Consider the following 144179-nt stretch of genomic DNA (forward strand, 5'->3'; position numbering starts at 1 on the left):
ATCACTGCACATAGTCCTGACCCTTACACTCTGACCACTGCAAAGTATGCACCATGTTGTACATTACATACAGTAATCCTGAGAGCAGCAAAGCCAGGAAGGTCAAATGCATGCATGTGTACAATGTACATATTACCCTGTGGTTTAACACATAGGGTTATGGCCATCCGCACACCTGCATATGTTCATGCGTGTACTCAGGTGCATAAGCAAGAATGAGCGTTCCTTTTCGGCACTGGCTTTGGAGCCAAGTGCCTTACTTAATGCACATCACAACCAAGGAGTCTTGCCTCTACTCGGCTGTATCCAGATCTCCCACAGCTAACCTTGGCTTGTGTCCTGACTTTGCCTCCTCTCTGCTATTTAATACCTTGATAGCTGATCTGATATTGACCTTGGCCTGGATCCTGACCTTGATTCTGCTTTACAAACTGGATTCTCTGCTTCCTGGTTGTTACTGACTACTGCTCCTGCTGAACTCCCTGTTCAGCTCACAGCTCCTGTTTCCAACCTGTCTGCCAGCTTTCTGCTCAAGACTTGGACAGAGTATCTCAGCAGTATCTTGACTGTCTTTATCCATTGTGTCTGGACCCAAATCAGGCACCTGTGCACTACTTCTCCTGCTACATCCTTTAACTAATTCCAGCTGGGTTATTGGATAGGAGGTGTAAGGGAAGCCCTTTCATCAACTCAGCCTTTATCAGGTACGTGACAGCTGCAATGTATACTCCACACCGCTCCTGACCTCTGGACTCTATATGTTATGTTGTGGGCTACATAGTCCTGGTCACTGCATTTTTCATTTGTGACTTCTGTATTTTATATGCTATTGTGTACATTACATAGTCTTTAGTCCTGAACTATTTTGTATGTTTTATTGCCCTGATCCCTTGCTCCATATGCTTTGTTGTGTGTTACATATTATTGACTACCATACTCTATACCCTAGATCATGGGTGCTCAACCTGTGGCTCTCCAGCTGTTGCAGAACTTCAAGTCCCATCATGCCTCTGCCTTTGGGAGTCATGCTTGTAACAGTCAGTAGCTTGCAATGCCTCATGGGAATTGTAGTTCTGAAACAGCTGGAGAGCCACAGGTTGAGCACCCATGCCCTAGATCATGGGTGCTCAACCTGTGACCCTCCAGCTGTTTCAGAAATACAACTCCCATCATGCCCCTGCCTTTGAGAATAATGATTGTAACTGTCAGCAGCTTGCGATGCCTCATGGGATCTGTAGTTCCTCAACAGCTGGAGGGCCACAGGTTGAGCACCCATGTCCTAGATCAGGGGTGCCCAACCTTTTGAAGCGCAAGGGCCACTTAAGCGACTTGGTAACTGGTCGCGGGCTACAATCAGCGGAGCGGGCGGATGGCAGGTCCGTATCCGCTCTGCGTATGCAGAGCAGACACGGAAACAGCCTGATCAGTTTGGAGGTAAGACACAAGTTGGTTTACATCTGCCACTCCTTAGGAGTGAATGGAGTGTCCAATTGGGTGGGAATGACCATGTGAAAAGGGCCCATGGTTGCTTTTACACTAATCCGATGCAGTTTACCCGCACCGAGGGTGCAATGCAGTGTACCTTTGGCTTTTCTTCACTTTGCAATAGACTTCTATTATATTCTGCAGGTTTGGTTCACTTTAAGAAAGCTCACCAAACTCCCAGATAATAACAGAAGTCTATGGCTCAGTGCAGGTAACCCGCAGGTGCACTGCTCTGCATTTGCGGATTCGTTTGAAAGCAGCCCAGTAACCACTGCAGAACAGATATGCCCATATATACACTGTGATTTTAGTAATAAACTGACCTTTAATAACAGTATTCTATTCCATCCCAGAGCAGGAGGTCGCGGGCCACATCAGAGGGCTCCGCGGGCCACATGTGGCCCCGGGCCACTGGTTGGGCACTCTTTACATTATTTATGCTATACAATCCTGAGAGCTACATATGCTGTGTTGTACATTACATAGGTTTGAATGCTGCTACAATGTATACACTATGTTGTATAGTATATACCACCAACCTTGGGTGCATAGCTAGGGCAGGACCACCTAGAAAGTGGGCGTGATCTAGTATGAACCATTAAAAAAATCTGCATTATCTGGTTGGGACCATCTGGAAAGGGAGTGTATCAAGGGGGCGTCAGTGTGCCAGTGACTGGGAAGATGTTTGCCCATTATTCACTATGCATGCCACATTGTTCCTTTTGGACAGTGTGGGGAATAATTAAAACTCCTGTCAGGTTCTAATGCAGCCAGTGGCTAAGTTAGAGAGATTCCTTTACTTCCTGTCTGGTAAAAAGGTTGTCCCCAGTTTTTAAATTGGGTAGTGGAATGGTTGAATCTCTGTCAACTTTTTACAGATAGTAAATAAACCCCATTGTGTACTTAAAAGTGGGGTATGCCTGTATTGTCTTTCTCTATTGCAAAATGTCCCTCAGTTCCTGTCTGGTAACATGTTGTCCTCAGAACAGAAAGTAAAAGGGAGATCTCTCTAGTGAAGCCCCCCAATAGCACTAAAATCAGCCAGGGGTTCTAATATTTCCCTATTCATTACAAAACTAAAAAAAAAAAAGTTTTGAATATAGATGCACTTTAGGTAAACACTTCAAAGTAAGACCCCAGGCATGTCTAAAGTCTGGCCCGCATGCCAGTTGCGGCCCGCGGCCTGGTTTTATATGGCCCCCACTTGCAATTTGCTTTTATCACTTTCATCGGTTTTAATATATATATATATATATATATATATATATATATATATATATATATATTCTCTAATCTAATAAAAAAAAAGCTCATCCTTGCCCTGAGTGGAGCTTGGGGGCCACAGAAGAGATAAAGGTCAGATTTTTCAGGGGATAAAGAAGAGAATATATTTTTTTTCCTACAACCTGAGCTCATCCTTACCCTGAGCGGATCTCTAGGATTTGTTGGGGGCCAAAGAGGAGATATATATATATATATTCACCACACACAGCCACAAAGGTAGGAGAATTATTTTTGGGTGGTGTATTAGTGCTTTGATGAACACACTGATAGAAATGTTATGGTTCAAAGAATGTCGGGCAAAATGGTCGGCCCTCACGCATGTTCACTTCATCAAATCTGGCCCTCTTTCAAAAAAGTTTGAACACCCGTGCCCTATGTCATACATGATTTGGATATAGGCCAATCTGGCTGGTCTAGTTTGCTGATCAGTAATTCCAGTCTAAATCCCATATTTTACTACATTGTATTATTTAGCTCAAAACACTTTTGAGAATATTTTCGCATAACATACTGCTGATTGCCATCTAGAATGTACAGTATGTGTGGTAATTTTTATTTGGGCTATTTTAGTATCATGAAGTCTATGATCAAGTTACAAAATGGCACTAGACATTCAATTACCTGTAGCATTCTTATTGTGGTCTTCTTGATATTAAAGGTTGATATTTAACAGCAAACATTAGAAGTATTTTTGAATTGTGGGCTAAACAATTATTTTTCTGTACTATTTTTTTTTTCAGAAAGTGATTAAATGTTCTATTGGCCAATGCTATAACTTTCTGTATACAGTTCTATGCTTCAGCAGAGTGCATTTGAATATACGCTGCTAGTTGTATGATGTAGTGATATGCTGTAGTAGGAGTTCTGAAAATTGAAATTTTAGCTACTGAATGATTATCAGCATTTTACAGCAGCAACAAAAAAATGGTTGGTAAAGCTACAGTCTCACTTTGGATAAACAGAAGCTGAAAGTGATTGCTGCAGGTTTGTTTACTTGTGTTTGTAAAGATTATATAATGTTTTATACTTGTGCAACCATTGCCTGGCCTACCAGTGATAATCTCATGACTTTGAGCACCTGCAGGAATTTATTATTGTTAATAGACCATAAAAAACTCTGAGGCCTCGTACACACGACCGAGCAACTCGTCGGAAAAGACACATCGTTTTCCTCGACAAGTTCCTTGTTAGGCTTGTCGAGAAACTTGACAGGCTTTCTTTGCGTACACACGGTCAAGACCAAATCTCCTCATTCTCAAACGCGGTGACATACAACACATACAACGGCAGGGGAAGTTCGATTCCACTGGCACAACCCTTGGGGCTGCTTTTGCTAATCTTATGTTACTGCGTGTTAAGTAAAAGTTTGGTAAGAGACGATTTTCACTTTTCAGTCTGTTACATCGTGAAAAATGAGTTATCTCCATTACAAACGCTACTTTTACCGAAGGTGCGCTCCCGTCTCATACTTTATTCTGAGCATGCGCGGGTTTGTTAGCATACACACGATCATGTTTCTCGTCGAAAACCAGCCCGACAAGGAAATTGAGACTCCCGTCGAGGAAAAAGAGAACTTTTTTTTCCTCGTCGAGTTCCTCGACAGTTTCCTCGATGAAAAACGTACACACGACCGTTTTCCTTGGCAAAAAAGCTCTCCCACCAAGTTTCTTGATGGATTCTATCGAGGAAAACGGGCGTGTGTACGAGGCCTTATGCTATGCACTGCAAGCACATTTGAAAAAAAAAAGATCTTTTCTATATACAAAACACCTGTAGCTGGAATGCAGACCTGTATTACCACTACTTAGCACCTTCTGAAAGCTTAGCCCTTTACTTACAAAATAGTATTCCACATACAATATAGCTGTGTGCCTGCTGGTTGCATAGCACCCAGAATCTGCTGATAAGGCATTGCTGTAACTGCATGCTACTCTTCTGGCAATATGGCACCCTTTGTCCACTGTTACAAAAAACTTTATGTCTTGGCACCATGGTAATGTGGTACTCATCTGAAAACATAACACCTATGTCACTTCTAAAATCTTTCAGGCTACTTATAATAGCATGCTTCTCCTATACTATGGCATGTTTTTGGTATTTGCCAAGACTGGTAATCCACTGGCAATGTAACAACCCTCTAGCCTGTGGTAGCATGGCATTTCTATAACTAAATATGATACATCTAAGAACATGAAACCTTTTGGTCATTACACCTCTTGGCAATATTGTAACACTCTGGTGACATGGTAAGGCCTGGCAACAAAGCACACCTCTTGTTGCCTAATATCCTCTGGTTCAGGTAGAAATATACCACACTGTCTGGCTATGAGGACATAGTATAGTTATAGGTTATACCATCCTGCTGGTGTAGGTGTTGATCAGTGTGTGTCCCTTTGTTCCCCTTACATTCTTTAAACAAAGATGCATGTGTGAGTTTGGTAAAACAAAAAAAAAGGAATAGGAATGAGTGGTCTTAGCCTAGGCCTCTAGGTCACATTTTACATTGTCTTAATATACTTTAATATTCAATTTAGTAACCATTCCACTACACTTAAGCATGTAACCTAAAGCCAGTCCTGGTGAGAATTTATTTAACCATTATTAAGAAACTTTTATGTTTATAATGAATTTGTGCTACATTTTCCTTTTTCACTTAGGTCTGCATGACCACACTATCCAATTATTATAGTGTTATTACAGTAAAAATTAAATATAACATACTTATAATGAAGTAAAAAGGAACATAATTTTTGATGTGTTTAAATGAGCAGATATTCATAATTAATCTAGAAATTCCATATCTAATGAATGTAATTCAAAATGTTATGTTAATTGAATTTATTCATGAAAAACATGTTTATTTTACAGCAAACATCAAGGAAAGGTTCTCACATGAACAGACAAGGATATTAAAGCATCATGCATATTTATTTTCCTGTTTAAAGACCTGCCCCATGTAGTATACAATCATGTTTAATGGCCTTTTAAACCAATTTTTAATCAAAATGGCTAGATTAAAAGAAGCCCAAAGGTTCCACTTAAACATATAGTAAAAACTAAGGTAAAACATGTTTATTAAAAAACTAACAAGTAACCAATCCCAATTTTCATGAGTGTGTGTGTGTGTGCATACATGTAGCTAGGTACACACACATTAATACACAAACCTATTCTGACAGTTTTTAAACCTGATCTGGTTTCCACAGAATGTATCCTGATTTATTGCAATGGGTTACTGCTTGAAAAAATAAGAAATATTTAATGAATAAGGCCAATATGATGTGGAATAATGGTACTACATGGGACTGACCCTTTTAAACCACTGTGAAACAGAAATAGACTGATATATTGTGGATGAATTACATGTTTTGTAAGAATATGTCTTGCAGGCATGGTATAAAGTTTACTTTAAGAAAACATTTATGTTAAAGATAGTATTGTGCTTTACCTCAGGCAAATCATAAAATGCATTCAAAACTGTATACAATTCATTAATGCCAGGTTGCTCCATTGTGCATATATACATTTTATGGTTTTATAGATAAACCTAAAAATATTGAAAATGCAACTGATAGAATAATACGTATTATGCCTTTCCTATATATAGTAGGGCACAACAATATAAATCTTATCAGCCAATTATACATATGGTAGAAAAACAATTCTCAACATTCAAAAAAATTACATAAATGTTCTATATATATTGATTTAATTTTTGGCTAATTTTGTCTTTGTCTTCACTGCAGTAGGCTTTCCGATCAAACTTTCCCCTTCTTTAAATACTTTAGGGAATTTTCAAACGCCGGGTTGTATGGCTGTTAAACCCCGAACATTGTTCTCCCTGAAAAAAATCATAGCAAAAATGTATTAAACTACAGAGCAACCTGGCACTAATGGGGTAAGCATTTATTATCTGATTATTGGTCTTCATAAACTCACCTTTCTGCTGTTTGAGGTGGAACTAAACCCAAGAAAAAAAAGAAGCAACTTGTTTAAAAACTCCACCCATTCATTTAAAGTGGTAATATGTATTCGACTGTAAAGTCTTTGCCATCTTTGCTTTTGCCAACTGAAAGCTACCAAAAGTGAAAGGTACTGTAAAATATGTAGTAAACAGAAATGCTGTTTATTAGAAAGCTATCCATCTGTCTTATTCTCAGTATTGGAATGTGCAGTCATTTAGAGATGTAAATGTCCCCTCTTTTACACATGGAAGGTATTCATGTTTTTGGATTGGATTTTCACAAAATGTATGGCAGCATCCAGTAGGCAAATTTTTTATTTATATTTATTTTCAAAATCATTCTGATGATTAAAATTTATGAAAATAACATTCAGGTTAAACCGTTTATATTTTTTTCAGGGTTAGTTCACCAAAAAACACCAGCAGAAAGTCGGGAGTGCATATTCTGCACATGGGGTGAAATGTATCAATATGATGCCATTTTCTGTATGCAGTTATGGAATATATTATTAACTCTGAAAATGAAGCAGGCTTATCCTATCATACTATACCTTTTTCTTAACTATGTCTGTTTCTTCACAAAAAAATTTCCCTATGTGGTAAATAATACCTCAAGTTCCCCAGCATAGTAATTCAACATTTTTTATTCTGTCACACAAATGTAATTTCTTACAAAAAATATGGCACTATTTCTGGCATCAAATGAAGGCATGGTTTAATTACGTGATACACATCGCCCCTAAGTTTTTTTTATTTCAAGCACTGAACATAGACATCCCAAACTGTCCTTATTTAATAAAAACTAAGGTGTCTTCTTTATAACATAAAAATAAACAGTAAAAAAAAATAAAAGCTGTTAGCAATTTAAATTACCTTTAGGCTGTTTTAGGATACGTTCTGAAAGCAAAGACCAAAGTGCAAAACAAAATATAAATAAAAGTCCACTAAATGCAAAATAGTTTATTCACATAAATTTAATTGGTTTTCACAAAGGTTTGGTCCATAAATACTCAAAGGGAACTGTTCTATACAATGCATTTCTCAATAAACAAAAAATAAACTTGGACATCTTTTCTCTACCACATACTGTACTGAAACACGAAGATGTAGATATACGTTGAGTAATTCTTTTTATCAGACTCACTAGTTGTTTTTGATGTCAACCTTCATTTCAAACAAATCAAAACCTTCACTGTAATATTTTTATTCAGAAATTATATTAACCGTACAAAACTATTGAATTGTCAAAAAGGAACTGAAACAGTTAATTTAACAAACAACACAAATTCATCCTGATTTTCACAAAGTACTTGAAAGTACAATAAGGCACTTGAAAAACTGAGATTTAACCCCATTAAAGGGGATTAATTTGTCTTTATAAAGGCAGGAAAACAGACTGGGGTGAATACATAGCCTAAAAAAGAAAGACATTTTTATGTACATAATTTAACCAATGGAAGCAGCCATCTTTGATTTGTAATGTTCTTTACTGTGTAGAGGACATATCTCAATGAGATAAAATAGTTACTTTAGGCCTACTTACTATTGGGTATAGTTTACGTTTCTTTCTCTGCCAAACTGTTTGCGCACTTTTCGACTCCTAACTAAATGGATTTACATATGAAAACAAAAAACTATTTTTATTACTTAACTTCTTTTTTTTGTTTGTTTTAACTAATTGCAATTTGCTCCTCAATTAAAGATAGTTCACATCTTCATCACTGTATTTCCCCATCTTTATTTTAAAAACAAAAAAGTTATTAGAAATTGTTGTCAGCTTTCAGTGATGCTACTGTTGTAAAAGCCCTGAGCAATGAAATTTGCATTTTTGCATTTTAAGCCATTTCATATGAATATCTGGATCTTATTTCATCCATGCACAAATCCAATCTAATGCTAGAAAGTAATTTTGAAATTTAGATAAATATACAATTCTTTGGAAATGTTGTCTGTAAATAATATAACCAATTTCTTTTCTTTCCTGAGTAGCTATAATTCAGAGATCATGCTTTTAACACGGAAATGTTTTTTTTAATAGAATAATAAAGAGATTTCTGTTAAGTCTCAGCATTTTAGGAATTCACATTCTTGAGTACAGACACATTCTCCCTAATCCTGTACAGATTTTAAAATTAACAATAGACTTAAAAAATAACAGTCCGTGATAATGTATGTCTGGCTAGCACATTACAAATTTAAAATGGCCACCTCACAGTAATAACTGTTGTTGCAACAGTGTTCATCCTCTTGTCCAACATTAAGTACGACGTTCCAGCAAAGATTGAAATTTGTTTGCGTTTCACAACGGGCATTGCTTAATAGTGCAGCATGTTACTTCATAGGCTTTTTTCTATCAAACCCTTAACATAATCTAATGTGCAAAAGTTTCTTTATGTCAACAAAAACATGGACAGAGAGAATGGTACACAATCATTTAATGAATAAAAAATGACATTCACCAATGCTAAAGCCATTTGCCTTCAATTCAAAATGCTTGATAGTGGCAATGCAATCATTAGGCCTATGGATATCATCTTACTTTAATATACCTTGAAGCTTAAATCTCTGTGTAATTATTATTGTATCCTGGATGATTAATTCTGTTTTTTGTTTCAATAGCACCATCTCCAAAAGGAAAATGAGAATACTATGCTCAAGATTGTCAGTTTTTCAACCTGTACATATATATTTAATGGAAATACTTAGAGGAAGATAGTGGAAATGTATTACTATTTCAGTTTTTATTTTTACTTAAATAAAATATAATGTTTTAAATGTAAAAAAGTTTTTTATGTTTCAAACCTAAAATGTTATCAATTGAAAATTCAGTTGATAATAATCTATTTGAATACATTAATGCAAAATGACTGTTAATGTGGTGCATTTAAAGCAGCTTGCAAAGCCTTCACAAGATACAATAAAAACAACAAGAGAGATACATTTTTTGACAACTTTAAACCCAACATATAAACATTAATTTGTGTCCATTTGCACAACATATTTTATACAAAAGTAACAAAAATAGTATATATTAGAAATACTTAAATGGTACAATCTGATCATCAAATTCAAAGTAAAGTAATGGAAAACAAAGTTTATGTTTCACAAAACATTTTTCCTACGAATCATATTTTGCTTATTTCCATTTAACCTGAAAAAAATAGTGAACATGATCTGATTTTTTTACATATACAATCATGATTGTTTCTTACAATTAAATATGCATTGTAATAAAATATTACTGTCATAGTTATTTTCAGATATTCAGAAAAGTCCCTAACATCTCAAAAATAGGATAACTTAAATACACAAAGGTAAAGAATATATACACATGCCACTATTTTGGAGAAACTAACAAATAACATTTGACAAGCAGCAATTAAAGAAAAAAGAAAGAAAATAAAAATGTTCTTACATAGTTTTGTTACTATTCCAATATTGGTAAATTGATTTGTATTTGGAATAGTAGATGTGGTAGTCTTAATAAAAGCTGGCCACAGAAAAGGGGGGTAAGCAAGAGGTCTACAATGAATCCATGACAATAAAGCCTCAGATAGGACATCTCAGTTTTTACATACACTGCAATGAAAAGACCACTAAACGTATTTCAACAGTTAATAGAATACACATATATCTTGTTATTGCCCAAATTAGTGATTTCCATAATTTCACTGTGAACCACTGAAATTTGGTAAAAATTGATTGATTCAGGTTTTAACTATCCTTTTTCTTTTGTCATTTTATTTGGTCTTACAAAAAATCGAGTTCACAGTACTGGTTAAGACTACGTACACAGGTGACGTGAACCTGAATATAGACATGAGTCTAGAAGTTGCATCTTTGGTCATGGTGACACTCTCACTTGCACTATGGAGACAAATGAAGGGGTTCTACGGTAAATATATGAGCACTTGTTCTATGTTTTGTTCACTTTAAAATTATGAGTCAATAATTTTATAGATAACAAGTTTATCTTATTGTGTATTTCCATAGACAATGGTAGGATGACAGATGTACAGAAAGCATGTCAACTGTTTGTAGAAATGATTGTTTTTTTAAATCAGTGGCTTTATTTAAAATATATTTCACTACCTTTTCTGTAAATATTTTTCAGTGTTGCTTTAGCACTTGTTTTTCTTTTTCTTTGACTTCTATTTAGCATTTAGTGGTCTTTCCATTACATTCTGGAGCTATCCAGATTTTTACATGTGGCTGTTTGGTTATATGTAATACACAGTTTCTATGTATTTACAGTAAGTGCTTAGGGTCCATGTGTTACTCACAGCTGACGTTCCTTAACCCCTTTGCACCGGCGTCTCCCGGCCCTTTAAGAAGTTTAAGATGCTGAGAGGCAGGGCGGGGGTTTGTGATCATATGATATGACTGGCTGTCACCATGATCACATGATCAAAAAGCTTCCGATCACAAGAATGATCAGGAGCTTTCTGTTGGCTGTCATTGACTGTGTCAGCTGTGTTTGCAAATTAGTACGTAAATATGTGGCCGCTCTGCGTCAAGGCCCACCCGCCAAGAGGCCGCATATTTGCGTACCACCAGCACCTATACATTCATTTTAATCAGTAAAAAGAGATTTTATCCGAGGCTATGTGGATTGTTGTTTGCAAATTGTTTCATTAATTAACAAATTACACTGATCTGTTCGCCCATCTATTTTTTTTATAAATAATAATATTCAAATGTTGAAATTGGCTTCCAAGCAGGGAATTAACAATTATGTGAGGCTTAATTCTTGTAGGTTTCTACAATCTAGCATAGACTTAAAAGAGACTGGGAGAATAACTTAATTTAACTTAAAGTCTAATAAGAACTATTTCTATTTTTGTAGGTGTTCATAGGTTGAATCACCCACTAGGCCATTATATGTATCTCTTACCTTAAGTTTCTAGGTCTGCTCACCATTTAGAGCCATCAGACACTGGGTTTATTTACTATAGGATTAGAGCATGTTTACTTTGAAAAGTGCATGTTCACTTTGAAAGGAAATTTACATTTAGCTTAGTGATTGTGGTAAAAATTCACTTTGCAAAAAAAAAAATCCAGTCAAATGCAGGGAATTTTTTTTCAAAAAATAATTTTTGCTTGCATATGATTGGATGCAAATTCAGCACAGCTTCACCTCATTCATTAAGCTAAGTGAAAATTCACTTTGCTAATCGAACATCCTATACTCCAAATTAGAGCTGGACTATACTCACCTCCCCTTTAGTGATACCATGTCTGCAAGCTCCTTCTCTGGCACCAACTTCTTTCCTTTATTGCAGAAGTGACATAGTATGTCTCTGAAGCCTCGTACACACGGCCGAGGAACTCGACGTGCCAAACACATCGAGTTCCTCGGCCAGTTCAGCACTGAAGCCGCCGAGGAGCTCGGCGGGACGAGAGCTCCCATAGAACAACGAGGAAATAGAGAACATGTTCTCTATTTCCTCGCCGAGCTCCTCGTCGGCTTCCTCGGCCGAAAGTGTACACACGACCAGTTTCCTCGGCAGAATTCAGCCAGAAACTCGGTCGGAAGCTGAATTCTGCCGAGGAAACTGGTCGTGTGTACGAGGCCTGAGTCTTCAACAATAAAAAGTCTATCTTTTTCTACATTTAGAATTTTTATTTAAAGATCCATATTAAATCAACTCACTGTTTATTGACAGGCAACAGCTCCTATTCTCTGTTGCAAATTTTGTTTTATGGTACAGATAATTTAATTTGATTTAGGCTGTGTCCAAATTGTGGTGGAGCAGTTGAGATATAGGTTGTTGCAATGCTCTTACTAGAATCGTCAAAACACAAAAGCAGCCAGTGGGTTATTCATCCCATAATCATTCACCCATAACTGAGATGAAACGTTGATGCTTTCAGAATATTTTTTTCAAATCTCATCCAAAATGCGTAGCTTTGTTAAAGGAAAACTAAAGAAACAACAATTTCTTTTGTTTTTTCAAGTATATTTTTCAAGGTTATGGAAATAAGTAACATATAAATTCTTAGAGGCACTTACAAGGATGTATACATTTGAATCTTACCTCAGTTTTATTGGTTTTCACTGAAAAATAAAATGAACACCTGTAACAAATTGTATTTCCTAACTTATCAGTCTGTCCATGCCAATAGGGCACACGAGCATATGAAGAATATGGCTACTCTGCACATGTGTGGATACTGGAATCATAATTAGGCAGGTCTAAGAGTTACAGAGAGGAGAAAGAGGGAAAAGGCATATATCTTTACTGGAGGCAGTATACTCTAATGCCTTAGTCAAGGTTAATACTATATCTTCAGTCGCTGAAAACAAGATATATATATTTTTTTCTTAATTAGACTGCTTCAAGCTATTAAATAAAATCAGTGTGGTGGTGGTGGCAATATATGGGCAATCAGAGTAATATAATTATTGGGGGATATGCCTTTAAAGATCACAGTGAGAATCAAAAAATGATCATTCAGTAGATAAGGGTTGGAGCTTATGTTTTTTTTGCAGAGTAGGAAAACATCCCCGCACCCCTTTCCAGCACTGAGTAAAGAATGGAATTAATTATAACAATGAACAACTAAGCATACCAATAAATATGGGTTTGCATTTTGTCTGCACATCTCTTTCCTCCTCCCTATACAATATCCATCCATGTGAACAGATGTGGATTAAGAAATTTATAGGCAACAAAGGATAGCACAGAGCATAGGCTTTAAATGTATAACTAATTTTCTTGGTGGCTGTCGTGTTCATCCATCTTCTTCTAAAATATGCTGTAAGTATATCTTAAAAACGGGATAAAAATGCACAGTATTGCAAGGGGGAAAAGACAGCAAGAAAGAGTCATAATTGTTAAAAAAGATTGGTGAGGGTTGTTTGAGAAGGGCTTCCAGACTCATGACTGTCCATGTTTGGAGTTTCAGAGGCCCCCACATTGAGGGAAGGGCTGGTGAGGTCTGATAATGTGGATGCAGCACCGGTTGGCGTTAGTGCAGCACTGTCCGTTGATGCTGGAGCGCTGAGAGAGGGACCTTCAACCTTATCGCCTCCCCCATTCTCATGTCGTAAAAGATTCCTTCTGAATTTCGCCCGTGCGTTTTGAAACCAAACCTGCAAACCAATGCCAGGGCATTCCTTTTACCGATTATTTCTTTCTTTCCCAGATTTTTTACTGGGTGTTTTTTTTACCTACTTATTCAAAGACTTTTACTTTACAAAAAGATAACTACTGCATCCAACAATCACACTCATACAGTTAACATATTCTGTTGTTATTCTTAAAACTATAAATTCTAGACACTTCTGTACCCTTTAGGGTATAACTACATTTCTTTATATTTTGTGATGGGCTACCTTTCTAAGATGTATATGAAACTAACTAAAAATCAGTGATAGTGCTTCCAGCTAGACTATCAGCTAGCCTTTAAAGAGTGGAGGTATCTCATAAAAAAAGCTTAGTTAATAAATAATATAGGCTCACGGGGAATTTGCCTTTAAATCATGTGAGACAGCGATAAAGTTAAAGGGCCATATAATGCATGAAAACACTGCAGTGTGACATAGCTTGATTTAAATGCTATTTATCACCTGTACTCAGTGATTGAAGCTGTTGTGTCGATAGGACTGGTATTTTAGAAAAAATAAAATAATGTTTCATACTAGTAAAAGGCTTTTACATTTGTAAGACATTTTCCCAAGTGTACGTCTACTGCTAGACTGAACTGTAATTGAAAGTAAATGCCGTGTTTAATAAAATAACATAATATTTCACTGTAGTGTTTAAAGTGGTATTAAACCCAAGACCAAAAATGTATTATATTGCAGCTTACCAATCATTAGATGTGGTGGCTGCATCAGTTTTCTTTTCTTTTACCTTTTCTCCTCTGTTTTCACCTGCTCATCTGGCCAGTAACACACTTCCTGTATTAGTGAGACACAACTCTGGAGGAATGAATACAGGAAGCACAGCAGACATCAGTATTGTCGGCCTGGGGGGGGGGTGTTAGTGTTAAATATATTAGCAGAGTTGGATTTAGATTTTGTCTCCCATCCAGATGATTAAGCTCAGAGAGGCGGAGCAAAAAACGTTGGGGGTGTGGCCTGGTTGGAGCCGGGGCTGAGGCTGCCATTCATGCCATTCATTCCTTCACATGGGTCTGCTTTCATGTGCTGCTTATGGATTCCTTCTGCCCTATTGAAGCAGATTTAGAACCACTAACAAATTGAAGCCAAACTTCAGCTTTTATAATCAGTTACAACAAACAGTTTGATTTCTTTTAGGCAAAATGTTTTGCATGAATAAAAAAAAGCTTATCATTGTATTCACTCCTGCCGGTGTTAAATAGTTTGTCTCATCCATGTAACTGATACATTCTGCTGGAGAGTTTGTGCTATGAAAAATAACAGATGGTTTGGCTGGATTACCAGTTGAAAATAGAAAAAAGAAAGCCTAAAAAGGGAAATAAATGCTGCCATCACATATAAGAAATGGTAAACTGCAATATAATAAATTGTTGCTTTTGGGTTCAATACTACTTTAAATACTGCACTTACATTGGTAAGTGCAAAGTTTTCCAGGTTTATAGCCATTGGTAATCTATTGAACTTGGCAAAGTTTGGTCATTTGGGCTGTGAATCTATGTAGTTTTTTAAACAGTTATGTATGATGCTTCTTTTGAAAGCATAAAATCAACTAAGCAAAATGACCCTCCTACATCTGCTTGACATTATAGTTACTGTGACTGTTCCTATTGTCTACAGCTGTAAATGTTATATCTAGTGACTTTTCCTTGCTGAAGTAGTCAACAGACGAACATTAGTCCAGACCCATTCAGTTGGGAAATGTCAAGATTAAAAAACAGATATAAATCCTATAATGTGTTCTGAATAAAACATAGGGTTTATATCTCTGGAATTTTCAAAAGCACAAAACAGTTCCTCACCTGTAGGACCCTTTTGGTTAATCCTGTTTTCTGAGCCAGTTGCTTCAGATCCTTTGCATCTGGATTGTGGTTTATGGCAAAGTATGACTTCATGGTGCGGAGCTGGTGATGTTTAAAAGAGGTACGCATACGTTTTGTCTTTTGAGATGGAGGGTATGACTGGTCTCTGTCCAAATCTGTATCATTTTCATTGCATCCTGTAAAAGGTAATATTTGCAAATTGTGTTTTTAATAATAATTAAAAAAAAAGAGCTTTTATGTTATCTTTTATTAGTTTGGGGGGGAAAAAATCATTATTTATGTGTTCATTTATTAAGGTGTCCAAAATAATGACTTTGGGTGTGTTATAGGGTAACAAAGACCCTTTAATAATTGGGGACCAGTACAGCACAGTATTGCTTTTTTTATTTACCTGACTATTTGGCGCCAGACATTTGATGTCCACACTGGGATTGATTTACTAAAAGGAGTAGGACCTGTGTTCACACTGAATAACCAATAACATGCAAGGGAAGTTAAAAAAAAAACAGAATTTTTATTAGCATGATTGGTTGAGGGAAGTAAACACAGCTTTTTCTTTTTTTAAACAAAATACAGCTCTTTCTAATTTATTAAGCTCAGTGATCATTTACTTTGGTAAGTCTCTTTTCCTTAAATGAATTAATTAAAATTAATTCCACTGTTTCCACCTAAATGGTGATTGCAACAGCATTTAGCCTGCCTTAATCTAACATTCAGAGGCTTAGTATATATGTTTAGAAGACCAGTTGCTCTACCTCTTTTCTCCACCACTACTGCACCTTTGCTCCTTTAAGCAAATACTTTTATGATATTATTACACTACAATACCCATTGACAACATGGCTCATGTATAGTTGTGAGAAAAAGTCTAAGAAATCTAAGGAATTATCTGGGTGAACCTGGTCATTATCTAAATAACAATATAATGTTATAATTATAATAAATCAATAATTACATTATTAAGGACAGTATTATTTAATGAGTACAAACAAGGATTTACATATCTTTAAAGAACACATATGCCACTGGCATTAAAAAGTCTGCAGTAAAAAATCAATAAAAGTTTTGCAGATAAAAAATATGTGAACATGTCTGTAAATAATAATGACAACTTGAAAAGAGTCATGTGTCCCAATCAGGTGTTCTGTTAAAAACAACACAGGCCCTTATGCCTCGTACACACAATCGTGATTTCCGACAAGAAAACCACGTTTTTTTTTTCAGCAGGAAAATGGCTGAAATTTGTCTTGCATACACATGGTCACACTAATCTTGGCTGAAATTCCGAACGTCAAGCACGCGGTGACGTACAACACGTACGATGAGCCGAGATCAATGAAGTTCAATAGGCAGTTAAGCTCTTCTGCTTGATTCTGAGCATGCACGTTTTTTTTTTGCGTGTCGTAATTGCATACAGACGATCGCGATAGGACTTTTTCCTGTCATGATACTGCTCTCAATCTTTTCTTGGCAGGAAAACTGACAGAAAAAGTGTGAGTCGTTTTTTCTGACAAAAACCTCACATCGCACTTTTCCTGTCACGAAAACCGATCGCATTATACTAGTATCATTCAGGAAAGGCCCTTATGCTTTTCATTTTCTTTCAGGCCCCGTACACACGGCCGAGGAAGTCGACGTGCCAAACACATCGAGTTCTTCGGCCAGTTCAGCCCTGAAGCCGCCGAGGAGCTCGGCGGGCCGAGAGCTCCCATAGAACAACGAGGAAATAGAGAACATGTTCTCTATTTCCTCGTCGAGCTCCTCGTCGGCTTCCTCGGCGAAATTGTACACACGGCCGGGTTTCTCGGCAGAATTCAGCCAGAAACTCGGTCGGAAGCTGAATTCTGCCGAGGAAACTGGTCGTGTGTACGGGGCTTCAGTCATGAAAAAGAAAATCAGGAAAATTACTGATGTGTACCGGTTTACCCTAGTTTGATTATCTGTTTTTAAAGCAAGATTCTATAGAAATGAAAAGTGGGCCAATTATTTAGAAAACCACAGAAGACCCATTAACAATCATAAGACTGCAAAATAATTTCCAAAGATATGTACTTCCTTCTGTCCATAGTGTAGCAGATAGTTTACAAAAGAAGAAACCAGTACCATTGCCCCTACTTCTAGGCGTGGGCCTACTACAAAAATCAGTGCAAAGGGCACATTATACAATCTTATATGAGGTACAAAAAAAAGTATTTCTTGCAGTTGACAATTTCTGTTTTTATGTCCTTAGGATAAGGAAATCTCTGCATAAGAGTGAGGTCAATAGAATGCTCATTCTGAAAAAGCCACTTTTCTCCTAAAGAGCTCAGGAATACTCAATTGTTCCACAGTACTACTTTGATGTTTTGTGGAAAGGTGAGAAACAGTTTAAAAATTCTGGTAAATTAGTCCAGTATTATGCTTATAGAAAACAAATCATAACAATAAAATCTGATTCCAACAGTGAAGCTTGGTGTGGAAATTGAAATAGTGTGGTGCTGCCAAGCTGGATAACAGGACATGTTCTATATCTAAACTCCGATGGTCTGTCATATAAACCTCATAACAAGTTCTGTCATGCACCATGACAATAACCCAAGAGAACAAGAGTTAATCAATAACATGGCTCTGACAGAATTAATTCTGTGTTTTTTCCAAATGTCAAGGTCAGGAGACTTCAAGTTTCCTGAAATGCTGCGGTATGTCCTGAAATAGTTTATTCAAACAAGGTCTTCCAAAAAATATACACAAACTGAGGATTTATTTTTATATAAGAATGGGCCAAAATAGTCTGAACTGCATGTACAGAAAATGTTTGGTTGAGGTAACTGTGACAGACTCACCTGGGACAGAGGCTTTTGGAGGGGACTGAATGCTAGCCTCTTGCCTTGCGATCATGGGCCCTGGCATTTGGGGGAATGGTGAGCTGTATGCCTGGGACCCTGTTTATGCCATTAGAGTGACTGATTCATACTGTTGGGACATACAGTGTAAGGAGATGCTAATGCCCTCACCTCCAGCCATCTGTCTGTTCTCTGTGCTAATTGACCCTGCTATTGTGTGAAGATGTCCTGTGTTTACACTTATGATAATGTGTATTGTATAGCAGGTGAGCGAGGAGATGGGATGTCTACCCTGAAATGTCATATCTATGAGTCGCCTAGTCTGGGTAAATGATTAGTTAACTAGATCATGTTAATTTATGTTCTGGTTACCTCCTCTTTAAACTGTATATAAGGTTGTATTATTGGTTCTAATAAACACTCCATGTTCAGCAGACAAACAAGTCTTGTCTCGTTGTGTGCTTGAGAGCAGCTGGAATATCTGATATCTATATCCAGACTGATAGGAAGTGGTATATGACGGAAGAACTCAAGCGGAGTGTGGGACGTTCCGTTACAGTAACTATCAATAAAGAGAGGTTATTTAAAATGGAACTAAACCTTTGTATCTTTTTCAGCAAAGGAAGCTGCCATCTTGGCCTCTGTTTGATCTTCAACTGCCATTATGCTGAACATGTGATCAGCTATGACACCAGCCATTTAATGGTTTGACAGTTTGGTTGAGAGCAATGTTGCAGCATGTGCCGTGAATGTAACAGTTTTTTGCTAAATTGATGGGTTTAGTTCTGCTTTAAAGCCCCTTTCACACTGGGGCGGCAGGTGCGGTGGCGCTTTACCGCTAATTGAGCTGCGCTATTCGGCCGATAGCGGGGCGGTTTTACCCCCTGCTAGCAGCTGAGGCCTCGTACACACGACCGAGAAACTCGATGGGCGAAACACATCGAGTTCCTCGTCGAGTTCCTTGTTAGGCTTGTTGAGGAACTCGAGAAGCTTGCTTTGCGTACACACAGTCAAGCCAAAATCTCCTCGTTCTCAAACGCGGTGACATACAACACATACAACGGCAGGGGAAGTTCGATTCCACTGGCTAAACTCTTGGGGCTGCTTTTGCTAATTTCATGTGTTTGCGTGTTAAATAAAAGTTTGGTAAGAGACATTTGCACTTTTCAGTCTGTTATAGCTTTAAAAATGTGTTACCTCCATTACAAATGCTACTTTTACTCCCGTCTCATACTTTAATCTGAGCAAGCGTGGGTTTCTTAGCATACAGACGTCTGAGTTTCTCGTTGAAAACCAGCCCGACCAGAAACTCGACGAGCCAAATCAGACTCCCGTCGAGAAAATAGAGAACTTGCTCTCTTTTTGGCTCGTCGAGGTTCTCGACAGTTTCCTAGATGAATATGTACACACGACCGGTTTCCTCAGCAAAAAAATATCTCCCAGCAGGTTCTTGCTGTTTTTTTGCGAGAAACTCGGTCGTGTGAGGCCTGAGAAAGGGTAAAACCGCCCGCAATCAGCCTCTGCAGAGGCGCATTGCCAGCGAAAAAGCTGTGGTGTCCCATTGATTTCAATGGGCAGGAGCGGTATACACACCACTCCTTCACCGCTCCAAAGATGCAGCTAGCAGGAATTTTTTTACCTTCCTGCTAGCGCATGAGGGCTTTCACACTGGAGAGACAGCAGCGGCTGTTTAGGGTCGGTTTGCAGGTGCTATTTTTAGCGCAATAGTGCCTGCAAACCGCTCCAGTGTGAAAGCGGTCTAAACCATTTGTTTAATAAACTTGCGGAAAATTTATATGATGTTTGTGATGATGTTAGTTATCATGTTTGATAACTAATATTGTTGTTATTCATGATTATGACCAAGGTGTAAATTGAATCATGTTTTAACACCTGAATGCAGTTTTGCAACTTTGGCATGTGTCAGTAAAATCTGCATTTATTGTATCATTGCAACTACATAATATAACCAAATGAATTATACCGTGTTTTGTTCAGGACATATTGGATTTTCATTTGGTGGCAAATGTTAATAAATATCTCCTTATTTTTTATTACCAAAGAAAAACATTGGTAATGGCATCAGTGTGCGGCCCATTCAATTCTATTTGGCAAGCAGAACACCTAGGGATGGGCTCCTGGGCATGCACCCAATGAATGCTCGAGGTACAGGGAAAGAGGCAAGTTTAGAGCAGCAAAGCTACTAGTGATTCCACAAACTATAGTGACTTTTTTTTAATCTTACCTAAAACACACTGACCCTGACCACAAAACTAGATTAAGCTCTAAACTAGCCAGCTTTATTCATTTATTTATTTATTTTATACACAGACATTCTTCTCCTCTGGCTAGATGAAAAAATATAAAATGTATCTCTTTCTCCATTCAGAGGAGAAAGAAAGTAGAGTCGCAGGTTATACAGAGTGATAGCCAATCATAGGCTATCACAGGAATCATATGATTGGGAGCCGGTCCTTTCCACTCTCAGTTGTCGGTGACAGCTCAGTTTCTGTGCTTAGAGCAGTATTGAATGCACATCCAGTACAAACAGGGGAGCACATACATTATATTGTCAAAAAGTATTGGGATGCTCACCTTTACATGCACAAGAATTTTAATGGCATCCCTGTCTTAGTTCGTAGGGTTCAATATTGAGCTGCCCATTCTTTGCCACTATAAGGCCCCTTTCACACGGATGGCTGTTTTGTTGCAGTTAAAAGCATGTAAAATGTTTTGTGAAATTCAAGGCTCCAGGCACTGCGATTTAGCTGCATTTGTACATTGCGATTACATGCAATTACTTGCGATTACATACGGCCGCGTTTAGCTGCGGTAGTCATTCCCATAGCAACCCTTTTTATTTTTTTGATTATGATGTGCTTCCTGTTGGTGTTTTTTTTCTTCTCACGCTGCTATCTGCAGTTGACAAAAAAGACTGCAATTACCTGCGGTTATGTGCATATAGCTGCGCTACATCGCACCTGGACGCATTCAATTCTATTTTTTCTATTCGCACCAACCACATGTAAAGCTAAACGATGTGTGTGAATGGGGCCATAGGAAAGCATTGTGTGCTTTTAGCTGTGTTAGAAAACTAGAAAATCTGCAGCTTAAAGCACCATTCTATCCGTCCATGTGAAAGGGGCCTAACAGCTTCAACTCTTCTGGGAAGGCTGTCCACAAGGTTCAGGAGTGTGTCTATGGGAATGTTTGATCATTCTTCCATAAGCACATTTGTGAGGTCAGGCACTGATGTTAGATGAAAAGGTCTGGCTCTAATTCATCCCAAAGGTGTTCTATCAGGTTGAGGTCAGGACTCGCTCATCTATGTCTTTATGGACCTTGCTTTGTTCACTGGTCCAAATCATTCGGTGAAGGGGTTGGGCTTGGCCCCTTATTTTCAGTGAAGAAAACTCTTAGGCCGCGTACACACGGTCAGGCCAAAACGATGAAAATGGACTGAAGGACCTTTTCAACGGTCCAAACCGATCGTGTGTGGGCCCCATCGGTCAGTTATCCTTCGGTCAAAAATTGTAGAACTTGTTTTAAAATTGAACCGATGGACGCCTAACCGATAGGTCAAAACTGATGGTTAGTATGCAAAAGCATCAGTTAAAAACCTGCGCATGCTCAGAATCAAGTGGAAGCATTGAACTTCATTTTTCTCTGCACGTCGTTGTGTCTTACGTCACCACGTTGGACTCGATCGTTTTTTTAACTGATGGTGTGTAGGCACATCAGACCATCAGTCAGCTTCATCGGTTAACCGATGACAACGGTCCTTCAGACCGTTCTCATCGGATGGACTGATCATCTGTACGCGGCCTTAAGATGTCAGCATATCAAGACATTTTGGACAATTTTGTGCTCCCAAATTTGGGGGTGGCCCCTTTCTGTTCCAACATGACTGCCCACCGATGCTCAAAGCATGGTCCATAAAGACATGTATAAGCGAATTTGGGGTAGAGGAACTTGACTGGCCTGCACAGAGTCCTGACTTCAAACCGATAGAACATCTTTGGGATGAATTAGAAGCTGTTATAACTGCAAAGGGTGGGAAAACTCAACATTGACCCATACAGACTAAGACTGAGATACCATTATAGTTCATGTGCATTTAAAGGCAATATAGTGTACTTGCAACACCTCAGAAAAAAGCCCACGTATGTGACACTGTATGTGTAACGCTGGTTTCATCAACAGGATGAGAGTCATTCCCAGAAATTATTAACAATCTTTTACTCACAACTGTGATTTGGGCAGCAGAATGAATTTGGCTAAATTGGTTTGAGCTGCTGATTAGAGTTCAATTAGCTGCTTTACTGAAATCTGCTTAAAGAGGAGTTCCACCCTCAAAATTGACCTCCGCTTAACCCACTCCTCGCCCCCTTACATGCCACATTTGGCATGTAATTTTTTTGGGGGGGGAGTGGGGGCTTCAGGAGAAGGGGACTTCCTGTCCCACTTCCTCCTTCCGCCGAGGGGCTGCAAAGGCGATACGTCATATCGCCTCTTGGCAGCCCCTCCCTGTAGGCGATCGCCTAGGACACATGACAGGTCCTAGGCGATCGCCTGTCCAATCAAACAGCGCCGGGCCGCGCCGCGCGTGCATGCGCAGTGCCGCTTGCGCATGCGCAGTGGGTGCCCGGCCGTGAAGCCGAAAGCTGTCACGGCCGGGTGCCCACAGTGACAATGAAGACGCCGGCCGGGGAAGGGGGGTGAGGAGCGGTGCCCCGGCCGGTGCGTCGCTGAAACGTGGAGCAGGTAAGTGTCAGTTTATTAAAAGCCAGCAGCTACACTTTTTGTAGCTGCTGACTTTTAATAAACTTAAAAAATGGGTGGAAACCCCCTTTAATGTGGTTTTAAAGGTTCAGGTTTTTTTTTCTACCTTAATGAATTCTTCTAATATTATTTTATTTTTATTTTTTTTGCATTTGATTATATTTATGTACTGTTACTTTAATGTTTTTTTTTTACAGTGCAGGATAGTTGAAAGAAGATTCCCTTACCATCAGTCACCAATTTAACCCCTAAAAACCTCTAGAAAACTTCACCTTCCCCACTGATTCCATTGCATTTAGTCAAAATAGTGAAGCTTCAAGCCAGGAAAGTAATGATCACTCCTAGTCTGAACATTTTTCTTTGCTTTAAAGGCTAATGATACACATTATAAAAATCGTCAGCAAGCACAGAAGCAATACTTGTTAGCAATGAGGTTGCAGGTTGGGACCTATCCAACAAAAGTATGTGGGAATTGTAACTTCTTCATTCTGAGGTGCCAAAACAGGTTGGGAGGGTTAGCAATATGTCTATAGACATGGACCCCTTTTCGGGTTCTTTTTTTTAATTTATTTTGCACTCAAAAAGGTTACAAAGCACAGTATTTAGGGGCATATCCTAAATCCATAAAATACAGAAAAAGTCACAATACCAACTTTTCGAAATTAGTCCATCACAGTCATCTTTCTACAGATGTACAAAGGGGAAAGGTGTGGGACCCAATATCAGAAAGAACTACTAACAAACTAATATGCAGCTTTGCCAAACTACCCAACTACAGTTCTGAATGTACCTTTAGTACCATTCACACAAGGAAGACAACTCTGGATCCGACTTCAAGTCGCCTCAAGTCGCGCTGCATGAGAAAATCAATGTAAGTGAATGGAGCTGTCTTAATGCACACTACTGCAGTCGCTCCGACTTCAAAAAAGGTTCCTGTACCACTTCAATCCAACTTCTAGGCGACTTGTAGGCAACTTGTACCAATTGATTTCAATGGAAGTTGCCTCAGAAGTCAGATCACTGTCTTAACTGAAGCAACAATACTGTACAGAAAGAGAACATACATTTCTCAGGCAAACCCCTCACTCCCCCCTCCCTCCCACAGAGCTGATTGTTGTTTGATTGGCCACTGGAAAGCCTTCTGTCCTGGAGGCGACTTGAAGTTGCCTTGTACATCCCTGGAGGCAACTTGAAGTTGCCTTGTAAGTTGCCTGATGATTCATACTCAAGTCGTGTCCAAGTTGCCTTCCAAAGTCGTGCTGGAAGTCGTGTTGCTCCTGTGTGAATGGGCTCTTATTCAATTCAACCATCTTAGACAACCCACCTGGTTGATCTTTTATAATAAAGGCTGATTGAAATATACAAGTTAATTTTACACCTAAGTGGTATGAGGCAAGTTGAAAAGATCGATCCTATTCAAGAGATTATGTCAATTTCCATTGTAATTGGGTAATTTCTTACAAATAGGGTTAAATGGTGGTGTTGGAGGTAAGCCAAGCATTTAATAATCTATTGATTTTTTTGTAGCCAGCCTCTGCATGTATAGGTGGTCTTGTGCAAGGGCAGAGCTATAATAAACATGATTGTACAGGGGGGAGTTCCTCCAGCAAAGCAAACTTTAGCTTTCTGGGCATAGAAGAAAAAAAAGGCCCAAGAGAGTTATCGTGCAGTTAGTATTAGCTAGAAGCTAAACTAAGTCCAATATACATGTTTCAAAATTGAGGGAAATGTGTGACATGGTCAGTGAAAGGGTGAAATCTTGAATTGCAGTCCAGAACATTGGAACTGGGGGACAATCCCAAAATAAGTGCATAAAGTCTGTGGGTTCTTAAGAGCATGGGATATAAAAATGCGTAGTTCTACATATCTTCTCAGTCATCAGTCCAAGTCAAGTCCATGTAAATTGTGGGATGCAAACATTTCTAGATGGCTTGGTTAGTAATTCACTTCTCAGGGGACGAGTGCAAGATCCAATTGTGTAGAGCCAAATTGTGCCTGGTAGGCTTGTCAGAGTTGTAAATATTTAACACAGGTAAGAATTTGGAAGTCCATAATTTCAAAGGAAGTGAAAGGGTACCCTCTGGTTCATTTGGGTACTCATACGGCAGGATCTGAAATTTACTGGAAGTATGATAGGGAAAGGTTTAGCCAGGTGTTAAGGGACCAGTGTGGTTTATAACTGTGCAATATCAAGCTTTCAAGCACTAAGTGTGGCTTTCATTGTCAGAGTAAGTTGGTATAGGAATTTCACTACCCGAGTAGTAGGTGTCTTAAGGCCATATATGACTCCAAGTAGGCAGCATCTGCTTACAGCTGCATTGTTTTTTTTTTGGAGATATCAGCCAGTTGTGAGCATGGGTTAACAGTCCTGCAATAAAATATTTATGCAGGTCAGGACACACTAGTCATCCCTGAAGCTATGGACGTTGTAGTGTTTTAAGTTGGAATCTAGGGCAAGCTGGTCTTCATAAGAATAAATAAAACTTAAACTGTTTGAAATATTTAAGAGGGATCCATATGGGTGAGTGTCCTAATACATATAGTACCTTGAAAAAGTATTCATACCCCTTGAAATTTTCCACATTTTGTCATGTTACAACGAAAAACGTAAATGTATTTCATTGGGATTTTATGTGGTAGACCAACACAAAGTGGCACATAATTGTGAAGTGGAAGGAAAATGATAATTGGTTTTCAACATTTTTTACATATATATAATGTGAAAAGCATGGCGTGCATTTGTATTCAGCCCCCCGAGTCAAAACTTTGTAGAGCCACTTTTGCTGCAATTACAGCTGCAAGTCTTTTTTGGGATGTTTCTACCAGCTTTGCACATCTTGAGAGTGAAATTTTTGCCCATTCTTCTTTGCAAAATAGTTTAAACTCTGTCAGATTGGATGGAGAGCATCTGTGAACAGTAATTTTTCAAGTCTTACCACAAAATCTCAGTGGTATTTAGGTCTATACTTTGACTGGGCCATTCTAACACATGAATATGCTTTGATCTAAACCAGGGGTCTCCAAACCCCGGCCCGCAGGCCACATCCGGCCCGCTGTTTGAAGTTGCGATCCACGAGTAACGTCAGAGGCACGGCACCTCCCCTCTTCCCTCCCTCTGTTTGAAGTTGCGATCCCACAAGTGACATCACAGGCGCGGCACCTCCCCTCTTCCTGCCCGCTGCTACACTCGTGGAAGGATCGTTAATTCAAATAGCGGGCAGGAAGAGGGGAGGTGCCGCGCCTGTGACATCACTCATGGAAGGCTCGTAACTTCAAACAGCGGGCGGGAAGATGGGAGGTTCCGCACCTGTGACGTCACTCGTGGGATCGCAACTTCAAACAGCGGTCGGGAAGAGGGGAGGTGTCGCGCCTCGGAGACGGTAGCTGCAGAAGACCAGAAGTCATCTAGTACGGAGGTCAGAGGCTGATCATGTTATTGTGTTGCACAACGCTGATAAGCACACTACAGGGGAGATTGTTACATTGCTGTGCTGATGGGAACATTACTGGGGACACTGCTGATGGGGACACTGCTGATGGGGACACTGATGATGGAGACACTGCTGATGGGGACACTGCTGATGGGGACACCGGCGTCTGGACAAAGTTATAGTGTTTGATAGGGGCATATGGATTTTTTTTAAAAGGTCTAGAATTCCTAGAAAATAGCTTCTGAACCTGTAGTAGTAGTGAAAGTCTACAACAGTGGTTCAGTTTTACTGAAAGTCTCCAACAGTGGGAAATTATCTGGCAAACCTACAGGGAGATGGGCAGCATTGTGGATTGAAGCCAAAGCACCCCTATTACAGAATGCTATTATATTGTGGGAGTTGATCTGTGGGTAGTGGATAAGTATTAAGCTTGCTTGTCAGGATGTTTCCACCTCCAATGTTCCCTCAGCTTCACTGCCTCAACCCAGGTCAGAAGGGATTAGATATATTCAAGGATGCATCTAAAATGTTTTTGAAGTTCCCAACTGTAAATATCTTAGATGGTTGATATTAAACCAGTTTTTTAGACAGTGTCTATAGGTGGATATGATGAAAAACCAAGGGTACATAGTTGTTTACAAAAGCATATGTCTGTGCTCTGATTTATAATACAAAAGCAATGTATTTCCTTTCAGGGTCACTTACTATTTGTGTGACACTGCGCAGTAATGATTTGTTTAGTAAAATGGATACCCCTCTTACATAGCCAGAATATGTGTCATGAAAATCTTTTTGAATCCAGGGCTTCTGAAGAGAAAGTATTTTTTTTTTCTACCAAGTGTTTTTTTTTTTTTTTATGAACAGAAGGTGGGAACTACAGGATCTAAGGAATTCAAACATAACAGGCTTTTTAAATGTGCAATTGAGACCTCTAATGTTCTGTGATATCAGCTTTATTTCCATAGCCATGGGTAACAATAGGTCAGTGCTAAAAAGGCAAGTTGCCTTTCTTAGGATAATGCAAGAAGGGTAGCCATGGCAAAAGATATAAAGAAAGACCGTGTATATACAGCATGCATGTATGAGTCTTGTGAAGATCAACAAACCCAAATCAAGAAAGAACCAACAAACTCCCTACTGGTCAGCGGGAACCCCAACATCAGAACTGCTAAACCAGCTTTTAACTAAGCACTTTCTATGATTGGTTATACCTGAGGAAACTAACTTGTCCTCTGTATTCCAGTTCAATAAGTGAGGGCCAATATATGATGTTTTTTTTGTTCCAGCGGATGCATCAGGTTGATGAAGTTGCCCCTGTAGACAGTAATGCATAGCTGGAACATCCTGAGATTGGATTTAAACCGGGTAAAGCGGCGGCAAGTGTCATAACATAAGCTGGACATAAACAAGTAGTATGGGAAAATAAGGTTTCAGGACAAGAATCAAACGGGAACAACAGAGATTCTCTGACAAGTGAAGGATGCTCACGTCAATAAAATTGGATGGATCTTATCGCATTGTTGATAAACATTTTTTTGCAATTTATGGTGAATCAAAAACATGAAATAGGCATGTTTAATCCACAATTTACTTTAATATAGCATGTTTCTCTTTAGGCTATTTTCCTTGAGGTTTCTGGATGCAAGCAGGAGTTGTAGTTTCCTGACCATGATGGCATTAATGCATGCATGACATCTAGAAATGTTTTCCCAGCTGAATCATAGCCTAATGCTGTTTAGATGGCATGCATGCTGTTGCAAAGGAAAGAAGTTGCTTTTAGATCTGGGCTTGAGGGTACAGTAAGTTTATTGAGTATGTTAACAGATTTTGTACAGGGAGACAGGAGCTCCTGTCAAATGCATCTGATCCTCTTCTCGTGCTGGCCATGCCATGACCTGGAACCCTTTAGAACTTGATTACATTTGCAGCAGCTTTAAATTAAATCTCTAGTGAAAACTAGAATTAAAACATTAAGATACAGTACATACAGGGAACACAGTCTACCTGCTCAGCCAGCAATAGCCCACTCCCCCTCCTTTTGTCAGTAATCTGATTATCTGGGAGTTGCTTTGGTTTACATGTATGCTGTGCATTCCCAAACCCCCACTAAAGGCTCCTCGTTGGCTCCTTCTTACAGAAAGTCTGTTATAAGAGAGTGTGAAAACTAAGGCTTTTGTCTCAGCAACCAATCAAAATTCAAACCTGCTTTGGTCAGGTGATACATCAAGCAAAAAGAATCCTGATTTAGAAAGTTATGATTCAGAAAGTATGCCTATCCATAACGTGTGAAGAGATGTCTACAAACTGCCTGCAGGTATTACACAGAAACAGTGGCGGCTGGTGCTCAAAATTTTTGGCGGGACGCAAACAAACGAAAATAAGAGTATGACTGTGCCACTGCACAGAAATAGGATTAAGATCAAATTTTCTGAGTTTTCTAAAATTAGACTAGTGTCAGTACGTGCTGAATACCACTAGGTTGCCTTAAATTGGTTTTAAATGTCAAATATGAAATATAAACAAAGCATATCCCTCTATAGTGTATACTTGTCTCACTTCAGAGCACTAAGTGTAATTTCTGACTGCTGTCTCATTCCTCTGCTTTAAGCATGAAGCCTCGTACACATGACCGAGGAACTCGACGGGCGAAACACATTGTTATCCTCGTCGAGTTCCTTGTTAGGCTGTCGAGGAACTTGACAAGGCAAGTTTTTCCATTCCCGTCGAGGAAATAGAGAACTTGCTCTCTTTTTGGCTCATCAAGTTTCTCGACAGTTTCCTAGACGAAAATGTACACACGACCGGTTTCCTCGGCAAAAAAATCTCCCAGCAAGTTTCTTGCTGGTTTTTGCCGAGAAACTCGTGTGTACGAGGCCTGAGTCACTTCCGATGTATTTTCCTGACACCAAGAGAAAAACGGTGATAAGGGAGGGAGCTCTAAAAGATTGACATCCTCAGCTCTGTTCCTGTGTGCTGTGTGAAGGGTGGGGTGTCCCTTCCCTCCAATCAGCTCTCAGAGCTCCCCTCACTGAGGTAACTTCATCTCTCCACCCCCTTATGTTCAGAGCTGAGAGATCCTGTGTAAATTCTGCACTTTAAATGGATGTAAGGCGAAGACGGTTATAGATAAACAGGTACAACTTTTGTAGGAGGATGTGTTGAGGTCAGTCACTTCACTGGGTATATTCAAGGGTTTGCAACCACTTTAAAACGTAGAATTGTTTTCTTATAATCTTTGAAACATGACTGCTATACAACTAAGTAGGGCAAAAGCAGAAAAGCATCACTTTATCAATGTTTTGAGAGGGACGCCTTATTTAGTTAGGCCCACTCTTTTAGAAAACGCACCCCATGTTGAAGGGTATTCAGTTTAGTTTGAGCATGGTGGGCAAAGGGTAGGGGGGTCACAACACTGTAACCTTTCAGCCATGGGGATAGCAGTCCTGTGCCATGGTGAGGTATCAAAGCATGGAAGAGGAGTCACTTTTTTATTTTTTATTTACATTAATTTACAAAATGAATGGTGTTAATAAACTATGGATTTTTAGATTGTATTTCTCTCTTTCTACAACCACTCCACTACCTATATATCTGATTTTAATGAAAATGGTTCATAATCTTGATTTATATACTATATTATACTGTATTTATGCAGAACGGAGAAGTCTGTCTCTTTTAGTTCTTCTCTCTCATGTTTTAGAGATTTTGCTGTGTTACTTCTTTATAATACTTGCGCATAACAAAGCCTTTGAGAAAAATGACAGTTCAAAATGAGGATACCCTTATTATGTTCTCTTGGTTGTAATGTTACCTCAGGCCCCGTACACACGACCAAGTTTCTCGGCCGAATTCAGCCAGAAACTCGGTCAGAGCTGAATTCTGCCGAGAAACCCGGCGTGTGTACACTTTCGGCCGAGGAAGCCGACGAGTTCCCCGTCGAGCCAAATAGAGAACATGTTCTCTATTTCCTCGTTGTTCAATGAGAAAAGTTGGCTCGCTGAGATCCTCGGTGGCTTCACACAGAACTCGACGAGCAAAACGACGAGTTTTGCCCGTCGAGTTCCTCGGACGTGTGTACGGGGCCTAAGGCTTTGTGCTTGTGCAGTTTACTTTGAAAACTGGTACAAAACTGCAGGCAAAACTACATGTACTAAAATCACATACAATATTGCAGCCACATTGAAAAACCATCTATCTGCATATACAGCAATCTAGCTATTTCCCCACTGGGACACTAAATAAGTCTAGTGAATAAAGGGAAGCTGTGTTCTTATGGAATACCCTATTAGGCCGCGTACACACGGTCGATCAAAACTGATGAAAACGGACTGAAGGACCTTTTCATCGGACCAAACCGACTGTGTGTGGGCCCCATCGGTCAGTTATCCTTCGGTCAAAAAATGTAGAACTTGCTTTAAAATTGAACCGATGGACGCCTAACCGATAGGTCAAAACCGACGGTTAGTATGCAAAAGCATTGGTTAAAAATCCACGCATGCTCAGAATCAAGTCAACGCATGCTTGGAAGCATTGAACATTTTTTTCAGCACGTCGTTGTGTTTTACGTCACCGCGTTCTGACCCGATCGGTTATTTAACCTGTGGTGTGTAGGCACATCAGATCATCAGTCAGCTTCATTGGTTAACCAATGAGAACGGTCAGAAGGACCGTTCTCATCAGATGGACTGATCGTGTGTACAGGGCTTTATTGTGTAGGGAAATTTAAAGAGACACTGGAACCTTGCCCATGCAATGCAAAATACAGTAAAACCTTGGTTTGCGAGCATAATTCATTCCAGAAACATGCTTATAATCCAAAGCACTTGTATATCAAAGCATAAAAGAGAAGAGAGGCACCTCTAAGTGTAGCAATAAGTTGCTAAATGTTGTACCTTCATTAAATGTAACCATATTGCTACACTTATGCCTAGTACACACGAGAGGATTTATCGGCGGATACGGTCCTCCAGACCGTTTCCGCGGATAAATCCTCGGAGGATTTTGATCCGATGGAGTGTACACACCATCGGATCGAAATCCGCGCCGAATTCCCATCGCGATGACATGTCATATAAGGAATTCCACGCATGCGTCGAATCATTACGACGCATGCGAGGGATGGGTTCGGACGGATCGATCCGGTGAGTCTGTACAGACCACTGCTAAGAAATTTTTATCCGCTGGAAATCGGTCGGCCCGAAATATATCCGCGGATAAATATCCGCTGGATCGTACACACCAGCGGATCTATCCGCTGAAACCGATCCGCGGATCAATTTCAGCGGATCGATCCTCTCGTGTGTACGGGGCCTTAGAGGCTCCTCTCTTCTTTTTTATACTCAGTTGTGACATGACGCTACTCTTATATCAAGACATCGCTTGTACATCAAGGCACAATTTATTAAAACATTTTGCTTGTCTTGCAAAATGCTCTCAAACCAAGTTACTCTCAAACCAAGGTTTTACGGTAATAATGTTTCTGCAAAGAGCATTACTAAGCCACCTTGTCTATGCTACATTGTAGCTCCTGGCTCTTCCAAAGCTGATGAGAATACCCGACTACCCGACATTTCCAGGTATGGGGGGCACATGATCTGTGACAGTGCCCACGCCTAGCAGCCAATTGGCAGCATGACCAGGAAAATGACCTCACAGCCACTCCAGGTCACCAAAACCACTGATTTCAGTGCTGGCTGCAGAGGAGCAAGGAGCTGCAAGAGAGTCCAAGTGAGGGTTGTATAAGGCAGGCCAAACATGATTCCTTTTTTTGTTTTGTTTAACTAGCGGGTTGAAGGAAAAAAACAAGGTAATTTCCCCATCCACACATTCAATGTGGATGGGTAAATCCTTCCAGCTGAGTTATCATATTCTGACAGCGGGGAACCTTCCCTAGCCAGCAGAATACAATGATCACTGTTGCCAATGGCACTGATTGCTTGGGAAAAACTCAACAGACTGGTTGTACACAAGTGGATCTATAGATCATCTTGTGTACATCCAGCTAGCTCATATGTGGATTGAAATTCGGCTGGTCCCTTCTAAAACTGCCAAATTTTGATCCACGTTTCACCTGTGGTGTTTATATTGGTCCAGCAGTGCACCAACACCTTTGCAGCCATTGTGCTACATGCTGGGTGTTTGGTGTGCTCCTGTACCTTTAAGGAGGGGTGGCTCCCCTTCAGTCCACCTGCCCCTATCTATCCATTAGAATGCATGTGCCTCCACTGTGGGGACGCTCATTGTTTAGTGTTAGGACCACAGATTACAGGGTGCCTTGGCGCGGCTCTGTGGCTCACGCATGCGTTTGCAAATGCGTGCGGACAAAACCCCTGTTTTTAACGCATACTGTTAGACAGGTTAATTTGGTTGTTCTGCAGGCTGGTCGTTAAGGAGGCTTGGTTTTTTCCTGGGCATTCCCCAAGTTTTGTTGTTATCTGTTGTTGTTCTTATGGAATACCCTATTATTGTGTAGGGAAATTTAAAGAGACACTGGAAACTTGCCCATGCAATACAAAATACATATATATATATATATATATATATATATATATACAGGTCATTCTCAAAAAATTAGCATATTGTGATAAAGTTCATTATTTTCTGTAATGTACTGATAAACATTAGACTTTCATATATTTTAGATTCATTACACACAACTGACGTAGTTCAAGCCTTTTTATTGTTTTAATATTGATGATTTTGGCATACAGCTCATGAAAACCCAAAATTCCTATCTCAAAAAATTAGCATATCATGAAAAGGTTCTCTAAACGAGCTCTTAACCTAATCATCTGAATCAACTAATTAACTCTAAACACCTGCAAAAGATTCCTGAGGCTTTTAAAAACTCCCAGCCTGGTTCATTACTCCAAGCCGCAATCATGGGTAAGACTGCCGACCTGACTGCTGTCCAGAAGGCCATCATTGACACCCTCAAGCAAGAGGGTAAGACACAGAAAGAAATTTCTGAATGAATAGGCTGTTCCCAGAGTGCTGTATCAAGGCACCTCAGTGGGAAGTCTGTGGGAAGGAAAAAGTGTGGCAGAAAACGCTGCACAACGAGAAGAGGTGACCGGACCCTGAGGAAGATTGTGGAGAAGGACCTATTCCAGACCTTGGAGGACCTGCGGAAGCAGTGGACTGAGTCTGGAGTAGAAACATCCAGAGCCACCATGTACAGGCGTGTGCAGGAAATGGGCTACAGGTGCCGCATTCCCCAGGTCAAGCCACTTTTGAACCAGAAACAGCGGCAGAAGCGCCTGATCTGGGCTACAGAGAAGCAACACAGGACTGTTGCTTAGTGGTCCAAAGTACTTTTTTCGGATGAAAGCAAATTTTGCATGTCATTCGGTAATCAAGGTGCCAGAGTCTGGAGGAAGACTGGGGAGAGGGAAATGCCAAAATGCCTGAAGTCCAGTGTCAAGTACCCACAGTCAGTGATGGTCTGGGGTGCCATGTGAGCTGCAGGTGTTGGTCCACTGTGTTTTATCAAGGGCAGGGTGAATCCAGCTATCTATCAGGAGATTTTGGAGCACTTCATGCTTCCATCTGCTAAAAAGCTTTATGGAGATGAAGATTTCATTTGTCAGCATGACCTGGCACCTGCTCACAGTGCCAAAACCACTGGTAAATGGTTTACTGACCATGGTATTACTGTGCTCAATTGGCCTGCCAACTCTCCTGACCTGAACCCCATAGAGAATCTGTGGGATATTGGGAAGAGAAAGTTGAGAGACGCAAGACCCAACACTCTGGATGAGCTTAAGGCCGCTACCGAAGCATCCTGGGCCTCCATAACACCTCAGCAGTGCCACAGGCTGATTGCCTCCATGCCACGCCGCATTGAAGCAGTCATTTCTGCAAAAGGATTCCCGACCAAGTATTGAGTGCATAACTGAACATAATTATTTGAAGGTTGAATTTTTTTTTATTAAAAACACTTTTCTTTTATTGGTCGGATGAAATATGCTAATTTTTTGAGATAGGAATTTGGGGTTTTCATGGGCTGTATGCCCAAATCTTCAATATTAAAACAATAAAAGGCTTGAACTACTTCAGTTGTGTGTAATGAATCTAAAATATATGAAAGTCTAATGTTTATCAGTACATTACAGAAAATAATGAACTTTATCACAATATGCTAATTTTTTGAGAATGACCTGTATATATATATTATATTCTGACAGCGGGGAACCTTCCCCAGCCAGCAGATAACAATGATCACTGTTGCCAATGGCACTGATTGCTTGTGAAAAACTTAACAGACTGGTTGTACACAAGTGGATCTATAGATCATCTTGTGTATAACCAGCTAGCTCATACGTGGATTAAAATTCGGCTGGTCCCTTCTGCCAAATTTTGATCCACGTATGGCCGGCTTAAAGACAGCTTTCAGGCAATCCTTCAGTGTATATGCTTTATTACAAAAATGCCTCTGTATACCTTATTTGAAAAGACAGCTTGGCGCTCATGTAACCGGCTGCCTCTCCCCTGATTTGACAGCTAAAGTGGGAGGGGCTGAGAATCCCCCGCTGATGTCAGCCGGGAGGAGAGGAGGAGAGAGGCGGCTGGTCACGTGAGTGCCGAGCGATGCTCGGAAATAAGGTATACAGAGGCATTTCTTTAATAAAGCACAGACACACTGGAGACATTGCATTATCTAAACACAGGGGATTGCCTTAAGATATTTATTTAAAAAAAATATAAGTTATTTCAGCAGCAGGAGGGGAGGGGCAGGTGCTGTCATGAGCTCACAGGCAGTGAGGGAGGGGGGGAGAGAGGAGAGCTGCAGATGACGGAGGAACTTAAACTGACCACAGTCTCAGCAACCATGATGAATCGTAGACCAAGTGAGAAATATTAGCTGCACACCAACATCCGTCCAACAGGTTTATTGAAATACTGCCACAGGACCAAAACAACAGACCAAGGGGTGACAATGTTTCACACATACATTGGGCTTCTTAAAAACTCTGATGAACTGTGGTCAGTTTACATAGGGGAGAGCAGAAACTGGTAAGCTCAGCCAGGTATTACATGTGATACAGGGGGCCAAATTACATAGAACAAGCACTGTGCTGTTATTCATGCTTTAAAGGGACAGGATCATTGGGCCAAATCCTCAAAAGGGATACGCAGGCGGAACTGCTGTTCAGCCTGCGTATCCCTGTGCCTATCTTTGGAACTGATCCTCAGAAGCAGTTTTCCAAAGATAGGCAGAAGATCCGACATCTGTAAGAGACTTACACTGTCGGATCTTAGGATGCAGTACCGCATCTGCCGCTGGGGGCATTTCGAGTCGAAATGCCGCTTTGCGTATGCAAATGAGGACTTACGGAGATCCACAAAGCTTTTCAGCTTTGTGTTTTCTGCGTAAGTTTACGTTTGCATACGTAAAATTAGTTCTGCTTTTACAAAGTGTAAACTGTTTACACCTTGTAAAAACAGACCTTTTTTTCGATCGCCGCGATTTTTTTAAAATTTTGAAAAAAAAATTCGGCGCGTAACTTTTTTTTTACCCGACACAACTTTATTGTCCCGTCGCAATCCACAAAGCCCGACGTAACGTAATTTTGCGCGCTGCCCGTCGGGAAAATGACGTCACGAGCATGCACAGTACGGCCGGCGCGGGAGCGCGCCTGATTTAAATTGTCATCTCCCCCTGCAGAAGAGGACCGCCTTGCGCCGGAGACATTTAAGTTACACGGCCTGAAATTTCTAGGTAAGTGCTTTGTGGATCGGGCACTTAGGTAGAAATTTTAAGGCAGTGTAACTTAAATGGGAAAAGATAAGTTAGGCAGGATTTTTGAGGATTTGGCCCATTGTTTCTTTTTGTTTTAGGGTAACAGTTTTTAAGGGGTCGGAGGATGTCCTTTAAGAAGAAACTGTCACTTTTCCCTGCATGAGCAATGTATAACTAACAGTGTTTCCTAAAGAAAACAGAATTTTGCCTTTTGAATGGATGATTATAGAAAACATAATACTTACTATGCTAAATGTATACTCCTTTAGTAAATCGTCTAAACTTTGCCACCCTAGGCTGAAGCCAATGCTGCTCTTACCCAAATCCTGACCCTCATTGATTAATTACTTAGTAAATAGATATACAGATATTTTTTTCTTCTATGCTGTAGTTATCCACTGCACAGTGCTATAGTCTGCAAACAAATAAGCTTACAATTGTTCAGAAAAAAATATGTACAACTTTTGTCTGCGTTTTTAGCATTTCCTCTATTACTGTTTTTACATGCTATATTTTTTCTATTTGACCTTTTTCAGGCTTTAGATGTGGACTGCAGACAAAATAATCTGTCAGAACCTCATTTAGCATCAAGACAACTGTTTGAAAAAAAAAAAAAAGAATTTGAGATGAATGCACCATTAGGGGGTGCTGTTACACTGCAATATGCATCCTTTCTTTTTTCATTTCATGATTACAATGAAAACGAATTGTCTCTTTACTATGAACCTGTATATTACATTATTACTACTGTATATATATATATATATATATATATATATATATATATATATATATATATATATATATATATATATATATATATATAAATATAAAATTATATATAGTACATTTACAAATATAAATTTACACTTCATCTCAATCCTCAATATGCGGAGCCCAAGCGGGAGCAAATACTGGATTACAGTGACATCGGAAGGTTTTATTCATTAGTGTTAAGTAGAGTAGTAGATTCACTTTGCAAAGTCATCCAATTATGTACAGCCATACTGTTTTATTAATATCATTTTTTTTTTACTATATTTTTAGTAAAGGGGTATTTTCAGAATTTTCTCATTGCAATTGAATAGTGTGTATCACATTTCTTATATGGTACAGCCAAACAAATCAGGTCCCTTTCACGCTTTTTTATTTTTTTTTTGCTTGTTTTTGTGTACCAAATTTTGGCACTGAGCCAGCAACATTTGGCATTGTGTGTTTTGCTGCAATTTTCATGCTTTTGTCACAAGAATATCCTGGGAAAATCGCACAGTGTTTGTGGTGCCATTAAGAAATAATGGCACCACAAGCATGCTGCACGGTTTGATGCGATTCTGAAATCGCAGACAGAATTGCATGATTCTGCTCTTGTTTTCAATACGCTCAGGTGTGAATGGGGCCTTATTTAGCCATTTAAAATAGCTAATTACTAACTCCCTGCATAATCTTTAGTAAGTTGCTATCAGAGCAAAATCTAAAACAAATTATATGGGTTGCATATATGAAGCAAACTCACTCCAGGTCAAATTATAAGGTGCACCTTAAAGGGGTCTGGTTCATTAAAATATTTTGCTCCAGTATAAGAAAACTAGCCTCTTGCTAGAAAAAATAGGCGTCTCCTTGTTTAAACTAGATCTAAGCACTTACTAGATGACATTTAATTTGCTACAGCATTGTTTATCATACAATAGCCATTTAATTAATTATATACTGCTTTTACCCTTTTTTGCATCTCATTCCTGCTGATCTACTCCATTCTCTTTTAGCCACTTCTTGTCTGCATTAACCGTTAGCTGCACATCATTGCTCTGGATCAGCTTACTGAAAGTGACAATGTTGGACCATGTCTGTGCAATGTTTGTTGGACATTTCCACCTGTAGTCTCTATCAGGGGTGCATAAGACAAAATAACAAGGATGGAACAATAATGAGAGACAGTTGTCATCCCATAAAAAAAAAAAACAGGCCATAGATGGTTTGAATCTCAGCCGGTTCAGCAGGGACCAGCCTAGATTTGATCACAGACTGATTGTACCCAAGTCAATCCATCGATCGACTTGGGTACAACCAGCATGTGAGATTTTTAGCATGCAATTATTGCCAGCAGCTATAGCCGCAAGCAGTAATCACTGTGTTCTCCTTAGCAGGGATGGCAACCTGTTGTTGCAGGAAAGAGAAATTGGTTAATCTATGGCCTGCTTAAGGGGGTTGTAACGTATAATTATTTTTTTTTAAATTACAAACATGTTATACTTACCTCCACTGTGCAGCTCGTTTTGCACAGCGTGGCCCCAAACCTGGTCTTCTGGGGTCCCTCGGCGGCTGTCTCGGCTTCTCCCCGCAAGAACTAACCCCCTTCATGGGAGCTCTCTCCCATGGGGGTTAGTTCTTGTGGTCCCGCTCCCATCATACAGCCAGCGGCTATAGCCGCTCACTGTATCACTCGGCCCCACCCCCCGGCACGCCGCATCATTGAATGTAATAGACAGCAGCGCGAGCCAATGGCTGTGCTGCTATCAATCCATCCACTCTAGCCAATCAACGGCCAGACTAAGTGGAGAAGAGGACGTTGGGGGCGAGTGCAGCAGGTGAACGGGCTTAGGTAAGTAAAACGGAGGGGCTGGGGGGCCGTAACTGTCATAACCTTTACAACCCGTTTAAGTGCCTGAACAAAGACCTTCAGGTCAGGAGAGTCAAATATTATTTAAAAAAAATATGTCATTTAGAAAACAAAAGTATTAAATTACACGATTATGTTATAGCTAACAATGAGGTTTCATCAGAACCATATTAGTCTCTCCAACCCCAAGAACTTATTAACTGATCCAAGGGAACCACACATTAATTAGTTATTATAATCCACATAAGTATTTGTTTGATTTGCTCAAAGTTAAATGTCATGGTTCTCCACATTTAAGTGATTGCCATTTTAGCATCCAATAAAATAGAAATTAATTTTTTGGTGCATTAGGGTATGCTTTTGTCTTAAAAGCCCACATTCACCAGGCTGTTGTGTGAAATATAGATTGAAATTTAGAACCACCAGACAAAATCATGTTCCCAGGCTGAGAGTAAATTGTGAGGTGAGTATAATGAAGAAATATGACCTATGGGGCGCTGTGAAGCTTTAAAAATGTGCTCAAAATGGGCTGTTTCCTCGCTGTCTTTCCAAAAAGAAAATGTGTTAAATACTTCTATATGAAGAATGTTGTGAAGATTTTAGGAGGTCCCATGTAATGACACCATGTTTGGTAATAAGGTCAGCTATCCTTAGACACCATAATTGAACATTGATCACCTGAGTCTAAAGCCTCGTACACACGACCAGTTTTCCCGACAGGAAAGCTGCCAGGAGAGCTTTTGGCCGGGAAAACCGGGAGTGTGTATGCTTCCTCACAGTTTTCCCATCAGGAAAACAGCTGGGAATCCCGGCGGGAAAATAGAGAACCTGCTCTCTATTTTCCCATCGGGATTTCCAGTGTTTTTTCCCCGCCAGATCTACTACTTACCTATGGGAAACACTGCGAGGCAGTGCCGATGGAGCATACACACGGCCGTGATTCCCGGCCAAAGCTCCATGGTAGTTTTCCTGATGGGTTCTCGGCTTTCCCCTCGGTTTTCTCTGCAGACTTTTTACTGCAGAGAAAACTGAGTGTGTGTATACAGGGCTTTGGAAAGAAATGCAGGATTCTGAAGAAAGGCTACCAGAGTGATATGGGGTTATCTAAAAGAGTATTAAGACAGTAAGTAAGCCCTCCATTCCTGGGACTGGTAAAGACATAACTTTTTTTTCTAAACTCATATAGCAGACTAAGAATGATGGTATATTGCTTGGTTACACCCTCTTATAGTGGCCCTATCATTTAAATTCACACAGTAATCAAAGTAATCAGTTTAAATCTATATATATAAAACTCAACGTGTGTGTGTGTGTATGTATGTATGTATGTATGTATGTATGTTCCAGCATCACGTCCAAACGGCTAAAGATATTAACATGAAACTTGGCACACATGTTACTTATATGTCAGCAACAAACATAGGATAGGTGGTTTAACCCTTACCCACCCCCATTTGTCATGGTCGGGGTTTTTCTTTAAAGTCCCATTCAACTCTATGGGAAATACATGTTACTTCATAACTTCCAAACGGCTGTACATATTTCGATAACACTTGGTCACATGTTACTTATATGTCCACTTAACCAGTTCCCGACCCCCGCATGTACATATACGTCCACAATATGGCACGTACAGGCACATGGGCGTACACGTACGTCCTCGCCTATTAGCGGGTGGGGGGTCCGATCGGGACCCCCCCCGCTACATGCGGAGGTCGGGTCCGCTCGGGGAGCGATCCGGGACCACGGCGCGGCTATTTGTTTATAGCCGCTCCGTCGCGATCGCTCCCCGGAGCTGAAGAACGAGGAGAGCCGTGTGTAAACACGGCTTCCCCGTCCTTCACTATGGCGGCGCATCGATCGCGTCATTCCCTTTATAGGGAAGACACGATCGATGACGTCATTCCTACAGCCACACCCCCAAACAGTTGTAAACACATACTAGGTGCACCCTAACTCCTACAGCGCCACCTGTGGTTAACTCCCAAACTGCAACTGTCATTTTCACAATAAAGAATGCAATTTAAATGCATTTTTTGCTGTGAAAATGACAATGGTCCCAAAAATGTGTCAAAATTGTCCGAAGTGTCCGCCATAATGTCGCAGTCACGAAAAAAATTGCTGATCGCCGCCATTAGTAGTAAAAAAAAAAAAAAAAAAAAAAATGCAATAAAACTATCCCCTATTTTGTAAACACTATACATTTTGCGCAAACCAATCGATAAACGCTTATTGCGATTTTTTTTACTAAAAATAGGTAGAAGAATACGTATCGGCCTAAACTGAGGAAAAAAAATGTTTTTATATATGTTTTTGGGGGATATTTATTACAGCAAAAAGTAAAAAATATTGCTTTTTTTTCAAAATTGTCGCTCTATTTTTGTTTATAGCGCAAAAACTAAAAACCGCAGATGTGATCAAATACCACCAAAAGAAAGCTCTATTTGTGGGGAAAAAAGGACGCCAATTTTGTTTGGGAGCCACGTCGCACGACCGCGCAATTGTCTGTTAAAGCGACGCAGTCCCGAACTGTAAAAACACCTTGGGTCTTTAGGCTGCATATTGGTCTGGGGCTTAAGTGGTTAAACTATAGGATAGTTAATTTATCCCTTAACTACCCCCATTTGTGAGGGTCGGGGTTTTTGTTTAAAGTCCATGCAAATCAATGGGAAATGTATGTTCCTACATAACTTCTGTACGCCTGGAGATATTTCAATAATACCTGGTACACATATTACTTATATGCCAAATAAAAATATATGACAGTTAAATTAACCCTTACCTACACCCTTATATAAAAGATGGGTATATTTATATTACTATGATTTTCCTCCCCAAAAGGTTAAGATAGGAAGACCGGGCAACGCCGAGTATTCAGCTAGTCAATAATAAAAATAAAAACATTTACAAGGAGAGATGTGCAAAGTCTCATTTTTAAAAAACAGTTCCTCTACGCTTCTTACAATATACAGGTCATTCTCAAAAAATTAGCATATTGTGATACAGTTCATTATTTTCTGTAATGTACTGATAAACATTAGACTTTCATATATTTTAGATTCATTACACACAACTGAAGTAGTTCAAGCCTTTTTATTGTTTTAATATTGATGATTTTGGCATACAGCTCATGAAAACCCAAAATTCCTATCTCAAAAAATTAGCATATTTCATCCGACCAATAAAAGAAAAGTGTTTTTAATAAAAAAAAAGTCAACCTTCAAATAATTATGTTCAGTTATGCACTCAATACTTGGTCGGGAATCCTTTTGCAGAAATGACTGCTTCAATGCAGTGTGGCATGGAGGCAATCAGCCTGTGGCACTGCTGAGGTGTTATGGAGGCCCAGGATGCTTCGGTAGCGGCCTTAAGCTCATCCAGAGTGTTGGGTCTTGCGTCTCTCAACTTTCTCTTCCCAATATCCTACAGATTCTCTATGGGGTTCAGGTCAGGAGAGTTGGCAGGCCAATTGAGCACAGTAATACCATGGTCAGTAAACCATTTACCAGTGGTTTTGGCACTGTGAGCAGGTGCCAGGTCGTGCTGAAAAATGAAATCTTCATCTCCATAAAGCTTTTCAGCAGATGGAAGCATGAAGTGCTCCAAAATCTCCTGATAGCTAGCTGCATTCACCCTGCCCTTGATAAAACACAGTGGACCAACACCAGCAGCTGACATGGCACCCCAGACCATCACTGACTGTGGGTACTTGACACTGGACATCAGGCATTTTGGCATTTCCCTCTCCCCAGTCTTCCTCCAGACTCTGGCACCTTGATTACCGAATGACATGCAAAATTTGCTTTCATTCGAAAAAAGTACTTTGGACCACTGAGCAACAGTCCAGTGTTGCTTCTCTGTAGCCCAGGTCAGGCGCTTCTGCCGCTGTTTCTGGTTCAAAAGTGGATTGACCTGGGAAAAGCGGCACCTGTAGCCCATTTCCTGCACATGCCTGTACACGGTGGCTCTGGATGTTTCTACTCCAGACTCAGTCCACTGCTTCCGCAGGTCCCCCAAGGTCTGGAATCGGCCCTTCTCCACAATCTTCCTCAGGGTCCAGTCACCTCTTCTCGTTGTGCAGCGTTTTCTGCCACACTTTTTCCTTCCCACAGACTTCCCACTGAGGTGCCTTGATACAGCACTCTGGGAACAGCCTATTCGTTCAAAAAATTCTTTCTGTGTCTTACCCTCTTGCTTGAGGGTGTCAATGATGGCCTTCTGGACAGCAGTCAGGTCGGCAGTCTTACCCATGATTGCGGTTTGGAGTAATGAACCAGGCTGGGAGTTTTTAAAAGCCTCAGGAATCTTTTGCAGGTGTTTAGAGTTAATTAGTTGATTCAGATGATTAGGTTAAGAGCTCGTTTAGAGAACCTTTTCATGATATGCTAATTTTTTGAGATAGGAATTTTGGGTTTTCATGAGCTGTATGCCAAAATCATCAATATTAAAACAATAAAAAGGCTTGAACTACTTCAGTTGTGTGTAATGAATCTAAAATATATGAAAGTCTAATGTTTATCAGTACATTACAGAAAATAATGAACTTTATCACAATATGCTAATTTTTTGAGAATGACCTGTACACTTGCAATGCACTGCATGCCAAGAATAGACCCAGATACAAGGGATTAACGCATACTGTTAGACAGGTTAATTGGTTGTTCTGCAAGCTGGTCGGTAAGTAGGCTTGGTTTTTACCTGGGCATTCCCCAGGTTTTGTTGTTATATATTAACTGCTTGCTGACCAGCTGTCGTATACGGCGGCAGGTCGGCTCTGCTGGGCGAGATCACGTAGATCTACGTCATCTCGCCGTTCAGCCAATAGGGGCGCGCGCATCCCGCGCTCGCCCCTGACGTGCGTGCCAGGTGGGCGCGATCACCGCCAGGCACCCACGATCGCTCGTTACAGAGCAAGAACCGGGATCTGTGTGTGTAAACACACAGCTCCCGGTCCTGTCAAGGGGAGAAATGCCTGATTGTCTGTTCATACAATGTATGAACAGCGATCAGTCATTTCCCCAAGTCAGTTAGAACACACCCAGGGAACATACTTAACCGCTTCCTCGCCCCCTAGTGTTAACTCCTTCCCTGCCAGTGGCATTTTTATAGTACTGATCGCTATAAAAATGCCAATGGTCCCAAAAATGTGTCAAAAGTGTCCGAAGTGTCCGCCATAATGTCGCAGTACTGATAAAAATCACTGATCGCCGCCATTACTAGTAAAAAAAATATATATTAATAAAAATGCCATAAAACTATCCCCTATTTTGTAAACACTATAACTTTTGCGCAAAGCAATCAATAAACGCTTATTGCGATTTTTTTTTTACGAAAAATATGTAGAAGAATAGGTATCGGCCTAAACTGAGGAGGGATATTTATTATAGCAAAAAGTAAAAAATATAATTTTTTTTCAAATTTGTCGCTTTATTTTTGTTTATAGCGCAAAAACTAAAAACCGCAGAGGGGATCAAATACCACCAAAAGAAAGCTCTATTTGTGGGGAAAAAATTACGCCAATTTTGTTTGGGAGCCATGTCGCATGACCGCGCAATTGTCAGTTAAAGCGACGCAGTGCCGAATCGCAAAAAGTGGCCTGGTCTTTGACCAGCAATATGGCCTGGGACTTAAGTGGTTAAACAATGTTCAATCAAAGGTTACCCGCTGTGAATATTGCATACCAAAATGCTCAGTGGATTGAGAGATGTAAGCAGCTAAATATAAAAATCGTGATTTTCCTTTAGGTCAGCTGCAAACCTGTGCTGTGCAATAAGGCATGCACACTAACCTGCTATACAGTGCACTTTAACAGGGATTGCATTAAGGCAGCTTGTTTATTTGGAATAAGTTGCCAACTCACCCCAGTGCACAGGAAACCACCCCTAACTATTTTATGGGAACATCCTACATGGCAATTCACAGTAATAGCTTACTGTATATTGAAGAACAATGTAACACACAGCTACAGTACATTGCTATAGTGCCTTGGAGTGCCATTTAAATTTAATGGCACTTAAAAATTTTGTGCAAGGTGTGGTACATTACTGCAACACAAAGGCAAGAAGCCAACATTAGAGGTTGACCTAGACCCAACCAGAGCTTGCCAATAGGTCACTGAGTGGGATGTTGGGCTTTGCTGACAAATTCAGCGTAACAGATAGTGGAATGGGTGCAACCAAGCTTACCCATTACAGGAAATGTAAAGGTTTAGATAAAACTTTAGCTGTCTACATTTCTGGATCTACTAAAAGTTTTGATGCATGGTTTTTGCTAAATTCTTTCATCATTTGGAAAGTTTGAGCTGCCAAAATTTATCACAGATTTAAGTTTATTTGAACACTTTCACATGTATGTCCTAAAAACTTTAGGAAGAGTGTTGATTTTGAGAATATTTTTAGTACTGACATTTTAGTACATCAAGTTTTCCATAAGCAAGAGACAGCAAGGCTACAAAAAAAGAAAAAGGATTTCCAGAGTCACCAGATCAGTAAAGATATGGCACGGGGTGGACTTCTGCACTACATCTATACTTAGATGGAAACACAATGCAGGCTGCATTTCCTTTATGCATACAAAACCTAATTTTTAATTTTCATTAGAGTATGCCAATAATACTTTTACTAAGTATAACTTCTTAATTATTTCCTGCTGATAGTGCGCCAACAATGTGAAGTTCTTCCGTCAGTGTTTTTTGTAAATTGTATTGTAATCTAACAATAGTGTAATAACACAATCTACAAAATGGTACCGCATCCCACTGTATACTTTACAGTATTCGCAACAAAAAGAACTGTAACTCACATACACTCGACAAGATCAATGGTAATACAAACATTACAAAAAGACTTTCAAGCATAAAGAATATGAATAGACAAACCCAAAGCATATAATGATCACAAGATCCACAACAAGGCATTACCACAAAAATGGTGAAAATTACCAAAAATATATTTTCGGTGTATTTAATTATAGCAAGAGCTCCATTAGGTTGTCAAGTCAGGTACAAACAGGTGCACATCAGCTAGGATCCACACATTTAATCTTATCACTTCAACTTAAAAGGAGTGTAGCTAAATAGGGTGGATTTACTAAAGGCAAATGTAGATTGTTCACTTTGCAAGGGAAATTACCCCAGAGCTTAGTGAGCGAGGTGAAGCTCTACTTCCATCATTCCATCATGTGCAAGCAAAAATGCATATTTTTTTCTAGTGTGTAATTGGGTATTCTTTTCAAAGTAAAATGTCATTACATTTACCATGCAAAAGACCACCGTGAGTCCGTCGGAAATCTGACAGAAAGATAGAGAACAGGTCCTCTATCTAAGGTCCATCGGACTTCCGACACAAAAAAGTCCAATGAGGCTACACACGGCCGTACTTTCTTTAGAAAAAAAGCCCGTCTGACTTTTTTTCTCGGAAAGTCGGGCCGTATGTATGAGTCATAAGCCCCAGTGTAAAATGTGAACCAAGAGCCCAACAGGATTACTAATAAAATAAGAAAAAACTCTAAGGGTGAAAACTAAAAAACAAATAGTTGTTCTTCAGATGCATCAGAGACGCCCCCTATGTAGAGGTTGGTGTCACTGGTGTTCCTTTTGCTTTTCCACTACAACATAACACTTATGCAATCTAACGGTATACAGTATTACACCATTTTTTTTTATCATATTACTTTTGTGACAATGTCCCATGGGTTTTACAATCATGATATATTACTATTCTTGAATCTGGCTTGGTATTGTGCAATACTTTTACATGCATGGATGTCACCCACTCCGACCAATATTTAATTATACTATAATTGTATTGCATGTACCAAAAGGAGCTAACAGTCTGTGGATAAATTAGTAGTATTAAAATCTTCTGGCAAGCTTGGGTTGGAAAAGGTATTTGGTTCCTCCTAATTATGAATAACAAAGTTCCTCTGATGCAGGCATGTTAAGCTGATGCTTTGGATCTCGTGTGGCCTTCTGCCTTTCTTTGTGGTCTTTGGCCAGTTTTAAAACAGAATGAGGCCCTAGGCTGTGTTCCAGTGGATAAAGGTTATACTTAACATAACTTTGCAGCTGGAAACTTCATAAAGTGATTTATAGACTCTTTCTTATGGTTAAAATGTGGTAAGCTGGAGTTGTTACTATAATGTAAGTAACCAAGGTGCTGTCATGTTCCTGTAACATAATGCAGGTGTAGTCCTTTTTGAATTTATTCCATTAACATCAGCCAACACCCCTGCTATATTGAAAAATGTAAAGCAAGGACCCATAACACTTCCTTATACGTAATATCTACTACACACAAACACCTCTCGTTATGCAAAAATTGAATGTATAATCATTTCTTATAATTATGTATTTCTCAACCTGTAAAACATGCAAGCTAGTGGTACTTTTGGGTGGTTCAAAGGATACAGTATATCAGCTTTTAAATTATATTTCAAAAATAGTGTTTTAAATATTTAACATACCGTATATTTATACTAAAGTTCTTTACTATGCAAAAGTCAACTTTAGGGACTATAAGGGTGGACCCACCCTTCCCACACTTCACTATTGTCTCTTTAAAGTGAGGGGTTATGGGTGATGAATAACTGTGATCGATACAGGAAGGACAAAGGATAGGCAGACATTTTTAAAATCCTTTTTGTTCTCTGGGTTTTTGGTGTTTTGTTGTCCAAAATGTTCAGAAGATATTCTCCTGGTGTCTGCAGTTAACTCCTAGGGTCAATTTACAGGTTTTAAATTTAGTGCAGTTATAAAAAAAGTTTATACGATGGGTGTTCAAGTCAAACCAGGACTTTTAATTTTACAGGTATAAAAAGTAATGCTAGCGTAGTAGTACTATATGCAGGAGTATGTGGCAAGTGTGTCCTATTACAGATAGGTGGTGCCAGGGGCGGACTGACCATTCAGGCACTCAGGCACTGCCTGAGGACCCCATGCCACTAGGGGGCCCCATCAGGGTTGCCAGCCTCAGTAAAACCAGGGACAGTATATAAAAATCTGTGTTTTTTTATATCTGCCCCTGAAATAATATGTATGTGTATTCTGTGTGTGTGTGTGTGTGTACTGTGTGTATGTGTATACTTTGTGTGTCTGTATGTGTATTCTGTGTGTATGTATACTGTGTGTGTATATTGTGTGTCTGTGTGTGTATACTTTGTATGTATACTGTATGTGCATATGTGTATACTGTGTATGTATACTGTATGTGTGTGTGTATGTGTATACTGCATGGCCCCATAATCTATTGCCTGGGGGTCCCATAATCTCCTATTGCTCGGGGGCCCAATGAGTTGTCAGTCTGCCCCTGGTTGGTCCACATGTCAAGGGACAGTCCAGAGATAATTAATCAAGATGGCAGACAACAGTGTCAGTGTGTGTATGGAACAGTGTTTGGAGATAAAGTTTCTTGTGAACAAAGGTGTAAAACCGGTTGATATCTACGCACTACAGGAACATTGCAGCAACTCGGCTGGGAGATATTGCCACATCCCCCTTACAGCCTGGACCTCGCTCCAAGTGATTTCCACCGTTTGGACCCATAAAAGTGTCCCGGGAAGGTCAGCATTTTAGCACTGATGATGAAGTGAAGCAGGCTGTCCAAGGATGGGTTAGGAGTAGGGTTGAGCGAACCCGAACTGTAAAGTTCGGGTTCGGTACGGACTTTGGGTTTTTCCCGAACCCGGACCCGAACCCGAATAATTGAAAAAAGTTCGGGTCTGGGATCAGAGTTCGGGGGAAAAAAATGCGCGGAGGTCCCCGCAAATTCAATAACCAGACCCTTTAGGTCTGGTATGGATATTAAGGGGAACCCCGCCGTCAATTTAAAAAAAAAATGACGTGCGGTTCCCCCTAAATATTCCCGAACCCGAACTTTTTTTTTAAAGTTCGGGTTCGGACCCGAACCCGAACATCCAGGTGTCCGCTCAACTCTAGTTAGGAGTACTGACAAATCTTTCTATGCCGCAACTTTCCAGGCATTTGTTAAATGCTGGGAAAAGTGTATAAATGTAGCAGGGGAGTATGTTGAAAAATAAACACAGTTTCCACTAGGGAAGGGAATTACACACACTGTTGAACATTCAGTTATCTTACACTGAATTAGAAACCTGACTGCTTTTAGTTTAGTAATAAAATCAGATTTTAATCTGGTTCTCTTTGATGTTATAAGGATTGAGTATTAGGTATTCTTTATAAAATTACAATTGCAATATTTTTTTCCCCGCACAAACATAAACTATTTGGAATTATGGTGACAAATTTTCACCATGCATGTAACAATAAAAGGTAATTAGTGAATAATAGCAGGTGTTTTTCAATCCCCAGTGGCCATGAAAGGGTTAGGAGATATCGTCAAGCTCATGGTTTACCGGATGATTAAATGCTGGTTGTTGGCCAAGGGATTCCAGCGTCATTCCTAATTAATAGGAAATAATTAGCACAGGAGGTGTCCTGTCCATCCGCATCACGCATCACAGGACTTAAAACTCAACTGTGAGAATTTTCCAGAAATACAGGGTCAGCTATGGACAATGTACCCAAGAGAGGTGTTATAATCACATAAAAAATAAAATGAAGTAGCAGCTACCACGCTTGTTTTTTTAGAAATTCACAAAACAAAGTACTGTGATTTACAATGGTTTTGCATGGTTTAACTAGTATTACATTTTTTATTAAAAGTTATTAATTATTATGTTCTTACAGCACAGGCCTAACATAGATACCACATATATTGAGCAATCAAGCTACCCTATTATCTCTTTTTTTTTTATATAGAAACTAGTGGATCACAGTGTGCCATGGTGAAGAACAATTAAAGCTACCCATACACTGGCCACCCAGCCTGCCCTCATCTTGTGAAAGATTAAATCTTTTGATAATTTGGTGATTACCAAATGGCATTTTTTATATGTGTGCTGTGCTGTCCAAATCATGTGGTTGAAACAGTAAAAAGGTTCACATGACAATCAACCTTCCTGCAAAGACATCATCTAACTCACAGGTGTCAAACACAAGGCCTGCAGCCCAAATCTGGCCATCCAGGCCATTTCATGTGGCCCTTGCACCGCTCCAGCCCTCCTCTGGTCCTCCTCCAGACCCTTACTTTCTGCTTTCAAGCAATGGATCCAGCTTCTTCTTAGCAGCAGCATAAGGAAAGGGGGATGCACTGTGATGTAAGGGAGAGTGGAGGACTCAACTTATGATGGTGGGGTGGCTCTTGACATTTAATTTAAGGGCAGGGGATGCGCTTGACATCTAATTTTACAGATACAACTGGCCATTTTGAGGGCAATCAATATGATGAAATTAAGTTTGACACCCCTGATCTAACCCATTCATTCAGTACTTGAATTAATAGCTGTCAGCCTTGAAACCATCAATTGGCTGATTATGAGCAGACAAAATCTAAAACTATTTTTCTCTACACAGACCTCAATATAGATACCTACAATCTTACGGTGACAGTACATTTGAAAAAAAGTGCTAAACACAAAAGAGATATAAAACAAATGTTGATGTTAACATGTTACCCTTTTATTCGCCAGAATGCCAACGTGTTTCAACAGTTTTAATATGACTTCTTCAGGGCTAAGAAATTTATCAGCCTGTCCAGAACTGCTGTAATAGCAATTGCTAATACATATCTGCAGGAACAGCTGTATAATAAAGCTGGCTGATAATGCAGTCCTGTGGTTGGCATGCTAAATAACCTATTCCAGCAGCTATGACATGGAGACTGGGGTAGTAAAAGCACTTACATACATACAGTCTATGGTTGATCATTCAATAAGGGTGCTTCTCATCATTTTGAACAACTATCCGGCTATATATTTGCATGTAAAGATCAAAATAGAGAAGGGTAATCAGTGAATTCTGGGAATGTCTATACATTTATCATCAGAATAGGAATGTGAGCAAAGATGTAAAAGGTGAAAACTATATAATGTCCAAAAAAATCTTTGTTGAGGTATTTCTCTTTATGGACAAACGTCAATAAAAAGGTCACTGTAGCATTCTAATATTTGAGAATTATTTGAATGTTTATATCTACATGCCTTCTCGGATCATTTGACCACTAGGCAGATTAGTTGGTATCAAACATAATTTAAGATGTTACATCTTAATTGTGATTACCCTTGATTGTGATTCCCGGAGTACATGTGTAGTCAGCTAATTCCTGCTGAGCACTGGTTTGTTGAAAGGTTTGTTTTTTCTAATGAACATATCCAGACACATATCGCAAGCTACACAGTTTTCGTAGTGTTGACTATTAACCTAATATAACCCATCGTGAATATTGCTTAGGGTGGGGTGTAAGATCTGGAAGCACAATATCGAAATATGTGAACTTCAATCATTTGTTCTTGATTTACCAAAGTATGGCAACACCAAACAAATGGGTGTGGATTTTCATACCATAAGTATAATTAGCCAAATCTTCTGAATATCAGGACCCACCCCCTGGAGGCATTGCAGTCAACCCAAAGATTAGAACCCAAGTTAGGTTTTTATCACACTCTGCGTCCCCACTGCAGAGATTCTTTCTATTTGTCTTGGTGATCATTGTCACCTTAGAAAATCCAAATGTTACATTTGTCACCAGAACAGGAGGCAAAGGGAATTTTTCTGATTGAGACACCTGTTGCAGTGCCTCCTGTATAAGGGGGGGGAGTTTACTTTGGAGAGTCTTCCTCTCAATTCCCGTTGTGTCTCTGGAAACATTCAGGTGTATCAAGTAATGTAATGCAAGGTACATCGACTGAAAACTCATACACCAGTCAAATTTGCAAGATGGTTAAACAACAGAGCAAAGTATATCTGACATTTTTTAGAAACCAGAGGTACCAAACTATTAACATTTTTAGCAAAATAATTTTTACATCTTATAGAACCACAAGAGACACAAGGTGAAAGTCCTGATTATGGCTATCACTTAGAAATATGGTTCCACCCTGTTGCCACATATCATACCAGTAAATGTCTTCAATTATATTTTAAAGTACCAAACTATGGATTTTTTATAAATAAATATATATATATATATATATATATATATATATATATATATATATATATATATATATGGGTTGATTTATTAAAACCAGAGAGTGCAAAATCTCTGTATCAAAACCAATCAGTTTTTTTTTTTGGGTCTAAGCTTAACCACTTGCTTACTGGGCACTTAAACACCCCTCCTGCCCAGAGCAATTTTCAGCTTTCAGCGCTGTCACACTTTGAATGACAATTACTCAGTCATGCAACACTGTACCCAAATTATTTTTTTTTCCTTTTTTTCCCACAAATAGAGCTTTCTTTTGGTGGTATTTGATCACCTCTGGGTTTTTTATTTTTTGCGCTATTAATGAAAAAAGACCGAAAATTTGGAAAAAAAATGAAATGATTTTTTCTTAGTTTCTGTGATAACATTTTGCAAATTATTAATATTTCTTCATAAATTTTGGCCACAATTTATACTGCTACATGTCTTTGATAAAAATAACCCAAAATTTTTGGAAATTATTTGGTCTGTGTAAAAGTTTTAGAGTCTACAAGCTATAGTGCAAATCATAAAAAATTGTCACATCTGATCACACCTGATGTACTGAAGGCCTATCTCATTTCTTGGGACCCTAACAAGCCAGGAAAGTACAAATGCCCCCAAAATAACCCCTTTTTGGAAAGTAGACATTCCAAGGTATTTATTAAGAGGCATGGTGAGTTATTTGAAGTTGTGTTTTTTTCCCACAATTCTTTGCAAAATTAAGATTTTTATTTTTCATTTAAAAAATTTCTCAAAATTGTCATTGTAATAGCTTATTTCTCTCACATGGCATGTGCATACCACAAATGACACCCCAAAATACATTCTGCTACTCCTCCTGAGTAAAACGATACCCCATGTGTGAGACTTTTTCACTGCCTGGCCACATACGGAGGCCCAACATGCAGGAAGCGCCATCAGGGGTTTTAGGAGCATAAATTGCACATCTAACTAGTTGACTACCTATTACACTTTTGAAGGCCCTGGAACACCAGGACAATGGAATTACCCACAAAGTGACCCCATTTTGGAAAGCTAATACCCCAACGTATAATCTATGAGGCATAATGAGTCTTTTGAACGGTTTATTTCTTTCCAGCAGTTTTTGGAAAATGTGGAAAAAAAATGAAAACGCATTTTTTTTACACAAAGTTGTCCATTGATAAGATATTTCCAACACATAGCATGTACATACCACAAATGACACCCCAAAATACATTCTGCTACTCCTCCTGAGTAAAACGATACCCCATGTGTGAGACTTTTTCACTGCCTGGCCACATACGGAGGCCCAACATGCAGGAAGCGCCATCAGGGGTTTTAGGAGCATAAATTGCACATCTAACTAGTTGACTACCTATTACACTTTTGAAGGCCCTGGAACACCAGGACAATGGAATTACCCACAAAGTGACCCCATTTTGGAAAGCTAATACCCCAACGTATAATCTATGAGGCATAATGAGTCTTTTGAACGGTTTATTTTTTTCCAGCAGTTTTTGGAAAATGTGGAAAAAAAATGAAAACGCATTTTTTTTACACAAAGTTGTCCATTGATAAGATATTTCCAACACATAGCATGTACATACCACAAATGACACCCCAAAATACATTCTGCTACTCCTCCTGAGTAAAACGATACCCCATGTGTGAGACTTTTTCACTGCCTGGCCACATACGGAGGCCCAACATGCAGGAAGCGCCATCAGGGGTTTTAGGAGCATAAATTGCACATCTAACTAGTTGACTACCTATTACACTTTTGAAGGCCCTGGAACACCAGGACAATGGAATTACCCACAAAGTGACCCCATTTTGGAAAGCTAATACCCCAACGTATAATCTATGAGGCATAATGAGTCTTTTGAACGGTTTATTTTTTTCCAGCAGTTTTTGGAAAATGTGGAAAAAAAATGAAAACGCATTTTTTTTACACAAAGTTGTCCATTGATAAGATATTTCCAACACATAGCATGTACATACCACAAATGACACCCCAAAATACATTCTGCTACTCCTCCTGAGTAAAACGATACCCCATGTGTGAGACTTTTTCACTGCCTGGCCACATACGGAGGCCCAACATGCAGGAAGCGCCATCAGGGGTTTTAGGAGCATAAATTGCACATCTAACTAGTTGACTACCTATTACACTTTTGAAGGCCCTGGAACACCAGGACAATGGAATTACCCACAAAGTGACCTCATTTTGGAAAGCTAATACCCCAACGTATAATCTATGAGGCATAATGAGTCTTTTGAACGGTTTATTTTTTTCCAGCAGTTTTTGGAAAATGTGGAAAAAAAATGAAAACGCATTTTTTTTACACAAAGTTGTCCATTGATAAGATATTTCCAACACATAGCATGTACATACCACAAATGACACCCCAAAATACATTCTGCTACTCCTCCTGAGTAAAATGATACCCCATGTGTGAGACTTTTTCACTGCCTGGCCACATACGGAGGCCCAACATGCAGGAAGCGCCATCAGGGGTTTTAGGAGCATAAATTGCACATCTAACTAGTTGACTACCTCTTACACTTTTGAAGGCCCTGGAACACCAGGACAATGGAATTACCCACAAAATGACCCCATTTTGGAAAGCGAACACCCCAACGTATAATCTATGAGGCATAATGAGTCTTTTGAATGGTTCATTTTTTTCCAGAAGTTTTTGGAACATGTGGAAGAAAAATGAAAACGCATTTTTTTTACACAAAGTTGTATGTTTCTAAGATATTTCCAACACATAGCATTTAGATAGCAAAAATTACACCCCAAAATACATTCTGCTACTCCTCCTGAGTACAACAATACCACATGTGTGAGACTTCTACATAGCCTGACCACATACAGAGATCCAACATGCAAGGAACACCGTCAGGTGTTCCAGAGACACATAGTATGCACATACCAAGAATTACACCTCAAAATACATTATGCTGAGCAAAGCGTAAACAAAAGATTACCTGTGGTAATAGTAGCGCAGTTCTACAGCAGGATAGCACTGGTTCAGGCAGCAGGCAGGGACTTGGTCAGCAACGTCCAGGCAGGGATACTGTCCCGTCAGGGTTAGTGCAGGTGGTCAGTTCATGCAACAGGCAGAGGCATGATGGCATAGGTCCTACAGGCAGCAGGCAGAAGTAGGGCCTCGTTCAGGACAGAATGGGGACAGGGGTAGAGGCTTCTCCCACCCAAATCTCTTTGAAGCCTCCGGGCAACCAGACCCTAATCTAGGATGAGAAAACAAAAAAGTTTTCTTCATCCAGAAAAACTTTTCTGGCGCCCCTCACATATGTGAGACCCCTGTGTTCCCACTAGTTCAGTAGCAGGGTACAAGATCAGTCCATGAGGCAGGCAAAAACATGGTCAAACAGTCCGAGGTCAGTTCCAGATCAGGCAGAGGCAGTACAGAATCGTTAGGCAGAAGAATGGTCGAAAAAACAGTCCAGGGTCAATTCCAAATCGGGCAGAGGCATTACAAAATCGTTAGGCAGAATCGTGGTCAAAAAACAAGCCGGGGTCAGTTCCATATCGGGCAGAGGTATTACAAAATCATTAGGCAGAATCGTGGTCAAAAAACAAGCCGGGGTCAGTTACAGAGCAGGCGGTGGCATAAGGGGTGTGAAGGTGTGTGAAGGCAGGAACGGAGGATTAATACTTTAGTTTGGTGTGGTAACGGAGAAAACAGTTAATTATACAGAGGCCTGGTTGGGAAGGACAATCCACACAATGGAAAGATGTGTCTCGTCTGACTCCATCACTGGCGCATACCTTGCATTTTTTTTGACGTCGTCGGCCTGTTTCTGTGGGAGGGATTTTATCGGGAAAATGACGTTCGGCGAGACGACTTAAAACATCAGATCGGATGGTTTGGGGTGGGCCGTTCGGGAAAATAAGGGCAGTGATAAGGTCCTCTTGGTAGCCAAGGAACTGTTTGGGGTTTTGGGTGGAGTTGCTGTAAATTACATAAGAATTGTATATGGCCAATTGAAAAAAATAAATGGCAACTTTTTTGTACCAATGGTACGTTCTTCTTGTAGCAAGATAGGGTTCAAGCATCTGGTCGTTGAAGTCGACCCCCCCCATAAACAAATTATAGTCCTGGATGCAAGTGGGCTTTCGGATGGTGGTGCCACGCCTTCTGCGGGTTTCAACGACGGTATCATTATGGATGGAAGATAGCATGTACACGTCTCTTCTGTCCTTCCACTTCACCGCCAGAACCGCATTGTTACGCAGACTTGCTGATTCTCCTCTTTTCAGCGTTGTGTTCACCAGGCTTTGAGGAAAGCCTTTCCTATTGTTTCTGACGGTGCCACAAGCCGGGGTCTGCTTCCGGTGCAGGTTGTGGAACAGGGGAAGAGAGGTGTAGAAATTATCTACGTATAGATGATAGCCTTTTTCCAATAGGGGGTTAATGAGTTCCCAAACAATTTTGCCACTTGATCCCAAGTAGTCTGGGCAATTAGGGGGATTGAGCTGGGTGTCCTTGCCTTCGTATACTCTGTAGGCATACAGGTATCCTGTGACTCGGTCACACAATTTGTAGACCTTCACGCCATAGCGGGCTCTTTTGCTGGGCATGAATTGTTTTATTTGGAGTCTGCCACTAAATTTAACAAGCGATTCATCCACACAGATGTGTTGGTCCGGGGTATATAATTGGGGGAATTTTTCTGAAAAATAATTCAGTAAGGGCCGAATTTTGAAAAGTCTGTCATGTTCTGGATGATTTCGGGGATGGCTCTGGGTATTGTCGTTGAAATGTAAGAATCTCATTATGGCAAAGTATCGGGATCTGGGCATTACGCTGGAGAAGATGGGCATGTGGTAGATCGGGTTTTTGGACCAAAAGGCACGGTAAGTGTTTTTTGGGTTGAGTCCCATACAAAATGTTAGGCCTAAAAAAATTTTAAACTCCTCCACCGTAAGGTCTCTCCACTGGAAGGGACGGGCATGGTATGACGTGGGATTATTTGCAATAAATTGCTGTGCAAATCGGTTGCACTGGGCCACAATTTCGGATAGCATGTCTTCTGTGAACATTAGATTGAAATAATCAATTGGGGTGAAATTCTCCGTGTTCACTTGGATTCCTGGCTGGGCCGTGAAAGGGGGAATGCTGGCTTCTCCTGAAGTAGCAGGAAGCCACAAGGGGTTCTGAAGGGCATAGGGAAGGCTGGCATGGGTCCTGGAAGTTTGTTGCCGAGGCACTGCGGTGCTGGCGGATGGCCCTGCAGTGCTGGCGGATGGCCCTGCAGTGCTGGCGGATGGCCCTGCAGTGCTGGCGGATGGCACTGCGGTGCTGGTGGATGGCACTGCCTCCTCACTAGAACGCCTTCGTTTAGCCGGCCGGCTATCTTCCTCCTCTGAGTCACTCAGTGTTCCGCTACTGAGGGCGGGCTCATAATTGACGTCCAACTCAGAATTTGAATTTGAAAGGGACTCTGAAAGAGAGAGCTCCCCGTTGCTCTCGTCGGGGGCAGAAATGATTTGGAATGCCTCCTGAAGGGAATAGGACCTTTTGGACCTTTTGGACATGGTTGCTGATGCAACTGCACAGGTGTGTGCTAAGCCTTCACTGATGGGCACTGATGAGGTGGAGAAGATCGGCACTGATAAGGTGGAGCAGATGGGCACTGATTGGCGGAGCAGATGGGCACTGATGAGACGGCACAGATGTGCACTGATAATGCTGCACAGATGTGCACTTATAATGCTACACAGATGGGCACTGATTGGCACAGGTGGGCACTGAGGTGGCACTGATGTGGCGGCACAGGTGGGCACTGATGTGGCGGCACAGGTGGGCACTGATGTGGCGGAACAGGTGGGCACTTATTGGCAGCACAGGTAGGCACTGATAATGCTGCACAGATGTGCACTAATAATGCTGAACAGATGTGCACTGATAATGCTGCACAAATGGGCACTGATTGGCACAGGTGGGCACTGATGTGGCGGCACAGGTGGGCACTGATGTGGCGGCACAGGTGGGCACTGATGTGGCGGCACAGGTGGGCACTGATGTGGCGGCACAGATGTGCACTAATTGGCGGCACAGATGTGCACTGATTGGCGGCACAGGTAGGAACTGATTTGGCGGCACAGGTGGGCACTGATGTGGCGGCACAGGTGGGCACTGATGTGGCGGCACAGGTGGGCACTGATGTGGCGGCACAGGTGGGCACTGATGTGGCGGCACAGATGTGCACTGATTGGCGGCACAGGTAGGAACTGATTGGCGGCACAGGTAGAAACTGATTGGCGGCACAGGTGGGCACTGATGTGGCGGCACAGGTGGGCACTGTTGTGGCGGCACAGGTGGGCACTGATGTGGCGGCACAGGTGGGCACTGATGTGGCGGCACAGGTGGGCACTGATGTGGCGGCACAGGTAGGAACTGATTGGCGGCACAGGTGGGCACTGATGTGGCGGCACAGGTGGGCACTGATGTGGCGGCACAGGTGGGCACTGATGTGGCGGCACAGGTGGGCACTGATGTGGCGGCACAGATGGGAACTGATTGGCGGCACAGGTGGGAACTGATTGGCGGCACAGGTAGCAACTGATTGGCGGCACAGGTAGCAACTGATTGGCGGCACAGGTGGGCACTGATTGGCACTGATGAGGTGGCAAAGGGATGGCACTGTATGTTCAACACGGATGGCCCTGGGATGGCACTGGGATGGCACAGGGATGGCACTGGGATGGCACTGGGATGGGCACTGGGATGGGCACTGGGATGGGCACTGTAAACGGGCACTTTTTTTCACAGTAATTGACAGTAATCAGACCTTCTCTCTCCTCACACGCGCTGTCTGTGTGAGGAGGGAGAGGCGGCAATGAGAGATGATCTCATATGTTTACATTTGAGATCATCTCTCATTGGCCACACAGATCGCATCGCAAACGGCCACTCTGATTGGCCGTTTGCGGCGATCTGTAATTGGCTGTGTCCAGGGGACACGGCCAACACAGAATTTCCCCGCAGCGCGCTCGGGAGCGCACGCGGGGAACGAACAAACAGGAGGATGTCAAATGACGTCCTCTTGGATTTTGAGGCCCGCGCTGAAGCCGTCATTCGGCTATAGCGCGGGCCGGAAGAGGTTAAAGGAGAAGTCTAGCCTGAGCATTTTAGGCTGGGCTTTTCCTATGGGTCACAGGAGTACAATTCATTTTGCACTCCTGTGACTCGTTTTCAGCGGAGAGCGGTCTGAAGTCTGCTCTCCGCTGATGTCACTGCCATCAGTCAAGGCAGCGCGTCATCCCGACTTCCAAGTCTGGATCTGCCAGCTGCCCTGATTGATGGCAGACTCAGCGAGTCGCTGAGAGGGCCGCTCCCCGTCCCTCCACTGCTCAGTGCTCCAATGAGCACTGGGAATTAGAGCAGAAGCTATGCTGACTGACAGTCAGCATCGCTCTGCTCGGGGAGGAGTGAGAACCGAGCCATCGGCGGTGTTCGGTGGCTCGGTTCTCAGTGCAGAGATGCCGGGGACAGATGCAGCACCGGTCTGATGCTCCATCCACCGAGGTAAGTATGAATAGGAAAAATAACAAACATTTACTTCTCTTTTAATTGAACAAGCTGAAGTTAGAAGCTGATTGGCTACCCGAGCTGTAACAGATTTTGCACAATCCAGTTTTAGTAAGTCAACCCCATAGTGAAGAAAAAAGGAAGGCATCCAGGATTTTTTCAATCACAATATCGCCTATAAAATGATAAAAGTATAGCTTTCTGTTTGGGTAAAGCACACATATACATATATATACTGTATATTGTGTGTATATATATATATATATATATATATATATATATATATATAGATAGATAGATAGATAGATAGATAGATAGATAGATAGATAGATAGATAGATAGATAGATAGATAGATATAGATAGATATACATATACATATACAGTATATAGTCAGTAAGCATTAGGTAGCTGAACTCTGTAATATGAGTCCTGCAGTCTACAACCTGCTACTTAGGTTTGCAGATACAGGCGGTCCCTGGGTTACAAACAAGATAGAGACTGTAGGTTTGTTCTTAAGTTGAATCTGTTTGGAGGTTGGAACAGGTACATTTTTTAAGTGTAGCTCCAGGCAAAAAAAAACTATCTTTAAGCTTTTTGGATAACATAAGGAAGGGTTACCACCCCTGTAAACCTCACTTTCTGTCCCAATGAAAATTGGATTTTAAAAATGTTGGGTTATTAGGGAAACAAGGATTGGTGATAAAGCATCAGTGGAGAGGAGACACCTTTTTCCCATATTAACTCTGAGGCCTCGTACATGAAACATAAATGAAACATTGTTTTCCTCGACGAGTTCCTTGTTAGGCTTGTGGAGAAACTTGCCAAGCTTTCTTTGCGTACACACTGTCAAGACCAAATCTCCTCGTTCTCAAACGCGGTGACGTACAACACACACAACGGCAGGGGAAGTTTGATTCCACTGGCACAACCCTTGGGGCTGCTTTTGCTAATCTCATGTTACTGTGTGTTAAGTAAAAGTTTGGTAAGAGACGATTTGCACTTTTCAGTCTGTTACAGCTTGACAAATGTGCTATCTCCATTACAAACGCTACTTTTACCGAAGGTGTGCTCCCGTCTCATACTTTATTCTGAGCATGCGCGGGTTTCTAAGCATACACACAAACGTGTTTCTCGTCGAAAACCAGCCCGACGAGGAACACGACGAGGAAATTGAGACTTCCGTCGAGGAAAAAGAGAACTTGTTTTTTTCTCGTCGAGTTCCTCGACAGTTTTCTCGATGAAAAACATACACACGTTTTCCTCGGAAAAAAAGCTCTGCCACCAAGTTTCTTGATGGATTCTGTCGAGGAAAACGGTCGTGTGTACGAGGCCTTACAGAAGACAATTTCCCTTCCTAGGGGTAGATTTCCTCTCACTTCCTGTTGTTTCCCTCCGTTTGTAAGTAGGAGTCTTTCGTAAATCAGGTGTTTGTAAGTAGGGGACCGCCTGTACCAGAAGAATTCCATCAATAATTCTGAGCTGGTCTGTACCACATGGATTATTAGAGAATCATTGTCAACATGGTGCATACCCAAACATTTGTCTGTACAGACACAACACCAAGCCACACAAGTGATCCTGATTTGAGTTACTTTTTTTGTTCTGGATAAAGAGTAACGTACAGTAGCTAGAACCTTAGCCAGGTCTTTATTTTCTTTAGCATTCCTATTGCGGGGGATTTTTCCTCACTTTTACATCCCTCTCCCAGGCTTTTACTGGGACAGAAAAATCTCTGTAAAAAAGTCAGTGAATACAACTGGATAGATTTAATTACTATAACCCTTCCATCCAAAAGAAGAAAAAAGTAAAGGGGTCTGCATTTTAAAAATACCCAAATGCCACCCTCATTTTTCCTGCCACCTGCGGGTATAACTAGGTATTATATATACATATATATATATATATATATATATATATATATATATATATATATATATATATATATATATATATATATATAAAACTAACTATATATATATAGTTAAATCTTTCCTTTTCAGATCTTGTTCTATACCAGGAGCACTTTGTTGAAGTGACAAGTTTTAAAGGACAACCACCACTTTGTTTAAAAAAAAACATTACTGTAATGAGCAACATAAATGCTCCTTTCAACATGAACTAAAGCTGGCCACACACTAGTAGGTTTTTGAATGTTTGTAATAAAATTTGCATGAAAATTATCAGTACATTCAATGACTCGACAAATGTCGGTTGAAAGTACTTCAAAATTGAATTTGCTTTTGATTTTGGAACCAATGAATTTTCCCGAAAGAAAACCATATACAGTTGGAAATGAATTAATTCGATAACATTTTTCTATCCTGCTCCATTATAATTTTCTGCGGTCCAAAAAAACATACCAAGGATTCAGAAATCACCAAAACCTTCCTTTTTGAATAAAATTCTAATAATGTATGGAAAGCTTAAAATGTTGCCATGGTCTACTTTCCTGTGCTCTACAAGTCTCAGCATTCAATGCATCAGTAAACTCACTCCCAGCCCCTCCCCCATTCATCCCACCCACCCATTAGCCGATTGGCGGACAATCTGAGCGGCATTATTACGATCACCTTTCTACCTCTAAATAGAAGACGATATGTCAGTCTCTGGCATTACACACACAGGAAAAGGTGACATGGCCCAGCAAGAAAGCAAACAAGCAATTTTGCTATTGGTTGAGTTTCACCCAATTAACTAACAGGTGGGCAGGACAAACAGAGGGGAGTGGGCAGTAGAAGGTTTCCTTAGCTGCATTGACTGCTGCAATTTGTAGAGTACAGAATAGAACTTCCTGTCTACTTATACCTCCTCAGGAGTCTGGATGGTCAGTGATGGTGCCACCATTTTGGTTGATTTTTGAGTTAAATAAGGTGGACCATGGCAAAATCTTCGCTTTATTATAAAAAAAAGGTATAGAATGTCTATTGCTAATTTACTAGGGGGCAGATCCACAAAGAGAGTACGCCAGCGTATCTAGTGATACGTCGGCGTACTTTCAAATTTCCAGCGTCGTATCTTTGTTTTGAATCCTCAAAACAAGATACGACGGCATCTGGGTTAGATCCGACAGGCGTACGTCTTCGTACACCTTCGGATCTTAGATGCAATTCTTCGGCGTCCGCTGGGTGGCGTTCCCGTCGTAATCTGCGTTGAGTATACAAATGAGCTATTTCCGACGATCCACGAACGTACGAGCGGCCGTCGCATTCTTTTACGCCGTTTCCGTTCGGCTTTTTTCGGCGTATAGTTAAAGCTGCTATTTGGTGGCGTACCCAATGTTAAGTATGACCATCGTTCCCACGTCGAATTTGAAAATATTTTTTTTTGTTTGCGTATGTCGTCCGTGAATGGGGCTGGACGTAATTTACGTCCACGTCAAAACAGCGACGTCCTTGCGACGTCATTTAGCGCAATGCACGGCGGGAAATTTAGGGACGGCGCATGCGCAGTTCATTCGGCGCGGGGACGCGCTTCATTTAAATGAAACACGCCCCTACTCGCCGATTTGAATTAGGCACCGTTGCGTCGCGAGAGATACACTACGCCGCCGTAAATTACGTCGCAAATTCTTTCTGGATTCAAAGCTTCCAAAAGTAAGTTACAGCGGCGTAGCATATCTCACATACGCTGCGCCCATGCAATTGTATGTGAATCTGCCCCTAGGTGTCCCGGGCTCATTACAGTATTGATTTTTTAAAGGGGAAGTTGTCCTTTAAGGGCTTAGCCAAATTTTGTAACCTGAAACATGGTCACATTCCCCAACCTCCCAAGCCCAAAACAACTCCCACCCCACCCCCAGGTTCTCCTCAAACCTTCTGTCTGTGTTTAAATTTGGCATAGCTGTGTGTGGCTCTACCCACACAGCCCTATCATCCATTCACTGGGATCTGTGAATGGAAAGACTTGTCACCTCAGCAGAAGGATCCGTAGATCTCAATGGAGAACCTATGTGGTGATGTCACTGCACTAGTAGTTTATTGTGTGCTTCCTCCAACCCTATAACGGTAGATTTATATTTCCGACCTACAGGAGCCTGTGCATTGCACCTGTTATCCACTGATTGCAGTTTAACCACTTGAGCACCGGAAGATTTTACCCCCTTCATGACCAGGGTATTTATTTTCTATGCAGCACTGTGCTACTTTAACCACTTAAGGACCGCCTAACGCCGATATACGTCGGCAGAATTCGCACGGCTGTGCACAGGCACGTACCTCTACGTCGCCTTTAAGAGCCCAGATGTGGGTCACTCGCACGCGCGACCCGGTCCGAAGCTCCGTGACCGCGCCCGCTGGACCTGCGGACCCGATTGCCGCTGGTGTCCCGCGATTGGGTCACAGGAGCTGAAGAACGGGGAGAGGTGAGTGTAAACACACCTTCCCCGTTCTTCTGTGTGGCAGTGTCACTGATCGTCTGTTCCCTGTTATAGGAAACGACGATCAGTGACGTCAAACCTACAGCCACTCCCCCCTACAGTAAGAATCACTCCCTTAGGGCACACTTAACCCCTTAGCGCCCCCTAGTTGTTAACCTCTTCACTGACATTGTCATTTTCACAGTAATCAGTGCATTTTTATAGCACTTTTAGCTGTGAAAATGACAATGGTCCCAAAAATGTGTCAAAAGTGTTCTATGTGTCCGCCATAATGTCGCAGTCACGGAATCGCTGATCGCCACCATCACTAGTAAAAAAAAAAAAAATATTAATAAAAATGCCATAAAACTATCCCCTATTTTGTAAACGCTATAACTTTTGCGCAAACCAATCAATTTTTGTTTATAGTACAAAAAAAAACATGCAGAGGTGATCAAATAGCACCAAAAGAAAGCTCTATTTGTGGGGAAAAAAGGACGCCAATTTTGTTTGGGAGCCACGTCACACGACCGCGCAATTGTCAGTTAAAGCGACGCAGTGCCAAATCGCAAAAAGGGGCAAGGTCCTTAACCTGCGTAATGGTCCGGGTCATAAGTGGTTAACTGCCAATTGCGCGGAAATTCCGACTCCAAAAGTCCGATGGAGCATACACATGGTAGTAATTTCTGTTCAAAAGCTCACATCGGACTTTTGCTGGCGGAATTTCCAATCGTGTGTATGCGGCATTAGGCTTGTTTTTCCTTTTCTTTTTACCTAATGATCCTGCCAGTAACACAGGTATTAGTGAGACACAACTCTGGAGGAATGAGTTCACAGCATTGTCAGTCTGGGGGGGGGGGGGGGTGAAGTGTTAAACGTATTCAAAGATTTAGAGACACTTACAAACTTATGCCAAACTTTATCTCACTATTTATAATCATTTAGAGCAAACAGTGTTTTTTCCTTTTGCGATAAAGGTTTTGCATGAATAAATAGAAGCTAATCATTTTAATCACCCCTGACAATGTTAAGTGGTTTGTCTCTTCCATGTAAACTAACATTTTCTGCTGGAGAGCTGAAGAAACACAATAGACTTGCTGGCTGGATCATCAGGTGAACATAGAAGGATGGATCCCAAAATTTTAACAGCATACTGAATTAGACAGGGCAGTCCTGCTGCTGAATGTGACCCATCCGAATGAATGGGTCGCACCACAACTGCCCTGCAACCACACGCAAATGCATATTGTTGAGGTAGGGTGGGCTGTCATTTTTAGGGTTAAAACAGGCAGCAAAGAGGAGACAAGTCACCTCCTCACTACCTGTCAAACACCTCTGAAAAGTGATTCACCTTGAATTGCTTTTCAGAGTCGTGGTGGGCTGCTACACATACGAACAAGCCCTTAGAGCTTCTATTGCTCAACAGCGTACTTAGTACTCATACTCTGACTGCGATCATTGCGATAATTAGGCTGCACTGAAATTATGACCAGCGGGTATCACAACTGAAATGTGGTAGAATAGGAAAATGATAAAATCAATGGCTACATATTAAGTTAGTTCAAAGTGCCTATAATAAACTGCATTTTACTGCAACAAAACAAAGAAAATGTGATATGATGTGAGGAGTTTGCAGTGGCAGCACCCTGAAATGCGTTGCTTGACACACAAGAATATTGTGATACACCTGACAATTTAGGCCTTGTACAGATAACTACCAACAAACAGTCAAGGGGTCCATTTATCAAAGCTTTTACTCAAGTTTTAACCAAGATTTGTAAGATTCAGTTGGAAAAAATGTGTGAAAGTTGTTTGAATCTTGGGTGAAAACTTTGATAAACAGACCCCAGAGCGTGTGGTACTGCAATATAACATTCGTTGGCAGCAGCTGTAAGAAAACAATGGAATCCTGGTTGATTTACTTAAATTGGTTGTAAATCTCTAACATGAACGAAGCATATTCCTCTATAGTGTGTACTCAATCCAGAGCACTAAGCATCATTTTTGCTATCTGCATAAATCACTTCTGGTAGGTTTTCCTGACACCACAAGGAAAAAAGGTGACAGGGGAGGGAGCTCCAGCACACAGCCTTTGACTGACAGCTTCAATTCTGTTCTTTTGTGCTTTGACCCTTCCCTCCAATCAGCTCTCAGCTCTCCTCATAGTGTAATTTCAGCTCCCTCCCCCTGCTTTCAGAAAGCACAAACAAGCGCTATACATTTTAGAGAAGAGAAGAGATGGCTGCAGTGTAAACAGTTACAACTTATGTAGGAGGATTTGTTTCATCTCTGTGTATCACCTGAGACCAGCCACTTCACTGGGTATATGGAAGGGTTTACAACAACTTTAAGGCACCATTCAAATCTAGGCGTATGGGGGCGACAATCGCTGTAAAATTACGCAAATAGAATCGCTGGACGCCTGCCGACCAAAAGAAGCTCATGTACGGTGTTTTTACCTTGATTTTCGGAGGAAAATCGTGACACATTTGGGGTGCTATTGAAATTGATGGGCAATGCACCAGGAATGCACGGGCATCCCGTGATTTGCCGCTATTGCGAATCGCGGGCAGAATCGTTGCGATTCCACCCACAATTCAGGATGCAGAGATGTGAACGGAGCCTTGGGCAAATAGGCTGTTCACTGTTTAAGGTGATCTGCATTTTGTTGGGGAATTCTCCTTTTTCTTTAGGTTTTAGGTTAAGCATTGCTGACTTCCATCATCCAATCATATGCTAGCAAAAATTATTATTTTTACAATTTTCCTTGCATTTTATTGGATATTGTTTGCAAAGTGTAATTACACAAGGTGTAATGGGGACAAGGTGCTTTGGGGGCAGGGTCCTCCTACCCCAAAGAACCCCCCGTGTTGAGGGCATGTGGCCTGGTATGGTTCAGAAGGGGGGGGGGTTAATCATCCCCTCCCTTTCCTGCAGGGCTGCTTGCTTCAATAAAGGTCTGGTATGGATTTTGGGGTAGACCCCACACCATTTTATTTTTCGATTTTCCCGTGGGTTCCCCTCAAAGTCTATACCGTTTTTTTACTTTCAGCTGTCCGCGAAGAAGCCCAGTGACTGCTTATGACTCATCAGTTGTTAAGGACAACATAGATGGGGATCTGGGGTAAAACTGGAGAGTGCAAAAAACAGTTCAGCTGTGTAGACATGTGCACAACAAAAGATTTGGTATTTTTTTGTTCCGTTTCGTCTGCACAACAAAAATTTTCGTATTTTTTTGTTCTGTTTCGTCTCGTTCCGTAGATTCGTAAAGATTCGTAATTTTGTAAGACTCAAGTTTTCCTATTCTGACCCGTTCGTATTTCGTAAGACGCAAGTTTTCCTATTCGGACCCGTTCGTATTTTGGTTTATACTGAATGATTCGTAATTCTGTCTAATTTATTTTTGTTGATTCGAAAATTCGTAATTTTGTTAGATAATAATTTTCGTTTAATGAATTTGTAATTTTGTACTTTCGTAAATACATAGCAACACGCGGCTAATCCATATTAAGATATACTTTATCTTAAGCCCCGTAGACATGGTCGGACTTTTTGCCAACAAACGTCAAAATGGGCGTTTTCCAAAAAATCCGACCGTGTGTACGCTCCATCGGACAAACTTTTTTGGTTTCAAAAGTCCGGCCAACTCACTTCAGACAAAAATCCAGGGAAAAGTTTGTTTGTCCGATCATGTGTACGAGGCTTTACACTGTACAATGTGACTCAGCACAAAATGGGCTGTACACACGACCGAACATGTCTGCTGAAACTGGTCCGCGTATTGTTTACGCGTGGATTTCTGTATGATGGTGAATACAGCCACCATACAGAAATCCCCGGGCAGACATGTACGGTGAAAACGGTCCGGCAGACCGGTTTCATCGTACATGTATGCTCCTCTGTACGCGGCCAAAGAGATAAGCTGATTGGCTAAGATATTAAGTAATCACTCACTAACTACACTGCCCAGTGCCCATTCGAAAGAACGATACAAGTACACAAATTTACGAAAAGACATAGAAACAGATTTACAAAACACACAAATGAAAATACGAACAGACAAAGGATTTCAAATACGGAATGCAAATCGTTCATTATAGATGTAATTTCCGTTTTTTTTGCTTTTTCGGTGTTTCGTATTTTAGCAAGATTGTCCAATCATACGTTCGTATTTTCGCTTGTTCGTTATTTTGCTTATTCGTAATTCCGTAATTTTCGTATTTTGGTTCTTTCAGCTTTTCGGATGTTCAAATTGATCCGAATGTACGAATACTAACAAATTCGTACGAAAATCCATTTGTTACGAATGGGAACGCACATGTCTACAGCTGTGCATGGTAGTCAATCAGCTTCTAACGTCAGCTTGTTCAATTAAGCTTTGACAATAAATCCTGGAAGCTGATTGGTTTCTATGCAGAGCTGCGCCAGATTTTGCACTCTCCAGTTTTAGTAAATCATCCCCATTTTGCTACAATGCATCAAAAGTGATTGTGGCCTGTGTATGTAATATAGGTTTTTAATAGTTTTTAATGTAGTAATACTTTTTTATGTTTTTAATTCTGGTAGTTTAGCAACCACTTATGTGTTTTATATATATATATATATATATATATATATATATATATATATATATATATATATATATATATATATATATATATATATATATATATATATATATATATATATATATACAGGCATATCCCACTTTTAAGTACACAATGGGGTTTATTTACTCTAAAGCTGGAAAGTGCAAAATCAGGCTCACTTCTGCTTAGGGACCAATGAGCTTCTAACCCCAGCTTGTTCAATTAAGGCCGGTAATAAAACCTGGAAGCTCATTGGTTTCTATGCAGAAGTGAGCTTGATTTTGCGCTTTCCAGCTTTACCAAATAAACCTCATTGTGTACCTAAAAGTGGGGTATGCCTGTATATATATATATATATATATATATATATATTTATATATATATATATATATATACATAAATACCCTATGTATCATCACATTCCTTTCTGTTTGATGAAAACTAGCTTTAACTAGTTTCTCAGTACATACTGTATATGGGTTGGAGACAAAGACTGTCTGAGATCACCCAGGATTTCGAGGGACACATTGCCTGGCAATAGATTGTCGCTCCCATGAATTTTAAAGCGTCACTCCACTTTTGTTGAGAAAAAAACATCCCATCCATTTTTTTGCTTTACATACCGCCGTATAGCTATTTTCCCCTCCGGCTTCCGGGTAGTGGCTCCCGCGCGAGTGGGCGTTCCTATGCAGAGGCTAAGTGATTGACGTGATGACAAAAACTTCCACCCGGCGCATAAGGTGCGTCACCAGTTTCCGAAAGCTTCTTTCGGAAACTCATGACGTGCCTTATGCACCGGGGGGAAGTTTTTGTCATCACGTCAATCACTTAGCCTCTGCATATGAAGTCCCACTCCCGCGGGAGCCACTACCCGCTAGCCACTGTTTTTAGGGTGAACCTCCGCTTTAACTGTTGCAATTGTAAATGCTATTTTACTTTATTTGCAATTTTTTTCCCCATGAAAGTGGAGTTACTCTTTAAATGAAATTATGAGCTCCCCTGGACTGGAAGGACACTGTTTTTTATCTATTGTATCATCTGTGATACATCTTTACATCTTTACATCAAGCTAAGTAATTTCCTTTTATTTTTATTATACTACATTTGAGTTTTTTGAATGATTGCACCACATCCACATATCTGAAAGGTTAAACATAGGAATTTGGAAGTAATAAAGTTTAACCCTTTATTACAGCTTGCAATATCAATGCTGTAATACCCTCACCAAACACACATACACACACACACAGAAGCTGTAGAGCAGGGGTGCCCAACCAGTGGCTGAGACCTCCTGTTTTGGTATGGCGGGTTGGCAAACCCAGGTCGAGTTGCCAATCCTGTATCCCAGAGCATCAGTGCTGTGAATGAAGCTATCGATAGAGGAAGCAAGGAGCTGCCGAGGCAGCAGAGGCGCATAAGTTGTTGCTTCCTTTATAGCGCTGGTTCCTGTCACAGGCGGGGTTATACCAAATGCACTCTCCCTGGGACAGCGACAACCGGTGATACATGAATGGAAAACTGTTATTAAAGGCAAGTTTATTACAAAAATCATGGTGTATATATGTGCATATCTGTTCTGTAGTGGTTTTTGGGCTGTTTTCAAACTGATCCACAGTGCACCTGCAGGTTACCTGCACTGAGCCATAGACTTCTGTTATTACCTGCAGGTTTGGTGTGCTTTCAGAAAGTGCACTACACCTGCAGGATATAATAGAAGTCTATGGAAAAGTACAGCTAAGCCAAAGAAAAGCCACAGGTGGGTAAACCATAGCACATCAGTGTGAAATTCTGACTTATGCCCCTTTCACACAATCAGTCCAACCCAATCGGACCCTCCATTCATCTCAAAGAAGCGGCACTTACAACACTTACACCAATCTACTTCCAATTCAATCCTTTAAAAAAAAACAGAAGGGGGTTTGTCCCCTTCCGTCTGGGGCCCTTAGATCTGTCGAGTCTAAGGGCCCATAGAGTAGAGTGGGTTGTGTATATGTTTGCTCCGCATATGTAGTGTAGACATGGGCCAGTCATCCTCCCGCTCTGCTTATTGTGGCCCGTGATTGGTTGCCAAGTCGCTTAGGTGGCCCTCGCTCCTCAAAAGTTGGGCCCTGTTCTGTCACATGGCAGAGGGGAGACAATCTTCAGCCCAGCGTAATCTCAGAATAGATCAATTCCAGTGGTGGGAAGTGAAGTAAAGGTAAATATCTGCTGCTGGAAAAGGAGGTATTACAGCAAACCTGTTGATTTACCTTGTTTTGGGCAGTAGAGTTAGAGGGGCTAATATCAAAACACAAGACTTACAATATGCATTTATTCCTTCCTTTGTTATCATACCTCTCAACTTTTTGAAATGGGAAGGAGGGACACCTATTATCAAAAGTATGTAGACACAGGACACACCCCCTTAAAGGAGACATATACAAAAAAATGATTAGTTAAACCCACAAGTGTTTTTTATACCACTACGATTCCTTTATATTGGCTTTTGAAATTTACAAATGCAGCAATTTAGAAATTTGATGAAAGGTTTAGTGCTGGGAAACACTTTATATACAACTACATAGATCAGACCAAAATGAGGGACAAGTGAGTAGGAAAGAGGGACAGACGGACTTTGTTCCAAATCAGGGACAGTCCCTCCAAATCAGGGACAGTTGGGAGCTATGTGTTATGGGCACTTACATACACTTGTGGGTAAGTATCACACCAAGTCTAAAGAGAAAGGGTACAAAAGTTTTAGAGAAAAATCAAAAGTCTCTCTGGATCCAAAAGTATAACTAAAGGCAAAACTTTTTTTAAGTTTTGGGTAGAGCGGAGAGGTATTGGAACATCTGCCATTTATTGTTAGGGAGATTCATCCTCTCTGTCTGTTTATCCTTTTTACCATTATCCCTAAAAGTGAAAGTAAAATAAAAACCCAAATTGTGGTTGTCCCCAGAACAGGAATAATGGGGAAATCTTTCAATGGGGACACTAGTTCTGGTGACCCTGGTGACAACCTGGGATTCCCTCACTTTAAAGGGATTTCCTCTCACTTCCGGTTTTGGCTATAAGACAGGAAGTGAAGGGAAATATCCCCACTGGGATGCAGATGTCAAAAAATCTTAAAAACCCTTCCTACTCTAACCAAAATGAAAAAAAAAAAAGCTTTGCCTCTAGTTCTACTTTAAAGTAAACCCTGGCCGAATGACATTTAGTTGCTAGCACTGTATTTCATAAACAACTGCTTTATTTTCATTTAAAAAAAAAATCTCTATACTACACTCCAATTTATCATTTTGTTTTTACATATGAGCACTAATAATCTCTTTCAGCCTCTTTACATCCACTTTCTGTCTACATGTATGGACTCAGGGTGGGCTTCCTAATGGTGATAGCAATAGGAAATGCGTGGGCTATTTGTACCAACACAGTTACCTGTGACATGGCCTATGTTGTCTCCATAAAGGCCTTCTCACCCAGGGCTCAAGTCCTGTGGGAACGCGTGGGAACGAAGTCCCTGCACTTTTTTCACAGCAGGAACGCAGTTCCCTTTGCAGGACTAGAGCAGCCGAGCCGCCCGTGCCGCCTGAGCCAATCCTTCACTAAGCGGCGATGCCCAGCTCGAGTCACTGTCAGGGGCAGGCGAACCTTAGTAATCCTTTATGTTACTGGCTGTTTCCTGTATATGGATTCATCAGGTAGTGTGCGGGTATTCCGTCACTTCCTCGATGGCGCAATGTCTCCTGGGAGCTTTTTTCATTGTTCCCAGGAGACATTGCGGAGGTCTGCCGTGAGTTATCGTGGGATTTAGAAAAAACTTGCTTAAAGTTTTTCGAAAAAAAACATGTGGTTTAGTAATTATGCATATGAGCGTATCATTTTCCTTTTTTTTTTGGTGTGGGAGTGGATCTTGGGTGGGAGTTCCCACACTTTTTTCCCTAGGACTTGACCCCTGTTCTCACCCCTAATATTCACTTTACCAGTGCTAACATGTTGGTGCTTCCAAGCATGGGGAAAGCGTGTGACTTCTTCTGCTAGGACAGTGTTCAAGCACAGCAGCCAATCGCTAGACCCAAACACAATTACATGACCAAGGTGGTGTTATCACCAATCCCTTTGGTTGATGAAACCACTGAAAGAAGGAGTGGCAAGGAAGCATATAAAAGGTAAGTAGAACTGGGACAGTGGGTGCCCTTTGCAGAGACACTGTCATTTTTTCCTGCATAGGTAAGGTGACATTGTTTCCTTAGGTATCATGAAATATTCTCAATCACAATCTCATTTCTGCTTTAGCAGCAGTCCAGTTGTAGCCATGTAACTAAAGCATGTACACAAGGATATCATTAGTCACATACAGTCAGGGGTGGACTGACCATTCGGGCACTCGGGCACTGCCCGAGGGCCCCATGCCACTAGGGGCCCCATCAGGGTTGCCAGCCTCAGTAAAACCAGAAACAGTATGTAAAAATCTGTGTTTTTAAAAAATCCCAAGATTATAGCTGCCCCACCTCTTCGGTACCTTTTCAGTGTGTGTATGTGTATAGCCTCGTACACACGACCGAGAAACTCGACGGGCAAAACACATCGTTTTGCTCGTCGAGTTCCTTGTTAGGCTGTCGAGGATCTCTGCGAGCCAAATTTCCCCATTCCCGTTGAGGAAAAAGAAGACATGTTCTCTTTTTGGCTCGACGAGATCCTCAACAGTTTCCTCGTCGAAAAGTGTACACACGCTTTCCTCGGCAAAAAAAAAAAACCAGCAAGTTTCTTGCTGGTTTTTGCCGAGAAACTCGGTCGTGTGTACGAGGCCTATGTGTATTCTGTGTGTATGTATACTGTGTGTGTATATTGTGTGTCTGTGTATACTGTGTATGCATACTGTATGTGTGTGTGAACTGTGTGGCCCCATAATCTATTGCCTGGGGGCCCCATAATCTCCTATTGCCCGGGGGCCCCATAATCTCCTATTGGCCAGGGGTCCCATGAGTTGTCAGTCTGCCCCTGCATACAGTATATACTAGGGTTGTCCCGATACCACTTTTTTAGGACCGAGTACAAGTACCGATACTTTTTTTCATGTAGTCGCCGATACCGAATACCGATACTTTTTTTAAATGTCATGTGACAGTTTTCAAACCACAATACAGACTAAGGATATTTTCTTCAGAATTATGAAGAACTCTAACTCAAGACATTATAAAAGAATAAAAATGAGTAAAAATGAATAAAAATGTTTTATTTGCTTGTCACGCAGTAGTAAAAAACTCAAAGAATTTTCATAGAACATGTTGATAAATACAAAAAAAGTATTCTATTTAGGTATCGGGAGCATTTGCGCGAGTACGAGTACTCCCGCAAATACTCGGTATCGGTCCCGATACCGATACTAGTATCGGTATCTGGACAACCCTAGTATATACCTAGAGTGGCATAATGTCCAAACACTTTACTTTACTGCACATTTGCCTGTATTCTGCCATCAAGACCTCCACCGGTAGTTACAAGGAGAAAATCATTTTCTATTAGGTACTGCAGTAGAAACAGTCATTGGCTGGTTTAAGGTTCAGCCATGTAGTTAATAAAGAAAAAAACAATAGCAGCTCACCTTGGGAAAATGACAGATTGTGAAAGAAATAGAAACCCAAGTATATTGAATTGAGTTTTCTCTCTACATCTTTAATTGATATAACTTTTGTCAATTCCCCAGATTACTCAGCATGCTGACGGTTGAAGTACATTTCAATTTTAATTTATTTATTTTTTCTCATCAAATTTTGTACGCTGCTTTTATTGCGAATCACTTTATATCATAATCTCCAATGACTCTGAAATAATGTTATAAAGCTATAAAGAATGATTCAGTGAAAATGAATTGTTAAAGAGAACCCTTCCCCAACTCTCTGTATTTACTCTCCTAAACCTTCTTTAATTCCTTAAGAAAATATGTATAATAGAATAAGCTGATAAACACTTAAAGATCAGTACCCTCAAATGTTTTTTTTTTTTTTTTTTTAAGTTCGGGTCTGCTGGTTTGAGTCAGTCTCTGGCTCCTGATATGTCTTAAAACAGAGGTTTGGGATTTTTTTTAACCACTTGCCTACAGGGCACTTTTACCCTCTTCCTGCCCAGGCCAATTGTCAGCTTCTAGCATTGCCACAATTTTGATGACAATTGCATGGTCATGCAACAATGTGAGCAATTTTTTTTTTTTATAATTTCGTTCATCACAAATAGAGCTTTATTTTGGTGGTATTTAATCACCACTGGGTCTTTTAGTGTTTGCTAAATAAACAAAAAAAGACTGAACATTTTGAAAAAAAAAAATCGTTTTTCTTAGTTTCTGTCAGGAAATTTAGCAAACAGGTTATTTTTCTTCTTCACTGATGTGCGCTGATGAAGCTGCACTGATGGGCACTGATAGGCTGCACTGATGGGCACTGATGAAGTGGCACTGATGAGGGGGCACAAATGGGCACTGATAGGCAGCACTGATGAGAACTGATAAGTGGCTCTGATGGGCAATGATAGGTGGCACAGATAGGCGGCACTGATGGGCTGCACTGATGGGCACTGATGGGTGGCACTGATGAGGAGGCACTGAGGGACACTGAAAAGCAGTGCTAACTGGCATCACTGATGTGCACAGAACGGCCTCACTGATGGGCACAAATTGGCATCACTTCTGGGCACTGTGGGGGCTGCACTGATCATCAGTGCCCTGATGATCAGTACAGGTCTCCCCTGAGAGGAGACACCACTAATCAGCTGTCCTCTCCTCTGTCACTGAGAACCGAGCAATCAAACACCGCCGATCGCTCAGTTCTCAGAGCCCCCCACTGGAGAGCTGGGCTGTGGAGGGGGCAGGATCAGCTGGCCCAGGCTCTTAGTGGTTCACTAGGAGGCTGAGCCAGGTGCTGGTCCAGGGTTCTAGGCGGATCCTGACCATATGGTCATGATTTTTCTCCAACCTGGGGAGAAAAGATATACCTGTGCTCAAATCCCAATAGCTTGTACATGTATTTAAACTATCAGGTGCTAAAGGTGTGTAACCACATATTACCACTACAAAGATCCTCTGCACACTGCTATACACCCTTTCAAATCAAACTATGCAATGAAAAAACAGGGATTTTTAGTTTACACATATTGCAATACATGCTTAAGCTGGCCAACTGCGGCCAAGTAATCACTCTTATTGCCAGTCCTACACTGCTTTGCCACTGCCGCTTCTCTGTTGTAATGCGGGTCAGTGACTAGACCTGAACCTAGTAGCTCTCCCCCACCTTGTGTCTTTATGCCCCATGTTGGCATGGTGTCCACCAAAGCATTTGCACTGGCAAAGCTGTGTAGGACTGACCATAAGAGCGATCAATTTGATGCAGTTGGCAAGCTTAATCATGTAATGCAATAAGTGTGAACTAAACATCTCTGTTTTTCATTTCATAGTTTGCTGGAAAGGGTGTATAGCAGTGTGCAGAGGGTCCATCCAGAATATCCATGATATATAAAAAAAACCTGCAGGGAGAGTGAGAACCCCTCACAATGGGGTGCACAGACCCAAAAACTCAAGAACCTCAATAGAGACTCAAGAAATTGTCAGATAGTTTAAATAAAACATACTAGAGAGAGGGCAGAAAAAAGACCAAGTGGTCTGTCTGTCTGTCCCATTTAATTTTTTTTATTTTTTTACTTTTTTTGCCTGAGTATAGATCTGTGTTTGTGCCAAGCATGTTTTTATCCACTTACTGACTGACTCACTACCTCTGCTGGATGTCTATTCCAAGCATCAACTACTACTTTTATTATTAATATTATTATTATTATTATATAGGATTTATATAGCAGTATCAGTTTACTCAGCTCTTTACGGTATAAAAGAGAGACAGTACAATTACAACACAATACAATACAATAGGATTATTAGAGCCTTGATCCTGAGTGCTTACAATCAACTAAAATGGGATGAAATGAGTTTCCGGGGATCACCTAAAGTGGGATAGAGTAGGAGACAACCGGACGCACAGATTGAGGTAGAGAGTTCCAGAGGATAGAAAAGGCTCTGGAAAGGTTTTTATGTTAGTTTTTTTCATTGTCTACCAAAAAAAAATATATATATATATCAATCGTGGGTGGACCAATCCCATGGTACGTCACTATCTACTGTTGTTGCAAATCATTGCATTCCATGACTAAGTCACGTGTCTAGTGACGTAACGCGTGGGGGAGGAGCTACGAACGGGAATGACGGATCGCACATCCGAATGAGGAGAACATCTAACCTGAGCGGCTAAAGGAGGATTGTTTGGTGCTTGTTTTATCCAGGGGATTTGTGAGTGTGCCTTTGTCACAAGCCTATCAGTTACCTTCTCTTGATATTTACATGATTGCGCTATGAGGATTTCTTTCTCTCCTTGTCTTGCATGAGCTGTGCTAGTGTGGAGGATTTTACACCTGGATGTGAGGCAGCTATCTGAAACTGGAAGGACTGATTCCACCCAACATTTTTTCAAGTCATTATATCAGTATTGTGTCTTTCCTGCTACACAGAGGATTAGCACACACCCAGCCACTGATTGGGACTATTGTTATGGTTTTGTTACATGTTTGTCTAACACAATTGCACTACCATTTGTACTGTTGCAGTAAGTTTCACACCACTTGAGTTAATTTTCAGCGCATAATACTTTATTTACATGTTCTATATTTAAAGTCTGATGGAATTCATCAGAGTTTCCGAGGAAAAAACTCAGTTGGGGCTACACACGATCTGAAAATCCGATGGAAAAAGTCCATCAGACTCTTTCCATCAGAAATTCCGATCGTGTGTATGGGGCATTATGCATGGCCAGCATAAGCTTCCCACTTTTCAGCATTCTGGTAGGACGCAACCTTTTCTACTAAGGCTGTGGCTGCCTTTTGAATAGAAAAGTGTAAGGCCCCGTACACACGTCCGAGGAACTCGACGGGCAAAACTCATCGTTTTGCTCGTTGAGTTCTGTGTGAAGCCGCCGAGGATCTCGGCGAGCCAAATTTCCTCATTGAACAACGAGGAAATAGAGAACATGTTCTCTATTTGGCTCGACGAGGAACTCGTCGGCTTCCTCGGCCGAAAGTGTACACACGCCGGGTTTCTCGGCAGAATTCAGCTCCGAAACTCGGTCGTGTGTACGGGGCCTAAGACTTTAACCTTTTTAATATATCTGGGAGGTACTTGAGCTTTACAAGTTATATTATATTCCTTAAATACTTGAAAAGCACAAAACACACATAACTCAATAAAACCACCCCCCTATCAGTTGCTAATATTTTGGATATATTGTGAAAATATTTTCTTAACAACTGATAGTGAACTTGCCATTCTCTACTGTACCAATTTCAGCCAGAGCCTGTTAGTGTTAGTAACACTAATGACCCATTGATTGGCAATATCTCTCTGCCACCTGCTTTATAGCAAAGTCTTTCTAAGCCTAGCCCAGCCAATTGTTTCAAACTAACAGACAGTTGCCACCACCACAAAAAAAATTACGCCAAGTTAAAAATGTTCATGTCAACACAAAAGAATTGTATTTATTATTGTGCTGCTTACTGATGTACATGCATCAGAGTCTACACTGTTACCAAATCAGCTTTTTTAGACCCTCTGTGATAGTTATTGAATTTATTGTAAAGATATTTTAAAAATAATTGTATATCTAGAAATGACATCTATATTGTGAGTATACTGTATCTATACCATAAAACATACATGGGTAGTAATAAAATAAAATAACATGTATTAAAATTAATGAATACTTTGTGAAAGTGATACTTGGTATTTAGAGATCACAGAGATCACAGTTTAAAATAATGTAATAATAATAATAATGTAGATTGTGTGTCGGTGCCCCAGGTAATGTCAAATTACAATACTGTATTCTGTATGGGTGCATCCATTTTAATTAATAGAATCATTGTGCACAGAACAGTCAGAAGCTCCTGGTTCTGTACACCTTTATGTGTGAAAACTCATACACGTAGCTTTCAGAGAACATGGACATATGTGAATATATCCTCAAATATGCTTTGCATTTCTTCTACTCTTCAGTACTCTCTTCTACATAGTTATATTAACATATGTTTTGGGAGATATTTAGTATTCTTATAGAACAGGTGAACTATAAATACAATAGCATCTAGAGCAGCCATTCTCAACCAGGGTTCCATACAGGACCGGACTTACCAATGGGCTTGACTGGGCTTAAGCCCCCTCAATCAACACTCAAGCCCAGGGGCCCCCACCACCCTAAGTCCTGCCTTGGTTCCATGCCACCATAGGGTTCCTCCAAAGGTTTCTTTGGATTCCTTAAAGTGGATATTTATAAATGTATATATTTATTTTTTGATGTCACAATGTACAGTATAAGATTTCCTATCATATGTGCCCAGTCTTGTCACACAGAGTTAATCCAGCTCTGAGCAATCCTTTTTTATTGTTCAGTGAAATAAAACGGATTTACAGAGAAAAATCTTGGTCCGTGCCACCCCCTTGCTGTGAGTGACAGGTTATTTACATATATCATGCACTAGCCTGGAGGCATTATTTTTTAATTCCCACCCCCACACCTTTTCTGAGGTCATGTGTTTTTTTTTCCTGGATTTTGACTGGATGTTAGTGATCATAGCAGAATATAGTGTAAGGAATACACGGGAAAAAATGCATGTTGACAAGGGGAGTGTAGAGGTGGGCAGGGGGTCTACTGACATCACGACTCCACCCACAGAGCTCCAGACAACAGATCCACCCACAGAATCTGCAGTTCTTTAGTTCTTATAACAGACAGAGGGGAGACATTTGACAGGTAAGGATACATGCAGGAGGCATCTATATCCTTATAGATCAGCACTATGGCAGTAGTTTAGAGGATGAGAGTGGGTTTACATCCACTTTAAGCAATGAGCAATTTCTGTCTTTCAGATAAGTAACCACTAACACCAATGATCTTTTTAGCTATCCATAAAGAAGAAATCTTCCTAATGACCCCAAATGTAAGCAGCATTTCCCTCACTGACCATCACACTAATGTACCATGAGCTATAGATATAGCAATTACTACCAGGGGTTCCCTGGGATCAGAAAGTTATTTCTAAGGGTTTCTGCATTTTAAAAAGGTTGAGAAAGGCTGCTTTAAAAATTAAAATTCAACGCAAACTCCAGGCAGTTTTAAGAGACACACATTAATACAGTTCTGTATTCATTATTATAATCCTTGAAATATGTTTTTAATTGCCAGTAGTGTAAATACATGAATTTGACTTTGTATCAGATATTTCCAGTTTTCTTACAACAGAACTCAGACTAGGAGATGGAGAAAAAGCACACAAAACCAGTTGTGCTGCAATTCTCAAGTGCTAAAATGTAACTCGCTGAAAGCAGGAGAGAGCAGAGTGACAGATATTAGTTCAACAGTCTGCTGATTCTTCTTTCATTGTCCAGTTACACGGTTACAAGTGTTAATTAACTGCTGCAGAGAAAAATCATGTCTCCTAGTCTGCTAGACAGAGCTGTGTTGTGTGCCAGGGCCGTGTGAATCTCAGAAGTGGAATGACAGACATACAAGTCCTTTGGCATGAAAGACAGCTCCCTTATATGTGTTTCATCTGTGTATTTAGACACTTGCCTGGAGTTCAGTTTTGGAAAACCTTGCAAAAGAGAAACATGGAGGTTGCAGTAGGTTGCACATGTTTTGAAAATTATAGTTGCCTGGTTTTTCATATTGACCATCTTGCTTCAAAACTTTGAGATTTGTATACTATATAGACGGGGATAAGTATAAATTGTAGAATATGGGGACTAGAAATCAGAATGAACAACCAAGAGATAATCTCAAATAGAACTGATTCTGTTTATAGTGCAAACTCATTTTTTTTATGATCCATTGTACTTTCAATATACACAAAATGAATACACATATATCTTTTACAGACATTTTGAGTCACTAAACAAAATATTTTTGAAGGTAGGGGCCTCTAACTTGTTCTGACATTCCTGATCTCTGTGCTTGTTCTGGGTCAGTTGGGGGTTATTTACTAAAATTGGAGGGTGCAAAATTTGGTGCAGCTCTGCATACTAATCAATCAGCTTCCAGGTTTTGTTGACAAAGCTTAAAGTGGATGTAAACCCGATTCATGAAATTTGAGCTGGGCACATATATCTGAAGTATTTTGTTATCTCTTTTCAATGAGCCAAGTCTTATAGCTCTCTTCTGAACAGTTCCTCTGTTATCAGCCTGAGAACTCCTGACATATTTTTTTACTTTTTAGACAAAAGCAGCCTGAGTCTTTTGTCAAAGGAGGTTGCTAAAATAGAGTAGCAGAGAGCAGCTCATATTACAAAACAGCTCTGAGAGTCTCTGCCTATGATGAGAGGGGGTGTGTGCCTTTCCTCCAATCAGCAATGTTAACTATCTTGGCTGTATACCCAGACATCACACTCTGTGTTAACCAGGAAGAGAAAATCTCCTAACACGATCTCAAATTTCTAAACAGTATATAAAAGTGAACATAGCAGATATACATATAAAACCTATGTAGGGAGATTTGGTTAATCTCTGTGTATCATCTGAGGCTGTTCACTTCACTGGGTGTATGGGGGGTTTATATCCACTTTAATTGAACAAGCTGACGTTAGAAGCTGATTGGCTACCATACACAGCTGCACCAGATTCAGTAAATCTTCCCCAGAAATGTGGCAGATTGCCTCTGGGGGAGGCCTGCCTACTCCCAACTCCTGCAGTCCGACTCCTCTCTCGAGTACACGCACAAAATACACTTTAAAAAAAAAATAAGAAATCTTCCCCAGTGACTGAAAGTATTTGAACCAGAAGGTCCAGATAAATGCCAGGCAACTAGCATTTTAAAATGGATGTCAGCAATGGCAGCCTCCATATTTTATGACAAGTTGCAAATAACCCCCTGATCAGTACATACTTTAATTCTGATCCTTCATGTGTAAACATCAGACATATTTTGTTAACAGAAGTGGGCTGATGCACATGGCCAGATGGAGCCAGATGGCATAAAGTTTGAGCATAGTTCCCTTTCCATTGGCGCTGCAAAGAGCCACCCCACAGAAGTGAATGGCTGTACACAGGAATAGGCTGGTACTTGCGTAGACCCACACATGCATACAGATATAAAACCCTGAATGAAAATTTTACGTTTGTACATAAATACCAGTTTATATCTACATACAGCCAAATACAGCCATTCCTGTCAATGAGGCGGCTGTACGCAGCATCTTTACCTCCTGGGTGGGGAAGGATGCCTAAACTTTACATTGTACAGCCTTGGGCGGCCATGTGCCTGAGCTCGAACTGTTGAGTATTCTAAAATTTGCATAATAAGGGCTGCTAAGATTTTAAGCACGCTCACCTGAAGTATAGTTCATGATGTCTACTCCGAGGGCCGGGCTCTTTCTCTTCCTGGGCCTTCCTTTTTGCACTGCACCTGTTCCATTGGTGAAGTATGGAAGCGCAGACAGCCCACCTCCTTTGGCAGAGAGCTCAGTGTAATTAAGCTGTGAGTGGAAATCTCCCTGAACCAAGAGCTCAAAGTGAGCACGGCAGTACACTAGGTTTTCCTTCATGCCAAAATGATCTCCTGTACTCAGGGTCTTGTTACAAGTGGTGCACGTGAAGCAGCTTAGGTGATAGACCGACTCTCTTGCTCTCATAACCATTTCTGAAGCTGATATACCAAGGTGGCAACGAGCACACCTCTGCACCGAAAACCTTCTGGAGACAAACAGAACATTGATTGACAACAGGTCAATACGAACATTTTTAAATTATACAAAATTGCTGTTACCCCTTGTATACCTACGTATTCCTTTCCTCTGATTAAATAGCCAAATAACATTTGCATATTATATCTAAAAATCAAATGTATATTTTAAATAAACACGCCTCTGTGCACATAAACATACAGTAAAACCTTGGATTGCAAGCATAGTTCGTTCCAGAAACATGCTTGTAATCCAAAGCACTTGTATATCAAAGCAAAGTTGTACCTTCATTAAATGTAACCATATTGCTCTCTTCTCTCTTCTCTTTTATACTCAGTTGTGACATGACCCTACTCTTATATCAAGACATCGCTTGTATATCAAGTCACAATTTATTAAAATGTTTTGCTTGTCTTGCAAAACGCTCTCAAACCAAGTTACTCTCAAACCAAGGTTTTACTGTATGATTCATATTAGCTATTCTATGAATCAATAGCAGTTATCAGTATGCATAACATAACATACAGTAGAATACTAAGATACAACTGAGCCATACGTCATGTTGACTTTGTTTCCGATAACAGTCAAAGGCTCAATTGACAAAGCCTTAACACAAGAATGAGGATCTTTATTTTTTATCTATGTGATTGTAATTCTCAAATCTCATTGGACTTAGCTGAAAATAACTGTCGTGCTTTAGAAAATATGGATCCATGTCTTGTTGTATTAGCTTTGTTAATTGAATCTCATGTGTTTTATTTTCTCTTAGTGCCTCAAACCATAATGAAAAATAATAATGAGATGCAAAAATGACATGCATTACAGCTAAAATTTTAGAAAAGGATATGCATATGTTACCCATAGAATTACTGGCAACCTGCCACATTCAAACTCAACTAAAAATTCTAATGCTATTGGTTAAAATACTGAAAATATGTAAAATGCTAAAATATGTCAGTGCAAAACATTGCATTCTTCGTGGAATTTGTGATCAGAGATTGTTCTTTTCTGCTACAATATTTTACTAATCAAATAAATACTAATTAATATTACAGAAAATTGTAATCTTTCAAGGGGAATCATCAAGTTTATTATAAACTTAAGGATTGCAAGGGTTCTCTATGTTTAAAGCAATGTTAAGTCAAATAAATAAAAAATTTGAAATCATGATTAAAAACTGATTTTGTAACATTGTATGAATGGTTTAAAGCAGATCGGCTCTGCATGCTGAACATAATCACGTTATAGGCGTAAGTTAACATTATTACTTAAATGTTTGTTTTTCCAAGGCACTGGTGACATTGCCAGTGCCTCCCTGCTGCCCCCTGGCTGGATAGGCAGCCAGTGACTTTCAGGGAGCTCTTGTGAGTAAACTGTGAGCTCTTGCAATATTTCATCAAATCCCAATCATCAAATTGTTATTGTTCATACATTGCCATGGCTTCAAAAATGAGAGTGGCAGGTGGTGTAATGATGCGTCCATTGCTAATGGTGAGGCGAAAACAAACAGCATCTATATGACCATGGAAAACATTGGTGGGCAAGCACAGAAAACCAGAAAAAATGAAGTTGACCACCAGGGGCTGACTGACCATTCAGGCACTCAGGCACTGCCAGAGGGCCCCATGCCACTAGGGGGCCCCATCAGGGTTGCCAGCCTCAGTAAAACCAGGGACAGTATGAAAAAATCTGTGTTTTTTTTTAAATCCCAAGATTATAGCTGCCCCGGCTCTCCAGTACCTTTTCAGTGTGTGTATGTGTATTCTGTGTGTTTATACTATGTGTATATTGTGTGTATACTGTGTATGTATACTGTATGTTTTTGTGTGTATACTGTGTGGCCCCATAGTCTATTGCCTTGGGGCCCCATAATCTCCTATTGCCCAGGGGCCCCATAATCTCCTATTGCCCGGGGGCCCCATAATCTCCTATTGCCCGGGGGCCCCATAATCTCCTATTGTCCAGGGGCCCCATAATCTCCTATTGCCCGGGGGCCCCATAATCTCCTATTGCCCGGGGGCCCCATGAGTTATCAGTCTGCCCCGTTGACCACCGATGACGTATGTTTTGAAAATGGCAGTGCCAGTTTTTAAATGTGGGATGGATGAGATCATGGAAGACAGACACTAAAGAGGCAAGTAACACTAATAAGATAAGATTCATTGTCATTGTAAACACAAATTCACAAAAATTGAATTTATTAATTTGTTTCCTGTTAAACAATTTTGATGATGCTGGCAGTTTAATAAATGGGATGGGGCTCCAAGTTACTTTTATAGAAAGAGGACATTTTCTTTGTTAGAATTTGAAACTTAACTCTAATGATTAAGCCTAATGATAATTGGCAACTATGACTCCTTGTAATTAAAAAACATTTTTTGTCAAAATTGCATCCCCCCCTCCTTGCTGCACACAAGAGCCCATGTTTTATTATTCTGCATTGGAATTTATTCAAAAGAAAAACAGATGAAAATGATTTTCGATTTCTCCTGGCATTTACACAAATTGAAGCCATTTTTGCAGTGTCCTTAATCTCAGAAAATAATGTGAATTTGGTAAGTTAATATGTCTTTCTTTTATTCTTTGATGCATTATACTGTAGGTGCCTGCTTAGTTTATAAACGTGCACAGTTTATGTACACATAATTCAAGGGGAAGATATGAGCATGCATGTTTATACACACTCTATGCATTATAAAGTGTGTCTGTCAGATCATGTATGCACAATCCAACACATGTACAGACAGGGTGAATATATGAAGATAGGACTTTGAAGTGCTCTATGTGGAACATTTGCAGCTGGAATAGGAGCACAGAAATTAGTTATATTGAAACTAATAGATTACCGTACACTGCTCTTCTCAATGAAGATGATCTACTAAAGGATAAGCTGTTCAAGTAGCAAAGCAAATGCTTACTTTGATAAAATAATGCTATTGAATATTGTGAAGTTATGTTCCCTTTGAATACCCAATCATGTGCTAGAAAAAAAAATCCTTTTTTTTTTTCCATTTCCCTTATACACAATTGGGTATTCAAAGCAAGCACAGGTTCATCTTATTCACTAAAGTAAAACATTCTCTTTGCTAAGTGAATAGCATCCACTCCTATAGTAAGTTCAGTGTTCTTTTCAAGATTAGGCCTTTATTGAGTTTTGTGCTTTTACTGAAATAGAATAGCACAGGTTTACAGTAAGATGACACTTGTGAGCTATTTATGTAGTTATAGATCTCTTTATCTAGCCTTGCTGACCTGAGAGTAGATATAATCCTTAAATGTATAACTCTGCAAGGGCATGCGGATATAACATAGCTACTGATCCATCTAATAGGCCAGTACCCAACCACCTCCTCTTTACATTTACTAATTTCACGTAGAGGTGTAGAGTGCAGACCACTGGGTTTTCAGCACTGAGATGTTTGCTCTATTTCTTGGAATTTGAAGGGTATTTTTGTTGCCAGTGATACAGAGGTCAGAATCTCCCAGTAATAAACACTTGCTCTGCTATTAATTGAGGCTAATGCCTCGTACACACGGCCTGACTTTCCGAGAAAAAAAGTCAGACAGACTTTTTCTCTTGGAAAGTCCGGCCGTGTGTAGCCTCCATCTGACTTTTTTTGTCGGAAGTCCGATGGACTTTAGATAGAGAACTTTCGACGGACTCACGGCTGACTTTTGCATGGTCAAAAGTCTGACCGTGTGTACGAGGCACTAGAGAAATACGCTAATGAGAGTCAAGCAAGTGGGACATTTAATTTGTGCTATTTTGTGCTAAATAGATGTAACAGGAAAATCATAATGAAGACAATGTTATCTGTTTAGGGCTATGAATGTTAGGGCTGTTCTCTCTGTATATGAAATAAAAAACAGAAAAGATTGTTGACTGCTTATTTTGTTCTCTATGCACAATTTTTTTATTTTTTACAACTTCCCCGCTGTATATGAACAAACAGAAAAATGTCAAACTGCAATGGAATGGGAGTAGCTAAAATGAATTTTAATCTTCTGAAGCCGAACTTCATGCAAGCAGCTAAGTGCACTGTTTAAATACATATACAGCATATGTTGTTTTTTTTCCACTAAAGGATATGTAACGCCAGGGCCGATCCGCCCTATAGGCTCACTATGCAAGCCGCTTAGGGCCCCGCAAAGCTGCAAAGGGCCCCCCAAATTACTAGAGGCCTCGCCTGGTGAGAAGTCATTTTCGCCCTCTCAACTCGCTGGCTGCATGGGAGAAGAGGTAAGAAGTCAGCACCCCCTGCTTCTCAATTTAATGTAAGATGTCATTTCCGACAGCAGAACACCCCCTACCCCCGCTTCTCTCAACTTTCTTTAATGTGACATGTCACTGTCGTCAGTGCCCCCCGCTTCTCATTTTTAATGTGCCATGTCATTTTGCTTAGGGCCCCAGGGAGGTCAGGATCGGCGCTGTGTAACGCCATTCAGTCAGTTTTGCAATCTGGCTTCTCTACCAGAGATCATAACAAGGCATGGAACCTCCATTACAGCTACACTAAAGTGGGGTCAAAGAACACCCCAGTTTTCTGATTTGACAATGAAAGAGGAGGAGTGCAGTGATAAGGTCACCACTCTGCTCTCTCCTTGTGTCAGCATATGCTCAGTGCAGTAAGGCTCCAATGGGTCCTAGTGCTGGCCCTCCATCTACTAACTGAATTTAAAAAGACATGTCATCTTTTGTGAATACTACATTTATTTATGTTTATCAATATGTGCCTGACAATTAACTTTATGTATAGGTGATGATGATGATGAGCCAATCTAAGTATGAACAAAAAACCACACTAGCAAAATCATCTCAAAATAATTATTTAAAGGAGACAACCTGAACATGGCTTTGTGCCTCTGTAGCATGCACATGTATTGCCTGTTAGGAGAGAACGGTACTGATCACCTTCTGCAAGGCTGCTGTAAGCAGTTTTAAAGGTAGCTGGGTGCTTTACATGGAGCACAAGGTACTGATGTGTGACACGATTGTATTACAAACCTTAATGTCATTTATTTAGTGACATGTGGCAACATGGATTTGTACATATACACTCTAGGCCATATTTCACACAGGTATCTGAAAGCACATTATACTCCATAATGTACCTGTAATAATCTTCTTTGCAGTATATACTTCCGTCTTTTGCAAAGCAAGTCAGTTCTGACTCCAAGGCCAGTTTACATTCACAGCATTTCAGGCAGCGTAGATGCCACTGCTTGTCTACAGCCAAGAGGTAATATCTGTCAGAAATTTTTCCTCCACATCCTGCACATAGAGTAGGCTTCTCTGGGCTGAGTGGTGGCATTCTCTGTGGTCAGAATAAAAGGAACAGTTACTGTACAGACAATAAACAATGGCAAATGGTGAACAAATTACATCCATGCTTGTCATAGTTTACACATGATCGTTTTTTGTTTTTTTAAGCAATACATTTTTATTAATATGTTATACGTTTTGATACAAATTGCCATATATATTAGTCAACAATGGTAAGGGTGATGATCAGCTATTTCTATAGGTATTATTCACCACACTCTGCACTTACCAATGAATGTATAACCTAGTTACAGTGTTGTATAGACGTGTTGCTGCATATATTATTATATTATTTGTTGAAGTGTTTATCCTTCCACATTAACATAGAATACCGATTGCTACCAAACATCTATGCCATCAGTAAGCTTTTGTAATAACAGAGAAAAATGAAGCAACCCAGCAGAGGATTATGGATTATGGATCAGCTTTCAACAATATGTGAAACTGATTAAAGCTGATCTCTAATTCACTGCTACTTATTGCATTATTCCATTGTTATTTGTACTGTGCAATTAGAAAGATCTGATGATTGACTAGTAGATGTAGTGGATGGAGTAAGTACTAAAAAAAAGTTTAAAAAAAATCAAAATTTTTGCTAGGACATAATTGGTTGATTGAAGCAAACACCTTATTTGTTAAGCTCAGTAAGCATTCACATTTCTAGGTGAACAGCCTCCTATAGTAAATTAACTTCATTGTCACAATTTGGGTCATGAAGATTTGTCTGTAAGGAAAGACTGCAGATTAAAGTCAGTAAAGAGTTGTATGGCAGTGAGTTGGATGGAAGTTACGCCATCAACACACCAAACTGGGAAAAATTTGCATAGGATCTAGGAGCCTATTTTCTTCATGCTTTTATCATCTGTGTATTATGGAATTACTATCTTTGACATTTTTTGAGAGGCCTCTCAGTACATTATCACATAAGGGCATTATGTTATCATGTAAGGGTAATGAATCTTTGGACTTTCTTCTAAATTCTATTTGTAGTTCATTTGACCACCATTTTTACACTATACCTTTGACATATGTATATTTGTCGGGGTGTTGGCAAAGTACTCATCAAATTTTGGGCCATTTTCAAATTTGAGAATTGTTACCAATTTTATTTTTCCATTTCTGATAGTGTGAATCTGTCCATGTTTCTGAAGAACAGGTTATATCCGCATTAAAGATGTAGATTTGTGGTCAAACCATGGCAGTACTGCATGCACCCTGTGACTTACTGATTGAACTTGTTGACTTGTTTGCTCTCTTTTTAGCTTTAACATTGTTTTTTATTCTAGTTCAATGTTGTCTAGTATGTATATGATGCTGCAGACAAAGATGAGGTAAAAGGTAATACTAGCTATACAGTTTTGATATACTGTATATTTGAGTGTACCCAGCATCATGCAAGGACACTTTAAGTGGAGAGAGGGCTATATCTGTAATGCTCCTCAGGTCTTCCTATAGCTTCTTTTGGCCACTACAGGAACAACAGGCAGCATGAGACAACCAACATTGTGGCATAATTCAAAGGAGGAGGGCAGGTAACATATTAATACTATTTGCTGTATGGGAAACCATAAAGACTTTTTACAACAGATTTTGGTTCCCAAACAGAAATGTCTGACAATTATGGGATAGTTAAGCATAGTTACTATAGTTGAGGGATAGTAACCATACATGGCCCACAAAGTGAGGATAGGAATGACTGCTAGTACTCCTATATAAAACAGGAACAGCATGTTTGGGCTCCTCCCCTTCACCTTGATAAAGACAGCTTCAGGGTCTCGAAATGGGATGTCTATACTGTACAGCTTATTTGTTTGTAGTGTATGAAATGACACGGGTCATTCTTGTATATTCTTTTATACCGATAGATATTCCTAGCCTTAAGGCTGCAAATAGACATGTGACTTTTCTGATGACAACATGTCTTACATTACTAATTGTACCAGCAACAAAAGAAATGGTGAACCCCAAGATGCAAAACATAATTTTTCCTTTATAAAATTAGGAAGCAGAAACAGGTTCTATTCCGACATGTTTTGCACTAGGAACAGTGCTTTTTTTTGTTGAGAAAGTGCTGTGCCTACCATGAAACATGTCGGAAAATAACCTGTTCCTGCTGGCTATATTAATAAAGCAAGAATGTTATTTTGCATCCCCATGTGTGTCATTTCTGTTGCTGTTACAACTAATTGCTTTTGTGGGAACAAGCAGAGCCAGCACCTGAGTTGTGATGGTGGAGTGTGGAGCCTCATCTTACCTGGAGTGGCATATGAAAAATTTGACATGGGATGTCTTGCATTATGCTTGTGTAATAATATAAATTGCTAACAAAACATAAATGTAAGTGCCTGCCCACTTTTCAGTTTAAGAGACCCTCCTTGTACACTTGTTGACTGAAATACATACGTTGGGTAAGGTTAGACAGTCTCCTATGTAACATTAATTGTATCTTGCCTTTTATCACTATATATTGCTTTCTGGCTTTTATCACCACTAATGAATAGTAATGTTCCTTCCTTCTTCTAAAACATCACTCAATTTGCATTCATTCATGCCATGAATAAGGTGTAAGAGGGCATTATCATGATCTCTACTTCATGTGTAATATTCATACATCTACATTTTAGCTTTTTACTACACTGCTTTTTGCATGCGCATAAAAGAAGTTAACAGCATGAAGTGAGCCTGGATAGTATAAAAGCAGCTAACATTAAATGAAAGGCTGATTAAAAATTCCTGGCATCTCCATGAAAGTTTAAAAGGAAAGTCATTTTGCAGACAAAGAAGGTTCAGCAACCTTTTGTTAGACCAGAAACATTGCATTAAATGTTACATTTTTTACTTCTAGATGCTCATTTAATTGAGCCAATGCCATTAATTTAATTTAGCCAGAAGAGTCTATAACAGTGAGCATTTATAACTAAGAAGTCAGCATGTGATTGGGTGTGAGTGGCACTTGATCCAATCACATGCTCCCTCTTCAGCTAAGAACACCTGCTGCTCTATACTTAATGCACAAAACATATAATGTAACTGGCCTGGGTTTATCTGTGATGTGAAATCTAGTATGTGTGTGTAGACTGTGGAAGCAGCAGACCTTGAGCACCATTTGTTCAACATCTATAATTTTGCACAGATCAAACCAAAATTGGGCTGTTTATGGTGCCAAACAGCTATCCACTGGGCACTACCATTAGCAGAAGAGTGCTGGACAGGTTGAATATATTACTATGTAGCCTAAAGCTTTGCATCATTTGAAGCATTATCCTGTTTTCAAAGGGAATATTAGAGTATGTACTGTATATGCATGGTATACAGTATGTGGTTATAGGTATATAAATGATGGCAGCATCAGAACCACATTACAAATTCCTTACCCCTAGGCCACTCTCACCACCTAAGGACTAGACACAACAAAATTGGTACCATCATAAAAGAAATAACTGCATTTAATAAATAATTAAAAGTTACTTCTCTTTTGTTTTATGTGTTTCACGTTTTTATGGCTAAAACAAATGATAAATTTGTGAAACATGAGCAGTTTGCCACCCCTGGAATTTAGAACACTTAGGCCCTGGTGGCCTCTTCAGAATTCTGGGTTCCCGCTATTGCACAAAAAAAGACTGGTGCTCTACACGGGGAGACTAAGATTTCAATGTAAAGACTCAACAAAGAGTATAGAGATTGTCACCAATGGTTTTGGCAATAAGAGTAACACTGTGCCCATTATTAAATAACATCCTAGTTATAATAAACACAGAAATAATTATTAAATAATTTTAAGACATAAACAAAACATGCAACTGGCCGTACACAGCATATTTTTATGCACAGATAACCTTGTAAGGAATAGTGAGAACCACTCCTAGAAAAGGGAGGCCGCCACGTGCTTCTTAAAATTCCCATATTGGAAACAATAAAAGAATATATGGTCTCAAAGTGTAAGGCCCGTTTAAAATATCTATATGATTTGTTTTGATGTTTGCTTATTAACCAAATGACTGTATTGCTTGATTATGTTTTAATAATTCCCTAAATTATTAATGAAAGAGGGGACCTTTGTAAAAGGTTCCAGCAACATTAATATTTCTCTTATGCTCATGTCTGGAAAATACCTTCAGATATTTGAGTTTTCATCCACAAAGAAAAAAAAATGGAAATTTCATAGGTTTTCCATTTCATTTACAGGACAAGGGTCTGTTTAACTACCTCCAGACTTATGGAAAATAAAATCCTTCTGTACAAAACAAAATGTTGTGTGTTTACTTGTAAACCACGGAGTCATTTCTCCACCCCTGCACTGCTATTTGCATAACTCCATCCCACACAGTACATTTTATGGGTACCACACTTCCCTGGAGCTGGAGAATTAGGGATCTAATTTGAAGGATTTTTCATATTTGGGACACTATGCCTAATGATCATTCCAACACGTTCTACCATAACTTATTAAAAAAAAACAATAAATCATATTACAGCTTTTACTGTAGAATCTGATTAAATTATTAGTGTTAATCAATTCGATGCATTTTTTTCATACTTACACTACAGTCTGCCTCATTTATAATCCAGCTAGAGATTTTTCCTACAAGGTTAACTGATACAGTCCAATGCTTACGGGAAATTGTAAAATTATACATGTGCATAGCTAATGCTGTGTTTTTGTGCAGAATGTGTGCAGTAAAGTAAAAGCAAAAGTCCTTTGTACTGTAAAACTAGCGTGTTTATGTGTTTTTTATGACATAAAGGTATACAAAAAAAATACATTTATGGTGTGTGTGGGGGGGGGGGGGCAATGTTTTTGGATCAATACAATAAATTATTTTGTCCCCAGAGTTTTAGCCACAGAAGACTGGGTTTACTGTGTTATGGTTCTAAGACACATTCTGTATAATTTGGCATTATTATTGGTTTGATTATACAGTTTTTGTCAAGATACTCCTTTTCAATATAACAATTATTAGTAAGGTTTAGAGATATCGGTTTAGGTTCAGATTAAGGTTGGATACAGGGGGTATAGTAAGCTTAGGTTTAGGGGTTACGTTTAGTTTTAGGGATATGTTTAGGACTTGGTTTAGGCAAAGAATCTAGGCTGGCGTTTTGGATAAAGTTTGGTTTTATGATATTGAACTCTTGGTATTGAAAATTTTACTTTTTAGGGCCAATAACCCAGCTTCTTATGTGCTTTTGCATGTGGATATGGTTAGTGCTATGCATAGTTTGGGGGTTGGTGTATTTAAAGTGTTACTTTTACCCTGGCCAGTAACAATGTGAGCAAGCTCAGGAAAAATGTATGATTTATTTTTCCCTAAGTTGTTTCCAACAAAAAAATATCACTGGATTTTGATTCAATTTATCCCGTAAAAGATGAAAGCAGGGAATCCTTCTGTGTCTTTCTATATTCTTGTGATTTTGGTGTTCAATTTATTAAAGGTCTACCAGGCCAAAATGTCTTCCAACAGCAACTTTATTTATAAACTGGGTAAAAAAAAAGAGCGATTATTACCTCAAATGAATAAAGCTATTTGTGTGCAAGGTATGAAAATTTATTTTGTTTTTAAATAATTTGTGGGACATCTTTCAATCACATTCATCCTTCACATTAAGAATTTACACTCACTGGCTTATCCATAAGTACATTAAAATCAATATATATATATATATGGCTTGATGCATCAAAGTTTTACATCAGCTCATGCTTGCCACAGGTACGGGACATCTACGGTGAGTTTTTATACATATATATATATATATATATATATATATATATATATATATATATATATATAGTTGTATATAATTGCACTAAGGCTCCATGCACACTGGGCTTAAAAAAATGTCTGTTAAAAAAACTTCCATATGGAGCATTTTTTGTACAAAGTTTAGATGAATTTAGTAGAGTTTTACGTTTTTTCTGCCAGTGAGCTCTAATCAGAAACGCGAATGAGAAGGTTTTTTTTTCCTTGCCTCTAAACGTTGTTCTCAAAAATATGCCTGTAAACGTCCTAATGTGTATGGACACAAAGGGTAACATTGAGTTGCTTCTACAGGCAGAACACAAAACTCCTGTAGAAGCAACGTTTTTTATTACAGTGTGCATGGAGCCTTAAAGTAAATTTGCCACATATGAAGTAATGTCATTGATTTTAAAGTGGTGTTGCTATTTCCAGCAGTGTAAAACCATTGGTTTTGACAAACAACTTTTTATAGTTTAGACTCTCTTCTCTAGCAGAAAGCTGCATAAAGTCAGGAGCTGCGTACACTTCTTAATACCTGAAAATAATAAATAAATATTTCAATTGGCCAAAAAAGTGTGTTGTGTATTGCATTTACATTTACACACTGAAAAGCCAGCCAAACTATACTACTCTGTCCAGTCAGGGAACTGCTACATGTCCAGTCATCCTTTACTTGGAGAAGAATTCCCCTTAACCAGATCTGGCATTTGAAGCAAACACAACTCACTGAATTGGAGAAAAACCTGCACCATTTAGTATACACTCACACTGTAGATCAAACATGTCAAAGTCATCTGACGCAGGAAAACGCACCGACTTCAGAAGATAATACTCAGAAGGCTACTTTTGCTTTTAAGTATGTAATTCCCATAGTTGTAAGTCTTACGCCAGTTTTGAAAAGATATCTTTATTTGCAGTCGAATACTAGGAAGTATTCAACAATCTCAGGCTATTCACTCCAGACTGTCCTCATAGTTTTGTGGCACAGATACAAAGATTGAAATGAACAATTACAATATCGATCTTAATAATATTGTTCTTAATTCTCATAAATGGTGAATTATACAGTGTTTTAAATGTCCCACTTTCTGTTTCAGTTACAACCAATGGACAACATTATCATCACTCACTAAGACCATAACAAAGTGATAAAGGTCAATGAAAAAGTGGGCTGGAAGAAACATCTACTAACAAAGGGGGGGCAAATGTGGTCTTCTAAAACACTGATTTGATAACCTTGGTTTACGTTGTAAATTATGATTGTTACATTAAAATAACGGGTCATAAACTTAAAATTATAGAGGGTTAAAGAGTTTGAAGGCAATGTGGTAAAATAATCTCACAATACACAATTTGGCAAAGTATGAAGGTATTATAACCAATCATACTTCAAAAGATCCATGCTGTACTTAGGCAAATAAAGTGCACACACACACACACACACTAAATGAAAAACTCCATAACAAAAATGTAATAAAATGTGTTATTGTCACAAAATTATATAATTTCAAATTGCTAATTTTCCCACTTTTTTTTTGTTTGTAAGATCTTTTGTTTTTAAGCTGTAATATTTGTATGTTACTACATAAAGTGCAAAACCAATTTTTAAAGAAAAGATGTGACAGAAAATATTAATGAGCTTTTTTTTTGTTAATCCCCTTAACATATTTTTTAGCTTTATGAAATAATACTTTTGTTATGCATGATGGGCTCGTCAGCTAAACCCAAAATATGTACTGGAGTTATTTGCTGCTAAATATATTTTTGCAGGCTAATAATCAACCCTAACCTTCATATTCCTGTCCAAGACTCATTGTTCAAAAATACTATTTATTTTCTTTGTTTTAAATCAGACACTGATTTAAAAAAAAAAACGGCAGAGATTCTCAATATTCATAGATATTAACACATTAGTATCTGTCTGTATATCTCCCTAGAGAGCTTATTAAAGTAGAAAAAAATATCCCTTATCCACTAATGAGGCTTGATCTCTGTCTAATCTCTTTTTTATACTGACCCCAATTAACATTGTCTTGCTTTCTCCGGCTGATTTCTGGTTTAGTTTATTTGCGTGTTTTTAATGAAAATATTATGTTGTTTATTAAGCTATGTGATGTGTTGTTATTTTATAGAATAATAATAATTATGAAAATAGTGGTGTTGGTAATGCAACTACTGAAACAATTGTGATAAAAGTCTGTATACAATAAATATATGTGAGATATATGAATTACAAAGATTGTTCATACAGTAAGAATTATGTTGTAGAATACATATGTAATGCAATGCAAACCCTAATCTTCTTTTTGTAACCCCAAATACTGTATTTTGAATGAAAAAGGCATTTCTTAATTATGCTGTTGTTTTTCCTTTTCTTGAAAAACATATAACAGAAGTGTTTAATTGCTGCAGAACACATAAAATACATATAAAACAAGTATCAGGAAAACACATGGAAATTAAAATATGCCCTTTATATATTCCTGTTGTTTGCTACAAGTGCAAATATTTTTTATAAAAAAATAAATAAAAACAATAGGTATAGTCATATAGAGGGGAAAAAATGATTTATATATATATATATATATATAAACAGTTACAGTCATACCTGCTGTAATTTAAATCATGTGTATAATTATTGTTGTTTTTCTCATGGTTTTTATATTTATGTTTTTTATATTAATTATTTTATATTATTTTAATAATATTTTATCTAGATTAGCTGCACTAGACCACTGATTAATGCAATGTACATATTAATGTATATTCAAATAAATAGTAAGATAGATAGATAGATAGATAGATAGATAGATAGATAGATAGATAGATAGATATAGATAGATAGATAGATAGATAGATAGATAGATAGATAGATAGATAGAGAGATAGATAGATAGATAGATAGATAGATAGATAGATAGATAGATAGATAGAATGTATTAAATCATGTCCCCTTAGAAGGCAAATAATATAAAGTAATGCAATGAACTCAGAGACATGAATATATCCTTATACATCTCTCAATCTACATCAATCTATCTATCTATTTATCTTTCTCTCTCTGTGTATATATATATATATATATATATATATATATATATATATATATATATATATATATATATATATACAGAGAGAGAGAGAGAGAGATAGTGTGTTTTATGTGACATATTTTTTATATATGTTAATATATATATAAATATATTTATATACATATATCTGGTTTCTACAATTCCTAATGTATCATACTAATAATCATACAAATAAACATTTTAAACTATTTTGGAAGGAGTTTGTCCATTCAAATATCTATACATTTATATATACCGTATATATATATATATATATATATATATATATATATATATATATATATATATATATATATATATATATATATATATATATATATATATATATATATATATATATATATTTGAATGGACAAATTCCTTCCAAAACAGTTTAAAATATGTATTTGTATGATTATTAGTATGATAAATTAGGAATTGTAGAAACCAGATATATGTACTATGTATGCTCAGATATTACCATGGTATAATATTGGGTTTAAGACTGAATTCCTGATTTTATAGCAGAGTAGGGGACAAAATAAATGATGTGTAAGTGAGAGGGATAAAGCTAGGAAGGACAGAGCTCCGTGGTGGATCGGGTGGATCTGGGGAGGATCGGGTGAATCTGGGGAGGATCGGGTGGATCGGGTGGATCTGGGGTGGATCGGGTGGATCTGGGGTAGATCGGGTGGGTCTGGGGTGGATCGGGTGTGGGCTCTGCACAGATGTACTCACAGTTTCTCTTCCATTGACTTGGATGGTCTTGGCCAGGGCTAGGCGGTTGTCCGCTGACTTGGACCTTCTCTCCATCTCCTCCATGATCCCTTGTATATGTCCCCCGGTTATCCCGTGGAAGAGCATAGCTGCTGGTCGGAAGGGATAGGCACTTTCTTCTGTTCTGCAGCCCACAATTTCCATATACAGAGGTGTCCTTCAGCATCCAAGCCCAGAAGAAGATGTGGCAGGCAGCAGTCCTGGTCCTCCTGAAGACACAGTAAGAAATGAGCATCAGCCAAACATAGGGGGCACAGACAGGTAAAGGACGGGTGGGGGCTCTGCAGGGCACACTGCCAGGAGAGGAGAAGCTCCCTCCACTGATCTGCCTGCACAGGACCTGGTCAGACAAACTTGGGAAGGAGCACCAACCAACCCATTTCTCATCTCCGGGTAGGAGGGGCTCACAATTTGTTAGGCAAAACAAAAGGTTGTCATGCACTGCTGAAGCCTACAGTGATGGACAAGTGGTGACAAGTGGGGCTGGGGGGTTACCATTGCCCCCTTCTCATTCTCAGTTATTTATTTCAGCCAGGAGGCTGGGAGCATCAGCTGAACCTCTGTGGGACGAAACAATGTCACAGGGATGTCCTGATCAGGATGGCTGCTCTACCACATGGGAAGCACACTCTACATTACATCACATCTTGTTGTGTAACTTTGTCTAATAAGTGTCCCAGGGAGTTTTCTGTGTCCACATATATCACTATATCACTATAGCTTATAGCCACAAGGGAGGGAACGAGAAAGAGAGAGAGAGTAAAGGAGTAAAATAGGGGATAGATAGAAGAAAAAAAAGAGAGAGCAAGAAATGGGGACAGCAAAAGTGAGGGAAAAAAGAGAGGAAAGAAAAGAAGAAGGAAGAGAGAAAAGGAGAGAGAAAGGGGAAAAATGATAATTGGATGGGGAAGAAAGAGGGAGAGAATCTGATAATTAGAGGGCAAGGAAATGAAGAGAAAGAGAGGGAAAAGGGCAGATAAAAAGATATAGGAAAGAGAGAGGGGGTGGGGCAGAAAAGAGAGAAAACGATTCAGAGAGAGGAGAATAGAAGACGAAAAAAAGAGGGGGAGAGAAAAAGGAGGGCAGAGAGAAAGAGGAAGGGGGGAAACAAAGAGAGGAAGGGAAGAGAGAGAGAGAGAGAAGGAAGGAAAGAAAGAAAGAAAGAAAGAAAGAAAGAAAGAAAGAAAGAAAGAAAGAAAGAAAGAAAGAAAGAAAGAAAGAAAGAAAGAAAGAAAGAAAGAAATGGGAGGGGGACATATGGGGGGAAGATATGGGGGTGGTAAAAGGAGGAAGAGGGGAGAGAGAGAGAGAGAGAGAGAGAGAGAGAGAGAGAGAGAGAGAGAGAGAGAGAGAGAGAGAGAGAGAGGAGAAGAAAGAAAAAAATAAAGAAAAAGGAAGACTATTCTCTGTTTATATCTCGCTGTGACATTGTGGGATTAGACTGTGCAGCTGCTGCATGTTTCCTGACACCTCCATCCACTGTGTTTCCCTGAATGCTGATTTTTACTTTCCTTGTCAAAGCCCTCAAGGAGAGAAAGAAAGTGCAAGTGTCCCATTCCTGACTGTTGCCAGAAATCTCCAATATTTTCAAACATAATTGTTGGAACAGATTGTTGCAGATTGTTAATTCAGTCCATTCATTCTGGATTACTCAAACCAACTTGTAACCCAAGCACCTCACACCGGGACCAGTCTAACCCATTACACTTATGGGCATTGTTTATTGCACTTATGGGCATTATTTATTACACTGAGGGGTATTGTTTATTGCACTTATGGGCATTATTTATTATACTGAGGGGTATTGTTTATTGCACTTATGGGCATTATTTATTATACTGAGGGGTATTGTTTATTGCACTTATGGGCATTATTTATTACACTGAGGGGTATTGCTTATTGCATGTATGGGCATTATTTTTTACACTGAGGTGTATTGATTATTGCACTTATGGGTATTATTTATTACACTGAGGGGTATTGTTTATTGCATTTATGGGCATTATTTATTACACTGAGGAATATTATTTATTGCACTTATGGGCATTATTTATTACACTGAGGGTTATTGTTTATTACACTTATGGGCATTATTTATTATACTGAGGGGTATTGTTTATTACACTTATGGGCATTATTTATTACACTGAGGGGTATTGTTTATTACACTTATGGGCATTATTTATTACACTGAGGGGTATTGTTTATTACACTTATGGGCATTATTTATTACACTGAGGGGTATTGTTTATTGCACTTATGGGCATTATTTATTACACTGAGGGATATTGTTAATTGCACTTATGGGCATTATTTATTACACTGAGGTGTATTGATTATTGCACTTATGGGTATTATTTATTACACTGAGGGGTATTGTTTATTGCATTTATGGGCATTATTTATTACACTGAGGAATATTATTTATTGCACTTATGGGCATTATTTATTACACTGAGGGGTATTGATTATTGCACTTATGGGCATTATTTACTACACTGAGGGCTATTGTTTATTGCACTTATGGGTATTATTTATTACACTGAGGGGTATTGTTTATTACACTTATGGGCATTATTTATTACACTGAGTGGTATTGTTTATTACACTTATGGGCATTATTTATTACACTGAGGAGTATTATTTATTGCACTTATGGGTATTATTTATTACACTGAGGGGTATTGTTTATTGCACTTATGGGTAGTATTGAGGAGTATTGTTTATTACACCGAGGGAGGGGTTTTGTTTGAGACTGCCCCACCTATCACAATATTCTGGTTACATTTCTTGCAATCGGCCGATGCAAATCATATTATGTATGGCCAGCTCCATGTTGCCTCAGCAGGAGGTCTCATAGGGAAGACAGATTTAAATCCTGCCATTCTTTAGCCTATAAATATTTAAAGCCGGAGCACAAGTGATTCCTAGTAATTGAGTGGAAGTAAAGAGGCGCTGGATGGTCCCTCCTGACAGCCGGGGGATGCAGCAAGCTGTGAGCAGAGAGAATGGAGCCAAGTGTACATCATCATGGTGTGGACAGTGTTCTGCCTGCACTGACACACACCAGGGAGCCCTTTATATGTGATGAGAGCCATACAATGGACCTAAAAGATTTCTACATGTCTGTGTACAATGCCAGCATGTCTATGTGAAAAGAAAGAAAGATTTACTAACACAATCCACACCATCACTGACACAACAACCAGTTGATCATTTGATGTCTGTACAAAAATATGAACTTAGTTTTGATTGGCTCTTGGGGTGTAACACTGACTGCACTGTACTTTACTTTGTTATATCACTGTGGGGTTGATTTACTAAAACTGGAGAGTAAAAAATCTGGTGCAGCTTTGCAAAGAAGCCAATCAGTTTCCAGGTTTTATTGTCAAAGCTTAAATGAACAAGCTGAAGTTAGAAGCTGATTGGCTACCAATACCATACACAGCTACATCTGATTTTGCACTTTCCAGTTTAGTAAATCAATCCCAGTGTATGCACCTTGCTGCATAAATATACCCTACACATAAATATGCCCTTTTTATTCGATTATTAGTCTTTTTTTTTTTTTCAACTAAATCAACCCAAAGTATCCCCGATGCCAAGTTTCAGGATGGCTGGCATGTGATTTGTATTCTCTTTGCCCTGCATGTGCTATCAGACATCTGATGCGGCCAAAACAATTTTCAATATGCCACCATAATGTATAATGATTATATTGCAAGAGTGTATAGGAATATTAACAGCAAACAATACTATGCTACCCATACATCTATTACACAAATTAGTCTAAGATCATTGATACCTATATATGAGTAGTCTAGGATTGAGACCTATATATGAGTAGTCTAGGATTGATACCTATATATGAGTAGTCTAGGATTGATACCTATATATGAGTAGTCTAGGATTGATACCTATATATGAGTAGTCTAGGATTGATACATATATATGATCAGTCTGGGATCATTGATACATATATATGATCAGTCTGGGATCATTGATACATATATATACACGCAGTCTAGAGTTGATACATGTGTATAAGAGTATAGTCTAGGAATGATACATGTATATATGAGTATAGTGTAGGATTAATACAAATGCATGATTAGTCTAGGATCATCATTAATCCTTTATATATATATATATATATATATATATATATATATATATATATATATATATATATATATATATATATATATATATATATATATATATATATATATATATATATATATATACACTCACACACAGACATATATACACACACACACACATTCAATAAATACAACTTGATATATGAGAACATGAAAGGTTTTGTAGTAAACGAACTCGCTTCCTAGGTTTACATATGTTGTTCTTGGCCATAGATATAGAGATTATAAAATTGTATTTATAAATTATTATTATTTTTGAGGGACAGACATCTTTCTTGTGTGATGATGACGTGTTTTCCCAATGTAAACTCCCATATTCCCTATGTACATCCTAAAATAATTGTTCCTGTTTAAGCTTTTTCTATTAACTTCACAATTAGATCTGCACAATTTTTTTTTTATTATTATTTTAGATTTACTCCACCCTAAACACCACTACAGGTGCACAAGAAACAAACGATGATTGTCAATGGAGATAATAAATACAACTAACTTTAATGTACAATACGATTTAATTATAATCTATACAAAAGATCCCCTTCAGGATATTTGACCTGTTTATACCAGACAATATTTTTCTATAATTGATCTTTCTTTAGTGAACCTAAACAATCTCTACCATTCGCACCCGACATTTCCAATGGCAGGACCCTAATTTCATAGAGAATTGGTGATCTTTGTCTAGGCTTTGTTTCCTTACCACAAAGGTGTATGCATAGAATCACAGGGCTTTTTATGTCATATAGATGTCATTTTTTTGTCCTCCAGATGTCATACTGGATCTGATAAATTGTATCACATAACCCCTATTATTTTTGCAGTGAAGTTGTAGATTGTATTTCTCTAAATGTATTTCTGACAAGAGTCCTAATTATAATAATGAATATTATTATTAAGAAGAGAATTTGTCAGTCTACTTTTAGCACCCCTCGTTGAACTGATGCTGTCTCTGCTGCTGTCCAAATGGTATCACTTTGCCCATAAATACCTTGTTAGCTGTGGCCAGAGGCGAGAGGCTGAAGCTTATTGTAGCGTGAAGGCTTGTGTGCTGTGTGATGGGACTGGCCACTGATATTGTGTAATGGCAGCTGGACAGGATGAGCTTGGGGGGGGGGGTGAGTGAGGTGAGTGAGCAGGCAGGAGGGTGATCACTGGCACAGCTCACATGGGACCCTAGAAGCCCATTACTGAGGAGCAGAATACAGAGCAAGGCACAAAGTAGAGGAGATAATGAGGACTGCTGATCCCTGCTTGCCAGCAAACAACATGCTCATCCTGGACCTACACGAATATAAACAGAAAGTGAAACATTATACATCATCTATATACCTAGTGATATATGTGGCACTTTTAAATGTAGAAAATGCACCTTTGATCAGCCACATACACACTACCAGCTCAATTCGAAAATCTAGCACATACAGGACATGGGTCCTTATTTATTTATTTTAAAAAGTGGCAGTTATTTTTAGGTAGGGTTTAAAAATGATAGGCACATGGTTAGAAAAATAGATCTGAATCCTAGCAGTTTGTGAATATATATATATATATATATATATATATATATATATATATATATATATATATATATATATATATATATATATATATATATATATATATATATATATATATATATATATATATATATATATATATATTACTTTGTGCAGATTAGGCAGTGGCAAACTCATCTGTTCACACGTGGATGGCAGTGTAGGTGTTTGGGTGTACCTGGGGCCATGTGTGTGTTCTATTGAAAAGTAGGTTATGGTCGCAGGGTGGATGCTACATGCCGATTGATCAGGATTATAAAGCCATAGAACATATGGGCAACCAGAACAAATTACACCGGCCCCATCCACACACCACTAAAACGATCAACATCAAATACAGATTCAAATACATTTATATCTATTATTCTATTATTATTATTTTTTTTTCCTTTTCATCCCTACTATTGTAGAATTGGACTTATGTGTTAGGAAATGTTATCTTATGCTACAGGGAAAAAAACGATTACATTAAGGATAAATAAATAATCAAATATCCAAAACTATTATTTCAACATCAGCCTTCAACAGCCTGCAATGTAAAATTTTTAACGAAAGTTAAAATAGTAAAATCAAGAAAAACAAAAAAAGAAAAGAAAACATCGGCAGCGTTAAAACAAATGTGGCTGCTAAAGAGAGAGTAGGGGATCGTTAATATTCTGTTTTATAGAATACACACACGCCAAGGGTTTATAGAAAACCGCTATGCAGGCAATGTGCTTATTAGTGGAATGTGAGAAAAATACAACGAATGGCAAAATAAACAGCAATGTGCAGGGATAATATTTTTTTTTATCATAGATAGATAGATAGATAGATAGATAGATAGATAGATAGATAGATAGATAGATAGATAGATAGATAGATGGATAAAATATATTTATACATATAGATATAGAGATAGATAGATAGATAGATAGATAGATAGATAGATAGATAGATAGATAGATAGATAGATAGATAGATAGATAGAATAGATTTATATATATAGATATAGAGATAGATAGATAGAATAGATTTATATATATATATAGATATAGAGATAGATAGATAGATAGATAGATAGATAGAATAGATTTATATATATAGATATAGAGATAGATAGATAGAATAGATTTATATATATATATATATAGATATAGAGATAGATAGATAGATAGATAGATAGATAGATAGATAGATAGATAGATATATATATATATATATATATATATATATATATATATATATATATATATATATATTTAGTATACATGCATATAGACTTTTTATCTATATTAATGCATGAAATGCATTAAATTGTGGGAATCAGAAATTGCGCATTATGTTGGGTTTTTTATAACTTGAAAATAAATAGTAAATGCAAAGAGTTTCTGGACAGACGTGTGATGTAGAGTACCTGGTGCTGCAGTGATGGAGCCCTTAGCTAGGCTATGGCAGAGTGGATGCTGATCTGTTGGTCCTCTGTAGTAACAAGTCGCTGATCTCTTTCCTTCTGCCTGTCCAGGATGCTGCTGCTCTCTTGCTTGCTGTCCAGGATGCTGCTGCTCTCTTGCTTGCTGTCCTGGATGCTGCTGCTCTCTTGCTTGCTGTCCTGGATGCTGCTCTCTTGCTGCTCAGGTCCAGCTGATGCCTCCTCAGTGTCAGAGGGATAAGCTCTTAGAACTGGGGATATGTTGGGTTCTGGCATGAGCTGTGGGCTGGTCCTTCTTACTGCAGACAGTCCCTTAGCTAATTAAAACAAACAAGATGTCTTGCCTAGGAGACTGGCTCTCTCTGCCAGTTTGTATGTGATCTATATTCCCTTCCTCCTATCCATATCATTTACCCTCACTGTCTCTCTGTACTGTTTATTTCGCTGGATTTCTCCCCATACACCCATACTACCAATCGGATATTGTCAATCACCATCCCTCCTCACCTGTACACCAATCACCCCTGCTTTAAATGCCTGTCAGTTGGTGTGAACAGTACACACAGTCACCTAATAACCCATCAAAGGCAATACAGATAGAGTAATCTATAGGTGATTAAAATACATGGGCTTTTATGCTCTGTAACAGAGAAGGGGTCGTGCTTAATTCCATTGATTGAATGGCAGAAAGGGAGCTGGCAAGCAGGCAAGGATGATATATTTTATTTATTAACTCGTATGGAAATCATATGTACAGATAACTGGGTACCACAACATGTGCCTGTCTGGCAGTGCCAAGCTGGGTGGGTGCTTCAAGTCTGCTGATTACAGGCTGTCCATTACATAAATATAGGATTTATGATGATAATGATCTTAAGGAAAAAAATATATACATTGGTGTCTATTCTCAGGCTGCAAGGTGGCACATGATCGGAGCGTTAATACATATATATCAAAGCAGAGACGTTTGTGTGTATGACAGCAATCTGCATTATCACTGCCACTGATTGCTGAAGGTTCTCCTTGCCTGAGATCACACAGATCGCACAATCACAATCGTTCATACACATATATGTAACAACAAAACACCAATCGGAAGATAATAAAGACGCTTTTGCTGTCAGTCTATTTCATAAGTGACAGAGGTTGCTGGCTACAGAAATAGCATCAAAACTGATTGTAAATTCTGAATGAATGCTTGTAATTCTAGGATTATATTAGCTACAACAAATATAATAATAACAACTAAAATACTACTACTAAAAATAACAAAAATGATGATCATCATAATACAAAATATAAATAAATAATAATAATAGTAATAATAATAAATGCTTAGGATAATTATAACAGCAACAAGTAAAATGATAAAATCTAAAATAATAATAACAACACCAACATCAATAATAATATTATTGTTTTCATTATTGTTGTTTTTGTTATTATTACTATAATTATTATTATGTATCAGAGTAAATCTAACCAAGATACATATTGATTTTTGCTTTTCCCTAGTTAAAGGGGTTGTAAAGGTTCGTTTTTAATTTTCTAAATAGGTTCCTTTAAGCTAGTGCATTGTTGGTTCACTTACCTTTTCCCTTCGATTTCCCTTCTAAATGTTTTTTCTTTGTCTGAATTTCTCACTTCCTGTTTCTCCTCAGTAAGCTTGCCCCATCATCTGGCTGGGGGTTAGTCAGCCAGAACAGCTTACTGAGGAGAAACAGGAAGTTAGACATTCAGACAAAGAAACAATTTTTTTAGAAGGGAAATGGAAGGAAAAGGTAAGTGAACCAACAATGCACTAGCTTAAAGGAACCTATTTAGAAAATAAAAAGCGAACCTTTACAACCCCTTTAATGTCCAATGGAAAGGCTGGATGACCAGCACAGCCATGCACAGCAGTTAGGTCTCACTTGGTGATCCTTTTTTCTTTCTCCATTCAGGTAATTAGACTGGCCTAGGCAGCCATGCCTCATTATAGCTCCTCCAGTCAGCTAGTAATAATAGAGCTACATATTCTGTGCAGAACACTAAAACATGACATTCCACTGAATTTATATATTTAAAGAATTCGGAATGGTTATAGCAGCAGTTTAAAAAAAAAAAACCTGAAACATCTAAAATGGAGAAAATTTCTGTAAAATGATCTACATAGAAAAGAAATCTTTGTAATCCTGTGGGGCATATGTATCAAAGTGTGAATGAACAATTCCAACTATATTTTCACCTGATTTCCCTTCTCTTGGTTTTTAGGCTTATTAACTTGGAGGACTTTTTATTCTGCACATATGAAGCTAAATGGATTCACTTAGTTGGACCAACTGAAGTCCATTATCTCCTAGAGGAGGGTTCTGCTGCTCTCACAAGTTCTATTCATTCTGCCCATGCTACCTCTGGGAAACTGATGATGGGCAATGCAGCTAATGCCTTGTTAGCGCCAGGATGGAAAGCTGCTTTCTCCAGATTTTACTGATCTACATGAATTGGGCTCTTCACTGACCATTTTTTTAAAAATAATTTAGGGGAAGGTTCCCAGAAATGGGATTGTTGTCTGCAGTAGAAAATTCAACTTCTTTCATAACTGTGCCCTGTTTTATTAACAGAAGAGAAATGCTTCAGAATCTTGATCTTGGTTTCAGAAATATGTGGGCTGCCATAATACTGACCTCTGGATGGCTATTATGCTGATAGCCGAGTTTAATGACCTCCTATGTCACTGACCTGTATACCTATCATTATAGATAGCACACAATCAGAGGCCCTTACCTGCCTTCTTGTTCTGAGCTAATGACCCAAAGTATAGAAGAAAAAGGGCCAGCCTGCCAGCCAGGCACATAGCATTTGTGGAATGAGAAGTTAGCAATGGCAGCCTCTATGTTTTTCTCAGAGAGGGTCTCCTTTAATGTGCACTGTACATATATACAGTATATATTTGTAGTACTATTTTTTAACATCATGGATTGACTTTCTACAGTACTTAAAAAAAAAACACATTGTGAATGGAAAATAAAACTTTTGTGATTTTGATTGGTGTTCAAACACCAGTTGACTGGGTAATGCAGTATTTGAATATATGTATTTCCTATGTTAAATCTGTCACCCAACTGAGCAGGTAAAGTGGAGGTTCACCCTAAAACAATTATATATCATTCCATCCAGCATACTGCCGACATGTACAGTATGCTGGTTTTTTTTCCGTTGTACATACCGTTTTATCGTTGTCTTTCTTTTCTGCCTCCCGTGGGGAATAGGCGTTCCCATGAAGAGGCGTAGATGATTGACGTGCGGCTAAGGCGCGTCACGCGTTCCGAAAATAGCCGGACTGGGACTCGGGTCTATACGGCGCTATACGGCGCCTGCGCACAGACTAGGAGCTGACTGCTCAGTCGCCGTATATAGCCGAGTCCCAGCTCGGCTATTTTCAGAACGCGTGACGCACCTTAGTCGCACGTCATTCATTTACGCCTCTTCATAGGAACGCCTATTCCCTGCGGGAGGCAAAAAAGAAAAACAACGATAAAACGGTATGTACAGCGAACAAAAAAAAAAAAAGCATACTGTACATGTCGGCATGATATATAATTGTTTTAAGGTGAACCTCCACTTTAAAAAAATATGTCAAAATGATCAGCAGACAAAGAAGGGCTGATTTGCAAAAAATTGGGAATATTTATGTGAAAAGCTTTTCCTATGATTGGATCAATTATGTAAATTTTCACACAAATTTTGAGTGAAGAATCTAAGCTCTTCAGTAAATCAGCCCAAGAGTTAAGCCCCATACACACGGTCGGACTTTTTGACAACAAACTTTAAAATGAGCAGGTTTTCAAAAAAAATCTGACCGTGTGTACGCTCCATCGGACAAACTTTTTCGGTTTTCATCGGACAAAAGTTTTACGCTGCAAATGGACAAACTTTTTGGCAACAAAAGTCCTATAGTGCAAAGCCATATCGTGTAAAGCGGTAGAGCCAGAAAAGAGCTGGAAAACCACGTGTTTTGGGAAAGTTTGCTGAAAAAGTCCTGCCGTGTGTATGCATACCAAGTTCACGGCCAACGCCCTTCAAACAAATTTCCACGGAAAAGTTTGTTTGAAGTCCGATCGTGTGTATGAGGCCCCGTACACACGGCCGAGGAACTCGACGTGCCAAACACATCGAGTTCCTCGGCCAGTTCAGCCCTGAAGCCGCCGAGGAGCTCGGCGGGCCGAGAGCTCCCATAGAACAACGAGGAAATAGAGAACATGTTCTCTATTTCCTCGTCGAGCTCCTCGTCGGCTTCCTCGGCGAAATTGTACACACGGCCGGGTTTCTCGGCAGAATTCAGCCAGAAACTCGGTCGGAAGCTGAATTCTGCCGAGGAAACTGGTCGTGTGTACGGGGCCTGAGGCTTAATAAACAGCAAATTTAGTAAGCAAATCACAACTTTTTATTTAAAGTTTAAGATCGGTACTGCCCACTCCCACCTTTAGAACATCCTTATTGGTCAGTAAGGCCATCTGTCAGGTTAAAAAACAGTAAGTGATATAAGGTGGGCCAAAAACGTTCAGATTTGTATAAAACTTCCTCGATATCTGGATCTACTGATAATTTTTCAGGCAATTTTCTTTCAAAGTTAAGGCCTAGCTCACACTAGTGTGACTTCTGATGCAATGTGACTAATTATATTCAATGGTGCCCAGTCTCAATGAGATTTGGCGTGGTGCAACTTTGGAAAAGGTTTCTGCATTACCTTGGTGCGATTTACAGTGGAATTTGACCCTAAAGAATACGCAAGTCGCGTCCAAAATTCAACCAAAGTCACACTACATAATCACATTAAAATCACATTGCAGTATTGTGAACCGAGCCTATACTTTATGAAGGTTTTTTATCATATAGTTTATACTGCCACAGTTATACTTTTATTGGCTCACCAAAAGAGAACTCCAGCTTTCTTAAAAATAGATATAACATAACATTGTAACAAACGCTATTTTGTATTTAATGTTTTTCGCGTTTTCCTTTTTGTTTCAGTCAGCCAAGATCAATAATATTCAACAGCTGCTAAAAATAAAAATTGCTCTTCTTTGCAATCATGGTCTTCAGTTTATAGGTCGGTGAATCGTTTTCACCCTTTTCTTGTATTTGTCTCACTGCTTCTTTTACAGAAATGGCATCCCCAGCATTATCCTTATGTTTTATGCACTGGAACCTTCACGTCTGATTTCATAATTACCTTGTCTTAATGGAAACCAAGGGATGATCTGTTTCTTAAGACATAGTGGGGTTGATTTACTAAAACTGGAGAGTGTGAAATCTGGTGCGGCTCTGCACAGAGATCAGTCAGCATCCAGGTTCTTTTGTCAAAGCTTAACTGTACAAGCTGAAGTTAGAAGCGGATTGGTTACTATGCAGAGATACACCAGATTTTACACATTTTTAGTAAATTAACCCCTATCTGTCATGTGATTGTAGTAAAAGTAGTGCCTCCCACATTTTCATTCTGTAAAAATTTAGCAAGTCCCCTGGAATGGCTCATGTCAATACTTACCAAAAGCAAGCAGGCATGGTTCTGCAGATACTGTAAGCTTGCTAAATTGTAAGCACTGTATATAGTTGACAAAACCATATTGGTTTACTTAAAGTCCAATTCCAGGAATTAGAGAAAAAAACAACTCCAGTGCTGCCTTCTTCTCTCCGAAGCTCTGATCTAAGGGTAGTCCCTTGGTGACATTGCATACAATGCAGGGCTATTAATCTTGTGTTATATGAGCAGGGGGCGAGAATGCAAATGTAGCCGGCAGTGCCATAGAAAAGAGGCTGCGGAGGACCAGTGGCATTACTGGAGGGACCTTGCTGAAGTACAGAATAAGGTAACTTGTTCTCATTATTCAGGACCCTGAAGCCTCTTACACATGCTTGAGCGTGTGTACGAGGCTTTCAGGTTTCCCGTCTGGAAATCTGGCCAGAATCTCGACGAGATTCTTGTCAGCCTGTTTCCCGACGAGAAACCCGAGAATGTGTATACTTACCTGTCGCCGTGGAAATTTGACGCATGCGTGGTAGCTTCCACGGCATAGGTATCATGCGTGCGCGATGACGTCACGGCGTTCTTGCCTTTCAAGAGAACCGCGTTTCTTTTGAAAGATATGTGTGTACACTCGGGCGGCAAGAGATGCTTGCCAATAATCTCGTCGGGAAAAACAATGTTTTTTTTCCTGATGAGATTCTTGCCCGTGTCTACGAGGCCTTAGACATAACTAGCTTTTGTCCTGGCAGTTCAGGGGGAGGGGGCACATAGTTACATAGTTAGTCTGAAAAAATACACAAGTCCATCTATTTCAACCAATAAAAAGGGGAAGACAAAAAAAAACAGCAATCGGATGTTTCCTGGATCAACTTTACCTATAAATGTTAGTACCCAGTTATATTATGTACACCTAGGAAAGAATCCTGGCCTTTTTTTAAGCAAGCTACTGAGCTAGACAGAACAAGCTCTTGAGAGAGCCTATTCCACATTTTCACAGCTCTTAGGCCCTGTACACATGATCAGTCCAAACTGATGAAAACAGACTGAAGGTCTGTTTCATTGGTTAACCGATGAAGCTGACTGATGGTCTGATGTGCCTACACACCATCAGTTCAAAAACCAATCGAGTCCAACGCGGTGACGTAAAACACAACAACGTGCAGAGAAAAATTAAGTTCAATGCTTCCAAGCATGCGTCGACTTGATTCTGAGCATGCGCGGGTTTGGAACCAATGCTTTTGCGTACAAACCATCGGTTTTGACCTATCGGTCAGGCGTCCATCGGTCTAATTTTAAAGCAACTGACCGATGGGGCCTCTACATGGCCGGTTTGGACCGATGAAACTGAACTTCAGTCCGTTTTCATCAGTTTGGACTGATCGTGTGTACAGGGCCTCACTTTGAAGACGCCTTCCCGTATTTGGAAATTAAATCTCCTTTCCTCCAGACATAAAGAGTGTGCCCTTGTCCTCTGTGATGACCTTAAAGTTAATAACTCAACACGAGATCACTATATGGACCACCTATGTATTTGTACATGTTGATCATATCCCCCTTACTCTCCTTTTCTCAAGAGAGAATAAATTCCGTTCCTCTAATCTTTCCTCGTAGCTGAGCTCCTCCATGCCTCTTATCAGTTTTGTTGCCCTTCTCTGCACTTTCTCCAGTTCCCCGATATCCTTTTTGAGAACTGGTGCCCAAAACTGAACTGCATATTCCAGATGAGGCCTTTCTAATGATTTGCACAGGGGCAAAGCGATGTCTCTCTCTCTCTGGAGTCTATACCTCTCTTAATACAAGAGATTCTCATTGCAAGGGAATTTTATTTATTGGGCATGCAGTTGGGTTTTAAATTTAAATATAATGACAAACTGTTTTTTTTCCCAATGGCTAAATGCTAGTAGCAAACTGAACCTTTATTTTAAGAACAATTTTGTGGGGCATTTAGTTTATGAATCAAATGTTTAGAAAATCTGAAGCATGCTGGAAGATTTCAGCAACTAGAGCTGCTATTCCTCATTACTTCTGGATATGTGTTACTGCTAGTAAATTAAAGCAGAAGTCCAGCCTGAAGCTTTTTAGCTCAGGCTGGACCCATATATTGTTTTGCACTCCTTTGACCCGTTTTAAGCAGAAAACGGTCTGAAGTCCACTCTCCGCTGACGTCACTGCTATCAGTCGAGGCCACGCATCATCCCGAATTCCGAAGTCTGGATCCACCAGCTGCCTTGATTGATGGCAGTTTTAGCGCCACAGCGAAACGCCGCTGAGACGGCCGCTCCCCGCCCCTGCATAGCTCATCGCTCCAATGAGCATGGAGGAGCAGAGCAGGAGAGATGCTGACTGACAGTCAGCATCTCTCTGCTTGGGGAGGAGTGAGAACCGAGTCATCGCCGATGATCGGTAGTTTGGTTTTCAATGCAGACCGGGGGACAGCTGCAGTATCGGTCTGATGTTGCATCCACCTAGGTAAGTATAATTTTCCAAAAAAACAAAACCCATACTTCTCTTTAAAGTGGATGTAAATCCTAATTCTAAAGTTTAGTAAAAGGCTACTGTTTTTATCATTTTTTGCACTCTTTGTTGCATGCCAGTGCTGCTGATTTCCTGCAGCCACTTCCTATCTGCATTCACTCTGGCTGCATGGCATTTCTAAAGGGCAGGTTTCTTAAGATCATATCAGTGGACTATGCATATACTGTATAATGTCTGTTGAGACAGTTACTTGTAGTCCACATTAGAAGTCGTGTGATAGGGTGACAATGTAGGAGTAAAACTGGAAGACAAGGACAGAGAATTGTTACTACATAACAGGAAGTGCCTGAACATGGGTCTTCATGGCAGGAACACCAGGTAATATTCTAGTGAAAACTCTGATTTAAAAACATTGAAAATTACTTATGAAATGATATTTATAATGTTAAGTTTATATAAGATTTTTGTGACTGGATGTAGATATACTTTAACTCAAACACCTCCTGATAGTCAAACGCATGGTTGTCCAAACTCTCTAAGCAAAGGGCCAGTTAACTGTCATTCAAGCTTTAGAGGGGCCAGACTGTGGCCAGTGGGAGTAGAAAACATCCTGGAGTCAGTGGGAGTAAATAATATTATTATTATTATTATTATTATTATACATGATTTATATAGTGCCAACAGTTTACGCAGCACTTTACAATGTAGAGGGGGGACAGCACAAATACAGTACAGTTCAATGCTGAAGGTACAAGAGGGCCCTGCTCGAGTTTACATTCTAAAGGGATGGGGTGGTGGTACAAAAGGTATTAGCTGTGGAGAATGATTTGATGGGGGTCAAAAGAATAGTGCCTCATTGTTAGTATTTAGGGGAGAAATAGTGCCCCAATCATTGGTATCTGTGGGAGGAATGGTGCCCCATCATTGGTGTCAGTGGGAGGAATAGTGTCCCATCATTGGTGTCAGTGGGAGGAATAGTATCCCATTATTGGTGTCAGTGGGAGGAATAGTGTCCCATCATTGGTGTCAGTGGGAGGAATAGTGTCCCATCATTGGTGTCAGTGGGAGGAATAGTATCCCATCATTGGTGTCAGTGGGAGGAATAGTGCCTCATCCTTGGTTTTAGTGGGATAAATAATGCCCCATTGTTAGTATCAGTGAGAGGAATGGTGCCCCATTGTTGGTATTTAGAGGAGGAATTGTGTCCATCATTGGTGTCTGTGGAAGGAATAATACCCCATTACTGGTGTCAGTGTATGAAATGGTGCCTCAAGTGCTGGATAAAGGCAAGCAAAGGGCCACACCCAGCCCTTGGGCTGCAGTTTGGAGACCACTGGTCAAAAGTAATGCTTTAATGTATTTGCAGACTACTTAAGAAAATGGTAAATTATTTGTGTAGCATTTACTCATAGAGAGATGATTGTCTTCTGATTCGGCCAATTATGCCAGGTGCCATCAATGCCTACTAAGTGCCTGGAAAGAAATACTTGGCAAACTCAAATCTGTATGTTTTTTCACCTATTTGAGGGCTCATTTATAACATATCAACTGATCTGTGTTGATCTGCATGGATGAACACAGGCTCAATGCAAGGACACATAGAAAGCAATTGTTTTCTAGTTGCCTTGTTAATACCATAATGCTGCATTGAGGTGGGTTATGGTGCATAGTGTCAACATGCAGGCACTGCCTCATCTTACAGCATATTACTGCTGTAGTGCTTAAAAATGAATGCAATGTCAAATTGTGACATTTTAATAAAGTAAAAAAAAAGGTAAAGAGTGCCTTGCATTATAACCAGGGCTTTTTTTCAGTGGGAAAGCGGGGGAACGCAGTTCCTGCACCTCCTGGGCTTACTGTATGTAATGGCAAGGGGTGCTGGGGTGTGCTGTAGGGTATTTATGCTCACTACTGGGGGATCTCTTCTAACTGGAGGGGACCAATTTTTGCAGGGGGGTCTACTTTTGCTGAGGAGGTCTATTGTTGCTGGTGGGGGGGCCTATTGTTGTTGGGGGTGGGTCTTATGCTGCTGCAGGGGGTCAATTGTTGCTTCAAGAGATCTACTGTTTAAGGAGGGTTCTATTGTTGTTGGCTGCCAGAGAGTGTATTAATGCTGGCTGTGCGGAGATCTGTTTTTTTATTTTATTTTTTATTTATTTTTTTGTTTTTTGTTTCTTACACGTCAGACTCTGCTCACATATAGCAGCGAGACTAGCACACGGTTGGCCCGCCCATAGCGTCTCTCTTGTGGCTTCGCATCATTCGTGGATTTTTTCCTTTTCATATGTTAAAGTTTTTTTTTTTTTTTTTTTTTTCCTTTTGTACCATCTCGGACTTAACATTTTTCAACCGTTTATTCATTAATTAATCTTTTCCCGCTTAATAAGTCTAACTGCATTCCTTGCTGATATAACATAATTAATCCCCCCCCTTTTTTTTTTTTTTTTCCTCCCCCCCCCCCCCCCCCCCCAGATCTGTGTGCCATGCAGTCTTCTTTTTGGCTTCTCAGCTATCTGCTTCTGCCATTCCCTGGACAAACTTTTCTGAGCATTTAAACACTTTCCATTTTTCCCATATCACCCTGTATCTGTCCTCTTCTCCTGTCTCTCTGCAGGCAAGGTACTCCATCTCTTCTATGTATTCCACCCTTTCTATCCACTCTTTAATTGATGGCCTCTTTGGATGTAGCCAATTTTTTGGGATCAGAGCCTTAGCTGCATTTAACAACACTGGGACCAGAGTTGTTCCATATTGTTTCTTTGTTTTTTCAGTTCCATGAAACAAACAGGACAGCGGGCTACATAGAATCCTCTCCCCTGTTATTTCTAGAATATATTTCAAAATTTCTTTCCAATATTCCTGTATTCTCGGGCAGTCCCACCATATATGTAGGGTTGTTCCTTTTTGTTTACAATTTCTCCAGCATAGCTCTGAATTTTTTGGGTGGATCTTACTCATTCTTGATGGGGTCAGGTGCCATCGCACCATACATTTATAGTTTGCTTCTATGGTGGTAATGTCCACGGCATGATTATATACTGCACCTATCATTTGTGATTTATCAATTTTTTTACCGATATCGCTTTCCCACTTTTCTAAAAAGGGCAGTACTTCCTGAGTCTCAAGCTCTGTTAGTATCCCGTATGCCTTTGATATGCCGTGTATCAGGGGCTTATCCATACTGCATATTTTTTCTATTGGGTATAGTGTCTTATCTCCCCTAATTGGTTGTGGTAGTGTGCTCACAAAGTGTTTTAACTGCAAATACTCCCAATCACTCATACTTTGTCCCCCTTCTCCTATTTTTATCTCTTGTCTTGGTTTAATTTTTCCCTGTGTAACAATATCTTTTAATTTTTTCTCCCCTAGGTGCTTTCCAAAACGTGTTCCATTACCTGGTGGAAAGAGATTTGTGCCTGCTAACGGGATTAATGAAGAGTTATACTCCCATTTTTCCCTTCTAAATATTGTGTCCCATATTCTAAATACGTTCCTTGTTATGCTGTGTGTGTTCGTGCTCAATTCCCTCATTTTCGGTGGTATCTATACATTTCTATTTAATTGTGTCCTACTTAGTAATTCTTCCATACGTACCCATTTTTTTTTGTGTATGCATTTGTCCATTCTAACAGCCTGGCTAAGTTTACAGCAAAGTAGTATCTTTTTATATCAGGGAGCCCCAACCCCCCTCCTTTTTTTTTCATGCTCAGCAATGAGTAGCTTAATCTAGCCTTTTTACCTGCCCATATATATTTCAGAATTACTGTTTTAATTACTTTAAAGAAGCTTTGCGGTATTTTTATTGGGAGCATTTGAAGTTTGTATGTTATTTTCGGTAATATCATCATTTTAAACGCATTGATCTTACCTATCCAGGAAATATGTTTTTTTGCAAGATTTTTCAGGTCTTGATAAATGTCGTTAATTAAGGGGACAAAATTAACCGCGTACAGTTTCTCAACTGTTGATGTAATTTTTATTCCTAGGTACGTTATAGCTTCTTTTTCCCATGTAAATGGGAACTCTTTCTGTAGTTCTTCTGCTTCTCTTTTATCTATCCCCAAATTCAAGATTACTGTTTTTATAGGGTTTATTTTGAAATTTGAAAGTTCACCGTATCTTTTTATTTCCTTTATGACATTCGGGAGGGAGACTCTAGGTTCGGTCAAATATAGGAGTATGTCGTCTGCGTACGCCGCCACCTTTTGTTCTTCATCTCCCACTCTCACCCCCCCTATACCCGGGTTTTCCCGGATTTTTGCTAACAATGGTTCCAGGGCTATTACATACAGGAGAGGTGAGAGCGGGCACCCCTGTCTGGTTCCATTTTTCATTTCGAACACAGACGACATACTCCCGTTGACCTTCACTCTTGCCGTAGGGTGGCTATATAGGTTCTTTACCCATTTCATGAACCTTGGTCCCAGGCCTATATTTTGTAAAGTTTCCATCATAAACCCCCAGTCGACTCTGTCAAATGCTTTTTCAGCATCTAACGACATGAGTACGACTGGGGGTTTCTTTTTTGGTTCTTGTTGTAACAACAACAGGGTCCTTATGCTATTATCTCTCCCTTCTCTGCCTGTTACAAAGCCTGCCTGGTCTGCATTTATCAATTGCGGCATTAAACTTTTTATCCTTGTTGCTAGTATTTTTGCATATACCTTCAGGTCTGCATTTAGCAATGCTATTGGTCGATAGTTGGAACACAGAGTTCCATCTGTTCCTGTTTTAGGGATAATAGAAATATTTGCCAATAGCGCTTATTTTCTTATTTCCTCTTCCTCTCCTAATTTATTAAAATAGTTACATATCTCTGGGACCAGGAGTTCTTTAATTTTTTTGTAATATTTAATCGGCAGACCATCGGGGCCTGGGCTCTTACCGCACGGTGTTTCCTGGAAAGCTCTGTATATTTCGTCTTGAGTTATTGGGGCCTCTAAAGATTCAATATCGTTTTGAGAAATTTTAGGTAATTTCACTTCTTTTAAATATTCCCTAATTTTCCTTCTTCTAACATTTTCTTGCTCTTGAGTTTCATCGGTTTTTATTGAGTATAGTGAGCTATAAAAGGTCCGAAAAGATTCAGCAATTTCAGACGTCTTGTATTTCATAAAACCGTCTTGGTTTTTTATTTTTTCTATATAGTTTTTTTTTTTTTTCCCCTAGGTACTCTGGCTAGATATTTCCCTGGTTTGTTCCCCCATTTATACCTCTCTTTTCTGACATTTTTAAATATGTCCCTTGTTTCAACCTTCATCAAATCTCTGAGCTGGGCCCTCTTTACAATAATTTCTTGATATACTTCACTTTCTCCTCGCTCTTTATGCGTTTGCTCTAGTTCAAATAGCTTAGTTGTTAGTTCTTCCCTGTTTAATTTTCTTATCTTTTTTTTCCCTGCTTCTATTGAAATTAATTTCCCCCTAATGTATGCCTTATGTGCCTCCCATACAGTAGCCACCCTTACTTCCGGTGTCTTATTGAAAGTGAAATATTGTTCTAAGTCTGTTCTCACTATATTGTTTACCTCTATGTCCTCTATAAGTTCTTCGTTTAAGTTCCATGTTCCTTTTCTCTGCTCTATCTCTTTGAATCTAATTTTCACTATTACAGGAGCGTGGTCTGAGATTGTAGTTACCCCTATTGAAGTTCTAACTACCTCTTCTAGTAACTCATGGTCTACCATTATATAGTCCAATCTTGAGTATGTTCCATGCACCGCAGAATAGTATGTATAGTCCCTTTTATTTGGGTATATAATCCTCCAAGGATCTATTAAACAATAGCTGTGCATTTTTTTTCCTAATATCCTAAGCTGTTTAACGTTTCGCCTCTGTGCCCCGGACGTATTATCAAGTTGATAGTCCATTGAAAGATTGAGGTCCCCTGCTAATATTACGTGTCCTAGTTTAAAGTCCATTAAAGCCTTCAAAATCCCCCTCAGGTATTTATGTGGTTGGTTATTTGGGCAGTATATGTTTGCTAACATATATTTTTTCCCTTGAAGTACTCCTTTTAGGAACAAATAGCGGCCATCCGGGTCTACCTTCCTGTCTTCTACTGTGAAAGAGATGCTCTTCCCTATTCCTATGGCGACCCCCTTAGCTCTCTTCGTTGGAGAGTCCCCATAGTACCAAGTGGGAACTGCCCGAGAATACAGTCTAACATTAGAATCCAATGTTATGTGTGTCTCTTGCAAAAAAACTATTTCAGCGGAGTACCTTTCAACCTCTCTTAATACCATATGACTTTTTTCCGGGCAACTGAGACCTCTTACATTATATGTCAAAAAATTTATATGTGTCATATCTTTCTTTTTTTTTTTTTTTTCCATCCTTCTCGGGTATGTGTATTTTTTCCTGCTGCATGACACACAGATCTAAATCCCTTTCCCCCTTCCTCCCCCTCCCACCCAAACCCTCCCTCCCACCCCTCCTCCCCTCTGCCCCCCTCCACTCATATCTTGCCCCCTTGTTCTTCATTTGGGGCTTTCTCATCCCCCCCCCCCCTGGTCTACCCCCGACCCTACGGTCATTTGGAGCTTTTTTTTTCTATTTGGCGCTCCAGGCGCTCTTTTGCTCCTCCAGCCAAGGTGGAATTCTGTTTTGGCCCGGTCTCCTATCCCCCAAAAGTGGGGAACTGCGGATAGAGTGCTCTCCAGGTCCCCCCCTCTCCCCCCTCCCCGCTCCTATTGCTTACTATATTAACCCCCCCGTCCCCCTCTCCGCCCCCCCCCCTCCCCCCCCACCCCCCTCCAGCCTCATTAATCTATTTTGGTATTGGGATATCCAATCTCTGACAGAATTCTGGCACTTCCTCTAAGAACCTCAGTCTTGCAGAGCTACCGTTTTTCCTGCCTATTAGGCAGGATGGGAATCCCCAGTTGTATTGAATATCATGTTCCCGCAAGACTCCTAGTAATGGTTTTAAGCTTCTTCTTCTATTTAACGTCTCTTGTGACAGGTCTTGGAATATTTGAATATTATGTTGGTCATATTCTAATGATGACTTCCCTCTCAGTTTTCTCCATAGTTGATTTTTCTCTTCCAAACTTTCAAAACGAACGATAATGTCCCTTGGGTAATCCTGTGCTCTCTCTCTAGCGCGTCTTATCCTATGCGTACGTTCTATTTTTAGTGGGGAAGTTGTTTCTCTCTCTAATATTGGATTACAAATTTTCCTGATAATTTCTGGGAGGTCCTCAGCCTGTGTTGTTTCTGGAACTCCGCGTATTCTTATATTCTTCCTTCTATCTCTATTTTCTTGATCTTCTAATTTGTACGCCTGTTCTCGTTGGTTTATTTTTAAAGCTTTTATTTCATCTTCTAATTTTTTAACTGAGGTTACATTGTAATCGACTTTTTTCTCCACTTCTTCCACTCTTTCCAATATATGCCCCATATTTCTCTCCATTTTTTCCATTTGTGATTTAAGTGATCTTTCTAAGGCGGCAAACATTCCTTCCATTTCCCTTTTTGTTGGCAAAAGTGTCATGTCCCGCGTTTCTTCCTTATTTCCCTGTTCAAGGTCTATTTCTTTATCTGTTTCTCTATCTTGATCTGTTCTGATCTCTGGGAGTGTTTCTGATTCCGCCAAGGTGTTATCAAGCCCTTTTTTCTTTTCTTTTTTTTTTCTTTTTCTACTTGGCCACCTCTGCCGGTTAATGATTTTTCTATCTGCTGGTTATCTCTGTTTGTCCCGTGGGTCACAAATTTGCACATCGGGCCTGGGCTTTGACTTAGGCGGGGGACCTTTGGGATAGCCACACCTTTCGCTACTTTTCCCCTTGTGGTCATCCTCGCACCTGACTTGTATCAGTGTCACTTTAAAAAGATTTTCTAGGGAGGCCGTTTGCACTTGTGAGAGGTATATACTGCACAAGACGATACCTTTTGGTGTCTTTTATTTCCCGGTTTAAAATTGTTTCAGGGCTCTACAGCAACCTTAACTATGCTATATGATGTATTTTTACCATCACATCTGCCAGCTTTTTAGTCACATTCTCTGCCAACTCTTATGTATACTGTAAGTGCTGAGATACAATGCAAACAACAAAAAAAAGAAAAAAAAGTTCCAGATATATCTTGCGTATATATATATATATAAAAAAAAAAATTCTCACTTTATTTTTAATTAGTCCCCCTAGGAAGAGAAAAATGGCAAGGGAGGGCCCCCAGAGGAACAATGACATTACCGACATCTTTACAGACACCGAAATTGACGGTGATGAGCTCATGACTCTTGTGTCACGTTATTTCCTGCTTATGTCAGTCACTTCCATTAGCCATTCTTCACAGAAGCAGTGTCCCATTTATATATTTATTTTCATTAGTTCTTATTTCCTTATCAGGACGTTTGTACTCACCACTTTGACGGAGCACTTTGCTGGGTGAAGAAAAAATGTACTCACCAATCCAATGGCTTTCAGAATAGGAAGAACATAGGAGCTGCTGCAATTGGTTTCAAAATATTTCTGTACCTGCTTTGATGGCTTTGGGTGATGGAGCCAGCCATAAACTCAATCCTCACTGTGGAGTTTTCCTTTCTCTTTAGGCTGCAGGGCTACAGGACTACAGGGCTGCCCGGGACCACGTCACTCCCCTCTCCCCATCTCCCCCCCCCTGGAGCAGCGCGGCACACCACCACAGCACAGCCGCCCGCACGCTCGGGGGGGCCAGGAAGACGCTGCGCAGCCCAATGCTCACTGCAACGCCGCACCGCCAGCCCGCCAGGAGAACCAGAGAAGCCGATGACGCCGCCCGGCCCACGTGACCGGCCCGGACAACAACTCGGGGAGACCCGATCAATACACCTGCAAGGCTCTGCAAGTACCCGCTCCGGCCAGGGGTCTAGGTGGGGGGGTGGGGGAAGGTGGAGGAAGGGGGGACGCTTTAGCGGAGGAAGCGGGGGATCCGGCTCCCGTTCATGTCAGTGCACGTTCAGAGCAGGGCTGGAGAGCAGGCAACCCATCTAGCTACCCCTCCACACTGACCGCGCCATCTCCAGACTCCTCCCTTTCCTCCTGCGTCTCCTTTCGAATCCCCGGGACTTCCGCCCCCCGGGACGTCACTTCCGCGTGTGCGGAGATCTGTTGATGCTGCCGGGAGTTTATTGTTGCTGGCTGCAGGGGATCTATTTTACTGATTTTCTGGATATCCCAAATTCCATACAAATTTCGTAGCACCACAAAATGATACTTGGTTCTGTATTGTCTAAGAGGGGCTGTACTGGGAGGTGGGTATAGGATGGAACCAAGGGAAGGTGCTCGGAGATGGGTAGGGGCAAGGAAGAGTTGTGACTCAGAAAGGGGGAGTTCCTGCACCTATTATCTGAGAAAAAAAGCCCTGATTATAACAACACACAGCACTACCACTACACAGTGGACAGCAATCTGCATGTGATCCGGTGTGAACGAGCTATGAAAGATCAATTCCATGCAAGTGAAACCAATATGTTAGCTACTAATGCTATCTGGCAAGCACTGCAACTTTGCTAAAATCGGGAAAATCATTTAATCTACGTTAATCTCCTTTGTAATCCAAGGCAGATGGAATCTAGAGATCTTTTCACATGGATCACTAGCAGTTTACATTTTTAAACCTGTGCTATTTGAATTTCCATGTATCACCAATCACATTCAGTCCTCAAGTGTAGTTTGAACCTGATTGATGACTTAAAACTTTTTGTTGCTGACATATTTTTTAACATCAGGCTTTCTCTATGGATAGGTGGAAGCCTGCAGTGCATGCGCCAGGGAATTCTCCTCCAGCATCAAAAGCAGAGGGCTTTTAGATTTTTAAATTTAAATTACTTACAAAGGGCAGCAGGGTAGGCTGGTGCACAGCACCCATTGTTTGGATGAAACACTGGCATGCAGGCTCTGCTTCCTTTATGTATCTCAAGGTTGAATTTTTCAGTTTTGGTTGGTATGTACTTTAAAAACGAGGCTGGCAGTCAGATCACGTGTGTTGCCATATTAGGTTTATAAACAGCTTTAGGATAGCCATAGACATCATGTTTATCATAAGTAATGAGACTCATTTAAAGAAGATATAGAGTAATATACAGGTGAAACTCGAAAAATTTGAATATCGTGCAAAAGTTCATTTATTTCACTAATGCAACTTGAAAGGTGAAACTAATATATGAGATAGACTCATTACATGCAAAGCGAGATAGTTCAAGCCTTGATTTGTCATAATTGTGATGATTATGGCTTACAGTTCATGAAAACCCCAAATTCACAATCTCAGATAATTTGAATATTGTAAAAAGGTGCAAAATTCTAGGCTCAAAGTGTCCCACTCTAATCAGATAATTAAGCCATAACACCTGCAAATGGTTCCCGAGCCATTAAATAGTCTCTCAGTCTGGTTCAGTAGGAATCACAATCATGGGAAAGACTGCTTACCTGACAGTTGTGCAGAAAACCAACCCTGACACCATCCATAAGGAGGGAAAGCCTCAACAGGTAAGTGCAAAAGTAGTTGGATGTTCCCTAAGTGCTGTATCAAAGCACATTAAAGCGGAGGTTCACCCAAAAATCAACTTTCTGCTATTAGATCCAGCATACTGCTGACATCTGCAGTATGCTGTTCTTATTTTCTTTTTGTACTTATCGTTTTATCAGCCGTTGTTATCCGGCTACGAGCGGGGATTCCTTCCGGGTATAGGCTTTCCTAAGCCAAGCGGAGTTGATTGACGGACTTCTAAAGCGCGTCACGCCTTCCGAAAATACCCGAAGTGACACTCGGGTGTTTACGGCGCCTGCGTAGTCAGCTCTACATGGCAGGCGCAGGCGCCGTAAACACCCGAGTGTCACTTCAGGCATTTTCGGAGGGCGTGACGCGTTTTAGCAGCTCATCAATCAAATCCGCTTGGCTTAGGAACGCCTATCCCCGCAGAAGTCCCCGCTCGGAGCCGGATAACAACGGCTGATAAAATGATAAGTAAAAAAAAAAACAGCATACTGCAGATGTCAGCAGTATGCTGGATCTAATGGCAGAAAGTTGATTTTTGGGTGAACCTCCGCTTTAATAGGAAGTATTTTGAGTTTCACCTGTAGAGTTGGTCATACATGTTACAGTCTGTATGACCTAATAAGTTATGATTGAACTGGACTCACTTAGGATATAATTGTGGTGATTTATTAAAGGATACAGGTGAAACTCGAAAAATTTGAATATTGGGCAAAAGTTAATTTATTTCACTAAAGCAACTTAAAAGGTGAAACTAATATATGAGAGAGACTCATTACATAAAAAGCAAGATAGTTCAAGACGTGATTTGTCATAATTGTGATGATTATGGCTTACAGCTCATGAAAACCCCAAATCCACAATCTCCAAAAATGTGAATATTTCATGCAATCAATGAAACAAGAATTGTACATAGAACAATATCGGACCTCTGAAAAGTATAAGCATGCATATGTACTATGGGGCTCAGGTCAGGCAAGTTTGCAAAAGTTTCCAAATGAGCTGCAAAATTTGCTCTCATCAGAAGAGGACTTTGGACCACTGAACAAAAGACCAGGTCTGTTTTTCTTTAGCCCAGGTAAGACGCTTCTGACGTTGTTTGTTGTTCAGGAGTGGCTTGACAAGAGAAATATGACATTTGAAGCCCATGTCCAGGATCCGTCTGTGTGTGGTGGCTCTTGATGCACTGACTTCAGCCTCGGTCCACTCCTCGTGAAAGTCCCCAACACTTTTGAATGGCCTTTTCCTGACAATCCTCTCCAGGCTGCGGTCATCCCTGCTGCTTGTGCACCTTTTTCTTCCACACATTTCCCTTCCACATAACTTTCTATTAATGTGCTTTGATACAGCATTTTGGGAATATCCAACTTCTTTTGCAATTACCTTTTGAGGCTTTTCCTCCTTATGGAGGGTGTCAATGATGGTTTTCTGCACAACTGTCAGCAGACTTTCCCATGATTGTGATTCCTACTGAACCAGACAGAGAGACCATTTAACCTGCCTGGCGGTAATCCCGAGCGTGACTCGGGGTGGGTTTTTTAGGCTGCGATCGGTATCCCTGAGTCACGCTCGGGGTAGATATGCAGAGACTGCAGCGTGCACTGGCTTACCTTGTCCTGGATCCAGCGATGCCACCGCACTGTGTGAGCGAGCGGGACCTCGCTCGATTCACACAGCGTCCTCCTGTGCCGCCGATCTCCGTTCCCTGCGACGTTACGACGCACGGGAGCGGAGAACGGCGCACAATTCAAAAACGTAAACAAACACATTACATAAAGTATATTGTAATCTTATAGATTACAGTACTGTATGTAAAAAATACACACCCCCCTGGTCCCTAGTGGTCTGCCCAGTGCCCTACATGTCATTTTATATAATAAAAACTGTTCTTTCTCCCTGCAAACTGTAGATTGTCCATAGCAACCAAAAGTGTCCCTTTATGTCAAAAATGGTTTTAGATCAGCTAGAAAACAGCGATAATAAATTATAATCACTTGCAGAATTGTGCGATAGCAATTTGTGGGGAAATTCATCATAAAAAAAAAAAAGCGACAATTTTGCAACTGAGAAAATTTCAGTGTTTTTGATTTGATTACATTATTGAATAATTTTTATTAGAATTATATTAATATTTGTTATAATTATTTATTATATTATAATTTATAATTTTGTTTTAAAAAAAATGTCATACCCGGGATGCCTATTAGATTCTTGTTTGGTCAGATTTAAGTGAGTTATTCCTAAAACTTACAGACCTACAGTATTAAATGCCAAATTTCCTTGCAAATAATTGTACCGCTTTTGGTACGTAATTCCAGACAGAATCATACCGCCAGGGAGGTTAAAGGCTCAGGAACCCTTTGTAGGTGTTATGGCTTAATTAGCTGATTAGAGTGGGACACTTTGAGCCTAGAATATTGCACCTTTTCACAATATTCAAATTTTCTAAAATTGTGGATTTGGGGTTTTCATGAGCTGTAAGCCATAATCATCACAATTATGACAAATCAAGGCTTGAACTATCTTGCTTTGCATGCAATGAGTCAATCTCATACATTAGTTTCGCCTTATAAGTTGCATTAGTGAAATAAATGAACTTTTGCACAAATTTTTCGAGTTTCACCTGTAGATAGTTTTCACTTTGCAGAATAAAAATTTACTGAATAAGCTCAAAATCCTTTTAGTTTGATCCTCCAATCAGGTGCAAAGCAAAATTCAGTTTTTCAAATTCTTTTGCACACTATTGGGTATTCAAAGGGAACATATCTTTAATACTGATAAGCTAAACGTACCTAGTTTTGGTTCACAAGCGATTCGCCAAATTGTGTCAAAGTTCTGAGCAGAAATTCAAACCATATTGAAGTCAATAGGAGCCACATGTTTAAATGAAGGTCATTTTGAAGGCTAGTAGGCAAGGATTTGTCAAACAAACGGCATGAGAGATGGGCACTGCACTGGGAAACGTGTAATAATGCAAAACATTTTTTTTAAAATACTGTTTGGCAGGTAAAATCTATTTTAAAAATGCTTAAAGACAAAACAATAGACATACCCAATTCCTTTAAATAACATACTTGGGGGATGTCCTACACCATCATGTGAAGTATAAAATCTATGATGATGTATACAATGTTCTACAGTTCTGCATTTTTTAAACGAAAAAAGACAGATCATTTTGAAAAAAATATATATTTTATATATAATATAACATCAGTTTAGGCCGATATATATTCTTCTACATATTTTTGGTAAAATCGCAACAGTCGTATATTCATTGGTTTGCGCAAAAGTTATTGCGTCTACAAGCTATGGGCTAGATGTAGGGACTTTTATTTATTTTTTATTGTTTTTACTCGTAATGGCAGTGATCTGCGATTTTTAGTGAGACTGCGACATTAGCGGCAGACAAATCTGACCACAAATTGCACTTTTCGGGGACCAGTGACATTATTATATTGATCAGTGCTATAAAAATGCACTGATCAATGTAAAAATTACACTGACAGGGAAGGGGTTAACACTAGGGAGTGATCAAGGGGTTAAGTGTGTTCCCTGGGTGTGATCTAACTGTAGGGGGTTGGGCTCACTGGGACATGACAGAGATCACTGGGAACAAAAGATCTCTGACATGTCAAACAGAATGGGGAATTGCCTTGTTTACATAGGCAGTTCCATATATTGCCTCTGTATACAGTGATCGTGGGTCACGTGTCTGCGGAACGGCGTGTGCCCGATATCCTCCTTGCACAGACTGAATTACAATTATGGCGGTTTGCGCAGGAGAGCCACCCTGCCGCAGTATAATGACTCTGGCTGGTCAGCAAGAGGTTAAAATGTCAGGTTTCTGTGATGTAAAAAGATAAATTATTTCAGAACTTTTTCCACCTTTAACCTATAAACTGTACAACTCAGTTGAACAACAAACTGAAATATTTTAGTTGGAGGGAAGTAAAAATAAAAAAATGTAATAATATAATTGCATAAGTGTTGTACAGGACGCCATGGCTGGGTCCTGGAAGGACGTTATATTTCCCCTCTGTTTGGACTGTGGTGCCTTTAAGGGAATGGAAAGGGTTAACGCACCTGTGTAAGGAAGTAGTTTAAAGCAGACAGGAAGTGCAGGTGAGAGGGAAGGAGTGTAGGAGAGTCCAATGCATGGTGAATGGTGGACAAGGAAAGCTGTGGAAGCTATGAAAAGCTATGAAAAGCTGTGAAAGGACTTGGCAGTGTCCTGCCTAAAAACCTGCTACTGAAGGACTTACCTGGAAGGACTATTTAACTGCGATAGCAGTTCTGAGCTGTACAAGTCGGTGAGACTGTTATTTCTTTTGTTTTTGCTGCTGGAAGCCATTTAAGTTTAATAAACCTCAGTTTTGATTTAAGAAGCCTGTGTCCTGCGATCAAGCTGGTCCCCCAAACATTACAGTGTGCACACCCTTACACTGAGGCCCCATACACACCATAAAATCTATCCGCAGATAAATCCCATCAAATGGGTTTCTGCGGATAGATTCTATGGTGTGTACACTCCGTCGGATATTTATCCGCGGATAAATCTCCCCTGGGATGGATTTCCAGCAGATGGATATTTGCTGACATGCTCAACAAATCCATCTGCTGGAATCCATTCCAACGGATGGATCCGCTCGTCTGTACAGACTTACCGGATCCATCCGTCCAAAGGGATTCCCCGCACGCGTCGTAATGATTTGACGCATGCGTGGAATTCCTTATATGACAGCGTCGCGCCCGTCGCCGCGTCATAATAGCGGCGACGGCGCGACACGTCATCGGCAGAGGATTTCAGCGCGGATTTCAATGCGATGGTGTGTACACGCCATCGCATAGAAATCTTCTGAAATCCTCGAGAGGATTTATCCGTGGATACGGTCCGCTGGACCGTATCTGCGGATAAATCCTCTCGTGTGTATGGGGCCTAATACTTTGTTGAAGCACCTTTTGATTTTATTACAGCACTGTCTTTTTGGGTATGAGTCAGATTTTCAATGGGATTTAGGTCTGGGCTCTGGCTGGGCCATTCCAAAACATTAATCTTCTTCTGGTGAAGCCATTACTTTGTTGATTTGGATGTATGCTTTGGGTCGTTGTCATTCTGAAAGATGAAATTTCTCTTCATGTTAAGCTTTCAGCAGAACCCTGAAGGTTTTGTGCCAATAGTGACTTATATTTGGAACTGTTCATAATTCCCTCTACCTTGAATAAGGCCCCTGTTCCCGCTGAAGAAAAACAGGCCCAAAGCATGATGCTGCCACCACCATGCATCATTGTGGGTATGGGGTTCTTTTGGTGATGTGCAGTGTTGTTTTCGTGCCAAACATATGTTTTGGAATTATGGCTAAAAAGTTCAACCTTGGTTTTATCAGACCATAACACATTTACCCACATGCTTTTGGCAGACCTCGGATGTGTTTTTGTAAAATTTAGATGAGCTTCCGTCTAGAAAAAGGCTTCCGTCTTGCCAATCTATCCCATTGCCCAGAAATATGAAGAAAACGGGAGATTGTTGTCACATGTTCCACACAGCCAGTACTTGCCAGCTATTCCTGCAGCCCCTTAAATGTTGCTGTAGGCCTCTTGGCAGCCTCCCAGACCAGTTTTCTTCTCGTCTTTTGCTATGAAGTTAGTTGAAGGAGTGTATTATACCAATGTGTTACAGGCTTTAACCACTTAAGGACCGAAATGATTTGCCCTCTTAATGACCAGGCCATTTTTTCGACACTGCACTGCATCAATTTATCTAACAATTGCGCAGTCCAGCCACGTTGTACCCAAACAAAATTTATGTCCTTTTTTCCCCACAAATAGAGCTTTCTTTTGGTGGTATTTGATCACCTCTGCGGTTTTTATTTTTTGCGCTATAAACAAAAAAGCGAAAACTAATATTTTTTACTTTTTGCTATAATAAATAGCCCAAAAAATTCTTCATCAGTTTTGGCCAATGTGTATTTTTCTACATATTTTTAGTAAAAAAAATCGCAATAAGCATATATTGATTGGTTTGCACAAAAGTTATAGCGCCTACAAAATAGGGGATAGATTTATGGCATTTTTATTATTAATATTTTTTTTTACTAGTAATGGCGGCGATCTGTGATTTTTACTGGGACTGCGACACTGCGGCGGACAGATTGGACACTTTTTTGGGAGCAGTGACATTTATACAGAGCTAAAATTAGTCATTGATTACTGTATAAGGCTTCATGTACATGGGATGTTGTTTAACCTCTCCTGAATGATTTAACTTGACTGCTGGAATCCGACATCTAAAAACGTCCATTTACATAAAGAAACGTTTTAAAAAAAAAAGTTAAAATTAAAAATGTATGTAAAGGCATTTACAGGCTGTTACAGGCATTTTGCATTTCAAACATCTGAACATCCTTCTTGAACGTATTTTTTTGCGTTCCAAAAAATGCTTTTAACCACCTGAGGCCCACGCTATGACGGCTACAGCGCGGACCTGAAACAGGACGTCAATTTCCTCGTTCCCCGCGCGCGCTCCCGAGCGCGCAGTGGGGAAACTCTGTGCTGGCCGTGTCCCTTGGACACAGCCAATCACAGATTGTCGTGATCGGTTAATCGGAGTGGCCGTTTGGTAGGCGATCTGTGCGGCCAATGAGAGATGATCTCATATGTAAACATATGAGATCATCTCTCATTGCCAGCTCACACAGAGACACTGACAGCGTCCTGTCAGGGAGAGAGGAGACCGATCTGTGTCTCTTGTACATAGGGACACAGATCGGTCAACTCCTCCAGTCACCCCCCTTCCCCCACAGTTAGAACACTATGCAGCGTACACATTTAAGCCCTTTCTCACCCCCTAGTGTTAACCCCTTCAATGCCAGTCACATTTATACAGTAATTAGTGCATATTTATAGCGCTGATCGCAGTATTAATGTGAATGATGCCAAAAATGTGTCAAAAGTGTCCGCCATAATGTCACAGTCCCAATAAAAATCGCAGATCGCCGACATTACTAGTAAAAAGAAAATAATAACAAATAATAATTCTGTCCCCTATTTTGTAGGCCCTATAACTTTTGCGCAAACCAGTCGCTTATTGCGATTTTTTTTTTTTTACCAAAAATATGTAGAAAAATACTTATCGGCCTAGACTGAAAAAAAAAATTTTTTTTTAAAAAAAAATTGGGATATTTATTATAGCAACAAGTAAAAAATATTGTATTTTTTTTCAAAATTGTCGTTCTTTTTTGTTTATAGAGCAAAAAATAAAACCCGCAGAGGTGATCAAATACCACCAAAAGAAAGCTCTACTTGTGGGGAAAAAAGGACGTCAATTTTGTTTGGGAGCCACGTCGCACGACCGCGCAATTGTCAGTTAAAGCAACGCAGTGCCGGAAGCTGAAATTTCACCTGGGCAGGAGGGGGGTATATGTGCCCAGTAAGCAAGTGGTTAAACTCAACTGCCTAGAAACGACTATAAACGACCCTGTGTACATGTACTGTGTACATTCAGCTGAAAAAAATGGCCAACTGCTTCTAAATGTCAGTTTACCAGCAGCAGTGTACATGAGGCCTAAATGTCACTGGCAGGGAAGGGGTTAACACTAGGGGGCGATCAAGGAGTTAAGTGTTCCCTAGGGAGGTGTTTCTAATTGTGGGGGCAGTGTACTGACTAGAGAAGGAGAGAGATTGCTGTTCCTGATCACTAGGAACAGCATATCTCTCTCTGGTATATACTACTAGGTAAGTATCAGGTTGATAGTTAGGGTAATGTTCAATGTTAAGTTTGCATTGTCTGAAGAATAAAGAGGAACATCACCTAAAAGTGGAAGTTCTGATTTCCCCCCTCCTCCATGTTTGTAATATTTTTATTTTTTTTAGGCAGCAGGTACCTAGTTTTGAGAGGTACCTACACCCATTTCTGCTCCGACCACCTAGGCGATCAGAGCGGAAGTTTGGTCCCCTCCCTGCCCACAACCATCTGGGACAGGTCACAGGTCCCATGGGGCTGGGGAACCATTCACAACGGGCAGGGTGGCTCGTGCATGTGCAGTGGGGATCCTGCTGTTGAACCGCAAGGAGTCACAGTGGCTTCCTACAGTTAACATACAAGGGCCGGGGACCTGAAGACCGGTGAAGAACCAGCCTGGGTGAGAATGGTGCTGAATTCCTGGACAGATGAGTGTCTGTTTATTAGAAATCAGCAGCTACAGTTTTTGTAGCTGCTGACTTTATTTTTGGAAATCTGGCTGAAGCTCCTCATTAAAGCGGAAGTAAACAGTTAACATTCCCGGCATGCCGGAATGCTAGATGTCACATTTGCTTGTGCTCTCAATCAAACTGTCAAACCATCCAATGGCTGGTTTCATAACTGATCACATGTGCAGCATCGTGGCAGTTGCAGATTAAACAGAGGCCAAGATGGCAGCTTCCTTGGCTGAAAACAATAGGAGGGTTTACTTCCACATAAGTTGTTGGCAGATTTCGACCCCTTCCATGAAGTTCAAAGAGAACTTGCTCCTGCAAAGAAACTAACCTGGAAGAATGAAGAAGTTGGCCTCTGTTGACTTATTGCGTTAAAAGACGGTGCCCATGATTGGCTAAAGGGTCCAGTGCTGTTCGGGGGGAAACAGGACATAGCCACCAGGACCTTGTTTAGGCACTTACTATCATATGCGTTCTTGCTTTGTTACCCAGTCTCGCGTGCTCTTTGTGGAGAATACAAGCAGACATGCAGATGCACATTGTCCAGGCATGGTCCTCTATTTTCAGTATCTATAAGCAGGTCCAAACTAATGCTGCAAAGCTGATACTGGAGCAACTGCATGTAATCATGAGATCTCTGAAAGAGGGAGGAATAAATCATCTGCACTGAAATGTAAAAAATAATAAGATCCCTTTCACACTGGGGCTGCGGCCGCGTTAGCGCTAAAGCGCTGCTAGTTTAAGCAGTGCTTTTCGGCCACTAGCAGGGTGCTTTTTGCCCCAAAGAAGGGGTTAAAAACTCCTGTGTTGCGGCGCTTTGTAAGCGATTTTCGCTTCATTCCAATGGGCACAGCATTTTGGGAGCGCTAAATACATCGTTCCGAAACAGCCCCAAAGATGCTGCTTGCAGGACTTTTCGGAAAAGGCCCGCAAGCGCACCGCCCCAGTGCGCAAAAGTCACACTTGAATGAATGGGTAGTAATTTCCAGCGCTAAGGCGCCTGAAAACCGCCCCAGCATGAAAGGGATCTTGAACAAAGGTGAAAATGAGAATTTGATAGAAATAAAAAACATGGCAATAGTTTATAAACAGTGATTTAGCAAACCAAATGCCATCTATTTAGAATTTAAATCTATTTTAAAGCCAAGAAATACATGTGCATTAGATTATTGATAGTGAGGTATTTCAAAGTGCATTCCACTCAGAACAGAATACATTTCATGCTGGAAAGTAAAACATCTTTTTTATATATTTGGGGATTGTATTAGTGAGGACTCTGCACTTGGGTTCCTGGGCCTGCACACCTGCTGTGACTATTATGAGGGAATCCCACTCTCCTTTCTAGAACTTTAAATTATTTTTTTAATATGAATAAAGCAGCAGAAGGTGCTGGAATGTGCAAAGAGGAGTGAAAATCCTTCCATAGATGTGTGAATGTAGCTTGGCAGCTACAGTGTATCAGAGGTTTCCTGGTGGCGCCAACTAAAGATGTGCTTAGTTATCTATGTATTCCTCAACCATCACCTGACAACAAAAGATATCAGTAAAAGAAACAATTTATAATAATGTGAAATATTTGTACATTGTTATTACCGTATTTATCGGCGTATAACGCGCACCGGCGTATAACGCGCACCCCAATTTTAAGAGGGAATTTTCTGGAAAAACTATTTTTTTTTTAGTCCAAATAGTAAATGCAGTTACAATTAAAAATAAGATTAGCAGCAATGTACAGCAAGCAACTCAGAGAGCAGCTCCTGTAGCATATAGAAAATGCATTAATAAGTATTTTTTTTGCTGAATTCCTAAGGGGGTGCAGTTACTTTTTGTGGTGAACTGTAACTTTTTAACATTTACACATTAATAAACTGTGCTTTTATATTTTAAACTAGTAGGACATATTTTTTTTACAAACAACGCTTAATACAGGATGCTTTCATACTCCTCTTAAGGCAGAGCATTCTGCTATTTTTTAATGAGAATGCCCTGCATTAGCTTTGCATTCGTTGGCTTTTGCTACAGATAAACAAATCCAGAAGTGTCCTTCCTTTAGTTCATTTGGCTGTCTATGCAATCTGCGGTATTCACAAGTAGTCACCTCACAGGCAATACACAGTGTACGGTTGTAGTAGTAAACTGTCTTTCTGAAATGGCATACCTCGGAGGGGAACGAGCGCCCGCCGGATCACCGAGCCATCATCTCCACTCGGCTGTCACGTCACACACGCACAGTCCCGCCTCCGCCATCGGCATTGGACCATCTCCTGTGACAGACAGAACACTGGTCCAATGCTGGTGGCGGAGGCGGGACTGTGCGTGCAGATGACACTGGAAGGGAGAGAGACGAAGCTCACCTGCTATTGGAGCTGGGCTCTTCCTCCGAACGCCACACATCCCCGCTACAGGATTGGCTGCAGCCCGTGACATCATGCACACCCTTGTGTATTTCCCAAACACGCTGCCAGGAAAGCCCCTCCTCTCCAGTCACGGCTGGTCCAATGCTGGTGGCAGAGGCGGGGCTGTGCGTGTGTGACGTTACAGCAGAGAGGAGATGATAGCTCGGTGATTTCCGTGGGCGCTCGTTCCCCTCCAAGGAATGCTATCGGCGTATAGCGCGCACCCGTGATTTTCCCCCTATTTTCAGGGGGAAAAAGTGCGCGGTATACGCCGATAAATACGGTATATGCTCAAAGTATTTCTACAAAACTTTACTACACCCCCACTTATATATATATATGGCACCTAACGCCAGTGGTGTATTTAGGTTTCGTGCTGCCCTAGGCCTGACTAAACTCGTGCACCCCCTAATTTAAATATGAGCCACCCCTTCCTGTCAAGGCCACGCCCCTTTCTGTTTAAGACCCGTCCTGAAATTTTTGAGTGGGGACACTAGTTCTTAGGGCGGGGGGTGGATTCCCCTAATTTGCATAGATTTCCTCTCACTTCTTGTTTGGCTATGGGGCAGGAAATTAAGGGAAATCTCTGCAATGGGACGGAGATGGTAAAAAATAAACTGACAGAGGCTAGAACCCTCCCTTACTCTATCCAAAAAAATAAAAAATAAAGTGTTGCCTATAGTTCTACTTTAAGCACAAATTTCTGATAATTTTATGGAGAGGACTAAGAAGATATAGCCATGGCAATGGTGCAGCAGAAAACATATAGCACAGTGAGGAAGGTTTGTGGTCCAGGATGATAGGGCAGTCAAAATTAGAAGCAGCTTGTGTTACACTAACAATGAAGCGCAAGTCGGCGGGGACTTTTTCCGTGCTGTCCCCCTGCAAAGTGCTGCCCTAGGCCTGGGCCTTGTTGGCCTAGGCCAGGATACAGCCTTGCCTAAAGCCCTGTACACACGATCGGATATCTGATGGAATCTAATCCGATGGATTTTTTCGTCGGATATCCGATGAAGCTGACTTTCAGTCTTGCCTACACACCATCAGTCACACCATCAGTCAAAAATCTGATCGTGCCAAAACACAGTGACGTACAACACTACGACAAGCCGAAAAAAAGGAAGTTCAATGCCTCCAAGCATGCGTCAACTTGATTGTGAGCATGCGTGGATTTTTGGTCGATGGAGTTCCATACAGACGATCGGATTTTTCTATTGTTTTTTTATGCATAGGAAAAATGTAAAACATGTTCTATTTTTTTACACCGATGGAAATAAAACCGATGGGGCCCACACACGATCGGTTTGTCTGATGAAAACAGTCCATCGGTCTGTTTTCAGCGGACAAACCGATCGTGTGTACGCGGCTTTAGAGTCAATAAAGCTTTTTGTACAAAACCATTGTTAAGTATTTTTATTTGAAAAAGGATTTGGTACATGTGGTACAAGGGGTATACATTATTCAACTGATATTGTATAGTATATTATAATTTTGCCTAATGATATTATCATATAACTCTGTATATTTAGTAGAAAAGGTGAATGTATAGTTTATGTATAAAATACACACACATTTATTTATTTTTTTACCAATTTGTTATTATCAGTATCATAAATACTCCATGCTTACATTTTCAGCTAACAGGTGGTGCTTTGGGCTCTTTCACATGTTTTCCAAAACAAGCCTAACTGGTTTATTGAAGAAAGATTACAGAGCTGAGTAGCTCAAGCTCAAATTTACACACACAGCTGAATGAGTCAAACAAGCAAAATCGTTTGCTATTCTCTTCTTCCTGGCTACTCTGTACTTCTCTCTACAAACTTTCAATTAGAGATAGACAGAATGATTAATAACATGTTCTGCTGTGCCAAGTCCATTATTCCCTGTGAAACTAGTGTCATGTGTGCTCTCTCTATAAAGTGATTACTTGTACAATGAAAATATGTTATTAATAGTAAATAAAAATATGAAGAATCTATTTTAAAAGGTGAGAAAAAAAAAATCCTGTTAAGGTAATGGTGGAACCTATAGTAGTCAATCTGCTATCTTTTTTCCTGTTTATGTTTATGTCTCTTGAACCGCTTTGCATAAATAATGTGTGCACTAGGGGAATAAAGAGCTCACATGTATTACATAACATTAATGGAGACAAATCTTTTCATGTTATAACAGTTTGCTGTGTTGACTCATCTCACCAGCAGCACATTGGTTTAATTGTCTACCAACAAGTGGTTAAATCTGTCAGTAGCAAGAAATTAAAATTGCCAGTTTAGCCCTAGCCTTAAGCTGGATACACACAATACAATTTTCTGTAGATTTTTCCTTTAGATTTACCAAAACCATATAAAATGAGGTCAACTCTTAAGAGTTTCAATTTGTATGCAATCAGGCAGGCCCTTTGCACTACATGGTTTTGGCAAATCTAAAGGAAATCAGACAAGTTGTATAGTGTGTATGGGGTCTTAAGCCTCGTACACACGGTTCTATTTTGTCAAAAGCACGTGTGCAGGATTTTGTCTAGCATACTAACTATCTGCAAATTGTCCTTCGACAAACATTTGCTAAATTAGATGAAATTTGTTCAGTCTGTGCTACCACTAGGCAAACTAGGCAGCTGCCTAGGGCGCACTAATGACTATGGCACTCGGACGCTGGTTTCCCTACTCCTGCCGGTCTCCGCACTATGCAGGTTTTCGCTGCAGTGGTGACCGTATGCAGGGGATGCCTCTGTCTGCAGCATGTAAGAACATAACGGAAGCACACATCCCCTGCGTTCTGCCTCTATGATCAGTGACCTGTCTGTCTCTCTCTCTCTGAGTCTCTGCCACTGCCCATACATGATTCCTTAAAAGAGTCATGTGAACCCCTGACCCCCCCCCCCCCCCCCGCCGTGTCACTACAATTTGTAGAGGCCGCTCTCCCTCCCAGGCCTGTCCTGTACAGCGGCAGCATGGTGACTGCTGGAAGGACAAAGGCAGGGTTTGTTCCTGGCACTGGCAGGGTCGTTAGATGCATGTAGAGCCCCAGTGAGTGAAGATCACTGACATTGTATTAGGAATCAGGTAGGTCAGTGTAGTGGCCAGGTAGGTCAGTGTAGGTGTTAGGGGGGTCAGGTAGGCTAGTGTAGGGGTTAGGTAGGTCAGTGTAGGTAGGCCAGTGTAGGGGTCAGGTAGGTAGGCCAGTGTTGGAGGTAGGTAGAACAGTGTAGTGGTCAGTGTAATGGTCAGGTACATGGGCAGGACAAAGGGGGTGGGGTCAGGGTGTCAAAAATCCTTGCACCAGCCCTGCCCTGTTGGCAACACCTTGCTTGACAAAGGTAGATTGTTCAATCAATTTCTTTTGAAGGAACTAGGGTTGTCCCGATACCGATACCAGTATCGGTATCGGGACCGATACCAAGTATTTGCGCTAGTACTCGTACTCGCGCAAATACTCCCGATACCAAAATAGAATACTTTTTTTTTATTTTTTTATTTTTTTTACATCGAGCACAAATTGGATGGCACCATTGGATGGCACTGATAGGTGGCACTGGCATTGATTGAATGGCACTGATGAGATGCACTAATAAGCTGCCTCCCTGCACTGATGCACTAATGGGCACTGATCTGCACTGATAGGTGGCACTGGCTAGCTGCACTTTTGGGCACTGGCAACGATGAGCTGCACTGATAGGTGGCACTGGCAGTGATCACTCCTTCAATGATATGTAGTTTTCCAGTACCGTATGCTAAAAAACAGCCCCACACCATGATGTACCAGTTCTTCATAATTCTAAAGAAAATATCTTTGGTCTGTATTGTGGTTTGAAAACGGTCACATGACATTAAAAAAAGTATCGGTATTCGGTATAGGCGACTACTTGAAAAAAAGTATCGGTACTTGTACTCAGTCCTAAAAAAGTGGTATCGGGACAACCCTAGAAGGAACCAGATGGAAAATTCTTGTCTGAAGAGTGTCTGAATCCAATCAAATGCGACACAATTTGGGTAATCCGGAAGGGGAGATTCCTCCATGTTTAGTCCTTGGGTCTGAAAAATAAGTCTTAACATGTCTTAACATAAAACAAAAAAAGGTTTATATGGAAATACCATTTAAACAACATTGAAATCTAGATCGTTGCAAGACCCATACAGCTTAGAACTTCCTGTGAGGTGTTACTGACAGCCTGCAACTTGATGGTCAGCTGTGCTTTGTTTCTGATGACATGCTAAACCAAATATAAGAAAACGTATACTTTCATACTAAAAGGGTGTTTCATTAACTACTACTCAGTCACATCCCTTTTTGCTGGCTGAGTCACTGCCAATATCCTCCACTGAAAGCAGCCTTTGTCCAAACTTAAGGTCCTATAAAAGTTGGGGGGCAGTGCACACCTGTTCAGCTTTACTGATAGATACATAATCTGCCGCCCAACTAGACAATGACTGCTTCCAGTGCAGGTTATGATTCTCAAGTAATTCAAGTGAGAATCAATATAGCTGCCACAAGCTCTGTGTTAACCAAGTAAATGTTTTAAAGATTCGTTCAAGCTAATGGGTTTGTCATTTTTCCTTTAAGAATAATATATAATTATATCACTGCTCCTTGTAATTTCAATCCTCATGGACCACACCAGCCTGAGAAGTATTACTTGATTGCCTCTGCATCATCACTTATAGGTGAAACCTGATAATGGGGCCTTTCCACTGGATGTAAACCCTCTCTCCATACTAAAATATATCTTAAAAAGGAACGCAATTTATAATTTCATTATTTATTATCCTCGCTCCCCCACCCAATTACACTTTGAACGCTTTTTATTTTATTTGGAAGCAAAAGCCTTTTTTAGTAGATACTTGCTCCCACTTCCTCATTCTTTGCCTAGATAGAGATGATTCTGCACTCATTATGCACCCCCCACCGCCCGCCTGCAGCCTCCTGGCATACACATCACACAACCCAGAATGTTTCGGGACAGCCTCCCCCAGTCAATGGATCCTGCACATGCGCAGTAGGAGGCCAGGTGTGAATGATCAAGAAGTCTCAGCTGGTTTCCAAATCCAAGATGGCAGCATGGAAAGACTTTGGTCATCAGTAAGACAGCTTGTAAGAATGTGTTTTGTTTGGGAACAACAGCTACAATACTTAATCCACTTAACACAGATCAAGCGTTCTTGGGGGCAGATTTTAAGGCTACTTTCATACTTGCTTTGATAGGGTTTCCCCAATGTACAGGTGCAGTGCAGTGTTCCCACAAGTTTCATGTGGGTTACATGCACTTTTCCATAGACTTCTATAAGATCGGATGTTTTTTGTACATTTTCTGAAAGCACACCAAAGATGCAACATGCAGGACTTTTGGTGTGCTTTCAGAAAGTGCATAAAAAATGCCTGATCTAATAGAAGTCTATGGAACCACGGCACACTGCGCTCCATCCTTGTGGGGAAACTACACTGGAGCAAAACGGTAACTTTTGTTGACATTCCCGTTTGGTATCTTAGTGCAGACTTCTGAGAAAATCGGTCAGCCAATCGCAAAAACAGGAAATTAAATCTCTGGGGAAATTCTCATAAACTATCTGTGTACAGAATGCATTGCATTTTGCAGAAAATTACAGCTCTGCAGATTAAAAAGAAAATGTAATTTTTAATAACATTCAATTACAATATGACTTGTATAGCAATTGTATAATAATTGGGGTTACCATTTAGGACACATAGTTTCCAACTTTTCCTCATTTAAATACAAATCTGTCTTTTTCCTCCTCAGTTGTTCCACTTTTTGGTCTGATATATAAGCCTCTAAAAAAAACACACACACACCAAAAAAACTATTTACTAAACAGTTATACTACATTGCATTTTTCATTTAATGAAATTCTAATAACATTCACTGCTCAAGCACCGGAAGAAATAAGAGGCCTTTCACCCTGAAATGGTTAAATTTAATACTTTAACTAGTAAACATTTCAAAAATACCTTTAAGTGATATGAACAGTTGTATTAGGTGCTCCACAATACCCACCCCAAAGTCAGTATAAAAAAGTAGTGGTGAAAAGAGTACCGGTACTTGTGAGTTTAGGCAATAATTTTTATTTATTATTTCCTGAAGGTCTGAGTAGCTGGCATGAGTGTATTTTGCCTTTGTATCTAAAAGTTCTCAAGCAGTTCTGTGCCAAACACTAGCTGTATCAAGTCCACCAAATGCTGAAAAAAAACTGTGCCGAAAAGACATAAATATATCATACATGTTATGACACAGTTTACTATATTTTACAATTAACTTCATTTTATTTAAATAAAAATAAGAAAAATGTTAGAGCCAAAGTCAAAGCCAAAGAAAACATATTTATTAAGACAAAATGCAGAAATACACATTAAACAAAATAAAATAAAAAGGGCAAAAAGTACAAGCTGGATCCACCGCTCAAATAATTGACAGGTAATTACATTACTTTTACCGTCAAAGCTGTATAAACAAATCACTGTAAAAACCAATTGGAGGATGCACTCCACGTGACCAAACAAGCATATAACAAAGGAAGGAAAAGACCAACAAGAGAGGGTCACATTGGTGGAACACAGTGGTTGAATTAAAAAAAAAAAACTTTATTGTAGAAAAATAGCACCATATATATTATAAAAATTGGGTGAATTGACCTTTACCAAACCACAGTTAGACTCCTTTTACACTGTAGCGCCGCTAAAACAGTGCTAAAGCGTCAGTCATTTCTGAGATACTTTAGCAGCATTTTGGCTGTCTTTTCGGGCGATTTTTAAAGGTTATTTGACCTTAAAAAAGTAAAAAAAAGTCCAGTTTTAAGGCGCTTCCACATCACTTTTAGGGCACTAGTGGGGCAGATTTTTAAAGGTCATGTGATCTTAAAAAAAGGAAAAAAAAGTCCAGTATTACAGCGCTTTCAAATCGCTTTTAGGCCTCGTACACACGATAGGTTAACCAGAGGACAACGGTCTGAAGGACCGTTTTCATTGGTCAAAACCGATCGTGTGTAGGCCCCATAGGTTATTTAACCATAGGTTAAAAAAAAGACAACTTGCTTTAAAATTAACCTATGGATTGGTAACCGATAGGTCAAAACCGATCGTTAGTAGGCACAACCATCGGTTAAAAATCCATGCATGCTCAGAATCAAGTCGACGCATGCTTGGAAGCATTGAACTTCGTTTTTTTTCAGCACGTCGTTGTGTTTTATGTCACTGCGTTCTGACACGATTGGTTATTCAACCTATGGTGTGTAGGCATGACGGATCATCAGTCAGCTTCATCGGTTAACCTAGGACAACGGTCCTTCAGACCGTTGTCCTCTGGTTAACCTATCGTGTGTACGAGGCTATAGGGTGCTTTGGAAGCGCTGCCCGAGTGTGAAAGCACTCACTGCACTGAATTGGAGGCAGGTTTTAAGCGCTTTTTAGAGGCCATTTCTAGCGCTAAAACACCTGAAGACGGACTAAGTGTGAAATGGGTCTTAAAAAGACAATGTTGTCTAAAAATGAGCCTAGCAGATGCGCATACACCCATACACGCAGTCTAACACACACTATTCGGAATACCAATTGGTAAGAAGTCGTATTGTGATTGCAGAGGGTATTGAATTAAAGGGTTAGTAAAAGGAAAAAAAAAGATTTCCTTTAAAATAAGAAACATGTCATACTTTTTTTTAAAGGTAAATTTTTATTTTGAAATTTTTGTACATACAAAACAGACAATACAACAAACACACATCCTAGGCGAACATCGCCCGGTACATCATTTTACAAAACTTTGGTAGCTGGTACACATTGAGCATTTTCATAAAAACACACAGAGAAAGGTGGGAGAAAAACAACAGAATCGTTAATTTACTCACTTAGATCTATTCAACGGGCAGAGGTATCAGTCAAAGTTCAAGGAGCAGGAGGTATGGTGCTCTCGGAATCAACCCAAGAGCCCCAGACCTTCAAGAATTTTTTTGGACACCCTCTGGCCTCATATGTCATCTTATACAGCGGTATAGCACGATTGATGGTGGTGAGCCAAAAGGTAATGGTAGGTAAGGATGGAGACTTCCAGTGGAAGGTTATAGACTTCTTAGCATAGAACAGTACTATCCGCAGGAAGGTTTGCATATTCTTAGATATAGTCTCGTCATCAATGTGGCCCGGTAAACACCTCAGAGGATTACATATATTGGGTATCTCAGTCAGCGAGCTAATGAAGGCCGTGACCTCCGACCAGAACTTCCTAATCGGAGCACCCTCCCACATCATATGAAAGAACGTGCCATCGGCCGCGCCGCAGCGGGAGCATAGCGCTGAGGGGATTCTGCTGAGTTTGAACAGTAAGCATGGTGTGAAGTAGGATCTATATAACAGTTTGGTCTGTATTACCTTGTCACGGGACGAAATGACAGAAGGGACCTGGAGGGGCAATACCTCCTGCCAGATCTCCTCCGTCAGCTCAGGGATGTCGGCTCTCCAGCTAGCAGCCGCTTTGCTCAGCCTTTGAGTCGTAGTGTGCAGGAGAGACCCATAATATGTGGAGACTAACTTGGTGTGCGAGGGGTCAGTTAGTAGTCGCTCCAGCCGAGAAAGCTGGATGACTATGTTACGAAGGACAAACTGCGTTGCTGCAGTGTGGCGTATCTGTAGGTAAAGGAAGTAAGCCGTGCGTGGCAGATTATAGTCTCTACGAAATTCCTCAAAAGTACAAAACACATTGCCTGAGAACAGATGTAAAATAGTTTTTACCCCCCTTTTCGACCAGTATCCCCCATCCGATCTACGGAAAAATTCCGGAAGGTTCGGATTCCCCCACAGTGGAGTGTTCGGTGAGTATGTATTACTGCTGGAGGGGACTTGCAATTTAGTGAGTTTAATAATCCGTAGAGTCATAGCTATAATACTCGTTCCCTCCCGCCCCCCAAGGGACATACGATGAATCAAATTTTGCAGGGATTCATAGGAGGTGAGGATGGCTGCCTCCAATGCAGTGGCTGCATTGTTGGCTTCGGGGTAAAACCACCAGTGTACGTGGGCCAATTGAGAGGCAATATAATACATTTGAAGGCAGGGGAGGGCCAATCCGCCCTCCAGTACTGGTAACTGAAGGGTGTCCTTGGCAATCCTGACCGCCCCCCCTCCCCACAAAAAGGAGGTGAGGATGGAATCTATCTCTTTGAATTTATTTTTTGTGACATACACTGGCGAATTACCCAAAACATACAGAAATCGTGGCAAGAAAATCATCTTAAAAATATTAATTCTGCCCAGTAATGTTAATGGAAGATTAGCCCAGGTTTTGAAAGTAGTTTTCAAGCGCCCTATGAGGGGGTCTAAATTAGTCTTGACATAGGAGGCCATGGGGTGTTGTATTATGACTCCCAAGTACCGGAAGGAGCTGACTATCTGTAGTGGACAAGATGGTGGTAGCCGGACCGACGTCGCCTGGTCCATCATAAACAGAATGGACTTGTCCCAATTAACCTGGAATCCCGAAAAGTGGCCAAACCTCCCAATGAGATCCAGCAGGGCCGGGAGGGACGACTGGGGGTCCGACAAGTATATTAACATGTCATCAGCGTAGAGAGATACCTTCTCCTCTAGACCCCCGATCGTCAGCCCCGCGACTGCCCCACAGGACCTCACCAACGCCGCCAGAGGCTCTATTGCCAGCGCAAAGAGCAGCGGCGACAGAGGGCACCCCTGTCTGGTGCCTCTCTTTATTGGAAAGGGATCAGATATGGCTGCGTTCACTCTTAGTCTAGCAGTGGGCTTCGAGTACAGTAGTTGCACCCACCTGATAAAGGTATTGCCGAATCCAAACTTCGCCAGGACCTCCAGCAGGTAAGGCCATTCGACCGAGTCAAATGCCTTATGTGCATCTAAGGACAGAACGGCCCTAGAGCCCGTCTCTTCATGGGTTGCCTGCAGATTAGTGAATAATCTACGTAGGTTGATGGAGGTCGATCGCCCCGGGATGAACCCGGTTTGGTCTGCACCAATAATGGTAGTAATGACCGTGTTCAGTCGCCGGGCAAGTACCTTTGCTAGAATTTTTACGTCCGAATTAATGAGTGAGATCGGCCTGTAAGATTCACAGAGGAGGTGATCCTTGTGTGGCTTAGGAATAAGGACAATCAGTGCCTCTGACATAGAAGGCGGCAGCTGCCCCGTCCTGATAGCAAAATCATACACCCTGCCCAGATGAGGCACAAGCAGATCCCTGTACTGCATATACCACTCGATGGGGAAACCATCTAATCCCGGTGTTTTGTTTCTGGCAAAGGATTGGATAGCCTCCCCAATTTCCTCAGCCGTCAGAGGAGCGTCAAGGAGTGTCGCCTGTTGGGCCTGAAGCCTAGGCAGTGAGATTTCAGAAAGATAGTCATCCAATTCCACAATTGTGTAATGTGCTCTAGTAGCATAAAGGGAAGAATAAAATGTGACAAAGGCCTCCATGATCTCCTTATTCTGTTCTACTACAATTCCCCCGGAATCCTTAATCCTAGGTATACTACAAGGCTGGTAGTCCGGTCTGGAGAGATACGCCAGGAGGCGACTGTTTTTATCCCCAAACTCAAAGATCCGCTGATTCTGATACAGCAGCTTCTTCTGAGTACGCTCCAAAAGCACCAGGTCCAGTTCCCTGGCCCCATGCTTCCAAGCGGCGTGTGTCTCAGGAGAGGGGGTCGCTGAATAAGCGGCCTCTGCCTCTCTGAGAGACCTCTCTGCATCTGTCAGTCTCGATAGCGAGGCCTTGCGC

The 144179-nt window shown here is 40.2% G+C and overlaps 1 protein-coding gene across 5 annotated transcripts; it reads right to left on the reverse strand.

Annotated features, from left to right (window-relative positions):
* Positions 1-5589: 5589 nt before the first annotated feature.
* LHX9 (LIM homeobox 9) lies at positions 5590-104981 on the reverse strand. 5 transcript variants are annotated; one of them, XM_040359880.1, is made up of 6 exons: positions 104370-104954; positions 97216-97463; positions 87461-87663; positions 81997-82355; positions 15662-15858; positions 5590-6610 (listed from the first exon to the last, which is right to left on the reverse strand). In XM_040359880.1, exons 2-6 carry the CDS (start codon positions 97396-97398, stop codon positions 6554-6556), a joined length of 999 nt encoding a protein of 332 aa, XP_040215814.1. In that variant the 5' UTR covers positions 97399-97463; positions 104370-104954; the 3' UTR covers positions 5590-6553. The 5 variants fall into 5 exon arrangements, with proteins under 5 accessions (XP_040215814.1, XP_040215813.1, XP_040215812.1 ...); XM_040359879.1 differs by having other exon boundaries at positions 81997-82358; positions 104370-104951; XM_040359878.1 differs by lacking the exon at positions 5590-6610 and adding an exon at positions 12314-13829 and having other exon boundaries at positions 104370-104981.
* Positions 104982-144179: the final 39198 nt, after the last annotated feature.

Source organism: Rana temporaria, chromosome 7, assembly GCF_905171775.1.
Source record: "Rana temporaria chromosome 7, aRanTem1.1, whole genome shotgun sequence".
NCBI classification, from domain to species: Eukaryota; Metazoa; Chordata; class Amphibia; order Anura; family Ranidae; genus Rana; species Rana temporaria.

Excerpts from the sequence above, each read along its gene's own strand:
- LHX9 (XM_040359876.1), bottom strand. The coding sequence starts at position 97,398 with ATGGAAATTGTGGGCTGCAGAACAGAAGAAAGTGCCTATCCCTTCCGA. Across the intron at positions 87,664-97,215 it reads AAGTCAATGGAAGAGAAACT|AGAATGCCACCACTCAGCCC; the intron begins GTGAGTACATCT and ends TTCTGACCACAG. Across the intron at positions 82,359-87,460 it reads TGCAAAGAAGATTATTACAG|AAGGTTTTCGGTGCAGAGGT; the intron begins GTACATTATGGA and ends GTTTGTCTCCAG.